Source organism: Argiope bruennichi, chromosome X1, assembly GCF_947563725.1.
Source record: "Argiope bruennichi chromosome X1, qqArgBrue1.1, whole genome shotgun sequence".
In the NCBI taxonomy this organism is placed as follows: domain Eukaryota; kingdom Metazoa; phylum Arthropoda; class Arachnida; order Araneae; family Araneidae; genus Argiope; species Argiope bruennichi.
This window is the reverse complement of record NC_079162.1, coordinates 71,315,889-71,437,784: the sequence shown is the minus strand read 5'-3', so window position 1 is coordinate 71,437,784 and position 121,896 is coordinate 71,315,889. Positions and strand designations below refer to the sequence as shown.

Genomic DNA, 121,896 nt, shown 5'->3' with positions numbered 1-121,896 from the left:
GATTACACATTACTTTTTCACATTTCCTCACTGTACCTAATATCCTGTTTAGTTACTTATATGTCTTTTACGTGGATCAAAATCTGCATTCATCTGTCATTGAAACCTCTTTCCCATACCTGGCAATGATGTCAGCTTTTTTGGTCACTCACGACTTATTTTTTATAAGAAAATCAGCATTCTATCTTTGTTCTCAAATTTATTGCCACTAATGTAAATTTTTCAAAAAAAAAAAAAAAAAAAAAAATTGTCCATTTAAATTGTCCCATTCTCTCTCAACCAGGAATGATTGTGATCAGACTGCCGATACAACCCATATTTAATTGACGTATCGTATATTCAATTTACGTACTTTAATTAGATTCTCATCAAGTTTAATATTGTAAGTCTTAAACTGTATACAAAAAAAAAAAAAAAAAAAAAAAAAAAAGCCATACTTTTTAAAATTTATCACCAACAGTAATAAATCTGATCAAAATGTCCTTTAAAATTTAATGTCGAGTATTTCAGTGCTATTGAATAGATTGGTGGTAAGAAATCAAATCTTTAGGCTTGAGCTTAGTTACATAGATGGCCATTCAAATAGACAGTACCAGGAATGCTGTGAATTATCATTGCGTTCAGTTAAGTAATCCACAGTATGATCTTGAAATATTTACATGCAATGGATATATTTGATCGGAATTAAGTCTTAATTATAGCTAATTGATATTTTGATGAATAAAACTATATATATAAACCGAAAGTTGTTTAATTTTATAGAATTTTTTCTAAAGCACTAAGAAACGTAGAAACACATGCCACGTCATTTACGGTGCTGAAGGCATTGGAAAATAACATGAAATCAATCAGTTATCATTGACTATAACGCTATATCATGCCAATGCTATAAATAAATTTAAATATATGGTGATACTGTAGGAAAAGAATTGTTCTATGATAATTATGCAAAATACTCTAAATTTTTTAACTAGTGAGGTGTAAAGTTCGTAAGTCATGGAAATAAGAACTAACCTTTTATCATAGGAAAAGAATAAAATCAATTATTGTTTACGGTATATGGGTAACGTTTTAACTAATATTTTTGGATAAATAAGTTAATTCAATCTTTTCTAGTGATCATAGATCTGCCAAGTTTTTGAAATTTAACAATCCTTTTCATCACTTATTTAACACAATTTAAAAAAAGTTTGTAAAAAAAACGTTTATTTAGAGTTATCACAGAACCAATATTATAAATATGAAATTACAAAAATGACAATGATGTTATATACAAAGTAAACTGAAAATTGATGAGGACTAGCGATGTGGACGGCTCCATCTGAGTTTCATGATACTAGTTGCTCTCTGTTATCATATATTGGTGACCTATAATTAATACACATAAAATAATGTTAGTATTAAAGTAAGAACTTGAAATAAGAAATTGCATGCAACATTGAATAGAAATTATGTAAAGTTACCATATATTGATGTCCTATAGTTTATGCATATAAAATACAGTAAATATTAATGTAAGAATTTGAAATGAAAATGTATATGAAATACTAAATGGAAAATTACGTGAAATTTACCTTGTAGTATGACAGAGCTCAGAGTGATGAAATGTGCCCATTTGAAACTCCAGTTCTGGAGTAGTAACTGAAATTTTTTTAAAAAAAAGAAAATATTACTTATTTACGAAGCAATTTAAAACTAATGAATAATTTACTCTTAAAGGAAGTTATCAGATATATTTTGTAATTAAAAGAAAATGCTTAAGTTTTTTTAGTAAGCATTTATTTATTTTTATACTCGACTTTAGTTCGACCTATTACAAAAATATCAAAGGTAATCAAAGAATTTATTAGTTTTTATTTATTTAGTTAGAGATATTTTAGTAATTGTTGCCAGAAGCTGACTAAGGAATCAAAAAAAGTAATATAATTATAAAATGATGCACTTATTTTAGTGATGATCTGTAACAGTAAATGATACGTCTGAAAAATTATAATATACGCTTCTCATTAATTTAATATTTTCACGATGCCTGTGAAATTTCTTTGCCAAGAAACGATACTATGTATGAATAAAACGTCTTCAATTTGAAAATAAACTATAAAAAATTTAAAATCTTGATCTCGAGAATATATTATGCATTTTCAAAGACACTTGAAATTTCACAATGATTTTTTTTTAAAAAATTACATGAGAAATATACACAGGTACAGTGCCTATGTTTATATATATTTTAGTTAATCACAGTACATACAGGCCCATTTTATCCATTGAGCTGCCCCACCAAGTGAAGATAACAGGAGTATGTCTTATAAATAATAGACAGGTAGTTTGCAGGTAGATAAAGAGATATTTTATATATAACATTATTTGATCTATCCGCTATTAATATTTAATTTCTCAACATGTCAAATCTCTTCAGTCATTCAATGTACGCTAAATGTAATAGATTACAGTAATTTTATCAATGCGCTTGACCGATGAAATATAACGATTTGAAGTGCTGATATTATTTCATAACTTTTTTAAAAGAAGAGAATGAATAATAGTTTAAAATATCTTAAAATTGTTCCGGTAAAATGTAACATTCATTGCCGATGTGCATGTGCATTTTAATTCTCGAAAAAAGAGTTGCATTATAATTCTTCAGTAATCAAAGCTTTAATAATCTCGGTAATCAAAGAATTTATTTAAATCCTAATTCAGTAAGTGATCCTATTTGGGACCTTTATTCTTATTTCAATCTTTATAATAGCATGAAAGGCATCTGATATATTGAAGAGTTTCGAAGAGAATTTTGTGCTTTTAATTATTTAATACTTTTTAACTGCAGATTTAAATACTAAAATTCAATGATTCGATACATGCGTCAGATAAGTCATTGTAAGCGATGGGGAAATATGGAACTTTTCAAAAATGTTATTTTGATTGATCGATTCGTATCCAGTTTTTGTGAAATTAGATACTGAAGAAACTACTTTGATTAAGTGGATCAAACATTTAAGTGTGAGACAGTGAATAGACGAGAAAGATACAATGTAGGCACGACCGTCAGCCTCATTTGCCGAAGAAAGAAATGAACGTTCAATCGTCTGTGCTTTTTGATTGCCTAGATATTTACTGAGGTTGAGATAATGAATTGAGTAAAATTGGCTGTGAACATGATTATGAAAAAAAAAAAAAAACATTTGAGGATGAATAAATCATGTGCAAAAGTTATTATTAAGTCTTGCAACATCAAAGTGCAACAACCGCATGTTTCTGGTCGTAATTCGATCATTATGCTAAATCATGCTCTCTACTCATCAGATTTAGCCTCTATGAATTTTTTTCCCTCCTGAAATATGAAATAATCATGGCACTGGACCAATGACGAGATAGATGAAGAGCCAGTCTTCTGAGGATTTCGAAGAATGTTTTGAAAAGGGGAAATAGATCAAATGTTTACTTTCAAATCGGGAGTAATTTTAAAAGGGGGAGGGGGGAACAAAGGTGATATTGTAAAATACAATTTTTATGACTCAAGTCTGCATATTTATCGGACAGACTACTCAGGACATTTTTTTTAAAATAATCGTGATTAATGTCTAATTTATTATGACTACCATTTAAATTTTTGTAAACATTATGTTCGATTAGTGTGCTTTATAAGAGACAAAAATAATAAAAAAAAAATTAAACTTAGAAGGCATGATTTCAAATAATTAATTTGACAAATTCAATTAGTTTTAGTAAAAAATTAGAAGTAATCTGGCAAAATATTAACAGTTACCAGTGGAAAGAGATGAAACTGTAGTCGATGGCTGTAGATATGGTGCTTCTACATTATGTGAACTAGATGTATTGGATAAAGGATATGGATTTCTTGCTGCTTTAGGTTGACAGGGAGACCCTTCCTTCCATTTACAATAAGCCTTTTGTACCTAAAATCGAATGCAAATTGAATAAATTAAAGATAATTTTAAAGCGACATTTATGGACATCAGTTACATTTTGAGATTTTAGTCACTTCCTGAAGATTCCTCTTATTATTTATTTAAGTACAGTTCCAATATTTCATAATATATTATCAACATTAAAATACAGTAAAGCACTGATTATGCATCTTTCAAGGGATTGTTATTAAACGAGTATAAAAGAAAAAAGTATAATCGAATTTTATAAAAAAATTGTGATCATTACAAATTTAATAATACCTACTAATGCTAATATACTTAAAAGAAATAAAGCTTTTAAAGGTATAGCATATTACTGCAAAGTATTGAAAAAAATAATTGTACTTTAAAATTAAAAATTTATCTAAAAAAATGAAGACAATTACACTTTATTGTATATCTTGAGTGCAAATTATGTATATTTTATTTTATATGATTAATGCACAAGCATGTAATTATTGAAATAATTAATTCAAAATCTTTAAATTAAGATTAAAGATTTTTCAATTAAAAATATTTAATCATTGCCTGACGTACTAATTACAACTTTATGAATTGAATTTAGTTCATTGGCTTTGTTTTTATTAGTATTTTTAAAAGCAAAATAAGTTTGAAGTACAGAATAATTTTTTGAAATTGTTGGAAAGTCGAATAATTTCTTCACGTTCTTCTTCATTATCATTAAATTATAATCAGATAAATAAGTTTTATATTGAAACATCAATTGTGAATAAAATGGAAGTCATGATATCGGTATCCCAGTTCACATATTCTTAAAAAGTGGTAGAATATTCCAATCTTCTTCAGCATCAAAAACGACATATAATCGAAGCTTAGCGTCAAATAAATGAAGCATTTTATTATTATAACAATGAATAAATCAGAACTATAATGAAATAACGCATAAATGAGAAACGTATAAATGGTGTTTTACTGTAATTAAACACTATTTATATTTAGTGGTGGCGAATCCATTGGAATTGAAGAATTGCAGCAATCTCTGCAACTATTTCATAAACTTATTTCTTAAATTATTTTTTTCTTAATCTTTAACCGCTATATCTTACTAAGATTATAACGAAATTACATAATTAAATAAAAAAAAAGCAAATATACAAACAAAAAACACCATTTTCGTTAAACGCAATCTACAGCTGCTATTTGGTTGGGAAAATCTACCATCGTTCTACAAAATCTCAACTGTTGTAGCAAGACAACTTCTAGCTGTTTCTCATAGCAGCTCAAATTAAATCTGGTTAGAAGCTACAGGAAATTGTTTGGCGTGGCCACATAAATGCGATGACAACCCTTTGTATCTTTATTGAGGCTGTAAAGCTTAACAGCTCAGCTTTAATCACTGAATAAATCATAAATCAGCATTCTTCGATTTTTTTTCTTCTTTTAACCTTTTACGTATTATTATTATTATTTTACATAATTCATCTTTAAAATTCAAATCGAATTTTAAGATAGGAAAATAAAACTTATTTTGGAATACATTATTAAATCCTTCTCCTGTTTTAGCATTCGAATTAGAACTGGCTCTTGCTCTATAAACCCCACAACAACGAAGTAACCTGTGCTAGAATTCATAAATATGTATAAACATGTCCTACAAGTAATTTGAGATATATTAAAAAATAATCAAAATAAGGGTTGTGATTTTTTTGTGTGGTTTATTTAAAATAAAGCAAGTGACTATCCGATTTCAAATGTAGTGAGCAGGATTTTAAAAGCATATTTTATAAACAGAAATCGCAGCCTAGTATTTATATAAGGCTCAAGCAGGAAAATAAAGGCAATCCGAGGAAATATTCCATACCTCACTATCATGTAAACCTAGGAATATGAAAATTGACAATCCTTGAAGGCAGTTGAGAGCAGCAAATATGTAAGCCAATATAGGTAGCTTCTGCACCATATATAATAATAGGAAAGCCCAACTACTTCCAATGCTGAATATAACAAGCCAGGACTCACGATTTCGAATCCTAAAATATTTTTAAAAAGATTTTCAATTCAAATAATAAAATAAGTCGTATTTTTAACTATCTACAGATTAAATTTATATCTGCTTACCTTACTGTAGCAATTTTTGATATTTCCTTATTCTTCATGGAAGCCCAGCAGGTTTTACAGATAATTAAAGTTAAGAATATAAATGCACCCTATAACAATAAATAGCGAGTGTTATTATTTCAAGATTGAAACTTACACATATATCATTAAAATTTGTAAGAAAGATTTTTACCAAGATGCAAGTGCCTGCTGGTCCAACAAAGCAGAAGATGTAGTAGTTATCAAACCTTAAGAAACAGTAGTCCGGGGTGCCATAACTTCGTGCATTGACCAAAGCTGATATACACAAAATAAGAGCAGGCATTCCATATGATACAATAGAAAAATAACGGATCCGACTGTTGTAAGTATTCTCTACTAACAACAAATACAGTTGAAAGGTTGACAAGAAAATCCACATGAACACGGCTTGTAATAAGAAATGTAGAGAGCCAGCTAAGACTGAACATATTATGCCGCTTTGATCAGAACTTCCCATATACACAATTTCTGCTAATAATAAGCAAATGCATAAATGCTTATGAATTGTTGCATCATCTGTTGGAAGGCTCCTGAAAAGTTAAACGTATATTTTACAACTATTGATACAAAACATAAAACACGATTTTTATTTATTTTTGGCATATTTAAAATAAAATCAGACCAATATATTTAGAATTCTGTACAAAGAAAATGAAATTATAGTAATGTTTTAATTTGACTAAATAATTAGCAACAGAAAATTGGCGTATTGCAAGAATGTAAAATATTTATATAGAATCAGTGATACAAATGTATATTGCATTCATTTACTATAAATACATGCAAACTTTTACCTGAAAACATGCAGTAAAATGGCTGTGATTAAGAAAAAGACTATTGCTAATCCACAACTAATGAATACAATCATTTTTGAAAAGACTCGATTTTCAGTATATTCCTGAAAAATAAAAAAGAAAGTAATCAGTTATCATATAAATTGCCTTTATTCCAATCAGCTCAATATATATCATAAATAATATAATTATATATGAATGGTCTAAATTTTCTTATGCCCATTCGTGCCTTGGATTCTTCACTTTTTAAAAATACTTTGAAACATTAAAGAGTAACTTTTCGGTTTTTAGGTAAAAACATAAGAATCAGAAGGATATAAATATTTGCCTTCTCAAGTGCAATGATTATTCTTGAGCTTTTCTTTAAAAAGCTTTCTTTCTTAGAAATATTCACCAAATACGACTCCATAAGTCCCGATTTCACCAGATATGGCACCCTATGAGTTTAAAAAATATATATATCCACGGTTGAAACTGCTTCTTCATGGTCAAAATTTGAAATTCATTAATTCGATAAAAGAAAATTCGCCCCGAAATCTGAAGGAGTTTCGCAAAAGCAATTTTAAGGCATGTTTTGATGATTGGAATAAACGTTGGCAGAAATGCATAAAAGTTGGAGAAGACTGCTCAGAAAATGGCGCAATAAACTGGCACCTTTGGTTTTATGCAACATTTTTTTTTTTATTACAGCATTATGCCTTCAACGTTTTCATATATACTATAATATATAAAAATAATAATTTCAGTTATGGTAATAACAAATTGTGGAAAAAAAAATTCACACTTTTATCATTTTTAAAATAAAGAAAGATGATAAAGAATTTTCAGGCTAACGATAATAAGGGTAAAGAAAGAGGTAATAAAGGTAAGGATAAAGAATTTTGCGGTTAAGGGGACGAGATCATATTCAAGGTAGGAAGACGGAATGGGCTTTCTCTTTTCAAAGCTATACATAAAGTTTTAAGTATTTAAAAAATATAATTACGATTTAAAATATTTTTTTTCGTACATATTGTACATTTTTTAAAAACATTAAAGACAATCTCTATCAATAATTTAAAATTAAAACTGATTTAGTTATCATAAAATGATGGACAAAAAATCATACTATATGTGCATTATTTGTGATATAATTGCTTTTAATTTATAAATAGGGGTAAATAAGGAGGAAAATTTTTGTTTGAATAAGTATTAACTTTTTTAAAAAATAAAGTAATCGCTTTATCACTAACTTTTGGGGCTTTCACTTCCATCAACAGAGCAAAATTTGTTAAGTGATCACATTCGCATACTGCATGCGTTTTGTTCGATTTCTTTAGCCAGCATCCTTCTTGCGACCAAATTCTATAAATATAAATTGTGTATATTAAAAACTTCGTGAAATTAAATACAAAATAAAAGTTCTAAAATAGATCACTGATTTTACCTTGCATTTAAATCCCAATAAACACACTGGGGGTTCGTAACATTTTCTTCCTGTAGAACAGTAGGAACAGTAAGTGATATGAATTGAGTAACAGAATATACCAGAAAAAAAACAGTTTGCATGCATTGAAAGAAAATATTAATTAAAGCAATAACTTTTGTTTTTCAAAATTCCTTATATTTCTTTCCATTGTACCTATTTACTTAAAATTCAGAGATTGATGGTAAAAGATGCATATCCCTGAAAGCAGTTTAGTTTAATTATTCAATTATTTTGACAAAAAAAAAAAATTACTTATTTATTTGTTTTGATTCATGTATATATAAACTGTGGGACTTTTAGACTTTTCTTATTTCATAAATATATTATTTACAGCACGAATTGCTTTTAACACAATCTATAGCTTGCATTCATTAAGAGTCATATATGTTATTGTGCAAAAAAACATGTTTTATTAAAAAATTATACTTTCATTTTATACCGTTGATTATTAGTAAATATAAATATTTTTCACTTATTGTTGAGTTTTTTTAAATTTTAATAACTCAAAATACTAACGGAATACTATAGGAATTTTACTAAAATGATCCTACGTTTTTCCATTTATAAATGCGGTTTGATTAAATCATGAGTTCATTGGAAAAGTGTATTGTATATTATTTCAGAAGAGATATAATAACAAGTATTAATGTTTCCTAAATAAATATTACAAAATATATAATAAAATAAGGAAAGCTCCATCAATAGTAGAAGGCATTTTTACCTGAATCAATTTAAATGTAATTGTTACAGGTTCTGGAAATTTTGTTCCAGAGTAGCTTCCAGTAAAAGCGGAAATAACTCGTGAATTAATAATGCTGGAGGAATTTTGAAGAATTCCACGGTCACTGGATGCAACATTACCCAAAAAATCTTTGACATGTTTATAGGAAGCTAAAACAATTTTAACAGCTCCTGAAAAATAAATATTGACACTTGTTATAAATAATTTTTCTTATTATTCATTTACTTAAAAGCGTATCAGTTCACAGAGAAAATAAATGAGGTACAATTCACATCCTAAATTTAATGAGTAATTTTCAAAATAAATAAAAAAAGTTTACATAAATAATCATTTTCCGTAATATAAGAAGACAGAATTTTAGAAATTGTGCATTATAATTGCAAAAAATTTATAAATTCTCATCTAAATTTTAATAACTTTTTTTCGAGATTGCAAGAATTACATCACTTTTCTTTTGATATACTCAGAGCCAACGATGGAAAACTATTTCTATAAATTTGAAAAGACTTAAGAAATTTATAAATCAAACTTATGTACATTAAAACAGCAGTGATTCGGGGGTAAAATGATATGGATGCCTTGGCTGTCAGTCTAAATGGGTGGCTCTTTTATAAGCCAAATACTGAAGAGGAGGTGAAAAATTGATGCCAACCCCACCTGGCAATTACCTTTCGATATTTGAAATGACGACAAAGAATGAAAAAAGTCATATCAACTCACCCGCCAGTTATCCTCGTTACCCAACTATACAGATATGATATGGATCAAAGTAGTTAATAAACAGAAAGACATGCCTTGTTTAATTTCACTCACTCAATGTAACTTTCTTTTTCATTTGTTTGTAGAGTTTCCATTTTCTACCAACTTATTTTTCGATTTAATTTATTAATAAATTTTCGCATCGTTTAATATCATACTAAAGAAAACGGAAAACTGATTACAGTAATCCTATTACGCCAATATTAATGTGTTCAAATTTGATTTTTTTTTTAAATTTTCAATTTTAATTAGCTTTAAGGAGAAACCAGATATTCAAAATATCTCAATAAATCAATTTTAATTGGCTATTTTCGAAGAAGAAATCCAACACAACCTGTATCAGGGCCTATGTATAAAGAAGCACTTTTACACTCACGTCCATAAATTAAGGACAATGACAGATTTACAAAACTTAAAAAGAATTGAATTAAATCGCATAGCTAGAAAACCTATATTATGCAATGAAGGTGCAGAACAAAGATTAAGTACATGTACCACAATGCACGAAAAGAATAAAAGAAATGGTCCCAGGATTAAAAAAAAAAACTGTCTCGTCTAGAATAATACGGTTTCACTACATGGTTACCATGAAGATTAATAGACTGCTTGTTTGCAAGACAATCGGGCAACATCTGGAAATTTTGAGCCCAAAATTATTCAGCCGTGTTTGCCGTAGGCTGTAGCATTCTTGCATCAGCGCTATCTGAAATAAATTTAGGAGGCAGACGAAATACATTCCTTCTAATAATTGAATACCTTCCTTCTAATACTTGACAACCTTCGAGGCTGTATTGCCATGCTATGGATTCAGATCGGGACAAAATACCAGCTACTCCAAACAGATAACATATTCTTCAAGATTTTAATCAAAATCAAGGCATTCGTTTCTTCCAACCTTCTGTAATCGATTTGCCTCGAAACTGAGGTGGCTCGTGGAAGCTGACAATCATTGGGACAAGTTTGATGCAATACTTTGGATGTTTCTTCTACTGTTTAAAGAAACTGGAAAAAATCTTCTGACATTGTAACTAAGAACTGTACCATAATTTAGATATGACATCCCATTTGCATCTGGTAGCTTTCTAATCAACCGACTATTCTGCCACGTAAGAAATAATCCATGTATAATCCAGACATCCGAATCTAACTATTCGTATACTTTAATTTCATTCATTTAAGTCATTTTTAAGCCATTTTAATCCCTCAAAACTTAAATATATTCCATCTTGAATATATTTAAGTTTTGAGGGAAATTGAAGTCCAGGTATTCTCTGTCTGCTGTTTGGAAACATTTTGATGGTCGCACTGTGAATACGAACTATAAAAAGAAAAAAAAAAAAAAAGAAAAAAACACGAACAATAAGCAGTTTTCACGAATACACAGTATCTCTAACTTCAAGCATCTAAAATAATGTTGAAGTGATCATTATTTTTTTTATTATTTTAATGTTATGAGTAATTTGAGTAGAAAATGTTTATTCAATCAAGTGCTAACCGTTTACACAGATAGCTTTTCCTTTATTTCTTTGCAAGTAAGTGTCGATTTTTTAGAATGCAACACATACACCTTAATGAATACAATTGACAGCGAAAAGCACTTACAATAAAATAAAAAATCGCTTGATATAAACTGTAAAAACAAACCATTTGAAGCTGTTCCCAATAAAGCTTGCATAGGCAAATACAAGGAATCTTTAACTTGTTCCCATGCAGCATCTTCCTTTTCTTCTTCAGATGGAAAAGTAACATGTGACACAGACCAAACATCCAGTACGCGAACTGACAAAACTAAAAAAGAATGATGCCAACAATAATTAAACTTATGACGATTCTAGAAAAATCCAATATGAGGTAAATTTTTTTATCTATATGTACGCTAAAATTTAATTTAGAAAATTAAAGCTCTGCATTAAGAAAAGCCAACCAGGCTTCTATCTAAAAGTCCAAAATATCAAATAATATCAATTTTGGACCTTTTTTCAAAATAAAAAAAATATTAATCTGAGACTAAATTAAAGCCTTTTTTTTAAATTTTCGTATTTAAAATAATTAAATATATATGCATACATTAACTGATATTGATAATTCACAGCATATTTTATAAAAATAAATTAATTTGAAAATTAATTCATAAAGAGAAACTAGTCGTCCAAATAACTTATGATTTTGTCGCGAATTCTGTAAGCTGAAAGTATTTTGATTTCTTGGCGACGTTTATGGCTGCAAATTTGGCTAGAGATTTGACAATGAGAAATTTGTACTCTTTTCTAGAAAATCCAGTCTTCGGAGACTATATAAAAGCCTTGCTAAAAGCACCGATTGTGCTTTCCTTGAGTAAGTGTGGCACGCGATCATTGGTATTTTTGACCGGGACGAAACTACTAAACTTGACTGAGAAGATTTACCTTGTAACGTCGGGAGTTTTCCCCCGTAATCTGTGAGTGAACTGTTTTGAATTGCTATAGTTTATTGAAGATTGGATTTTTTTTTACTTTATTAATTGTAAATGTTTGTAATAACTACGTTAGATTTATTTTTATTTGTGCTGTCAATTAAAATCCATTCAATCTACCAGCTCGTCCATATCTTAACTATACACTATCAAAGGTCCTATGAGTATATGATGTTCTAAAATATTTATTTTTTTATTCCAAATTATGGAAATTCTAAACATATCAAACTGAAGGGGAAAAAAATCAAGAGCATGAATTTATGTTTCCCTAATTAGATCAGGGACTAAAATTTCTTTGAACTATTGTAACATTAATTATTGGATATAGTTCTACAATGTAGAACTATATAATGGATTATATAGTTCTACAATAAGTAGAATTATATAGTTCTACAATGAAAGTAAAATACCAATGAAGGATACTACTTTCTTTTTAACTGAGTAAAGCTGGAGCCTTTGCTAACATCTAGAAAACCATTAACTGTGAAAATATTTCAGTTGATGACTTAAAATTAATTATGAACTCGAAAAAAAAGTAAACGAACTTATGCAAAACACTGCATAATAATAAATTCTTTATTCCTTTACTAAATAATAATAATAATTTTTTTTTATTCCCTTGCTAAAGAATAAAAAAAAATCAAGTTCAAAATGTTCCCGAGTGTCTAAAAATATTCGTATTAAAAATAATATTCAATGATAGTGATGTTAATATTTTTGAAGTGAGAATTATGGAATATAATTTAATGCAATGAAGATTTAACAACTTTTAATGCATAGAAAATCTATCGATTTCATTTATCGAAGTTTTTATAGAATAGTTAAAACTTTGTAATCTGAAAAAAAAAAGAAAGAAAAAAACTTTTGTTTGCTGGGAAAAAAAGGAAAAACTTACAAATGTTGTGTAAAGCTTTTGTAAAAAGGAACTTGGAATTGTGAGCAGAAGCAAGCAACCATCCACTTTGTTCTAATGCTTCAAGAAGTGTAGAAGCAATATTCTTCCTTTCTCTAGGTCCCAATTCTTTCCATGATGATGAAACTTCCAAAAGGTTGCTGGTTACATCGCTGGCACTCTAAAACATTAAAAAATATATATATTTAATGTGAGTAATTATTAAGTAAAAATAACTATCTTTAACATCTTATTTCCCAATTCTTTTACTTATTTTATTCCCCAATTCATTAAATAAATTTTAAGAAATTAGAATAAAATTAAAATAAATGAATTTTTATCTCTGCATGAAAGCAATAAAGAATAGATCATTGGCAGAACTAGAAGTGCCAAAATTCTTAAATATCGAGAAACTAGAATTCATCATCATATATTATAAAGAATCAATCATACACAACAATAGCCGTTATTAGATAACTCACTGCCACAGGTTAAAAAAAAACGCATTGGTTTATAAGTAAGTATAATTGGTTCATAAGTTTAATGCAAATAGCAGAGACGTAACGAGGATATGTAGCGCCCGGAGAATGATTTTTATCGCCCCTTGTCATCATCAGTGGTTTTACAAGTGCAAACAGCGCCTGAAGCATGGTACTATTATTATTATTTGCATTTTCCTTATATTTTTGTTTAAAAAAATACTTGAATGCTCTAACACTGTCTCTCCTTGAATAGCGCTCAACGCATCATCTATACTCTCTTAGTTCCTCCCAGGTGATCATGCCAGTGGATAATATACGAGCTTTATTTTATAACGAAATGCACGAACACGACTTCCATATGAGGAAGAATTTTGATTATTTATTCTCTTGTGCTTTATAAGTTTTCTGCAGCAATTAATGACTATTTACACAAAAATAATGGTATAGTGTAAAATTGGACCTGCAAGGCTTATTAAAATTCTTCTTATTAAAGTAACTATGAAATGTGATTAATTTTTGGACTTAATAAATATTTTTTTAATAATTTTGAAATGCATTAGTTTGTTTTTTTAGCTTCTAATACATTCATATTGAATTTTGTGAAATAAAAAAATTTCTTAGTTATTATAAGACAAAAAAGATAAAGAAATATTTCGAAATCTTAATCAATCGGAGATTGATAATTGCAGTTGTAATAATCAGTTAGAAGAAGAGCTGAAGCATGTGTAGTTTACTTATATGTAATTTATGGATATAATCTTGTATATCAATATTAGATCCTGTACAGAACATTCCTGAGCACTCCTGTTCAGCATCATCACATACATATTGAAATTCTTCAGGGTCAGGATCGGATAGATAAATAGGCAATTACCTAGGGTCCCCAAAACCTCAGGTATTTTTCGTGGTCCTTTGAAAGTATTTTAATTCCAGCTTTCATTTAATTATAAGGGCCGTGCAATCAAACTTATTCAAATTAAAATCAAGTATTGTTTTGATTAATTTTGAAACATTATTCTAGTAATATTCCTAATCTGGTAATATTCCATGTAAAAGTTTTAAGCTATTTTATTGCTAAAATAATGTGGTGTTTTATAATTTTAAAACATGTTCCATCCTATCATCAAACATTATTCAGATTGTCTTAAGAAAAACTTCGTAATTTTTTAACTATTTTGTTTAAATGTACTTTTAAATTCTAGTTTTACAGTTTTTTAATTGTGATATACTGAAATCAACTTTTTAGAGAGTGATTTTCAGTTAAGCGTTTTGTTATTTCTATTTCTCAAATTTTGATACTTAAAAATATTTATATAAATATTAAATTAAAAGCAACAGGAATATATTTGGTTTTTAAAGTTTGGAGGGGAAAGGGGGCCCTAAGATTTATATTGCTTAAAGACTCATAGTAGGCTTAATCTGGCCCTGTTTTGCAAGAATTACATTTGTCATCTTTGGTAGAGTCATGATGACAGCCTTCGATATGCTTATTTAAATAAGCGAGAGTGATCTACTGAAAACTTTCCCGCATACTCTCTAATAAAGGTGTTATCGCAGAGAACGCCTTACATGGCATTGGCGTACAATAATTAAGAAATTTTAACCTTTAGCATAAGTTTAGAATTTTTAATGAATCTATCGTGTTAACCTTAGTGAGAATTTTTGCAAGATAACTCTCTGTCATGCGGTTAATAACATCCAAAAAATCGAATTTGTGTTTTAGATGTGGTTTTCACACTCGATCGAAACAAAATTTTGACCCCAAAGTATACTTGAAGTCACAAAATTCCATACCAAATTCGATATGTTTAAGTCATTGCGTTTTTGAGCTATCGCAATTATATTTTTCTGAAAGTACAGACGGTCAACCCTTTGTTGAATTTTGCTCAAACTTTTATAGGTATCTACACTATATATGTTAAATCCATAAATAAAAATTTTCTTTGGCAATATAGTTTGATGCGATTTTAAAGTTATGGCCTACACACGAGCCCCTAATAAAACAGACGAATCTATAAGAAAATACAAAAATTTCATAATTACCTCAAACAGTTCTTGAAGTAACTGATGTCGTTGTTTGTCATCTCCAATGTCTTTCATTTTATCACCCATTTTAGATACCAGACGATGAAGTATTTCAGAGGCATGTCTCACGTCTCCTCCATACAATGGTTTTCTATGAGTCATCACAGAAAGTTCGGCTGCTATATTTACAACAGAATCTCCGCCATCTACCTATATATTTAAAAAGAAGAAGAAGGAAAAAAGGAAATATATAAGTTATTTGTTTATATTAACAACACAGCAGAGTTTTTAAAATTTTAAAATTTATTGCTTAAGCAATTGTTAAGCATGATCGTAATGGGGTGAAAGATCCGAAAGAAGATACGATAACTTTTTGCATGAATCGGATAAATCAGATTCTTGCATCAGAATACCGAATTTTGGTAAATATAAATAAGCTATTCAGGGCATTTTTTTAAAATCCCATACAAAGAAATGATTTAAAATGTCCTTTGCGATAGTAAAAATAACGAAATAAAAATATTGCATCTAATTAGCTTGTACAGAAAATGTGTTCTTAATCATATTTATTAATCGGCACTCGTTTCTTTTGATCTTCAATTTAAAAACTAGAAATTGATGAATTTAATAGAAAAGTTTTTAAAAACGCACTTTTATTCAAGACCTAAAATATAGAGTTCGCTTATTTTTATTATTTTTTACTTCTTTAATTTATAATGTAGTATTATAAATATCAACTTTGATATCTTTTTTTTTTCTTTTTATCAAATTTACTAGAATATGTCGTCAGTGATATCCAAATAAAATTTAATTATATAAGTAGATTAACGGATTTTTAAATCCTAAAAATGTTAAATTAGTGTACGGTCATCTTGAACAAACATGTCTAAGAAAAGTTCAGAAGTAAGGAAGAAGAAGTGAAGGAAATGAGGGAAAAATATATTTTAAAATTTAACCTTTACATATATGAAACAAGTGAAGCGTAAATAAAAATGTATAAAATGGATCCAGCACAACAATTAGAAGCATTTGCTGTGGAAATACATATTATAAGAAAAATTTGTTTAAAAGTTAACTATTTTAAAATTTTCTCTTTAGGAAGCATTTAAATTTATCATATAAATTTAAATGTCAGAAAAACATTTCCACAAGTCTAAAATTGGTATTTCTTAGGAAAAGTTGTTTCTTAGTTGAACAGTCATTAGAAATCTTAGAATTATTAACTCCGATGAAAAAGATTAAAATGGAAATAGTCGGTCCAAATTTATCCTGTCCTGGCGAATAAAAGAAACCAAGATTTCTTTTACATTATTATTATTATTATCTCAGCTATTATTTGACATTTTATTATATCAACTACTATTGACATTTCTGAAGAGCTAAAGATTTATTACGAGAAAAATGGTTACTCTTATACAAAAATTAAAGATTACAAGGTCTCGTTAAGATTGCATCTTTCTAATCAGCTATAAAGGCTATGAAAATTTTAAGAAAAGGTTTTCGATTATCCATTAATATTTAATGTTCTAACTTTTATAATATCTATAAAAGGACTTCTCAAAACTCTGTGTTGTTAAGTTCAAATATTAAAGCTCCATTTTTTTTTTTTTTTTTTTTTTTTGCGTCGCCCTTTTTTTAATTGTGGTCTTGTGGTCAGAATAAATATCTTAGAATCTTTACAAAAAATTGAGGATGGGCAGAAGACTCGAAAAAAAAAAGTTCGAAAACAAAGAAGATGTTATAATGACTGATGAATCGTTCAGCGAAATTTTGCTTGATAGCTTCATAAGGTCCAGAAATAAATTTCAAAATCATTGTTTAGCAAGATACAGATATTATTTAGCAATGCATATCCCTATTTATAAAAGGAAATGTTTGTGTGTGTATCAGAGCGTGTCAATAACAGTGCTCAGCAGGATAGATTATTAGATCTAAAGCTACCAAATTCAACACAGGTTTTTTAGAATGTGAGAATATGCACCTCGAAACGATGATATTAAAATTTTTAATTAATTGAAAATGAAGCGACAGTTTGCCAATTTCTAGCGGAAATTTCCGAACATTTTGCATAAATTTGTATTTAACACAATTTTAAAAGTTAAAAAAATATTTTTTAATGATACTAATTTAATTGATATGCAATTTTTCTCTGAATTTCGGCAATTTCTTAAAAATAAATTTTGTGATTTTCAACCCTAGATTTCAATGTTTTATCAAATATTTAATCGTGTGATTTTTTTTCCATTGCCGAAAGCTAAGAAAGATTCCTTAGCTTAAATTCCTTAAAAATGAAGAAGAAAGTTTTTTTTTTTTTTTTTTTTTTTTTTTTTTTAGTATTTTACAAGAGAAATCATAAAATGAAATTACATTGCCACAAAAGACAACGTGCAGCTTAAAATAGATTACACAGACAGTTAAGTTTTTAATGTCATTATGATTTTATGGTACTCTTCATCAGGCAAACTCCTCCTTTATTGAGAGAATAAGATATGCTTAAGAAGTTTAATCAAAATTAAATAGATCATTTTCCCTGGTGAACCACCTGGTCATCAAAGGCAGCTAGAAACTTATATATTGAATAAATTGTTTTTTTATATAATTTAATTAGTGTCATACTTTATAACAATGAAGTCGTTTTTATGATACTTACTCTGTTTCTAAGATTATCCACCCACAAAGAACTGCATTCGCTAAGATCTGGGCTATCAGGTACCCATTGAACAGGATTACTACCACATCGCCATCGGGCTTCACCTACAAAATGGATGCATTATATAAGAAAAGAATTTTATAAGCACTGCAAAATAGTAAAATAGAGAGAAGAAAAGATGAAACAATTTTTTAATTACTAGGAAAAATCTGCTGATGCTAATAAAAGAGTAACGAAAGAAAAAATTATACAAAATGTCATTGGGTTTCACCTAGAAAAGGGATACGTTATATAAGAAAATAATTTTACTAATCATTGAAGAATAGTAAAATAAAACACGAAGGAGCAATTTTAGTTATAAACAATTAGTCAGATAAACCTTTGGATGATACAGTGTAAAAGAGTGCTGAAAGAAAAAAAATAAACAACTTACGTTTCAAAAACTTCAGTATTGTAACATATTAGACAGAAAATGAAAGATGGCAGATAAACAAAAATTATAACTAGCATAATCAATGTTAAGCAGTATAAAATTAAGTTTACCAAAAGTGCCACCAGGACATTTTTGTACGACTTCAGTCCCAGCTTTAGTCCAATCCCAAGACAGATTTCTAGACTGAACCGGATGACAATATTCTTTTTTGTTAAAAGATGGTGCAGTCGTAATAGGCTTTGTAATTTGGTAAAAGGGCTCTGGAATAAAAAAAGAAAAGCATCATATGAAGAATTAGGTAATAAATGTTAGTATGAGAAAAACTGTTTGAATTTCAAAGGAAAAATAAACTCCTACTTACTCTGTGTAGTCAAGAGAACAACAACAGGTGAATGTGTAGTTGTAGTTGTAGGTTTTTGAGAAAATGTAGATGTTTGCAGATTGAACGGTGTGGTCAACACTGTCGGCTTAACAGATCTTGTTAACGGAATGATTATTGGAGGTCGTGTAGTAGTTGTAGAAGAAGTACTTGAGACTGCTGAACTTGATGAACGAGCGGTTGTCATAGATTCTAAGAAATTAAATTGTTAAATATAAATAATATTAATTTACAAATAAATTCATGTCAATTATTAGATTAAGAATTACTTTTAATATCATTTTTATATAGAACGCTTAACGAAAGATAAAACCATGAAGATTTAAACTGAATGTTAATTAAAAAATTCTGCTGGGTAATAGTTACAGATTAAACAACTAGTTATCAGTAGTTGGATATGTTTTATATTTTTGAGAAAAATTTCCGTTGAAAACTTTTAACCTTAATCAATAATTTTTTTCAACAGTTTGAGAGGTGAGAAATATCTCAAATTTTTATCGTAATTTTAAATTCTAATGAAAGCTATGATTAGACACTAAAGATATAAAAGAAATTTTTATAAAAAAATGCAGTCTCGTAAAAGGAAAATTCAACAAGGAAAACATTATTTATAAAAAATGAAGAGTAACATTTGAAACCAATATTTACACATATAAAGTAATATTTTATCCCAATTAAAAACCATATATTAAGCACTTTTATGAAATTAAGGATAGAGGGGGATATTAATCTAAGGTGACTAAAATTAAATATAAACAGTGCTAGGTTTTAATTATTGGAAACAGGTGAGTTCCCGATTAGTTTAAACTTACTTAGAAATAAATAACTAACAAAATATGCAGAAATATTGTGTCCGTCTAGCGCTAGATGGCGTATGATATTTAAAACATGGAAACAGCAGCAACAAAAGGTTTTATAGCAGATAGCAGGAGAAAAAAAATTATTGCTTTTAAGAGGATGGTGAGTACAATATTACACTCAAATTCACTAAGATATCGTATTTTCAAAATTTTAATCAGACATGTTTAAGAAAAGAACAGAAACTACCAACCTGGTTTGCATTGGTACTGTACTTCTAAATATTTATATGTACCAGGGCAGGGATCTGCGAATGTTTCACTAGTTGCACTCACTATACAACTTGACATCAGATTGCATCTGAAAAGAAAAAACAATTTAGCAATCTTCGTACTATGTGTAAGTAAAGTCAAATACTTTTAGTTGCAAAAATTCTTGAATCCAATAAAGTTTATTTTTAATTAATAAAAAAAAAACTCCTATTATTTGAATTTACCGAAGTCTGTTGAAATTGAATTCACTCAGTTTCTTTCTCTTCCCCTCTTCTTTACAATATAATCATAAAATTAACCAAATGCTATTAATTGTGAGTCCAATATAAGAGTTTCAGAACTAACAACAATAGGGGGGGGGGAATCATCCTTTATAGATATTTATTTGAAGATGCACATTTTACTCACATTTATTTTCAAAATCTTACCTTTCATGAATTACGTAATAGGAACGATGAGAAGTACAATCAACACTCCAATCCAAGCTGCCATGCTCGTTGCATATGCTTATACTAAAACGACCATAGTTGGCACGAAGTAAATGAATCAGGTAGCCTTCTTCACAACTTATATGCAGCTGTCCACCTTCGCATGCATATGATGTTCGGTAATCTGAAATTCAGAAGTTTACTGGTCATCGTAACCCTAAAAAGATCACATGTCTATAATATACAGCAATGAAGAATTATAATCCAGCAAATTATTATTTTAAACTAACTATTGAAGCATTAGTCAAAATTGAACATTATGATTTATTGTAGTCGGGAAGTAGTCTACTCGAAAATCAATAAAGAAGGAAGGATGTTCAAACCTTGGATTAGTGGTCAATGAACGACTTGTACGAATTCGTCTGATATAAGGAATTACTTAACCCAACTAAGAGAACATTTGGTAAAGCTGAATAACTGGACAACCATAGATAACAAGGTGGGTACTGTGAGTCATGTATAACGATGTAACGTGTGTGGAATTCTCACAAGGAGGTACGTTTCATCATCAGCTATGGGATATTAACATTATTATTTTTAAAGTGCTATAGGAATACCTTGCTTCTTTATACTACAATTTCTCTTTCACGATCCTCGAGATACCCCTAGGAGACAGAATTCATGTAAATCCAATTTTCCCTATCAGTACAAAATGCCCAACAACATTGTTTCGATGACATTGGCCGGCATTCAGAATATTGTACAACATCATGGAAATATCGTACAATTTCTTGTGCTAATAGGTTTGTCTTATAATAATAGCGGGAGGAAGGAGGGCATGATATGACTTACTATGAAGCAACTTGTTTGCTCGATATAAATGAGTATAACTCACAAAAAAATTAAAATATAAGTTTTTTTTATTGAGAATTTTTTAATGTCTATGTTTATAAAACGTTAACGCACATGGTATAAAAATCACTTTCATAACTCACTATCGAACGGAAACAGACTAATTAAAAAAAAAACCTATCATAGAGATTTCAGATTGCTTCAATGAACGTTTTTACAGCTGCATTGAACTGAGCGCTTCGTTTAATTAATTAATGGAGCTGCAAATTGATGTTCAACGTTCTGGGGAGGATTCTCTGTGTCACCAAAAAGTTCCATTCAATCAGAGGAAAGAAGATATAAAGGAAATAAAGAAACAGGTTTCAAACAGAAAGTTCAATATGTTGAAAAAATAGGCGTAAACGACGCCAGATGAGTAATCGCTATGATTTGCCTATGAAAATTGATGGTTACACCTCCCAAAACAACTGCCTAACAAAAATAGTCTTTGAATTATCATAAGACAAAAAAATTACCCTTTTAATGATATCAATTCCATTTTTATACAGTTTTTTAATTTAGTTTGATACACAATCGGTAAGAATGTTTAGATAAAGTGAAAAATCCCCCACTACTTTCAAAATCATCAATCTGACGCGCTCTCCTGCAAGTCGGCATGGATATCACACTTGGTGTCGTAAAAAGATCTAAAATAAACTCGCCAAATAAGCGGAAACGTCGGTTGATTCTTCACATTAACCGAATATTTTTAACTTTTATGGTGGAATTCAAACTCATCCATCGAAACATTAAATCGCGTGTTTTTAGTTCCGTAGTAAGATTTTCATTTCTGTTATGATTTCGTAATATATATAATATTTTTAATTTGAAATAAAGTGATAAAATGATTCAATTGAATTCGTGTCTTACACTTGTATCAAATAATAAGATAATTAAAAAAAACATTGCATTTCATAATAAACATTTTACAGCCTAAAAGGTCAATAATCTGGGAGAGCAAGCTGGTCGCCAAAGGCGGCTTGTAACATATATTTGGTATAATTTATTTCGAAACATATTTTCAGAAAGTATCTTCTTATATCATTTCAGCACCGACAAACCGTTGTTCTTTAATTAGCACTGATCACTTCTAAAACAAAGAATTTTTTTCACACATCGGATATTACGAAGTTCTACTTAAATATACTTATGACTCATTAACATTTCTCTAACTAAACAGATCCAACTACATCTATTATTAAAGGCTCTAAAATGGAATTGATATATTGTGAAGAATAATTAGAAATTTAGAAAGAAATCCAGTGCAGGTTCGATGAAAGCATGTCAAGATTCTGTCGAAACATGGTTTGATGAAAATTGATAAAATGGAATTACTAACAGCAATAACTAATTTTGCTATAATTATTTTTTTAACTAAGCATTTACTTATGAGACATACTTTTAAAAATTTATATATGTTTTATATTTAGCTTTTAACTTATTTTCAACCTATTTATAAAACTGAGTTTTTACTGAAAGTGAGAAATAAGAATGATAAAACATATATATGTATTGGTGTTTAGGTAAATAAATAAATACTCACCAGATCTCCTGGCAGTTGCAACAGAAAGAAGCAACCCCAAAATGAGACCGATTTCCATGACTGAAAAAACAGGCAAAATATTATTAGAAAATTAAATTATTTTAATATTTAAATCTAATCAAACCATTTAGTACACAGATATATCTAAGCATTTGGTACAAGATGTGGCGTATCTTATGTGTAAGCATAAAAAAAACCCGCCAATAATTATTCAGTTAAGATTTCACACAACTCCGCATGCGTTAAGAATATTCCAACCACAGCCAATTGCAGCTGAAGTATATTACCTGTATATTAAAATAGTTTTTCACTTTTCATAGATGATTCGCATTTTTTTTTCAGAAACACTGTGGTTTCTTAAAACAATTCCAGCAATTTTGCACTATATTCAGACAGGTGAGTATAAGAATCCATCTGATCTGCCATAACATTTTATGACTCTTTAAACTTCGTTGTCTCATTCAGAAAGGAGTGTTGTAGCTTCTAGTAGCATAAGCTTAGCATCTAGTAGTTTGTTCTAATTCATCAGCATCTAGTAGTTTGATATAATTTCAGCATGAGAAGTAATAATCCAAGGCATTCTATTAACAAAGTCGAGACTTTCGATACGACGCCAAGTAATATTAAATAAACAAACAAATAAATAAAAATTCACCAGTATGTCAAATTACAAATTCTTCATCTTTTATACATATAAATGGATTGGCACATTTCTTTTCTCAGAAGAGACATTATTTTTGTATGTTGTTGACTCAAGAATTACAAATTGAGTATCGGTACTTTAGTTAACTATATAAAGGATCGCGAATATTAGAAGGAAAATTTTCCTAGACACAATGTTAAAATAGTTAAAACGTCAGTCTAAAGTTAATACATATGTATCTTCTTTCTTTGTTCTAAACCAGCAGGAAATTAGATAGTTATAAATAATCGTAGGACTTATTTTACAAATGAATAAATAGAGAATGTCTGTAGTACATAGAAGCTTATTTGTAGCTGAAGTTTATTTTCCTTCGGAAAAAATAAAAAAGGAATAATTTTAGATGGCATTGATGATTATCAAAATTTCATAAACTTTTGTTCCCTGCATCATAATTTCTATAGCACGTTAACCCTGAATTCCAAAATAAAAGATAATATAAATCAAAATAACCCTAACGTAAGCGCAGATGGGTTTTGATGCATCATGTGTTTCATCCATCTTCAGTCAACTGGATCGGAAGTTCGCCACATGATTTTTGAGTTTTAGTGATAACAATGTCTACGGCTGCATCTGCTAACTCAGAAGCGATTGACTCATAACACGCACGCTTTATTTTTGTATAGCCCAAAATTAGCAAAACTGTTAAAACACGTAAGTGAGGAAAGGAAAGAGTTAATTTTAACTCGTAATAAAAACAATGATTAACAGAGACAGGTTTAATTGCGTGCAAACCACGGAAACAAAAGAAAACACAATCTCAATGCCATTTCACGAAAGATCCTTAATTAAAAATATATTGTAAAAACAGATAGCATTCTGGTTATTCAGCTTGTAAAAAAGAAAATATACGTGATTTAAAATGTTAAAACTCTTACATGCTCATGAATAATTCATTACAGACACTCATTTCAATACGTTTGTAAACATTCTTAAAATATATCTTAAATAATAGTTTACGTGTAAACATCGCCTACTTTATTAACATGTTTTAACATTTACTGATTATTAATATTCAAAATTGCACCCATTTCTTTTACAATACGTTCTCTATTAGAATATATAATGTACATATTTTATCTTATTTATCGTTACCACGGAAATTTTTCCAGCGCCTTCTTCGGTCAGATTCTTTAGTATTAATACACAAAAATAATTTTTAAAATTTTCATGACAAAAAAAAATAACTTCGTGAAAGTCTTTAAAAAAATGAGATTGAAGATTTTTTAACGTATATATTGATAATTAATGCTTTATTTTTTCATATATTTTCAAATGGTAGGCACAAGGTAATATTTCTCGAACAAAAATATTTTCACCATGCAAAGGAGTCGATGGATTTTTAGAGAGCATAGAAAATTTAAGAAGCATGATTTAAGGGCAATGTAGAAAATACAGGATTAGATTCCTAACAGCGGAGAAACTGACATGAAAATTGTTGCCTAATTTCGAATACCAGACATTTTAAGCGAACATGACATAAGAACATAAAAAAATGTCAGCAAAAAAAAAAGGGGGGGGGGAATACTCAAGTTACCAGGAAAAAGAAAAGTGATAAATAATAACTTTGTATCGATTTGTAATTTGTATTATCAACTCTGCGTTCGCAACAGCTTTTTAAATATTCACGATATTAATGATTAAATAATGTGGAGGTAGCATTTACAGAAATTTGTAAATAATACTTATTTTGATTCCGAAAAATAAAATGCACTTCCGCTTAAAGGGTTCTAAGTATTAAATTCGATTTATTTCTGTGTAGATTGTGAATTAGCGACTTTAGGTTGATCAAATAACAGCCATGACAATATTTAAAAAAAATATTAGTTAAAATATTTGTTTAAATATTGTTGTTAAATATTTATTTAAATATTGTTGTTAAATATTTATTTAAATATTATTCGTCGGCAATATTTAAAAAAATATTATAATTATCTATAGAGTAACACATAATAAAATTTAATTATTATTTAAATTTATTTCAGATTCAAGACTTCGGCTTTTTCTAATTAAATTAGCTCATTCCTTTTTCAACATTAAACAAATTTTTTGATTTGCCGTCTGGCAAGTTTTATGAAACTTTCACATCTGGCCTTGCCTTCAAAAATGCTGAACTAATCGATTCTTTTGAATTCTTTATTTCCATGTTAATTTTCTTATAACTAGTTCATTTGAATAAGAATTTAAAAAATTAATTAAATACATACACATAAGCAAGCATGCATGCATAACAGTTTTCAGCCATCAGAGTCACAAGAACTAAAAGCAATTTAGTTTAAAAGAAACAAAGAAAAAAAATAAAGGCACGATGAAAATATTCACAGCAATCTTTCTATTGTTCAAGTTGCATTGTAAATCTTAAAATTTTTGGAATACACTCAGCAACGGAATTCAATCAACATATTTAAATTATACAACTTTTGAAACTGTTCATTGCCATCTGCAATTAACATATTCCATATTTTGAAGTCATTTGTATTCGATTAATCATCCAATTTTAAGAAATCAGTTAATAATCTGCAGCAATTATTCCTGCTGCATAATGAATGAAAGATGCCATAAGAATAAGGGCGGTTTTTTTACACTGCTGTTGGCATATATACATATTTTGAAATTACTTACCTAAAATGGAAAACGCAGAAATCTGAAGGCATACGGCTGATCAGCAGTCAGGACACCTAGAAAAAAAAGTTTTAATATTGTACTTACTTTTCTTTAGCATAGAACTGAAATTCTACCTTAAATAAAAATTCTGGACTAAATCTGCCATATTCTAGTAGCTTAGCCAAGAAAGCCTTTATTTGCAGTTAAGATTATTAGAAGAAATTTTGAAAGGAATATTTCTTTATAATGAATAAGTCTCATTAACAAAATTAACATATCGACCGATGATTTCCTAAAAGAACCTTTTTCGTAATTTAATAAAATATTTAGTTTTTTTTAAATAATTTCAATCAATCAAATAAAAAATCATATTCAGTCAGAGTCAAAAATCATATAGAGCATTGATTATTTTTTATTTAATGAATTCCAATATTTTTAATTTCACTATAATTCACTACTTCATTATAATTTCATGATCGGAAGTTTCCTCCAGTAATTTTTAATCAGCGACGAATAGGACGCAGAAAGCCGTTTTTCTGCATTGTTAAATTTCCTTTAGAATAGCATTTATATCTTGAAATAGTAATATAAAGGATTATTTAAGTTCACCGTGGTTTGAATATTAATTCGATATTCAGACCTTACTTTTCAGGGATCTATTTTAATGTGATAGCATGCGTGGATGGTAAGGGAGTCAAGCACGTCAAATTCTATAGTGTTATGTGGAGTTTTTACTAAAATTGTGCTTTTAATGCCTTTTTTCACTGTGACCCCTTTGAGATATACATTCGAAAAGCAAATTCAATAATCCAAACTCCAATAATTTGAATCTTTTTGCTTTATGCTTTAATTTTCAGAAAAATTATCAGTTTATTCTGTACAGTTTTCATTAATATAATGTTTTTCCAATACATTTTCTGTATGCGCTCTCTTCCGAGATATGATCTTGAAACTACATACGATAACTTCAATTCCGTTAATTCGAATTTTCAAGCCTTCTTCGATTTTTATCTTAAAAGCTATGGTGAATTCATTCATTTTCAATTATTTGTTTTCGTGAAGTTTAGTTCTTCATGTTGAGTATTACTTAAATAAATTTCCAACAAAAAGAATTTCAGTCGTTAATCTTTCTTTTGGAACCAACATTAATATCAGAAATCGGGAGGGGGGGGGAGTCAATTCTGAAACTTAAAATTTTCTTTGCTCTTCAGTGCATTTTATATAATGTTAAATAGAAAATGAAGAAACTAATTGACTGTAATATTATTTCTTTAAACAGTTTCATGTGAAAGTTCAAAGTATTACAAAACCTTCTTGCTTTTCCAATGTTACAACATTTTATAAATCATTTTTTCATAAATCTGAAAAATTATATAATTAAATGTCTCCCTAGGGCCCATTTATTTATTGTGGAACTAAAATTTTCTGAAAATAAAATTAATGTTTTTCTAGGATCGTTTGTTTATTTATTTATTTATTGTAGCACTAAAATTTTCTGCAAAAGAGACCTCAAATCAAAACGTAAAGATTTTTTAAATCTCTCAGTGTCAAAGTAAATAACAATAACATCTGAAACAATGTTTCTCACATGGTAACTTTTGTATATCTGGGAATACATGCTGGACATTCCTAGGTATGCAAGAAACATTCAGTACAGTAGGAAAGAAAAACAGGGTGGAAGCACTCATGTTTTATACGAAACAATAAAATTTAGTTTGTAATATAATTAACAGAGGCACTTTAAAACTACCTTTCATTAATGAATGATATAAAAACTGGGAAAGTTATATACTGTAGTGATTGAGGAACAATTCAACTCGGTGGAGCAAGAGAGTGATTGACATAGAATGCTACTGGCATACCCCTTTGTGACTATACGCAGCATGTTTTTCAGATTATTTGTCGATGCTTATTTTAGAGTTATACATATGAATCTATTTTTATGTTTGTATCTGTGAATCATATCATGTGTGTTTGTTAAGAAGAAGTTAAAATACTTAAGGCGACTCACGGATGTTTTTTTAAGATCATAGACAATACAATGGCGACTGGTCAAGAAAACAGGAATTAGTCCCTTTCTTAAATAGTCCTTACCAATAACTATTTAGTTTATACGGCAAAACTAAATATGATGTTTTAAGAAAAGACTGACACATTATTTTTTGAATTTGATATCCATAAATTAAATGTATCGAAGGAAACTGTCCCATTACCCAGGTTTCATTTTAAAAAATGATTTGTAAAGAAATCCTTATAAATTTTTCAAATCACGAAAATAATTATAGCCATTATTAATAATTTAATATTTTCATTTCTAGACTGAAGGGAAATCTGTTTGTTATGAATTGTAAGGAGATAAATCTGTAATTTGGGACAAGATTTTACTTATTTATTTATATAATTCAGATATTAACTCACAGATTTTTTCGATTCATGACACCCTTGCTAAATTCAAATTTCTACACTGCATCCAATGTAAAATTCCATTGTGCTTTCTTTTTTTCAAAATAGTCGACAGTTTTTATATATGTAAAGTAAAAATAAACAAAATATATTTTAGACTTCATAAAAATTTATTAACAAACTCAGATATAAGATAGATAAATTCGAATTCAGTAAGATGAATAAACAACATATATTTTCTCAAACCATGGAATTAAACTAGACATAATTACTTTCATTCCCTTTTCCATATCGATGTTTGCTTGATACTTTTATTTTATGATACTAACTGCTGACAATCCAAATATTCATATATAAGAAGAAGAAAATGAAATAAAAATCCTATGAATTTTAAAAAAGCTTTTCTAAACTATGCAATACCTCTTTGCGCCCTTTTGAGGAATTCGTGGCTTTCAGGATACCGCAATGCACATTTGTAAGCCAGATTACTAACATTTCCACATTTAATAATTTATACTTTAAAACAGTCACTAGCTTTTGTTGATTTATAGGAATACAGCATGTTTTAAAAATTCAAAAAAATACAATCTATGGATTTGATAATTTTAAATTGGCAAGCCCTAATCTTAAGACTTTCGAATCACACAAGCTGCAGTACATTTTGTTTCCTTTATGTAAACTTAGAGATGGATTTTCGGCGAAATGAAAATTCCAAGTAATAACTTTTGAATTAAGAGAATAAAATTCAAAGATAGCCATAACAAAGCTTCAAAGGCAATGAACACATGTATTAACATTTCGGAAACAGTAGCCGAATTTAAAATGTCAAACGATGTTAGATCGCTTCCAGAATTTCTAATTTTCATATAAAATTTCTATTTCAAAGCTTTATAATCTTTGAATAATGTTAATCTTTCATGAAAACTGACATACATGTTAAACTATCTTTGCCTAAAAATAATTTAAGCTTCTATTAACATATATCTAAAAAATTTAAATAGAAGCTGCACGTATTTCTTCCTAAATTTCTTCATTTAGAAATTGAAAATTCAAGTATTTTTCGAATAGTTTGATTTATTTAAAATATATATATATATCAGACTATCACATCTTTGAATTCACTATTCCAATTGCGAATGAATGGCTCTTAATATTGAATAAACCATTCTATTAAAAATATCAAGGAAATATTTTTCTTAACTTCCTTTATTAAAAATGTTTCTTTCAAAAACCTATTATTAATCTCAAGGAAAATAAATACTTTACATTTCATTCTTTTCAAATTTATTGGATAAACTGAAGACGCATGCTGAAATGAAAGCTTTTAAATATCTGGCATTCATAGATATGATTCTGAAATGCATTAAATAGTTTCTTCAAATTTTCATTCTTTCTGCATTTCTGAACATACAGGAAATGCAAAATAAAACATTGAAGTGCGCCAGGAAGATGAGAAATGAATCCTTCTGTATTAAAATAAAAATTCTTTGGTAGCAATTAAGACGCGTTAATTGTTGCTAAATTAGAACTCTGAAATTAATTAGCTCTTTAATGAGCAACTTGTTGATCTTGAATTCACAATGCTGAATAGAGTTAAAATCCAAATACGTAAACAAGAAGGAATAAACGTCAGTGTGATATAAGTCATCTTTTCCTTACATTAAGAAATCACAAGGGAAAAAAGGGATTTAAGGAAAAGACATTACAATATCGAAGCATCCTTCCATTATGCAAAGAATGAAAGATATCTATAAGCAAAGCAGCTTATTTTTGCTTGAGCAATTGTTTTTGAAAGTGGTATAAGTTCTAATATTCATACATTGAGATATTTAAGGATTTGCATTTGGATTAATTAAAAAATATGAACAAATTCTAATAAATTTTGAGCAGCTCTGAAACTTGAAAAAATTAATTGAATTCTTTGCATAATTTAGGATAATTTATGAGGAAAAATAAGTGTTCTTTATTTTAGCGACAAAAGGTTTAATAACACAATAAAAATATCTAAATATTTGATGTTATTTATAATAAATAAATAACATCAAATTTAAATTTATATTTTAACTGAATCCAACATTTCCTAAACTTGCTTTTAATGTAAAAATAATAATTTAAATGAAAGCAAGAAGAAAATTAATAATAAATTTCACCCAAATATATCTTAAGCTTTATAATTAAAAAAACAAACAAACAAACTAGGCTATTATTGTGACATTTTTCACACACTTTTCATTCTAATGGAAGCGTAAACTGATATTGTTGAAATGAATAACTAGTATAACCAGAAAGTTATTAAAACTATTATTTTGAATGGATGTGTTTAAAAAAGTCCTCGCAATAGCACTAAATGTCGTATGTTTAGTTAAAAAAATCTTTTATACACTGTTCGAATATAAAAATATAACACCTCAATACACTATCAATAGATTATTTTGTTCAAAAAAATTACTCTATACCTCTACAACAACAACAACAAAAACGTTCAAATTAGTATGAAATATTATTCGAAATAAAGCTATTCTATTAATTTAATCTTAAAAGATACTAGGTATGAAAAGCAAATTAATAATATCAGCAAACAAATTCGACAAAAAAAACACCTTTTATTATTGAGTTGAAAGCAATGTTTTTATGTGACATTTCTTAAGGAGAAAAAATAAATAAATAAGTTCTTGTTTTAAAATTCTAAACAAGAGATCGAATACTATAAAAAAATAAGAAGAAAGGCAACCTTAAAGAGGAAAGAAATGGTAAAACTTTAAAAAATTTTATACAAAACTTTGAAATTTTTTAAGACTTTTCGATATTCGAAGATCCGACATTTAAAGCATTTTGTTTTTTGTTATTGGTGATGCTTGATACTTGCAATCGTTTAAAAAACAGTAAAATGAAATAGCTAAAAAAAGTTCTTATTATGAATTGTTTTTTTGTCCCTTTCCATGTCGCGCAAATTTTAGAACACGGTCGCCCAAAGACGGTACTGAAACTGAAAATGCAAAAGCAGCTGCTACCTTATTTTGCAATTCTGATGACAGTCATTTCTTTGTGTGGCTCACTTTTCGATTTTTCAACTTCAGCTTCGGAATGCTGATGGCGGGAAAATGTATTTTCGACATCTTCGATTTCCCCATTAAGAACACAGCTTGAAAGTTAAAACTGAAGATGCGAAGCAAGGTAAGTTTGAAAACCATATCAAAAACTCTTAAATAACATTGTTTTCAAATATCCTGCAACCCAAAATAGTTTTAAAACATTTAGATGCAATTCAGAATGAAAACAGAATACGATTTTTCCGAGATGTGTAGAAAATCGATGATATTGTGATCAGTGATAGAATCATATGTATCCATCCTTTTTAGCTCGCTACTTTAAATGCAAATCCTAAAATGAAATTTTTAATCTTTCAAACCCATTTTGCTCTCTGAAAAATTGTGGGGAAATTAGACATAAATGGCAAATAATAATAATTTTTTTTAAATGATAAATCTTTGATTACATGTAAAAGATTGTACTAGTACTTGAATTTGTAAAAACTACAGCGTTGTAAGGGACTCTTTCTTTCTTTTAAATGAAAGCTTGAAACAAGAGTTTGCGTGTTATCGAAAGATTTAATCTTTCGTTTACATTCCCATGAAACATTATCGAGCAATTTATATTTTTGTTTGTAGATAGTGAAACTTCTAACAATGCGATTTATGATCCTGATTATTTCATATTTGGCTCCGAATAAATGTACAAGAACTGAAAGAATTACAATAATGGGATTTTGAATAATTCTTCAAATAATTTTCCAAGCAATTGCTCAAATTCAGAATAGAATATTAAGGTAAACAAATCATTTTTATCAGGGGTAGTTGTAGAAGTAAAATTGATAGTAAAAAGGAAAACGCACAGAACTTCAGAAATATTTTATTGCCAGTTATAATTGTCGTTTTATTAATTTTTAATATATTATAAATTATGTAAAAGCTAAAATATATATGGTTATTCAATAGCAGCTACAATCGAAATTTCAATTTTAGTAGCAATTATATGATAATTTTAAAGAAAGATAAGTCAGTATTTGAAATATTCATTTATTTTATTTACATGTCTTTTCATACATCTCAAAAATACATTCATGTATAACAAAGACAAGTTTAATTAGACTACTTCACAAATTTTAAATTCAATTTAAAGCTGTATTTCAGTTTTAATTTCCTATGTATTATTAATTTTTCCTTTTCTACATATTTTTATTCAACTTGATTTGTTTCATGTTTGTAAAGATGGATAATTTTGCGATCGTTTGTCATTCACTTTTTGATCTGTTTGTATCTTGCTTTGTATATTTGTATATTCTCACCCACAATACACTATTTTTATATTTCCAGGACTTTCTTTTCATTCAACCAATTAATTTAAATAATTTTAATCTATATGGGTTTCACCAACTGACAGCGAATTTGAGAAAAATTGATTTAAAGATTCTATAATGTTAATAATAAGGAATTAAAACCTAAAAAATAGAAAAAAAATTAAAATAAAAAATATGTATTTTAGTACATTAATAAAAGTGCTTTTTTAAACTGGTTTTATTTGCAGTAGCAGTAAGTTCTAAGTATTAATATAAATCAATATATAAATGAACAGTAATTTTCTTTTAATTCTGTCTAATTCTAATTCATTTACGTTCTTTCCATCGTTCGTTTATTTCGCAAATATTCCTTTGCTTCTTCGTCATTTAATAATTTATTATCTTCTTCTTTGAATTTGCTTTATTTAATTGCTAACTTAAATAAATTCAATAATTGCATTTGATATGAATAGATTTATCTGCTGAAAGTATAAAACTAAGACTTACAATTATTTTCATTAATTCTCATTCTGAATAAAGAAATATTTTTAAAATAGCCAAAATTTTAAAATCTGAATCAAATTAAATGTTTTGATTTATCTAGATTTAAATAAAACAATGAGCGCGAAACATATTGTTTTATTGTTAGGTCAGAATCCAGTAATATTATAAAAAAAATGCAAAAAAAGTAAAAGCGTTAGCGCAAAAACGTAAATTTCAACAGGGCGCCAAAAGAAAATTCGAAGCTCAAACATGCTGCAATTCGCTTCTAGAAGAATATTTTTCTGCTTGTAATTAATTCCACACGACAAGTTTCAGAAACTTTTGGTTAAATGAAAAATATCCAAAAGTTTGACAACTTCGGATTGACATTTGCCGAGTTAGCCATTGCAATCGATCATATATGTAACTCACGGAGATTTTTCGTTTAGTTCATAAAATGGTACTTGGTCATTCACTAGGTCAATATTGATCTTTGGATAGATATCAATTATAGATTAAAATTCCTAAACTTTATATGAGAAAGATGCATAATGGTTGTCATATAGATCATTTCAATTCTTACATGATGTGGAAAAATCTACGATTCATAATGGATTAAAATTAGAAAACAAAGTTTTGTAATATTTTCGGGAATATAGTAGAATGAAAAGATTTTATGAATAAGAATTCTTTTTTAATTTTACTGTGACAATTATTCTCACTTTATATGTTATTTTTATATATAATTTTAATAAAAATTTAACAACTCCTGAATTTTGAAATTCAATGTAGATAGAGAGAGGAATTTTTCCATAACATTTCCTGACAAAATCAGCCAGCTTGAGAGTATTTTATAGAAAACGAAACCTTTTTAACTATTCTACCGCTAAAAATATTTTTAATATCACTGTTAATTGAAACGTTTTTAAATTACTAAATTCAAACAGCTTTAAATGATGAAGAATTTATTATAATAGGTTTTGAAAACATAATATTGTTTTAGAATTATTAGACTTTTTCTATTGAGATTAAATAAAACTAATAAATGGATATTTAATTTTTATTTATCGATATATTTTACAATAGCTTGTTATTCATATTTTTTAGAATATTAATTTAAAAGAATTAAGTTTTAGCTAATAATATGGTTCGCAATGACTGATAATAACACAGAAAGAAAGATGAATACTTCAATTTTAAAACTTTTTCGTCAGTTAAAAATAACTTGTTTTTAGTCAGATGACAAACGATTCCATGATAAGCTGAGAAATAATATAACAGTTGTTTTCATGGAATCCGTTAAGAGTTGAGACATCTGGTAAAACATAAGTTAAACAATGCGTTCAGATGATAAAAGCTCTTAAACAGCAGTATTTTCGCCAGAACAAGTAATTATTTCCGATATCTGGATTTTTATACAAAATAAATTTCTAAAAGTAATCTATTGAATCTCTTTTACAGCTTAGGATATTACAAATATTATTATAAAACATTTCGTGCGTGAACCAATTTACGTTGTTTATTAGAACTGCATGATTTGAAACCTTGTTTATAAACTCCTTAAAATTTCGGAAGTTTTTTCTTTTTTTCTTTTCTTTTCTTAGAAGCTAATATCAAAACATCAAGCACAATAGCACAGTATCAGGTCTTTTAGCTCAAGCTTTGCATGCATTGAAAGGGAAATTATTAGAGTCAATTGTGTGGAACCAAAATGATTCTCAAAATTATTTTTTGTTTTCCGCAGAAGTTTCAACAGAACTTCAAAAATCGATCTTCCGTTTAACCCGTACTTAACATACTATATGTTGGAAAAAGTTTCAAAAACAAACTGTAATTGAAAATCTCTCTTAGAAGTAAAAAGAGAGAAGAATTTTTAAAAAAGCAAAGGAATGAAATATAAAAATAAAACAGTAAAGGAACACTTTAAAAGAAAAATTTGGTTTGGGGTTTCTTTAAATGAATGGCATAAGTTATCTCAAACTTTTTCATGGATTAAAATAATTAAGAGATTGTGCGAATTATAAAGAAAAAAAAAACATAAAACAAGGATTTCAGTTACAAAGAAAGCCTTTCTCCAAACAACTAAGGTAAATGGAATATTTCAGCTGTTTAATAATAGCCTTGAAAGAATGATGCGTAGGCAATGTAAAATAATAAAAGCAATTGAAATGAGTCGAAACGCCCAAGCAGAAATAAATTAAAATTTTTCCTTTATTTAAAAAATGATTTTGTTTTCCTCCGCTGCTTCTTTTCAGAAGTTAAAAATAAATGAAAGAACTTACCTTAGTAAAAGACAACGTGCCATTGGAAATTTCCTGAAAAGAAATAATTTTTTTATAATTAGTTTTTGAAAAACTAATTATATAATAAATAAAACATTTTGAGATTTCAAATATCAATAATAATAATATATAGTGTATATTGATGCTTTTATAATCAACAATATAAGAGAAAAGCAAAATCTTTGAGCTTATTGTTTTTAAAGTTGTGATTTATACTTTCGTACAAAATTGAAATTATTAACAAAATGCCATAATTAATAATTTATTCAGACGCTTAATCTAGCTAGAATCAAAATTACATCCATATCTTTAATGCAAACATCCGAATTAAATTATTTATGCCAGCAGTTGAAAATAGTATCTTTCAGTTTTTATAATTAATAAAATTTCTAATTTATATTTGAATGCAGAATTCCATCAATTTTTTTATGAAGCAAAGCGTAGATTTCCGTGATACAGTAGCAAAACATATGTTAATCTGAGAATCGATCTAATTTCATAACAATTTTCTTTATGTAATCATATATTAGAATCAAGAATCCGAATTCTTTAAATCAAGAAAGAATTTTTATGATTGTAAATTGCATACTAAAGTAAACAACATTCAGAAGAAAAGAGAAGTATTATTTTAATCATTGCAAAATTTAAAAAACTTACATTAGAGCTTATAGGTAATGCTGTAACACTCGATTACTTTAGCCAAAGGAATGTTCATTAATTCGTTTGATTTCTAAAATCTAATCGATATCAGAGATAGCAAATAATAGTATCACGAATGCCACGCGCCTCTGTGTGTCGACAAAATGCCAGAATAAAGCAAGAGTATTGAGATAATATGCACTTCAAAAGATGGGTGCTTTTAGTTCTTTACTATTACCTTTGAGTATATTCTATTATACATAGGGATAATGAATCCGAAGTAGAATCACTGAAACTAATTTTTATACTTATAAATTCTAAAAAATACAGTAGATTTTCAACATTCTGACAAATATGAGACCAGTGGAATGTCGGATTTACGATAGTGCCGCATTAATAGAGGTTTATTAAGGGGGAAAAATGCATTTTAAATATAAGAACTATTTTATTGTACGAAATATCACTCAGTATGTATGCAATATTATATAGAAAATTATGTTTCATATTCAGAAAATTACAAAACATGAGTAGCAGTCCATTGTTTATAGCACATAAGGACACTGACATGCATAATTTAAATCCTTTTAACGCTCCCCCTTCGCCCTGTTGAAAATAAGAACTGAAAATTTCCAGATTATATGAAAGGTGAATTTGTGTAGGGTCGGATTACCGTTAGTCCATTATATTAGTATGTAATATTGCCGGAAGAAAAAAGCAGAAATACCAGGCTTTAAGATATATTGATCTTATCGTAGAAGTGAATTAATTTCCATCTTTAGAAATCCAGTCATATGAAATGAATTAAGGTTATGTATATCTCATGAACGAAGTTATTGTTACACCATCACGAATGTTCGCTCCCCGACTTTTTTTATTTTTTTAGTTCCACAAAATGTTGTGTTTTTTGTTTAACTTCGTATAGCGAAGATAAGATTATTTTTTTTACCTCTTCCTTTGGTCGACTGGATTCAAAATTTGACAAAGGTCTAACATTTTTAATGTTAGGATCGCAAACTAAAATTCATATTCCTGGGTCTCTCAGTTACCGGAATTAAATACACAAGATTAGATATACAATGAATTTCTCGACAGATTTGTAAAAAACTTGATTTCAATCTAGAATTTTGGAGACGAAACCATATACCAAATTTCAACATCATTGACGGGACAATTTCATTTCGCTTAGAAGTTCTATAGGGCCCATCACATATTCTAAAATAATTGTATAATAAGTTAAAATAAAGCTATAATATACTATAATATGTCCCGGATCGAACCAGATTACGAGGAGCTTTTAGAAATCCATTCACATCTTCATTCATCGCATTAGTGTTAAATTTTTTTTATAATATTTCTTTAGTTCTTATATAATTGTATAATAAATTATATTCATCCATAATAAATTTAAAAATATTTTTTTTAGTTTTTATCAAATTAGATAACACATTCCACTGATCCGCTAAAATAATAACAACTTTCAGTTCCTCCTTAAAAAGTTTACGCATTCATAATATGGTCAATTTCTCTCTCTCTCTCTCTCTCTCTTTTGAGTTATTGTTTTAACATGCAGACAGAAGAAGATACATACTCTCCTTAGATGAATTTCCTTCAAAATTTGATAGAGATCTGCCATTTTGAAGCAAAAACGACACACTAAATTTCATTTGTCCAGTTCATCCTGTTATTAAAATATTATGTAGGCAGACAGGCAAATAAAATTCCAAACATGTTTTTTCCAACTCAGGTGCAGTCATGAATCACCAAAACATGGAGATTCATGTCTATTTTACTGTCAATTTTTTTAAGAGTTGTATTACTATATACATTAATACTTTGTTTCGTCAAAGAAAAAATGGCGCTCAAAAGCACAGGTCCAATTATAGCAAGAGAGAAAACTAGTGTCACCAGATTTTATAACTTCAGGACAAGGCTACTTTCGTCATTTACTGAAATACTATACTGATCGAACCAGACGGCTGAATAGAGATATTCAAAATAAAGGAAATTGAAGAGAGTTTATTTTAACAGTGAATAAAGGGAAGGAAAAGGATTTTTCACATTGTATAGAAAGTTTTCTGAATTATCTGTGTTCAATTACTCGATATCTTTTCATAATAAGCTGTTATGCAATAAGACATATTTGAAATATTTAATATTTACACACTGAAAACTTGTTCTTATCAATAACTGACATTCACAATCAACCTTTAGTGAGTAGAAAAACTTTCACATACATATGGCATGACTCAATAATTGATTCATCAGAGTGACATTCTTCAAAGCGAACATCGAATTAAAAAAAAAAAAAAAAAAAATAGAATTCGTTATGAAAGAGGAGGAAAAAAGGAAAGAAAAAAAAATTAGGTTGCAATTTATTTTAACTGTAATCTACAATTTTACAATCAATTTTCAGTTTACTACTTTCTTTCCATAATCTACTACTGATGTCTATCATACTACAATAAAAACGAATTGATCTTATTTGCTGCCTGAATGCCCCACTTTCAATCTGATAACAAAGGACTGAGCTCGTAATTTTAAATCGTGGTTAGATAATTAGAATAGCTCTTTTCCTGATGCTAGCTCACTCGATACACTAGCATCGAGATTTTATAGCTAAGATCAGATTTGATATATCCCCATTACACGCCTTTTTAAAGAGACCGAATTCATGATTCTCTGATCACGACTATGACAAGAATTTATTAGAAGAAAGCAATTCAGGAAACAATTCTGTAAAATATAATTGAAAAGGTTTATGAAAGCCTACATTCACCTAGCAAAACGGTAATTAAGTTTTTTACAAAATTCTGAACTACAGAAACATTTAAAAAAAACCGAAGTATATAGCTTACTTATGCTTTACCATGGAATTACATATACATTTTCAATCTGCAAGGAAAATACGCTGAAATTCAGAAATATTTTTGAAAAATAAAAATTTTTATAGTTCATTGATTGGCTCTCATAGAATCCTTATCAATTAATTATGCATGCAATTACTTAATATGGATATTCAGTTAGCAAGGGAAGAATGCGCGCACATAAAACATGCTGTTTAGTCTTGTACATTTTAGATTGTCTCGAAGTCTTGCTTTTTATTAACGGAATGAAAGATTTCAGTTCCTTGTTTCCGTAGACGATGATAAAGAAACAAACTGTTAACGTTTTCGGGTTTTTTTTTCCCTTCAAATCTTAATAGTAAAAATAGTTAATCTTGTGATTGTAATTGTAAAAGAATCCTAAAATGCAATAAATCCACTAAATTTTAAGTTTTTAATACTTTCAAGTAACTGTGTAATCAACTTTTGGTGTTTATATTTGGCCATAAATATTTCTTATTTTTTAATTCTATCTTACTCAAATTTGAATTGAATAGTGTTTTTTAGAAATAAAATCATTTGTCAAATAAATAAGGTAGCATAAATATAGGAGGCTTTCAATTAAAAAACTCATATATTCATTTTTTTCATAACAGATTTTAAACTTCTGAAGATAGTCGATGATATTGCCTGTTCAGTCATAGTGCCGAAAAATCCGAAATTCATCCTGAAATTGTAGAACCTTGTATGAAAACTCTTGATGAAGCACCTGAATGACAGTAGCAAAAATAGGTCTATTCACTGTTGAAAACAAAGAGAAAAATGGAAGCAAATCTGGTTCCGTCAATGCAATGAAAGTTCCAATAATGAGTTAATGATTGTCGCTGGGTTTTCCAACAATGGAATATTAAAAATAGGGAGAGTGGAGGAAAAAATCCTAAAATCAACTATACGTATTTTCAAGAGAAAATTCTATGTCTGATATTTACATAAGAAGTTCCATCCAATGACTCAAAGAGTGAAGCTTGATCAAGAAAAAGCTACAAGTCATATTTCGAAAAGTACCACTGCATTCCTAGAAAAATAAATGAAGATTAACGCAGGTATTTCATATGTACCTTTTCATCATATTCCTGCGTAGTCCTCTACATTTTAACAACGGACTACCATCCCTTTGGTCTATTGAAAAGAGACTTTTCTAAGTATAAACTCACCACGATTGATTGATTGATTCTAGAAAGTAGTAGAAGAGGAATGAAATTTCTTCTACCATGGAAATGACAACGTAGATTTATAGTCCAGGAAAATATTATCAAATCATTTTTTTTTATTACAGAAATAGCCTTTATATTTTAAACATTGATTAAACGATCCCGAAATCATTCTAAAAATGTGTAAATACTCTCTGTGGCATCTATTAAAACAAAATGTACAGATTTATTCCTTAAATTAACAACATCTAGTCTATTCATAAATTATTTCTGACATTGTATTTAGAGATGACAGAATCCAGAAGATTTTAGTTTTTTTAAAAAATTGGCAGGAAGTCTTGTTAAAGAATATTTCGCGTTATAAGTAGTAATGAAGCATTAATAATGACAAAATCCTTTGTTTTCTTCAATCACGAGGCTTTTAATGTCTGTTGTCTCTAAAAATATTCAATTAAAATAATTCCTACCCATACAGATAGACAAACATGCACGTAGGCACATTTACACACACAGACTTATCTTCGGGCTCATAGGATAATTATTCAAAGTTTATGATTCAGATCATTTGAATAAAATGAGACATGTAAATATAAATATATTCTAGTCGATATGGACACTTTTTTATCTCATTTTTTTCGACCTTTGTATTGATTGCTCTTAAACACACGCAATTTGAAGTGCTACAATGCCACAAACCTCATTCCTCCTCATGTACACCAGGAGAAATGCACCTAACAGACTATGCAAAATTTGAAGGCCATTAATACTTCAGAATTGAAAGGAATAAATTCATAAAAAAAGGTATTATTATTATTATCATCAATTTTTTTTTTTTGAAAACAAAACCATAATACTTTTTTTTTTTTTTTGCTTGACAATTATTATACAATTCTGAAGCCGTTTTTTTTTGTGTGTGTGTTTTATAATATAACTAAAATATAAAAATGCAGAAATAGTTTATTGATTGATGACATTAATTTCTGGTTTATAATTACTTCTCCAATCCGATATCATCTACATTCATATTCAAATATACTCTGAAGCAAAAGGAAGATTGCTACCTTAAGAAGTTGCTATAGCTTCATTTGATTTAATGTGAACTATAATTGAGATAATAATACACATTAAATCTGATTAAGTACTGAAAAAAAAAGGAGAAGAACATCAATAAGGATGCCATCGAAATTTTTGGATACAACTCCCAAATGTTCCATCTCCGATCTAAAATACATTGCGTCCACTAACCATATTTCTTTTAATTGATTTTTCAACTGGTTGCTGCGAAATATTAATTCCATTCGAAAAATTACAAGATTCTCGATGATATACAAACATAAATATACAGTAATTCTGATAATGAAAAATTAGAAATATATTAACAGCTATTTCCTTTTGCCGCTATTAACTCCTAACTTCACCTAAGACTGGGATCCGTTTTTGGACTTCACGCTTTTGCTAACAACAATCACCAGTATCATCTTCAACAACCAGTTGAGTCTTATCAGTATTCAGAAAGAAACACCCACCCACCGAGCTATAAGGGATGGTAAATCATGCTGATGAACAGCGAAGTATATAATAAACATTAAAGGCAATTTTCACCTATAGTGATTACAGATGATTCACACAAGTAAATTTGCATATTTATTGTGACTTTTAACAACGGTGTTTATTATTATATTGAAGTCTACATCCTTTCAACTATTTTTTTATTCATTCTGCCGAACTCTTAACAGGGATACTTACATTAACCACCTTACAAGCTGATGCCTGCCTAGAATATTGATGGTCAAGTGGTATATGCTGTTTTTTAATCATTAAAAAATTGAATGATAAGTTTCAATACCTTAAGGAAGCTTTTATATTGAATATGAATAAAATTAGATTCCTGCGCGTCCAGATTTTTAAAGCCCTGCCCAATCATGTCATGTTTTTTAAATTTAATTTTAAGGTCTTTGAGGAAAAAGAAAAAATGGTTGCAAAAATGATTCATAATTTTCATCGTAATTGCTATAATTACTAATTACCATAATTTACGATACTGGTAAAAAAACTAAAAGTTACAAAGTTCTGAGAAATTTCTAACAATTTGAAATGATTCTAAATAATTATTAAAATTATTAGAATAAACGTTCTACCCATACCAGTCTCAATGTACTAAAGCTGTCGGTCCATCTGACTTTAATACTTGTTAACTAGGCAGGCTCAAATTTTCAGGATTTTCTCAAACCATTGGAACCGAAATAAGTCTTTGTGAATTAATACTAATTGTACATCGCTTCCCGTCACAAAATATGAGCAATAATCTGAAGTGAGAGTTTAAAAATAATCCAAATGAAAAGTTATGGAAAATTAATTAATCCCAGGACCTTTCATTTCTCAGAGTATCTTAGTAATGAATGAATAACTTTGCTTCATTTAATAATTTATTTCTTTTATTAACAGTTACAGAATGGCTTCGATCATCTAACAATGAAAAAAAATCCCAATTTTTAGGAAACATAAACAAAGGATTCAATTACACACAAGTTCAAGAGCGAAACTACGTAAAAGAAACATAAAAAGATATATCGGAGAGAAAAAGGATAGGACAATAGCGGCTTTTATCGCTTTCCGACACAACACTTCGCTTACCAATATCAAAAACTTCCGCTAACTCAATGAGTTTCTTTTGTTTGTTATTTCATCGTGGAGTTTCTCTCTAGGATGTTTTCTCGTGTTAAGATGATTGAAATTCCGAATAATTTGGTCGCGAAAGATTAGAATTCTTCGAACCATATCACGAGTTCTCACACTAAAGCAGAATATTTGAATATTTTTTTTAAGTCGGTCCCAGCATCAATCATGCTATTGTTAATATACATTCTTTAACAGAATAATTAGCTAACAGTTACACGGCCTTTAATAGATGCTTTTCTTTTTTTTTTTAGAAAACGTCAGTCGTTAGCATGAACCTTTTTAAATAATTCATATATATTCATCTTCAGTGTTCTCATTTTCATTTATTTTTTTTTATTTATTATTATTTACCAATCATCATTGCATACACATCGTAATTTAAGTCAGCGTAAGCAAATTTTCTCTATTCTGGCTAATATTTTTAGTATATATAAAAATATTCGTCAGAATAACGAATGTTTACTCAATTTTACAGACATTCTCACATTTTAACAGGGCTTAAAAACTAAATAGATGGTACATAATCTGTTCACATTCCTCAGCTTATGGATGAATAATTAATAATTTAAGAATTGAAAAGCATTTTTCCAGTGAAAGTATCGCTTTATAAATACATTCATTTTTTTCCTCTTAATTTACACACACACACACAAATACAGACACACATATATATAACCATTAAAATTAAAAGATATTAAAAAGCAAATTTTTACTACTTTTTCAAAATAGAATGTGAACTAAAATACAGTCCCGCATTTCCTAATTCCATAAAATATCAAAACAAAAATTATGAATTTGAAACATTTAATAGCAAATTTAAATCTAACCTGAAATCTAAAAAAATTATGAGTTCTTACTTATATGCTTTATTGTTGCGCAAATAAAATCTCTCGCAAAAAAAAAAAAAATCTGGAATTTTTAAGGAAAGAATATAATATATCAAAAAATAATGTAAATTAAAATATTAAAAAAAGCCACTAGAAATATATCGTAAAACTTAAAGTAATAATAATTGAAGTTTTCTTTCTACCTCATTATAAATTAAATACGATATTACGAAAAAAAATTTGTCGCATAAACGAAATAAAATCTCACAGCATTTAATAGGAAAATAAAATATAGTAGATATCATTTCATTCCTGTAAAGATCAAGATTACTAAATTAAAATTCCAAATATAATGATTTTTATAATAATCGAAAATTAATAAGAATGCTTTGGAACTTCATATAATTGATTAAGAAAGTTCTCATTTTCGAAGAGAAAATAAATAAATAATTAGGAAACAACTGTAAACTTATAAGAAAATGTTATTTTTATCTTAATTTTCATCAAATAGAATTTGAAAATGGAACTCGTGGAAACCAAGTCGGAGATCGGCAAGTCGGCATTGAAAAAAACTTATGTAGCGTAACATAACATAGATATGAGGTTTCCTTTTTTAACCATTCAACACAATGAAATAAATTTTTTCATTCCGGTTTCACCTTTTGTCTACAAACTTTGCGATTACTAAGTTAAAATTTCTTTTTTTAAAAATTAAATCACGGCAATAAAAAAAAAAAAGAAAGAAAGAAAGAAAATGCTTTGAAAATTAATTTACATTTTCGGAACTTTCACTCATTTCGAAAAAAAGCAAGGCACGAGAAAACAATGCAAAATTGAAAGAAAATGCAATTTTCATCAAATGCAAACAGAACTTGTGGGAACCAAGTTGGAGATCTACGGTGCTGAATTAGTAAAAAAAACAAAAAAAAACAGACTTCCGTTTTTATGCCAAGCATCAATCAAATCCTTCACTTGTCCATCGTACCAGTCGAATTCTCAGAGTCAAAGTGCCTGTCTTCCTCTTTTCTTTCTTTCTTTTTTTCTTCCAAGAAAAGAACACCCTCACTACTTTCACGATTATATTTAAATAATGTGCGAAACTGAAAATGAGTAACGCGGGGAGGGGGGACACTAGCCTACCTTTTTGGCAAAGGCTATCCGTAGAAAAGAAACTTGTAGAACTTGTTTCACTTCAAAAGAGATTCTTGCTTTTTTTATATATATTCGTTTCGGCTTCATTCAAATACAATTGTTAGGTGCGGCGCGAATGGTATCAGATGAATAAGTCGGTTCATAAACCATGTTGATACTAAGTATTTTTATTGTACTTTTATTTGCGACGGAAGCGGATGAAGTTTTATCTTAATCAGCGAGCAATCGAAGCTGCTGTTCAGAACAATACTTTTTGATTATGTGTAGTATAGAAAATTTGTCATGGTTTGTCTGCTACTGAAAAAAAGAGGATATAAATTATAACAAGAATTATTGCACTTGTGTTCTTTCATTCTTAAAAATACCTCATTGTTTTTCCGTAATCTAATTTTATCTCTTTATGTGAAAGTTTTCACAGTATATCATTTACAATGTCTGGATCAATATTTTAGGTTTATACGCATAAAAATAATAATAATCTAAATTCCCACAGAGAAATTCTAGGTCAAAAGGAAGAATTGAGGACATTATCATAACCATCTCTTTTGTATATTTTTGTATATCAAATTTACAGAAAATTATAGAATTATAGAATCGTTATTTATAGAATGTAGAACAATATCTTACATTTCTTATTAAAAAAAATCCACATTCCTTCAGATGGGAAAACTCTGGATAATTCAAGAGGAATTGGAAACTTTTTATTTCTTATAGTTAAAAAGATATTTATACTTCAGTTTTATGCGATATAAATTTTATCATGTTTTTAAAAAAAGAAAAACGCAACCCTTATTAAGGAATAATTAGTACTGATTTCAAATCTTAGTATTAAACATTCTGCAGATTTTATATGAGATTTCAAACGGTTCTGCAAATGTAAATGAAATAATCTCAATATGAAAAATTAAAAGTTAAATAAAAACTTGAACCTTTCTTTTCTTTTTTCTTTTTTTGGGGGAGGGGGGGGGGCTTTTAAAATATCTTGATGTTAAACAGTTACAAAAATTAATTCTATTATTTTCAAAAAGCCTAGCCAATACTGACTGTTGAATTACTGTAATGTGTAAAAGTAGAAAATTAATTTCAAAATTAAAAAAAAAAAAGAAATAGGCTAAAACAATTATTTTCTTTTATCTACTACAACACTTCATGCTTTAATGAAAGAGTGGTTATCATTTGTTATATACAATAAAAAATTATTTTGTAGTAGATATTAGATGATTAGAACAAAATGACATCAATGTGTTAAGTATTATTGTTTCTGCGATGATCAATGGAATTAACAACAGAATAATCTGTTGGAATATATTGCGTGTTCTTGTTACAGAAACTTCAAAATCAATAATGATGTGAAAAGGCCTAAAATTGTGAAATATTTCATATGTTCAAAGCAATGATCAGGTCTAAATTATTAAAAATTCTATACGAATTTTAATAAGAATAAGAAAGAAAATTCGGAGAACAAATAAAAATGAGTTAACTATCCACAATATTAAGTTCGTTTCATTCAAATTTTATCATGTGACATTTTATTTAACATTATGTTTAGATACGTAAGAGAGCAGATATTCACCTGTGATCTTTACCATTGTTCTGCATCTATTAATTCAGAAATGGAATTTAGGTGTCTCATTTAAAGGAATGAAATTGTCTCTACTAGAAACGACAGACAAATGAATGAATACAATAGTTGCAAATGGGACACCTAGATTAGAAAGTTCAAAATGATTTTATTTACTGTTAGAGCTATTTCATAACTTCAAAACGTAACCAAAATTTATGAATCAATCAAACAAAATGTAGTGATTTATTGAAATCTATGGAATTTTAAATTTCCAATACTGGCATCTGATTGAAATTCTCCTCATCCACAAAGATGCAGATTTGCGATTTCAACAATTCAGTTTTGAAGTTTCTCTTACGCTCAATATCTAATAAATGCTCACGTCAGATAAAGTTTATCAATTTTCTTTGATTTTTTTTTAAATTTAAATTTTAAAATTTTTGTATCTTGATTTGAATTTTTATTACAGAATTCAAATCAACTCATTGACATTCTCTTTAGGACTAATTATCGTGGTTATGAATGTAAAATTGTGAAAACCGGATAAAAACTATCATAGAATAACATTTGTATCATAAAATAACATTCACCTTCATTCCAGAATGAAGGTGAATTCAATTAATGGAGAGTTAAGACAATGTATTCACATAAAAATGTATTCTCGAGAATTTTCTTCCACTATAAAAGATACGCCTCAGATTTTACGAACTGAATCAATTTGGAAACAAAAAGAGACGTTAGTTCACAAGCGCTTCTATCTTTTGTGAGAGATCTTAAGAGTTTGAAGCTCTCGGGTGAGCAACTAATGGATCTGAATAAAACATCATACGGGCATTCAGATGAAACTTGGCAGACAGAGCATGAAGTCTGGATTTGTTGGAGTGAAAACTCATCGGAGATTCAACAAATAACTAATAAAAATGAAAAATAAAAAAATCATGTGCGGGTGAACTATTCGGTATTTCAATCAAGAAAGTTACCTGCATTTTCGTAGAAAGGTATTATTAAAATTTTATTTAAAAGGACTATTATTTTAAGGAAACATTTAGTGAAGATGTTATTCTTTTGAATTATTTTACCATTTGGCATTTTGTGTAATTTAGTAATTTGCTGAATACGCGAGGGGAAATATATGTTACGTTTTTTTGTCGTAGGTATCGAAATTAATGACTTTTTGCAACAAAATGCCATTTAATGTGAAAATGCTAAATTTCTAAATGGCTCGGTCAAACCTAAATAATGTGGCTTTCTGTACACTTTGTTATCAATGTATTTTATCTTTGATAATCGGGAGTTACTGCAATTTTAATCAGCTTCAGGCATTATATTCTGATTCAAATAAGAAATTATTAATTAGATATTTTTAGAAAGCATACTAAGTGGGTTTTGCATTTAACACATGATTGATTAAGCTTTTATATAAAAACTCGAATTTAGTATTCAATTAATTGAATTGATTTGCAGCGTTAAAAATAACTCAAAAGAAATAATCAGAGACACAAGAAAAATCTTTTTTTTTTTTTTTTTTCTCTCCTTGGGATATTTTTGTGAAAATTATTGCAAAAGGAGGAGAAAAAAAAAACAACCTAAGACAGGCATGATACTTTCTTAAAATATACGAAAACTAAGGACAGTTATTTTTGGAAATTTATTTTCGGCTATATTAGATCGAGATGCTACTTCTGCAAGATTTAATAAAAGTCTAGGGGAAGAAAGAGTTACCCATATTGTTCTTGAACGAATGATATGTTCTCATTAAATACCGCAGAGTATAAGTTTTATTTTAGGATATTTATAAGAAAAAGAACATAGTGGATTTTGTCGTTAGATATAAAAATAGGGAGAAAACATCACTTCTTAACTAAAGTATACTTTATCAAAATTACAGTCAAACTTCATTTAAATGGTATCTAATGGAGTTTTTATTCCATGATATCATTAAACTTAACAAAGTTTTTTCCAATCACGATATATCATTTTTAAACAAACATTCAAAATACAATTAAACTATTTTTGCTGCTTTTGATGAATTTCACCAAAAGGAATAACAAAAGTAATTACCAATTAAAGAACAGTGAAACAAAAAAGTCTAAGCAAACTTTCTACAAATTTTCGTATGGATTTTTAAACAAAACATGTCTGAAATTGGTAGCTAAACTAGGGACATCCGACATTTAATTGAGATAAAACAACAACATTCAGTTGAATAATCTTTCAGGATTACATTGAAAACAGGCATTACATCGAGAATAATGTTTCATCTTGTATTGTTTTGTTAAAATAGTTTATACTGGAAGTATAGAAAATAATGATACGCAAACTGAAACACAAAACTAAAGGCAATTTTCAACTCGAGATCGAGGAGTAAAAAGTTAAAAAATTGCCAGATCTACAAATAAATCAATAAAAAAAATCAAAATATTTTAGATTCATTTCAATGATAACATCTGCATTTTCCGCCATTATTATGAAAAGTGATGTCAAAAACATTGAATAGCGTAACAGATTCTACAGCGTTCTAGTCTAAAATTGGCTGCTCTGTGATGAATCGAATTTTAGCAGCAAAATAGAAAGTGGATACAATACTAAAGACGAAAAGCAAATTATTTTGGAAGGTTACCATCTTTATGACTTATCAGCCACAGAGATTATTATCTTTTATCATCAAGTTTGGCATTTAGAGTCTCATCACAAACACTGTGTGTTTATGTAGAGAGAGAGAGAGAGAGAGAGAGAGAGAGAGAGAAAAGGAAGTGTATATTTCTAGTTCTTTATTGTTTTCCTTAAAGTTTTATTTCATTTTATATATAGCGATCTATTTCAGTCTTACAACAAAGATTCTTTGCCAATTTCGATCGTTTTTAAACTGCGAAACATTATCCTCACACATACCCATTGATTTATGTTATATGACTTCAAGAGCGTGTATATGTTCGAAGAGAATGAATTATTAATGAAAGTTAATTTCAAAGCAACACAATTAAAATAAGAAAATTTTAAAGGAAGTAATTAGCAAATTTCATTCCTTTAATTGCTTTCCCGGTCTATAAAACGGGCATCAAAATATTGTATTGTTAAGTTAAATCTTTTATGGACTTTATAATTCGATACAAATATTCAGTGTTATCAAAAACATCTCAAGAATTGCAAGGATCCTTAATTGAATAATTACAGCAACAAATTCTTAGAAGAGAAAGGAACGTCTAAGTAGATAGCTGAGAAAACAAAAAAAATTATTATTGTTATTTTGATGATTTTTACCTTCTATTTTGGAAAATCTGAGGAATGCTAAAATTGTAAAATAATAATAAAATTACCAGGAAAAAACGTGCTTGTCTCGAAATCTTAACTGAAAGAAATATGGGTTAAAATGCAAAATTTTAACAGCTTTTTCTAATTTTTATATTGTTTTTCTGAACGATGGTTTAAAATTTTCTATTATTGCTAAAAATTATATACATATTCAAAGTATTTTAATTTTAATCTTCACCGCTAAAACAAAAAATTCGACCATCGAGTACTTGTGTATAATCTAAACTTACCTATTAACTTATACGCTTGAGAAATATTCTTAAGAAGTTCGAAAAGAAAACTACAGCAAATAATAATAATAATAATCTTCTATCAACTCATTGTATATTAGCCAATTATGTAAAATAACTATCATTTAGTTTTATTCGATTATTTAATAAATGTATTTCTGATGCATATCAAATTTCATTTAAATAATTTTCATTTCATCACTTAGATTCTAATTCTATTAAGTATGAAATATAAAACACCTTTGCATATTGAATATGTCTGTTTTGAAGCATCATAAAAGTATTAATGAAAGAGTAAAATAGAAATTTTACAGCAATTTTCAAGCAATATTCCAAAACAGAAAATTCTTTAGCTGTATTGTGTGTTGCAAATGGAGACGTCAAGCCTAAAAATAAGAACTCTTTACCAAATGCTATACTCACTTGGAGATGGGAGGGGGGGGGAGGAAAGATGTGCTTTTAGAAAAAGCAACAAGAATCCCCCCTTCCCCCAATGCATTGAGTAAAGTTTCCGGCAACGAAAAAAATTGTTCTTCTAAATTCTTAAGCACAAAAAAGTTAGTATATAGTCAGTCATATGGAATTTTATTATTACTCTCAGTACTCAAAATTTTGCGTACAATAAGGCCTCTTGAGTTTGTCCGATATGTTATTTCTACATCCACAGCAAGAACATCCCTGATGGGCCTCTCTAGAAGCGCATGAGTGAGCAAGACAACTTTTATGACCACTAGTAGTCTTAAAGATATAAAACAGGAGGAAGATCTAGACAACGCGATACCAGATGAATTACTAAACAGTTTTTTTTTTTTTTATGCTTAATATAATTATACGTTCAAAGGGTTTTTCTTTTTTCATGCATTTCATTGATTTGATTTGATAGCTTATGTTCGAAGAACAATAAACCGTTATCATAAAGATTGGCAGTCGAGTTTTCTTTGAAATAATAGTTAAAATATTTCGTGTCTTCATCACCTTAGTCGTATTTTGACAGTCAATTGGTGGTGATAAACGGAAATCACGTAGTAAAATGGGGATAATTTTCTACTCAATTTTCTTTACTTTATTGTATGGAATGAATGAGTTGACTGATATAATATATATGGTGATCGGTAGAATCCTTTTAAGCCGTTTAAATTCAAAATGGAGTCTCGTATAGCCAGTGAAATAACGTATACATATTCTAAAGCGCCTATGCTGAATTTATTGAAAAAGTTTACAGCGCCCCTAGCAGTAAAATAAGAAAGTTACAAAAACAATTCAAAAAATAAAGGAGATCGGCCAAAAAATCCATTTACAAAAATATACGCTATACCGTAATAAAAATGTTTCATGGAATTAACTGTAAAATTGAGGGAGATATTTGCGATTAAAATTATGAACATCCTGTGACTTGAAATACTGTTCGTCTAAAATTGAAAAATGTATTTTCAGATTCTCCCTTTTCCAAATGCGTTTTTCAGTTTTATTATTATTATTACTGTTTACTTTTTTCAAAATTCAAGCTTAAATTTAACTCGCAAAAACTGTATAATAATACCAGAAAATATATTTTAACATTTTTAAGTTTATAATTTTAATATCTCCACCCATTTTGCATAATTCTATGAAACTTTTTCCTGCGTTTTTATTATGGCATACCATTTATTTTTCTAATTGGACCTTTTGGATGATCTTCGTTATTTTTTTAGTTATTTTTATAACTTTCTTATTTCGACGCTCGAGGCACTGCAACTTATCTCTATAAATTCAGCAATTCAATTTAATATAGGTATATGTTACATCCCTGGCTATATGATATATATAGTTAACTCATCTGTAAAGCACGGACCGTTTTATAAAAAAACGCATTTTAAATGAAATAAAAAATATCGATATTTATAAAAGATGGAAAAATTGTAGGAAAAAGCCGCAAATGCGAAAATATACGACAGTGATAAATCAACCAGTTTGTCGCGTTACACATCAGATGATATGTCATCATTTCTCTTCTACTATCAATCTCACATCAACACTTCCACTCACTTACTCATTTCTCGAATTTTTCACTCGTCAGAATGTAGAAATATATCTTACTACATCTCATATTTATGCTAGATGGAAATCAAAGTAGTGAATCCTTCAACTGGCTGTCCCTTGCAAATGAAAGCATTCTTTTCACTTGCAGAAGATCAAGTTCAGTGCTCTTCTTAAACCCAAAACCCGTTCATCGACGACCAGATCGGCAGACACGGAAATATCTAATAAATCTTTCACGCTTGTGTTACATCTTTACAATAAAATCTGCTACATTCACAGGCGTGGTGTCTGCTACTTAATATATCCCCCCTTCCTCCCCCATTGAAGAGATGGCTTCTTAGGGCAAAGAGGAAATAATTTACATTTCGAAAGAAAAAGAAAGGATATTTTTTCACTGTCACAAATGGATTTATGGTTATAAGGTCACATTAAAATCCGCACCGAGTGGATTAACATTGCATTGATAGCATGCTTCAGGGTCTCAAGAAACGGGTCTGTATGTAAAAAAAGATGCGTAAAAAATGCAGTATAACGAGACTGGTTGTTCAAGATTAAGTTGTCGGGGCCTTTCCGGACATTTTTTTAAGTTTCCATGTGATTTAAGTGGGTCGAAAGATCATCAGAAAATGCAAAATAAATTGATAATAATGTGAATTAAATAAGTATTATAACTTATATATATTATAACTTAATGTAGGAAATTTGGCAAATTCCGTAGAATGCCGAGGAAAAGTAAAAAACATTTATTTTATTTTAACATTTTACACTATACAACAGAGTGCTCGCGAGTTTTAAAGAATAGTAAGTACTAATTAGGTATATATGAAAATGAATTTATTGAAGAAATATATCTGAGAATACAAAAAATGTAAAATGATAAATAAGGGATTTTAATACAAGAAGAGAAAACGTCAGTGTTTCGCTAATTGTTCTTAAAAGCAAGGCTAGAATTGCATTTTGAATTCTACCAAACAACAAATTCTTTCCTTGATTCTATTCGTTTTGGCATTTAGTCTTGTAAGCATTAAGAAACAAATGTCAAATATTAAAATAATGTAGAAATTTTACAGATTTCCCCGAAATATTTGCCGAATATATAAATTTCATACATTGCTGATTTTCAACGCATTTTATAGAATAAGCGAAATGCTCTTTCTTCTTCATAAAGTATATCTAAAGCATTACCTAAAGAATATACAGTCGAGAATCATATGCCATTAATCATTCGTTACGATTTTCATTACAGTTAGCTCCTTTAAAGTTCACAGTTACCTATGATCTTCCTGAATTGATCATTCAACCATCATTAGCCCGCTTTCTTTTATTTGTAGGTTTAGACAAAAGGAGGTCTTGAGATCCAGATTCTCATTTCAAACAAATCATTAATTTTGTTTTTTAGAAATTTCTTTAATCATATGATCACATTTTATACGAATATTTTGAAACAAACTATACTGATGTTAAAATTTAATTTTATTTCTTTGCGTGATATTAGATATATGTACAAAAATCTGTTAATGGTGTCAATTTCACTAATCTCTAAAGAGAGAATGCATGAACTGATGAAGAAAACATAATATTTTATCAAAAATTACATTCTTTTCATTACTTTTACACAGATATTTTCACTATTCCGTTAGGTCTTTAATGGAGATGAAATACTGAATCCTAATTATTAAGATAATTTTGTGTGGCGGTTACATTAAGCACTATTATATACAAAAGCACAAAGTCAAAATGAAAATAAACATCCCTATATTATTATTATAAAAAGCAAATATTACCTATTATCTAAAACATAACCAAAGGACTAAAAATAAGACTTTGTGCAGGATTCATGAAAAATCTTCGTTTTGTTTTAAAAGACATTGCAAATTCGGACTGATCGGGCTTTGACTTTCTGTAGAGCTTCTTACAACTGTTTAACGGAGAAACTGGAAAAAGATTTTTTTGAGAGATCCTACAACTTTTATCATTGTAGTACATTTAACACAAAAGAAACAAGGCAATAACGAAAATTGTTAAAATTCTGAAAAATTTTCTGGTTGAATAGGATTTGCGAAAAAGTATTCCTAGATATAAATTAAAAATTATTTTCCAAAACCAGTGAAGTTGTATTTTGGTCTCTCCAATTTTTTGAAATCCCAATTTTCGAGTTTAATATCCTGGAGACAACTTCCGTCGCACTAACTGGACTTATACGACAAACAGAAAATATTCCCATGAATTTCTTGCACTGAATGAGTTTCTGGACGGATATTATAACTAATCCGTTTCTTTAAAGTTCAAAAAATATAAACATGTTAAATTATTTAGTAATTGACAATAATAGATCTTGAGAGGCGATAGCTCTATCAAAAATTTCGCTTACACAGATTTTTTTTTTTAATGAATGATCACGGTATCCACGAGTATTCTTAAATGGCAATGTACATAGCTTTCACCCTTTTTTCAGTCATCCGTGAATTTTTGTTAAAAACATTACTTTTCTGTCTCGATAAGAAAAACAATTTATTGACCCACCTAGTTTTGCTGTTGAAATATTAATAGTCAACACGCCGACATAGAGACAAACGGATAAAAGAAATATGTCACATAATACAACAGGATTAATAATAACAATAAAATATATCAAAGCCCTTACAGATACCAAATTCTAAAAGAACATCTGGGGTTGCGGTGACCTTATGTTCTAATCGACTTCAAGACCGGTAAATTTTTGATCCAATTCCACCGGAGATCCGTCGAGTGTGGTTTGAAAATTTGAAAAGGGGTTACCTGGTTTGTATATTACAATGTCTGCTCCAAATTGGACATTGTTCAGTTTTAGCGCAGGAAGTTAATCTAACTAAACCGAGAGAACATCCTCAAATGTGTGCGTCGAATAGAAATACTATGCTTGTTAAACTCCCTCAATAATATATTATAAGTTGATTCCCGTAAAACTAATTAGAATAAATTGAAAATTAAGTAAAATAGTAAAATATCCCAGTAGAATTAAATCGCGAATTTTCACATATATATACGTGTGTGTGTGTGTGTGTGTAAAAGGACACGAGCAACGGTATGACATTCATACCTTTAGAAAAGCGGTTCCTATTCTTTGTTTCTTTCCAAAAGTAGAAAAAATAAATTTGTCAATGTTTTCAGGGCTTAGCTTAGCCTAAGAGTATTCAAATGGAAAACAATTTCAATGCAATCCTTAAGCTTGAATGTTCATGGAGCTGAGTTTTATTAAATTAGGTTCAATTGAAGACGGATACAGTCTCATGTCTAGGGCTACATCAAGCTTAATGTGATATTTGTTATTAATATTATATATATATATAATGTGAGCATGGGATTTTCCACTAATTCTGAGTTATTAAAAAGTATTAAATATTCCATTATTTTAGCTCTGAGTTCTTTGTCTTTTCTACCAATGTATCTCTAGCAGGCTTATTGACTCATCTGCATCGAATTGGGGAATCAAAATTCCGCAATTTTTATTTTCATTTTAATTCCTTATGTTTTGTATTTTTCTTCACTATTAACATTAGCTTCGCATACCCCAATCTGGTGCTGGTACCACAGGAGGAAGCGTACCACCTGCCGAAAACCTCTGCTCTAGTATTATGCAGCCACACATACATAGTGTTTTAAATTGTTTTTCACTCAAGTTGTTTCTTTAGAGTTTTCATTCTGTTGTATCTGTAATGAGTCAAATAGTAGAATCACGAATTTTAATTTCTTTTAACGAATATTTCATTCTGGATACTAACTGAAATGTACTAAGGAAAAAGAACAGCTGATATTGATATTTTACATATTCTAAATTTCAATTTATAAATTGGAATTTTATGTTTGTATATTGATGAATGTATTTCAAAATTAATATTAATATAACAAAATTAATTAACAGACTTTGTTTAATAGTTATATATTTTTCGAAAAACTATAATAAAAACTATATGCAGTTATTATAATTTTAGTATAGAAAGCAAAGAATTTATTCTCTGAAATATATTTTAGTCCCACGTTTTTTGTTTTTTTTAATATACCATTTCAAAGAGTTTTTAAAATTCATTCTTGAATAGTGTAAAATTTTATGTGTTTTATTTTTTTTTCACGCGAAATCATCTTTATAAGGTAAATATATTTACATGCTTATTAAAGTAACAGAAAATTATAGTGAAAATAGCTAAAGCAAATAAGTGTTTTAAGTTAAATATTTTTATATATTTAAAAATATTATTATTATGCACTTTTCTTCTCGATAGTAAAGATTTCAAATAACAATTTAATTAATCATCGCATAATTAAAGCAGAAAAATTTCTGAATTTATTCTTAGAGTTCAATAATCCCAATAAGAGAGTAACTCTTATTTAAGAGAAATAAAGAGCTTTCTCTTTTCTAGAAATCATGGATACAGTTAAATTTTTATATTTAGTACACCATGCAATGCGAATAATTTACTATCAAAATTATATACAAATTTCGCGAAAGCCCAAGTGGGGCTAGTAGGATTTTTGTTCTTTAAAACTAAGCATTTATAATGATTCTGCCAGAAATAATTTAAAAGTATTAAATTAAAAGCATTCCACAATTTGTTTATTTTAATAGGTCGTTTGCCTTGACAGGCCATTTCATTGAGGTGTATATTACTCTTTAAACTGAAATGCAGTTTTATACCACTAACATAAATAATTATATTTAGAAATCTGAATTATTTTCAGATAACGATGTTTGTAAGAGAAAATAATTATTAGCTGTAAGTAAAATTTGGGAAAAGCAGCTAAGTACAATTTATTTTCATAGCTAACAAAAGATTATTCAAGAAAATAATTTCATGCATTTCCGACTAAATATGTTATAGAATTAAAGTAATAAGGGAGAAAATAAGTAAATATAAATGGCCAAAACAGAGTGAATAATATTCTATCAAAAGTCATTTCGAAGTAGAATGGAACAAATTAGGTTTTTTTTTCTTTTATTGTTATTATTATTAGACTTCAGGCAAAGAACTTATATTGTTGTGATTGCAGATGTTTAAGGATTGGCCTTATTAGCATATATAGAACGAGAAACGTCATATAAAGTACAAACAACCTAGTTCAATCATTAAGGCAAATAAAAATAACTGCTGAAGATTGTATAGCGGGGCATGAGAAATAAGAATATTTCTTCTCTCTTTCATGGAAAAAAAATGAAACACTCTCTCTTCAAAAAAAGAGGAAATTCATTCTTCCCAGTCAGTTCATCAATTTGGATAATGATACCTTACTCACAAATGATTTTTTTGGCAATATCCAGTTTACTTCTGACACTCAACTGGCTACAAGACAGATTGTTGTTTATTTTATTTTTTTTTATCTTAGTCGGTAAACATTCATTTGGCTGTAATCTTCGGATGGAATTCACTCAGCATTGGATGATTTCAATAAAATTACTTGGAGCTTATCAGTCAACCTTGATTTCGCCTGAAGAGTCAAATAATTTTAGCACATTCGTCACTTTTGTCTGTAGTTAGTTGTCATATAAATTTTCTGCCCTAAATTCTCTAGGATTTAAACATTATTAGAATTTCCCAGTGTCGCATATCAGCTATTAATATACTCCAGTAGCAGTATCTGATCTTACTCAGTTTAAACCTAGACACTAATTACGCAGATATTTAATGACATAATACGGGAAATATTTGAACACTATCACTACTTCCGTTAGGGGAATAAAATTGTTTTCTTGAATCTGAAATTGATATACTTGAAAAATGGTTTCATTGATTGAAATGTTTGTGACAAAGGCAATTTTATCTACACCTACTGAAGCAATCTATTACACTTGCCTAACTTTATTACTATGGTAAAAAGGTGGGTTGTGATCCTGAATTAGTTTGATCCTTTACAAAGCAGAACACTAAAAAAAATTTGGGTTAACGATCGATTTTAAGTTATGATAATGAATAATTAAAAATCTATCATGAATATAAAATTTTCATTCACTTTAGTTCACAAAAATTAGGGAATTAAAAAAGTGAGCTTAAAATACAGAAAGCACACAGATCATTAAGATTGGAGGGGGGGGGGAGATCAGCAAAGATTGAGAGGACAACAAATTTTAGGTGATAAGTGCATAAATCATTGAACGATACTTATCAGGCTATAGTTATAGTCAAGAAATAACAGTGCTTTATATTGCTTCATGAAACAATATAAAATTTTCTAATTTTCGAAAGTAGTATACAAAATAAATTCTAAGAAGTGAAGTGGAAAGATTCCTTATGTAGCTGGAGGATATGATATCAACATTCTTTGAGGATGATTTTTTATTTTTTATTTTAAGACGATTATAAACTCTCAGTTTTTAAAAAATATAAAGCAGATTTTGGCATGATAATAGGAGAAAAAACCTTACATGACAGGAAATTAGAAATATAATTGAGAAGATTTTTTTTTTTGAAACAATGGAAATATTTGAATAATTAGAAGTTCCCAGCATTAAAAATAGGTTTTTCCTTTTTTTTTTTTTTTTTTTTTCCCCTTTCGTCACTGACAGTCGAAGAATAATAAATCTGTAAAGAATAAGATTTAATATCAGAGCTTTTTTAACTTGAGATACCGACTTTAAACAGGGTCGTATAAATGAATTTTGGAGTAGTGAAAACATTCACATAAATAACGTGTCTTAATCATATTCTTCATCAAAAACTATTAGCAGAACAATACTGAACAGAAATATTGCATTAAAATTTTTTAAATAACCATTATTAACCATTTATTTTGATATTCCTTTCCATCACGTACATGTACTTTGAAAAGAAAATAACCCCCCCCCTATAAAATTTTTTCATATAGATGAGGCCACGAGTTTTAATCAGTGGGGAAAAGGGTACGATTGGAGAAATTTCAGAAAGCCTGCAATAGATCATATTCATTTTGTATTTATTCACATTTTATGAATAAACTTCGGAACCAAAACGCTTTTAGTTTTGAACAGCAAACACAAAAATTGAATTAAAAATAGATCCCAAATCTTAATCAATAAAAAGAATAAAATATTATAATACATAAAACAATAAATTATTCAAGAAAATATTTTTATCTTTCTTTATTCAGATCCTAATATAATATTTTAAAAAAATTCTTGAAAAAAAAAATTTTTTTTTAAAGTCTCTCAACTGCATTCATAGTGATCGCCAGCCAAATCTATACTATATATAAATCTCCAATTTATAAAAATTAATATTTGTTAAAACAATAATCGTAACACAAATTAAACAATCGAAATTTTTTATGTAATTTTCGCAGGTAACAATACTTTATTGGCATATATAGAAAAGAGTTATGTCGAAGGCAAAATAACGGGGTTAACAGCCAGAGTTATCGAAAGGAATTTTATCAGGCTGCTCGAAATTGTTTTCAGTTTAGATGTTTCGTTGCAATACCAGGCGTTTCAAAACTTGCTTTCTAATATAGGATTTGTTTTCTGAAAGCGAACTTTTCACGCATTCCATTTGATCAGTAAGTTCTGGTATTTTAGAGATAATTTATAAGTGCATTCTTATTTAAAAGTTTAAAAGGAAACATAATAGAGATGTGTATGCTTAATAATTTCACTTTGAAAGCTTTTGTAAAATTATCTCCTTCCGACTTAAATTCACACTTAAAAACATTTTAACCTCAATTGCGCGAATATTCCACGCCTATAGGGATGTAATAAATTGGGAACCCTCAAAATGAGAAATTTCCTTTCTACAAAAAAGCGAATTTGCTTTTCCATCTTTTCTTTTTATGTCATATTTTAAGCGGCGAAGCTGCGCCGCTTTTTTCTACTATGGTCATGGTTCGAATTAACTGAGATAATATCGAAAACTGCAATATTTTATTCTATAAGTTTTGTAATCTCTACACTTCTGTTATTGCTGTTTTAGGAAGTAAATGTATATACGATATAACTTGTTTTTATAGCACTGTTTAATTATATTCAAAATAAAAATTTTGGAAGAGAAATTTTCTTTTTGTTCTATGCACAGCTCATGCAAATCTAGTATTATTTCGTATTTAACGCTTTCCTGTTTCTATTTACAGCATTTTTTGTTGTTGTTGTTGTGTGTGGTATGCGAAACAACTACATATTGTGTTAGCAAATTCAAACGAAATACTTTTCAGCTTTTCAATATTTGATTCTTGAACTGTCAGAAATACAACTGATTTGCAAAATTTAATAAAACAAGATTAAAACAAGATTTCTTTTTATTCAAGTCAAGCTTTTATATAAATCGTAATAAATATTTTCGAAAGCACATACAAAACTGTTGAAATTCTTTTCAGTTTTTGAAGACTTCAGAAACGAGTCTGCTTAACTACATTTTATAAAACAGTATAATTTAAATGTAAACTGTTTTTGTTAACGATAGTATTACGTATCAGAAAAAGAGATGAGTTTAATTTTAGTAGATATTTTGGTAAGTAAATTTTACTGCAGAATATGTAGACGCGATCTACAATTTAAGAAGCTTTGACACATGGGGAGAGAAGACTGACCACTTAAACAAACAAAAGCTCCATTGGTTCCCTCAACGAATCTTCCACGTTTGGTGAAGCGATTTCCATTTCCCATCTGCCGATACACATCTAAACAATGAAACAATTCTTTCATTTCCGTTTAATATGTATAAAGTGCACCAGAAGTGAATTTCCCCCTCAGAGTCGGCAGAGACGTTTTATACCTTGGAAGGCAAAAAGGTCGTTGGCAGGAAAACCGGTCCATCCTGCCGTTAATCAGTGCCTGGAGGACACGAGAGAGCTAACTTTTCAACGACGCTTTTCTCCAGTCCATTCTCCTTTTCTTTGCATTCAGACTGCTCTTCAGGGGTGGACCAGCGATATCCGCCGCAGGTGGACAAATCAGACAATGAGCATTTCTTGCACAGTTGGGATTCTGTCTAGACTTGGCTGTTGAATGCGGAGATGAGGACATACGAGTCACTTATTCATACCTGTTTACGAAGAGCTATCAACACTAGAAAAGGAACCTCTTAAATAAGGTGCCAGATGTAAAAAAAAAAAGATGATGATGAAAAAAGAAAGAAAAGAAAAATAAGTTCGTGATTTAGTTCATTTTTAGTGCTCGGACACATGCATAAGGGAAATTAAAGAAAGATATCTAGAGGCTGAGAATCTATATTTATGATACAGGGACTGCATTCCAGAGTTTAAGGTCAGGTCTCCAATTGTTATCGGGGGTGAACTGAAATGTTAGCTTGGGATTTTTTTTATCCGTTTTGTTTTCTTTTCATGTAGCAAAGTATTTTAATGGAAAAACCTCGAAAGAAAATGTTGAAATTAATTTTTTTAGAAACAGAAAATGCATTCAAATGGCCAACAAAGCTGGAAATGAAGATTTTTAATATATTGAATTCGATTAAATTTTAAATCGATATACAACTTCTTTTTTTTTTCGTTTTTATATCTATCAGATTAAACAAGAATATGATTGAGAAAGGACCTTAAATCCCTGACAAAGAACAAATAACTATGATTATTTTATGGCTTTCCTTTGCAGATTTTCTTTTCTTAAAAAGGATTTAGGAAACAATCTGTCATGCAATTTTTCCGCATTAGACTTTGGGCTGCCTGCGGTAGGCCAAAAAAATTTAACAATGCCTGAAACCACGGAACGCCTCCAATATTTGGTTAACAGATTTAGATAAACATAGAGATTCACAGGTAAAAATGCGCAAGGGCTTAAAAAATATAAAAAGTTTCCGGATATTGAATCACTTCTTTCATGGTATTCTTTCAAGTGGTTTTTGCCATCTGTTACCTTGTAATTATGTTCAGTTGTCGGAAATATTTGTTTCTACAGTTTAGCTATAAAGGAAAGCTTTGCTGTGAATGTTTCAATTTTTTTTTTTTTTTTTTTTTTTCTGTTTTTGTAAAGAAATAACTTTTCCGTACATTCTTTTCGGAATTTTTAAGGATCGTATAGATCAGAGGTTTCCAATAAATATTATGAGCAATCCTATTAATGGTATTCTCACCGATTGATTTTCTTTTTATTTTATTAATGTTTGGTGTCTTTAAATTCATAAAAGAACATATTATAGTTTGATTTGTTCATAAGTTAAAATTCCTAAAAGGTGGCATTTGATTCGTTTCCGAGAAATCAAATCTGATCAAAGTAAGTTTATTCGAAGCATTTCGTTGAAAATTTTTTAACTTGACGAAATACAGCTTTAAAAAACACAATTTTTCAAAAAGTGTTATTATATTTGAATGCATTTGTTATACCAGTGTGTATTTAAGATACATACAGATAAATTTAAGAATCATTATTTATTATGTCAATTAAGAATAAATATTTATATTTAAGAAAAATTCCATTACATTAGAAAAAATTAAGTAATATCTACTAAGTATATTAATTAAGAATAATGTAATTTAATTAAGAATAATGTACTTTTGAACAAGAGCGTTCACCCCCCTCCCTTCCTTTCTAAATGATTCTAGAAATTAAGCGTTTTGACTGTTAGATCATATTCATAGAGAAAGGCGGAAGGTAATTTGATATATCTGAATTTTTTAATTTAAATAAATCTATATAAATTATAAGAAAACGCTTAAAAGTTAATTTATTTATACTTTTGGCAAGCCTCAATTGGTATCACACTTTATCGACGTAGTTAGCTTCAGAAAACTTTATTAATATAATGCTTTTTGAAAAATTACCAATCTTAAACTGTTGGCTGAGAAATCAATTTAAAAAAACATTTCCTAAGTTCAAGAAATAAGTTATTTAGCATCTGCTTTTAAATTCATAATCAAAAATTGCATGGCTATACATTAGGAATTAATTTTTCAGTTTTCTAAGTAAACATAATTATTATACGAATGATTTTTGTTTTACAAATACCATCTCGTTAAGTTAATATTTTTAAATAATTTTATATATAAAATCAAAACAAAAAAAGTCAACTATAAAACACCTGATTCTCAAGAAATATATCTAATTTATATTCTCTCTCTCTCATCCTTCAACAACATGCCTATTTAAACAGTGAGTTGAAGGGGGTTAAAGATATTTGCAATGCTAACAAGCTACAATTTCAGAATAAACGAAACAATAGAATAAATCTTTTTAGAGAGTAATTACGAAACCGATTGGCCTTTGCATAGTATTTTATTTACCATTGACTTCAATTCTTTATCACGAACCATACTATCATCCTTTGTCAATTAGGTCTTTCTTGATTTGCTGTTGAAAGCTTTCTCATTGTTTAAAGACATATAAAATTAAATTAAAGGATGGTTCTTCATTTATGGATATTTTAACAATTGATATTGGCATTTCAAAGACAGACAAGAAGAATGGGGAAGAATGTTAAACGATCTGAAACGAATGTTAAACGATATTCATCAGTGGAACATTCTACTATTGTTATCATCTTCAGAACAGCGATTTTCAACCGTTTGATGCTTGCGACTCAAATTTCCAAGCAAATTTTTCTCGCACTCCATTTCTAATGGGGGAATTTTGTTACACTTCCCCTTTCGATGAATTTTAAAATTTCAGTTGGTGATTACAAAAGAGTGATATACATTTTTCGGACAATAAGATGTTACTTTCTTATTTTGCTGTTATTTTATTAATTAATTAGTTTTATTTTAAGAGAAAATGAGCACTATTCAGAAAAGAAAAAAAAAGAGTGCACCATATAATGAAATTCAAGCAAAAAGAAATTAAAGTTGCAAGCAATGATCCGTAAAGTATTAAAAAATTTATTGCAAAAAAATTATTTTCATAATCATTTTTTTTCAAAACTTTTTGTCTTTTTAACAAACCGTTTCCTCCAAATTCTTAAAAACCTATTTTTTAAATCATTCCTTTAAAAGGTTAGGGGACATGCTGATAATCGCTCGTTATAATATATTTTTAAGTTTTTAAAATAGTCTTCAGATTCTCTTCAAAAACTTTCAATTTATTATTATAATATGAACATATTCAAAGCGATATATTATATATATATATATATATACTCTAAAACTATGAGTTTGCTCTAAATAAGAGAATGAGTATATCATTTTTTGTACAATAGTTTGTCAATTATTCATAGACGATGATTCAGTAATAAACTAGAGCAATGATTGCAATATCATGGATTTCAGAAGAAAGATTGTAGCTTTGAATGTAGTGAAATAATTCAAAATTGGCACTTTATCCAAAGGCGAAAAGTGTAAAGTTACAGGCGCAATCTAGTAAGTATTTTTGCAATGACATCTTGTAAAGAACAATAATCGTGAACTCACAGAATGCAAATTCCGAATGAGTAAATAATGTCTAAATACAAAGAGTCCGAGATCAAAACATTTATTTTTTAGAATGGAATTTTCATAAACAATGAAGCAATATCCATCATTTAGGAAACAGCTAGGGCGTGGTAAAACTTTTCGTAACAAATGAAAGAAATAATGAAACTCATGTCACTTTGATGTATCAATTTCGACAAAGAAAGCCTAAAAAGAAGAATAAAGAGAAATACAGTAAACTAGGGGTCTCAAACGCGCAGCCCACAATAAATATTTTTGCAGCCCAGCAAATATAATTGCATGCGACAAGAATTTTATAGGCTAAAAGTGAAACCAGGTTTGTAGAATTTAAATTATTGAAAGAGAATTTCATCGATTTTCTCCATAGAATCGAAGCAGAACCTAACCATTTTGCAACGGAGATAATCGAGTGCAGATTTGAAAGCAAAATTCATTGAAGAAGGTATTCTTGGATTTAACAAATATTTGGCAGTTAAAATTACTCGGGGGTGGGGGGAGATTTGCGTATGGAATTATTTTCTTTTTTTGAAAAGAGTTTTGGGTGCGAACAACTATTTTCTCAAATGAAAGGAAAATCAGTCTTCCTGTCAAATTCAGATTACTGCCATTCACCTTGGATCAGCTTTGAAATCAATCATTGAGGACAAGATATCCCCCGAAGTAAAAAGGATGGTAACAGAGAAAGGGTGTCAAGCATGACAGTATGAAAACATTAACTTTACCATTATCTTATTCTTTTTAATACTCTAGAAAAAGTTGAAAAATATTTTTTTTCACATAAACTTAGATCTTGTTTATTTGGCCCATGCAAACATTTAAATTTGGCCTTTCTGCGGTAAACTCTCGGTTATCTTCGGTCTTTCGATGTCAAAATCCACTCAAAAAACTTCAATCAAAAGTTGATATTAAGGCATAAAAAAACAATAAATATCTTTTCTTCTTCGTTTTTTGTAAAAATTTAAACAGACAAATTTATGTGTAGAAAAATCTACTCTTTATTAATTCATAAATGTACATATGAAATTCCTACTGAAAAACAAAAAAAAACATTTTCATGTTAATTTAAATTCTTACTCAATTATTTTTAGATTATTTGCGATTTTAGCACCACTCAATCTCACCACGTAATCGGGAGTTAATTTTATACTTACTATATATCTCCTGTTCCCGTTCTTTTCTTTTCTCTCTCTCTCTCCTTTTTTTTTTTTTTTTTTTTTTTTTTGTAAAAAAGTAAACAAAAAACTTAGAAATTCATTGTTAAGTCATAATTGTACGTATAGGCTTTTCTTTACGAAAACCAAAATAAAAAAAATTCGGGTTAATTTTTATTTTTGTTGTGACATTTTCGGATTATCTGCGATTTTCGTTCCGCCTAACTCAGCGGATAATCGAGAGTTTACTGCATAGAGTTAAGAAGAAACTACTGAGACCGGATCCTGATACGAAGATATTGAAATTTATCAAATAACCAAATTACCGAACAATTTTAAGTAATATGGGGGTTTAAACAATTAATGCAAAATAATTATTATTTGTAAAGCAGATAACTAAGTTAACTTGCATTAAATACCTTTCATTTTTGCATGAATTCCGCATTCATGTTTTACCAGTTTGGAAACGATCAGACGAGCGTATCACAAGTATATCAAATGTAAGATATCATTTAACTACCGACTTATTACACATAAAGCTACATAAAAGACGAACTGTAAATCAATCTATTTGTGACACATTACAAGACTTTTTTAAAGAAAGGTTTCTAGGTTTTGGAAAATTGTTTTGCTCTGTTATCATCTAATTCAGAATAATTCATGGCGCATTAAAAGAAGAAACGAATCTCCTCGAAACGTGAAAGAGTACTCGCACTTATCTTACCTTCAGTCTATGAAAAACATAATTCATACAGTTGGTGCCCCGTTAACCCTAGAGGTTATGTTCAATCATCTTTCAATGCCATTACGATTTTTTTTTTTTTTTTTTTTTTTTTTTTAGAAAACGAGGAAGACATGCTATCGTTTCTTTTCTTTTCTTTCTTCCTTCCTTTCTGTTCTCAAAACTGATTTAAATAATAATATATCAGCTATCAAATCTCGGTCGCAATGCTTTTCTGTAAAATCTAGGAAATATATCACTAGGCAAGAAGAGTCTTCACTTAAAAGCAATTTATAAAAAAAATTTCAAATTATTTTTAATATATACATATATATGAGAGTTATTTTAAAATTTTATTTCGTCTCCCAATATCTAAATTTAAATTTCTTTGGAATCCATAAGCAGGTAAGTATTTTTTTTATATCGCCATCAGATGCTTTCTCTTTCGACACCGGCGGCTTGAAATCCGATGGTCATATGACAAGATGCTGGATGCAAGTGAATTTCAACCATATTTAATTCTAGATATACGACCTTCTGTGTGAGATAACTTGTATTTTGAGCCCATCTGAATCAACAAACGATGTTTCTCGGAAAACTGCAGAATTTTCCTTAATTCTAGTCAAACTAAATATTCATTTAAAGCTCAAGCATTTTTAAACAACAAATACAAATCGGAGACTTAAAAAGTTTAGGGGAAAAAAATCGCTGAAAAATATGCGAGCTTCCATTTTATCAGATTCCTCCATTGCTGTCTCGAGAGTACTATTCGTATTAATTTTATATAGGCAGTAAGTTTAATTTGAAAAATTAAGATTAAAATACGTGTCTTTGAAAGCACTAAATTTTTTTAATCTTGATATATGCTCTTCATATCAATACACCTGTTCAAAATTTCTTGAATAAGTTACGCGCAAATATTATCAATCTTTACAATTTAATTAAAGACACAAAAGCAATAATTAGGAAAAAGCAACGTTAAAAAATGAGTGTAGACTCTTTGCAGAAAAACATTTTTGCACACAAAAATCAATAACATAATAAACCAAACAGGATTTAGATTAAAACAAAATGCACATAATTATGATTCCAGGCAAATATTAAAACATGAAAGAAAAGAAATATTTTTTTAAACTAATTTTTTTTAAATTCATATCAAAATATAATATGATTTTATAACAAGATTTCCTCATTTACAAAACACACTCCTATTCGTAGATGTCTAAATTAATACAGGAGTCTCCTACATTTTCAGAAATCCACAAACTACTTTAACTTGGGGGGGGGGAGGTTGTATCATCCAAATTCGCTACATAATTAACTATTGAGGATCATTATTTTCATTCATCAACTGATGCTCTTTTTTCTATTCATTTCCTCTCTGCTTAATCTTGTGATTTTTTTTCTACTTTTCACATCGAAAGTCTTTTCATTCAACATTAACTAAAACTTCCTTTTGTAATTTGTTTTCTTCTCTGATTCATCTGATTTTTTTTTCTTTTTTTTCCAATTCTGAGATAAATTTTTCGGGTCGAAAATTGTTTCGAAAATGTTTTCCAACGGTAAAAAGATCGTGGCTTCTTGCACTACTCTGCACTGAAAGTCTTTTCTTCCCAACATCAACTAATGTTTCCTTTTGTGACTATTTTTTTCTGATTCATCTTGTGATTGATTTCTTTCCCACTTCCAATGTTGTGGTCGCAACAAAGTTTTCTGAGCAAAAATGAAATTTAGAAAATGTTTTCCAACGGAAAAAGAGTCGTGGTTTCTTCTACTATTCTGAATCGAAAGTCTTTTCATTTACCCTAAACTAATGCTACCTCTTTTGCTTTTTCTTTCCGATTCATCTTGTGATTTTCCTCCTTTCCAATTTTAAGGTCACGACACACACACACAAAAAAAAAAATTTGGCCAAAAATTAAATTTTTTTAAATTTTTTTCAATAAAGAAAAAAGGAAAAAAGATAGAGTTTAAGTAAAAAATCTTGGTATCAGATTTTTAATATTTTAGAAAAATAAAATGAGTATTATCAGCTCGTACACCAATAATACTATCCTAAATTGGCAACACAACAACATAAGTAAAATATAATAGATTCGTATCTTCCACACCTATTACAAAAAGTATAGGACTGAAACCGATTCTTTGCGAACAGCATCATTTGGAAACAAAAGCGAGAAGAAATTTTTCTTCATTCATGAAACAGGTCTAACAACAGGTAAGGACAATGGATTGTTGATCTTGTCAATGAATGATCGACGATTGGAAAAAAGGGAAAGGAATAGACTTGTATCAATTAACCTAAAAGCTCGATCACAAAAAATGAAAGTGTAGTTGAAACTTTGACCTACCTAAACAAACAATCCACGAATCTTCAATCTTTATCCAAATGATTTCATATGGATAAAAATTGTGAACTTCAATCCGACTCTATAATTAATCTTATTTATTTTTAAACGAGGACAATCAAAACAGTAATCGATCTCACTCAAAAGAAACTATGCATTATCTCAGGGAAGTTTCATGTTTCAAAAAACTTTTCCCTATTATCTTCTCCAAAAGATTTATGTCAAAATTTGATGTCAATTTAAATATTGAAGATACGCATTTTTTTCTCTTAACATTCTTCAATGTAGTTTCTCTAATCTCAATTTTATTGCATACTAGCCACCACTAATGACTTTCTCTTTACAATTAATCATGACTCACTAGACGTATTGGTTATATTTTGTTTTCATATCATTTCTAAAACTTGATTTTTTTGTGAAATTGATGCAATGTTTAATTCTGAGATGAATTGCAACATGCTCACAATAGAAAAGATAAAATATTAAATGCAATGGCGATGAATTGCAAGTATTATTCACTTTCTATGCAAAAGGAAAATTTATTTCTTATGAAACATCAACAATTAAATAGGGATTGCAGAAAAATGTAATTAAATAAGGATTATAGAAAAAATTTAAAACAAAACCTCTTTATTTTATTTTTTTGAAAAAGAATTAAAAAATTGTACAGTATAGTTAAACTAATTTGAATTTTAGTTTGTATAGAGTAATATCCTTTTTATGAATCAAAAAATGAATAACATTCCCCCTCCTCCCTTTTTTTTGCCTGACAGATATTTTTAAGTGTACATCATTATCGACAACTTCATTCTTTCAATGAAAAATATATATTTCAGTTCTAATGCAAAACTGGACCTTTTTAAATTTAATATTTGGTGAAAATTCATTTTAAGGAATTGAAAAACGTGAATAAAAGATAAGATTATTTCAACATACACAACCAAAAATATTAATATAACAAAATTAAAAAGCAACTAACACTGAAAACATTCTAACTAATAAGTAACAAATATGGATAAAAATAACGGATAATTCGATACGTAGAATTTTAATTTCAAACGAAAAATCTTCTTGTAATCCAAATTAAAAAATTACATTATCCCTTCTGCAAGTAACTTGCTTTAAGTGAAATGATATTAAATCTAACATTTTAGCTAAAAATGTCTGATTGAACCTAAATTCAATTAATTTTTAGACACATATATAAATAAATTGCTATTATGGACATTTTTTTAAAAATTAGTTAAAAAACACTATGGAAGAATAGGTTAATATGTTAAAAAATTCGTTTAACTAATGTATTCAATATTTGAAAGATAAGATTTTATTTTTCACTTGAAGAAAACAGCATTACATTTTAACTGGATACTCCCAAAGCGTAAAAAGTTTCGCAATTTATTAAAATGTATTTTCAAAGCTTTCATCAGAGTGTATAACTCAAAACTTTTTTAATTGTACATAAAAGCAACTAGCAATTAAAATCGCTCTTTGAAGACGTCCAAATTAATTGCTTGTCAGAAGAAAAGATATTCAAGTTTTTATCTTTTTTCAATAGACCAGCTTTTTGCTGTGATGAGCTGGCCTCTGACCAGTTTAAAACAGCCGTTTTAAAATATGTACTGCTGTCAAATGCTCTTAAGCACTTTTCTGCGATGGCATTTCTTCCTCCTATTAGAGTATGTTGGCTAAATGAGTTTTTCTCTGCTAACAGAGCATTTTGATTGCCATACCTGACCCATGCAGTCACCACAAGCGCCTACGACATAGTTAGGATGAAAGAATGAATGGAGGCTTTAATTTATGTTAGTTTCAGCATTTAGGTTACAAGAAAATTATCAGTACTACCGTTGCAGACAGCCAACGTGTGATACAGAAAGAGTTTCAGTCTTATCTCTAAATCACAGACATACAGTATATATAGGATGAGTAAAAAACATCATTCAACTCGTGATTAGATTTTTAGCATTCTCATAAACCAGGCATATTTTTGGCAAACTAAAATGGGTTAATTAACCAATTAAATTAGAAAACTTGTATATTTAATGAAGAAAAGGTTATTTATGGAAAAATATTAGTAACTGTTATGCAGTTGATATTTATCATTTCCTCATTATTCGTTAACAAAATATCATTATTTTGTTAATCTTGCTTTCGTAATAGTTTTTAATTTAAAATGAAATATGTATTTGACAAGCTATAAAAATATTAAAAGTAAATAGTAATGATTACCAACAAATTGTTTTGAAGAGTGGAAGGAAAACTGAAGATTTAGGACCCGATACTCATTTTTAAGCTAATTTTTATTATCTAGTTAATTATCATCATCAGTCGTTTATCCATCTTTTCAAAAAATACATCAACATATGCTTAATAGACTGGTCACTTGGATGAGAATTAAATGCAAAACGGGAAATGGCAATATTTAAAAAATTTTCGTAATCGTTTTTAATGGAGTTGCAATAATATTGTTTTTAAAATACTTTAAACAGTTAATATCTTTTTAAAAAAGGTTAATTCCTATTAATAAATACCTAAAACAGAGTTTTATACTTTCTATCACAAAAGGTTAATTCATTGTGCTATCGTTTATTTTGTACAAAAACGTGACTTTGCTTTTTTTAAAAAAGTTTAAATATTAAAACGTCTTTCTAATTCAATTAAAACTCCAAATTTTTTTTCTAAAAACAAAACTTTTTAACTTCAAAATCTAAAATCAAAATGCTTAAAGCTAAACATTTTAAGCATTAAATTTTTGTAATCGGTATAAATTTTGTTCAAGAATTTTGATTTTGTAAGTTAAAAGATGTATTGATAATGCTTGGAAAAACGAATTGATATTAAATGCGTGCTGTATTTCTTGTCTTAAAATTATGGAAATTACTAAGCATAAAAAGAAAATTTTTAATGCGATTTTATATTTTACGTTTTTAATTCATATGTTTATAAAAAAAACTATAAAACATACAACAAAAAGTTAATTTTTGGATAGTAAAAATCATTAGAATAATAAGAAATATGCAAGGTTGAAAATTCACATATCAGCAATTTAAGCCATGGCAGAGAAGAAATAATCGAACGGCAACAAAGAAATAAAACAATTAAAGATAAAAGGTTGCTAATTGGTTAAAGTGTTTAATTAGACCTCCTTCTACTAAGAAAAACCGAGAGATATAAACCCACGCACTGAATTAGATGATAAAATGAGTTGCTTCTCTTTAGCGGTGTCGACTAAAATGTAGTCAAAGATAAATAAATATTTAATAAAAGCAATTAGGAGCTGTACATTAGGAGCTGTTTAGGAGAATGAACAAAATAAGAGTAAGGAATCGTAATATCTATTTCAAATAAAACAGCAAAATTTGCATTTTTTAAAACTACTACATTTAATGCTATAATCAATATTCATGAAAAGTTTATTAAAGAATTTCAAATAATTTGCTATATTTCATAGTAAAAATATATTTCATATTGCTATATTTCATTAAAAAAAGGTTCGTAAAGAGCGTACAAAGTATTTATGACATATAGTTTACAATGAAATCTAAATCCCTCCCTATTTTATTATTACAGAATATCCATCCGTCAATTAATATTCTGAACAGTTACATGTTATGAACCGCTTCTAGCTAGGTGATTCACGAATAAAACATATTTTATGTTAATAACTAAAAAAACTATCATTAAGCATTTGATAAACTTATTATTAAGTCATTGATCAAGCAATTTATTAAAATTTTGAAGAGCCATTAGAGTCACAAAAAACTTCCTATTAGTTAACTTTATCTTACATCAAAAAATAACTATTGCAGCACAAGATATGCATTTTTATGAGATTATATAAGTTCTGAAGAAAAGTGTTTCCACGGTCTTCAGGCACCAACTGGAAATATTCATATAAATCATTTCAGTTGAAAAACTAAAATGATTAATATGAATACTTCTAAGCATCATAGTATTATTATAAAGCAGCAATTTGTTCACTTCCTTTGCTTTCAGAGGTCAAAAAGAGGTAAAATATTAGGAATAAAATTATTTGATAAAGTATAATGATAATTTTTTAATTATTTGTTCATTCTATGTAAATATTGAACGAATAATAATTATTTACATATTCCATGTAAATGCAATAATTTTAAAAATTATACATTTAAAAGATTACTGATTAAGGTAAATCATTCGGTTATAGACGACGCAATTTATTAAAATTTCACGGGATCGTTTATGTCATAATAAAACTTACAAAACCATTTTTTAAGAGTTAAATTTTATCATGCATAAAAAAAACTTTACAACGATAAAGCATAAAATGTACTTTTTCATGCGGATCATATCACCTGCTTTCTAGCATCAACTTAAAGTATTCATATAACTAATTTCAGCTGCAAGACATCCCGATGTTATTACATAACAGCTTTTTGTAAACTTCCCATGCTTTCTGCTCTCAAAAAGTGATCAAATGTTAGACATGAAGTTATTTGTTAATGGCTAAAGCTAGTAGGACTATCAATGGAAGTGAAAAGTGTTAAAAAAATAAGTGATTCCTTTCATACATAAGTTACTGTAATTGTGTTATTATCGCATAAGAAAAGCGAATTTTCAATCATTAAATAACTTATTTATGGCGGTATTAAACTGAAAAATTCCAGTTCTTTGCTACCTGGAGGAAGCCATAACATTTTATGTTTCTTAAGAAATGGTTGTAATTTCTCGTTATATCAAAAGAATAGAAAAAGGAATAAAATGTAGTATAGCATTGCGTGATTCTGATACTAAAAGTAGATAAGAAGAAAAGTCGTAAATTAGACTAATCAAATCAAAATAAAAAGTAAGCTAATTTTATGAAAAAGAATAATATTACATGAAAGCTCTGGTATATGTGAGTCATCTACTCATAATCTAAGCTGCAACTAGGTAAAAGTTTCATTAGATTGAATCAGTGAGAATCTTGATTAATTTTACGAATAATCACCCAACCAGAAAATTCCTAAAAAAAAAAGATAAAATCATTTAGCAAAGTTTTGGTTCATAGTGACAATAATATCATTTCACATGCTTAATTACCTAAAATAAATAATGAAAAAAAGATTAAAAAGCATAAGGTATTCAGTCCACAGAGTACCGAACCGTACTTCTCAATAAAAACGTGTAGCAAGTCAGAAAGTGATCTGTGCAAGAGTTTCTGATCAATCGCTTGTAAACAATGAGATTTACTTTACTAACTATATAAAAATCATAATATCAAAGCTTTGATGTGTATGACTCATCAATCCAAACTAATCTGGAATTAGATGGAGTTGCATAATGCTATTTGATTGAACAAATTTCTTATAATATGAATAATTCAACATTATTCTTTACATTGATAAATATTCTTTATCGAGACAATTTAACCAAATAACCAAATAAAATAAAGAATTTGATTGATTTTTTTTCAATCAAAAGCTTCCGTTCCACTATGGCAATAATTTCTATTGACATAACGACAAAAAGATGACATTTTTCATAAAAAGATACAGAAAATAAATAACACATAACACTCTTTATTTTCTGTTAAGAATAAATAAAGAATAACTTTTATCGAAACAGAAAAATTTCTAAATATTTGTAATCTTTTGGAATAATCAGTTCAACAAGAATATTCTCACGAAGCTTCCGTTTCAATTTGACAACAGTTTTGATTCGTGTACTGAAAATGCTTAGTTGAGGTGCATTATGAAATGAATCAGAAATGGGAGAAAAAAATCCTTCCAAATGAGAAAAACTACCATAAAGGTAATAATAAAATAAAATATTCATCCCGCAGGTTACACAAGTGTGTACCGTATAGAAAACTTGTAACAGGTCACAGTGTAACCTCTTATGCGTTTTGTTGACCTCGCGCTTGTTAACAATGAACTTTCGTTTCTTTCTCATCGCATAATTTTATTCATAATTCAAAAATAAATAAATCTGGAAGATCAGATTCGGCCCATTTTCAAAAGTTCCTTTTGTAAGAAAGATTTAACAAAGGACATCTGAAAAGAATAATAATTGGAAAAATGTAAAAATTTAGAAAAAGCGTGTGATATTTCCACGAGTGAAGCAGATACTGTGACGAGTAAATTAATTCAAATATAAACCTTTTGAAAATCAAGAACTTTCATTGTATAATGATTCAAATTCGAAAGTTTCACTAATTAATATATAAGATTAGTGAAAACGCAAAAAATATTCCGAATATACAATAATTCGAATATAGAATGCTTTACTAACATATACGTTTGGGAAATCTTTTAAATTAAGTGCTACATATGTCCTGGTTAATGCAATACGAGTTAGAACAGGCTTTGTAATTTTGAGACGAGGTCAGATGACGGGAAAGATATACAAATCGATTCGTCCGACTTCAAATTTTCACGCCGCAACAACGGGAGGACATTTGACTCAACATATGCTTTAATTTGCATTAGACTACACATATTTAGTGGATATTTGAAGGAATAGGAATTCGAAGTTAGAGCCCTCTGGTTCAGAAGCCTAGATTTTATCTCCCAGGCCACAGGGTCTCCAAAGAGGTCGACAGAAATAAAATATGTTGGTTACATCTCATGTTGTCAACCGAAACAATTCGAACACTTGAAGTATATTTCATAAAAACAGCTTATTTTCACACAACACAGTCAAAACATAGGCTATATTTGAATATGTAGCATTAAGAAGTTGTTTTAAATTAGTTTTGGAAATTGCTTCAACAGTATCTTTATAAGTGTAAACTAAAACATAAGAATTTCATTTCAAAGAAAATTGCATTTCGAGAAAATTTTCATACAAATTTGAATTTGTATTAGCATTCGCTATTCATTGAAAAATGCTACTAGTTTTTGTTTAAATAACACATATTGTAACACATTTAGATGGCGATCCAGAGAAATTTAAAGAGTTCTCTGATTTATTCCGAAAGTTTGAATAAATGTTCTAGACGCCTGAAGCTGAAACAATAGCATTCTCTGAAATTGTTTGCTTATATAATAAATAAATAATAATTCATCAGACAAATATATCATATCGTGCCTTTCTTTTTTTTATCTAAATCATTTATTATTTTGTTCATATTTACTTTTCTCCTAAAGTTTTATTTAGTGCATATGTGAATCTATGTCCCATTTTTCGAGACGTAGACATCTAGATGTAGATATATAAATTATATTTTAAAATGATTGATACGAATAATTTTTCACCATAAAATACTAATTATTATCTTTAGGTTCTTATTATTTTGAATTTCTTTGGGATTTGCTTGAATTTCATTATTCACCTCGCATAATTTTTTTGTACAGAAAGAACCGATTCCATACTAATTTTTAATATTTGACTTGTGCTGATTATTAAGTAAGTTATATATACTTTGTTTAAAGTGATGGCCAAATAACTTTTAATTAACGTTAAATATTTTTTTTAAATCAATCACATGAAATAAAACGTTTCATTTTTTTAATAATTTAAATACATTGTATATACAAATTGTACAACAAAAACTTAAAAACAAGGAGACAATCCAAGTTTCAAAATTTGATTTCATCCGATGTCTTATTTGCACGTTAAATAAAAACTGAGTAATAACTTTTTCCAATATGATAATGGAATATAGTGCTGTATTACACAAAAAACGAAGCTGATAAGTTTCGGTAATTTATGCATAAATCATTAATAAATCAATAACTGCTACTAAGGTTTCAGAAATTTCGCAAATCAAATTAAAATAATTTATCGCACAAATCTAATTACTAAAAATGAATGAACCATCTATTAGATTTCTGAAAAAATGAGAAATATTATTTTTTTTTCTTATCTAGAAATTGGTAGTATCAGAACATTAATTAGTAATCTGGCATGTTACTCAATTATTCATTTTACATAAATCGTGATATAGGCCAAACATATCTTCGTCGTGACTTATATATCATAAGCTTGTTACCAACGGCCTTTTTTTCAAACTCAAAATGACAATCATTTTACTCTCATTTGTTTTCAAGAAACGTGGACCATATCACATTATAAGAAGCTACGATTTAAAAAGAAGAGAGAGAGAATTTCATGAGTTACCTAGAAACGGATATCGCATTATGAGATGTAGAGATTTAAAAAAAGAGGGAGAGAGAATGAATTTCGTGAGTTACCTAGAAACGAATACTTTTATATGCCATAAATTAGATCATTATCAATGCAGCATACCTTTGTGACATTCTCAGTACTTAAATGTCTACTTTTTAAGACTGGAATCTAAAAATTATCAACAGGTGTCAGTGGAAAGAAAATAGAAGAAATTTAATAACTTAGCAATATTAGCTAAGAGAGAGAGAGAGAAAAAAATAGAGCTTAGAAATTACAGATTATACATATTTGCAAATTTAATAATTAATAATTAAAATGTTTCGATAATATTTTAGTCAAGATAATTTCATTGTAATATTTATTGATTATGTTAATAAATATTATAAATTCTTAATGTAGGTAATAAAAACTGGGGATCATCTAAAGCAGAACAGCCATTTTGGGGACCAGTTTAAACGCATAATATGTTTTAGAAATCGATAACATGCGAATAAAAAGCGGTAAATTTTATAGGATCGATTCTTTCTAGATGAATTATTATTAATAATAATACACAGTCATTAAATTTTGTTGATGGTTAGATATAAGGCAACGCAAATATTCGACAAACTTTTTAGAGCATTATTTTATTATTTTAAAAATATTTCATAATTTTGTTATCAGTTATTACTCAACGTTTCATGTTTTTTTGCATTATTGCTGATGATTTTAATGAATGATTTTAATTGATAAAGCTAATAAAAAAAACATTTCACTTATGATTCAGAATTTATCTGGCTTTAACTTTATTTTTTATGATGCACTACAATGATGTATTTTTAAAAAAAAATAACATAAGAATTGAATTCGCATTCTTCACCATCACGTGAAAAATACCGAAGTCCTTTCATTTTCACGTTTGAGCTACTGTCTGTTGATATCAATTTTCATTACAAACTGCTAAAATTCTATTTAAAGTATTAAAAATTAGTTAAATAATTAATGAATAAATATTTGAAAAAACTGTATTAACATCAAGTGTCATCCACTAGAAGTTTAAAAAAATGTATTTGAACTTGAGTGGATGAATAAAAAGTACTTTATTAACGACTGAAAATTTAAACAAGATATATAAATATATATAGGGAGAGTGTGAACTAATAGTAGGAATTGAAAAAAGAATCGAGTTGTCCACTTATATGTTTACTGATACGAACCGTTAGAATATAAATTTGAAAATGTCTTCAATCGTTGTTACTGTTTTATTTTGCCATGTATTACATAGAAAAATTTAATTTTCAGATTTCTAAGTGGGTTTGCCTATACAATAAGGTCTGCAAAGGAACCCACCTTTATTCTAAGATCTTTGTTAAAGCAATCACATTCCAGTCATTTATGTCAAGCAATAATGTAGAAATTTTCGATAATATTTAATTGCATTAATTTGTATGGCTTGGAGCTAAGCGCCATTTCAATCCTCTGCAGGAGTTTTTTTTTTAAAGAAGGTAAACTCAAAGAGTTTGCCGATCCCAGTTCGTTTATCTTCTGAGACGACAAAGTTATATCTGTAAAGACGCAGCAAATATAGATCCTCTTACTTTGACATTTAAAAAAATATATTCTGCCAAACATTAAAAAACAATGTGATCTAAACGGCAAACGTAATACTAAGAAGTCACATAATCAAAGGAAAAAGCTGTTGTATTTGCTGAAAAGTATATGAAGGACTGATGTCCATGATGTGCACATTGAAAATGGGCCCAAACATCATGAATAGAAAAGAGCAGGCTCAAACTTTCTCAATTTGAGTCCAAGAAATCCAAGTGCAACTTGTTTCCAGTGCTTCCAGTTTTTGAACTCAAGACTTACAAATAATTCAGGCTAGCATAACATTTTACTGTTTATTTAAAATATATTTAATAATATCTTCCGTTTTCTTGAATAACAACTATATATTTAACAATAAAAGAAAAACACTGCATTTCGTTAAATGAAACGATCACTAGATACGCAGTTATGAGCGTCTACCTGAAAATGTAAACATACAATTCGAATATCTGTGTAAAAGATACAGTGATTTTTATAACGAAACACAAAGTTGCTTTTTTTTACACGTAATTTAAGAGTGCTTCGAACACATCAATTCATTAAAAATCTTATCAAGTACAATCAGTGGTGGAATGAGGCCTTTTGGGACCCAGGATGGTTTACATTATGAAGCCTCTGTTTCAATTAATTGATAAATTTAGTTTTATATTTCGACATTTTTTAAAATTTAATCGACATTTAATTATTTATTTTAAATTAAATTTTTATTTTAGTAATACTGTGAAAATGTATATGTTATTATTTACTTATTGACTCATGATTGCACGGCATCTGCGTTTGTTCAACGTTTTTTTAATAGATGCTGTGTGTTTAAAAATGCTATAATAATAAAGTGAACATATTGAAGAAAATAGGAACCAAACCATTTATATTTGATAAAGTATTAATATTATTCCATTATTTATAATTAACAGAATTTGTATTTTTTACAGGTTTATTAATTCGATTTCAAGTCTATAATATTTTTTTTAATTTATCTGCGTTATCTCTTTTAGTCAAATCTGCTCTTTAGTACAAGCATAGACTCTTCTTCTTAGCATCTAGGCGTAAAACTAGGGGGGGGGGAAACGCCTTATCAATGTTCTACAAGTTCACAGGCCAAAATGTGATTCAGACCTCCTTCTTTCCACAAAATTTTAATAGCTGCATACAGTATATTCAACGTTATATCGATTATACGTTGGCTGATTATCGTGCGTATAACTGTTATAAATAATATTAACTTTTCATTAATCGAAATTACCATTAAATACGCTGCCACGCGCATATCTCGATGTGATAATAAATCGACACGTAAAATAATTTCGTGGTGCAATATCTGTGGTCAAGCGAAGGAATGGAAATTGCTACTCCAACAAGGACACACACCAAGATAATCATACGTATGGAAAGGTGCGTGGTTAAAGGGAGGGGAAAGGAAATGAGTCAACATGCAGGTTGAGAGCTTCTCTTGACGAGGAAGGATCGTCGAGAGTACCTCTAAGTGAACTAGGATTAGCCGAAGAAATACGTTACAGAATTTGACGTTTACACTAGTCAGATAGATTTGCATCCCGTGGAGTAAATCTGCCAACAATACCTGCAACTCCTTTTAAAATTTATGTAAAAAAAAAGTTACAGTTAATTTGTAAAAACGGCAAGAATAATTCACAATATCTAGTTATAGAAGTGATTAAAAAATAAGACAAAAGGGAAAAGTATGGTTATTTAAAAGAAACTGCATTAGTAAAAAACATTGCTTGTCAATACATACGAGAAATAAAACTCATAATTGGAATTTTTATTGTGTAGTTTTGTTTACTGAGAAAATAAATGTCTATTCATGACAGATTTTTAAGCTATGGGTTATAGCACTGTTGGAAGTACATTGATTAGCAATACAAACGAGAAATACAACTCATGATTCAGATTTTTACCCTGTTATTTTATTTATTGACAAAATAAATGTTTGTTCATAACAGATTTTTAAGCTGTGGGTTATAGAACTAATAGAATATGAACAAACTTTTGATCGTTAAAATTTTAATCCTTTATACTTCTACTAAATTTTTCATTCGTAATAAAAAACTTATAATAACAATTTATAATAATAATTGGAGAAAAATAATAATAATGAAAGTCTCCATTTAAGGCATTTCATTAAAATCTATCAAATAAATGTTTCAAAAAAATCTTTAAAATTATATCGTTATATCTGCACGTCAGACTACGACACTGACAGGAGATAATAGACAATTAAACAGTCTTGATTTAGGATAGGGCTTCTTAAATATTCAACCTCACGATCCTGTCGGGGGGGGGGACCACATCTCCTGCACTAATTTTTTTTTAATTTTTTATCTCGAAATAAAAATTTAAAAACTTAAGTGATTAAACAAAAATAAATTTAACTTGCAATGGTAAAGCAACATTTTTTTTTTGAATTTTTTAAGTTAAGTAGGTTTTTTTACCATTTTTTGCTCATAAATAAAAAAAAAATCTGAAAGAACAAGATACTGTGAGAGCCTTTGTACGACCCACAATTAAAAAAAAAAATCCAAACTTAGAAGGATTTTCGATTAAGGATGCAGCAACAGGAAACTAATAATTTATTTGCGTCTATTAAAAGCATCAGGTATTTTTCTCTGAATTGCATCACGAAGTATATAAATGAATAATTTTGCTGACAGAACTCATAGATTTATTTCGATAGGTCTTTAAAATAATTTGTCTGAACAACCTTCGATTGATAAAAATTTAGCTTACAGATTTTAAAGATAGGGTTAAACATCCATAGATTAAGTCTTTTTCATATGTATATTAATGGAACATCAAATTAGACTAGAGTATATTACAACTATACACAAAACTTTTTAAAAGTTGATAATAATAACTAATGAGTTTTTCCTCTTTATTTTTTAAAGATATTCTATCAGATAATGTTTAACAGAAGAGAAACACGAAAAAAAAAAAAAAAAAAAAAAAGGTTTCATTAACTACTAGAATACAAATTCAAACCGGATAGATTTCATGTAAGTACGTCGTTGATTTCACGATTTTTCAATGAATTAAAAAAATACTAAAGAGTTTCGAAAGAGGTATCGTGCAACGAAAGCAATAAAAAAGTAGAGTTCTTTCGGTTTTGATTAGTACAAGATGCCGAAAGTTAACAATAGTTGTGTTCCTCGTTCAACATAATGAATTGTTCTTTTATGCAAATCATATCACGGTTACAATATTTTACCTGATTCCTTGAACTAGCAATTAATTTCTTTTTAACAATTGCTTTGCACAAACTTTATTTTAATAACCAACAAAAAAGTGGCACAGCCGCATTTTTTAAACTTAATCACTCCAGTTATTTTTCTGGTGTTCTAACAACACCTGCTATATATACTGTGTCTAGGACTTTCTGTATCGTTACTAAAACACATGGCAAACATTTATTAAACATCAAATATGGCATATGTATTTTGCATAGAAGAAATTGTTAATTGCATCTTTCAATGTGAATTAACTTAACAGTTATAACTTCCAATTAAAAAGCTGTTTCTGCAAGAAAAAGATATATAGAGGGTAATAGGAGGAAATATTTAGATTGCCACGAGCGATATTTAAAAAAATAAAAAGAAATGTTGAATAAACTTTGCCTTAAGCATGGAGAGTTGAAACAAAATATTTTCGTAATTATTTCATGATTAACGATTTAGTTGCACTTTGTTTTTACAAACACGGCTTTCTGTGCAACTTTGAAAATTAATCTAATAAGTGACATAAACGATCTATCTATTTCACATGCTCTGACTTATAAAAAATAATGAAAGGATAGATACAAAGATTGTCGTACAACGCGAAGGAACGAGGAAGCAATAGAAAATCACATTATAATGGGCCATGCATTATCGGAAGAATTTATGCAAATCCCTACATGCTATGTATATGCGCATATTGCAAATAAGATGTTACTTTTTAAAATTATCATATGTAAGCAAAAAGTAGATTTATTCATTTCCTTAGCTAAATAAAACACCAATAATTTTGAATAATTTGTCTTTCGCGTAATACGAGAAGTGCACTTACGCAGCATGGCAATTAATCATGTTTTTTAGTTGCATTATAAGAATTCACATAATACAAGAATTCATTCAAATAGTTTTTTCGGATTTTGGATTTTGATAGATATTTTTTTTAAAAAAATTATGAATTTCTAACATATATAAATTGTGATAAAAATCATTTCAAAAAATTTGTAGCCAATTATAGCTCCGCAGATATAACTTTCAGAAAATATTTAATTGGAATTGAGCATCAAACTTGAAAAGAAATTCACTAACGTAAAGGAAAGTAAACGTATTGTGTGAAACAATCACTGAAATGAAATCTGATACTACATCAGAACAAATTTCAAAATTTTTAGATATTTTTTAAAAACCTAAATTACGATAATTTTATTATTAGAAATAATAAATAGCTGAATATAGAAAATGATTAAAAAAATTATAAAACAAAAATGCATTGAAGAGATTCTTGTTTTAGAATCTCAATAAGATAACAAATTATGTATTTAGAATTAACTTACAATTCCATTAAACTTAATTTTAAATTAAATGCAATCAATTTCTGCTGATATTAAAATTTTTTTTGAAGTTTATTTAAAATTATGTTTATATGAAAGCGTTAGTATTTTTTTTAATTGCTAATTGTAATTTATGTACTTAACGCATTAGCGACCCCAAAAACGCAAACAACATAAAAGACAATTTCCAGATGGTTAATATATATCAATTCGAAGAAGCATTATTTTATTCTTTTAAATTTGAGATGAAAATTCCAAAAACTTATCAAATGCCACAAAGAATACGAGAAAATCCAAGCCTTTATTTCTGAGGTAAACAAACCAACACAATTGTTAAAATACCGACATAATAGTTTTATTCAACGAAAAGTGAAAAATTTTTGAATTGTAGTTATATCAGGATCTAATTTGTTTTGTTAAAATCTCTTCCATATTTGTAAATGAGCAATACGGTTATTTCTTAAATGAATTTTTGAGCGCGTTTGAATGAAAGTTATTTGACATTTTTTTCAAAGTAACTACAAAAAAAAGGCGCCTTTTTTTTTTAGTTGGTAATTTTATTATGGTAACTATCAATCAAAAACATCTCATTCCCAAAAGCAGACATAAAAACTTCTTTCAATTCATAAGCGTATTAGGCAAACTTTTATATCCAAAAGAAAACAAAATTTTATATAAAAAAAACTATCATGTAATATCAAATAATGCAATAAATAATATATAATATAAATATATATTACATAATATATAATAATATTCATAAGCGAAGAGTTAAATTCGAATTAGAAAGTGAGAAAAGGGATTAAAAATCATATTTTGAAAATATTTAATAAAAATTTAGCAAAGAAATATTTTTTAATGTGTCAGAAAATATCGCACATTTCGATTAAGCTTCATCATAAAGCGAAAAAAGTCGAATATGAATCTTGGAAGAGTACTCTTCCCATCCCTCCTGCACTTTGTCGGAAATTTGACACAATTCTTCAATTTTGGTATAAAGACCAAATACCAAATTTTTATTCGTCTACGTATCTCTTTTTTGAGTTATCATGTTCTCATATATATGAATAGACAAAAAGATGGTCTATCCACTGATGGATTCGGTTCAAAATTCGATATACCTCTGCAAAAAAATCACGTCTTTTGATACAAGTTGGTTATAAAAATTAGTGTCGAATTTTTTACATATAGCTCAGCGGTTCCCAAAGCATTTTCCTTCTCGCACTCATTGATTAGTCTTCTGATTTCCCATTGATTAGTCACCCATTGATTAGTCTTTTTATTTTTGAGTATTCTTACTCTCATATCCTTCCTCGCCCCTTTTCAACACTACCCATTCGCGTAAAGATTTCATCAACAGTGTTATGAGCTAGATTAAGAGAAAATAAGTTGAATCATCTTAATATTATTTGTAGGATTCATTTTCAATTTACATTTTATTCCATTCTTTATAACAGTATTACTCCAAAGCCAAAAGAGATGTAAACAACAATGCGATAATTTCACATTAACCTATGCTTAAATGTAAAAATTACTCATCGTGATAACCAAAATTCAAATAGAAGACAATTTGAGTGCGATTCTTGAACTTGAGTCGTGGAGCTGAGTGTTATAAAATTAGGTTTAAATGAAGACAGAAGTAATGTCTTAAGAGCTATGTCAAGTTTACTGTAATATTTATCATTAATATTCACAGAAGATGAGTGTATTCTTTCTGTGCATTCTGTGATCATAATGGGTATTAAATATTTCGTTTTGCTAGCACCGAGATTTTTAGGCATGCTTCTATCGTTGATATCTAGCAGGTTGTCGGGCTGAATATCTTATATATTTCACACTGATTTATGAGAGGAAGGAGATTTTATGACATTTTTCTTTTTAATCTCTTGTTTTTTGTATTTTTGCTATCGCCAATATTATTTTTCACTTACCCCCAATGGTCCGCCGAGTATCACAGGTTGGGAACTTTCAATCAAGTTCACTGCGTTTTGAATTATCGGTTTCACGTACAAACAGTCGGACATACAGGTTTTCCTATCATAGATTTCAACCATAACATGAGAGTCATAAAAATGGCATCATATGAAATATCACCAATCTAACTAGTTGCGTTCTTGAGTTTATTCATACGCACAAAAAGAAATTATTTTTTAAGGTTTTAAGGACTCAAGGAGATTTAAAATGAGGAGATAAGCAAAATTGTAAGGTTGAAATTTTTGATGATTATGGTATTTTTGATCTGTGTTTTCTCTCGTATATGAGAAAATAAAAAACAATAGTTCTTGTTTCGCGTTTTTTTTTTTTTTTTTTTTTTTTTTTTGAAATCTCTTGAAATGATATTAAAAATAAACGACTTCACGAGTTTCGGTCAGAAAAATCTATTTACAAGACAAATTATATCAAATTAACAAATGTGGAACTGAAGTATTTGGACAAGCAAAATTTTCATAAATTGAAAGAGAAAGGAGAGTGATTTTATATAAATATTTCAGAATAATTCCGTAATTTTCTTCTATTGAAAAAAGGAATTATTACAAACATAAATATCTTTATCTGTGTTTATTACAGATATAAAAACTTCATCATATCTCAGAGAACTTTATTAAATTCTAAAAAGCAAAAATACATAAATTATATTCAGAAACTGTAGTAATTTTCCATGCTTTCAATCTCAGAAATTGCTTTCAGTATAAGATATCAAATACTGGAAAATTATGTAATATTTTACAGTGATTCTCAGATAATTGATATTATTTTAGATGAAATTTGTTTGTTATTTATAATTAAAGCAGTTTCGTAAAGAAGTTAAATTTGCTTAATCTTGGAATGCTGGATAATATTTTATTTATTAGGGAGCTAGAATACTATTTATATTTATATTAAAATTAAAATGCACTTGTATGTAAATAATTTTAGATAGATTTTATAAAAATGCAGTGGGAATTTAACTATGATTTCTCACTTTTTTTCACTTTTTATAGGGTTTTTTTTAGTTAAAATAATAATAATAAACGGGCACTCTTATTTTCAATCAAAAATTATTTTTTGGCCCCAACAAAAAATATATATATAGTAAAATATGACATAGAAAGCCATTAGCTTATTCTGAATACTAAACTTGACTCATTGCGTATTGTGATTAAACGTAAATATATCAGCAAATTCGGAAAAAGTGATAATAATAAATTTTTTATCAAGATCCCACTCAGGGTTGCAATCCACTTTTTCAACATTTTTCTCTAACGGCAAAACTTTATGAATGAAATAATCTATCTCAATCCCTTAACCAAATTGCGTGCGATTTTATCAGCATGCCTAATTGGATTATTTGCTTCAATTTGGAAGTGCTCGGTTTTATCAAAGGAAACCATTTGATACTTGGGAGGTTTCACGCTCTACTCTTTCACTAAGTCAGTGTTTTTCTTATTTATGAACAATGATCTACACGATATGACAGAAACGCCGTTTAATTTAATTATTAGTCACCATAATGTATTTAAGTGTCAAAAATGCCTAATGGTCCTAATATAAAACTTCTGACAGCCTTTTAGAACTAACGATCTAACACATTTTCCAGTAAGCTAGTTATTAAAAAAGGAAAAAGGAAGCCCTTTGTATAATGCTGTTGAATTTAAACAATGCATAAAGTCTAATCAACAGTGTTTAGAAACTAAAAATTAATAAATGTCGAACTTTCTTCAGATATAACGTAGAAACCAGCACGGTTAGACAACTTTCAGTAAGCTAACCTGAATTTGGCATTTAATCTTATATTAAAATATTAATACTAAATTTATTACTAAAACATTGAACTGCTGTTTAATGATTTTTAATTTTCACGATCTAATCTCGTAAATCTAATTATGTGCCACAGATTGAAGAAATCATCGATGTATATGATAACTAAACCCTAATTCCGTGGCTCCATTTGTGTTTATTTGTTCTGTATATATGAGAAAAAGCAAAATACATATAATTTTACGTTGTACAGCTTTTAAATTCTTATATTCAACCTCTTAAGATGCTTTAAAACCAACAATAATTTAAATAGTATAATTGCACAAAAATTTTGAAAAATTGATTGAAATTAGAGAAGTAGTAGGGCAGAAATAAAATTATGTTGCTTAAAAGTTAATTTCTTAATTGTTCAGATGATGTAAAAATGGTTTTTGTTTAATGATATGTTCTAAAGTTATGGCGAAAAAACGTTAAATCATTCTACCCCATTTTCAACCCCTTTAAGGAGTGTTAGAAATCTTATAACAGAGCAATTAATTCTTCTAGGTACTAAGGAAAGGAGGTGCCAAATTTTGTTCGATTTTGTCAAGAGAAATTGTAAAAGCTTCAGATAAATAAACAAACGGACATTCACTTTTATATAACTGGATTCGCATCAGGTCAGCTAAAACTGTATGTTAGAAACTCATTTTGGACTTTTAAAAACTAAAAGCAATTCTCACGATCAAATTGTTAAAATTTGAATGGGAAAAAAAAATTTCAAAAACATTTTTTGTTTTCATATATCATTAAATTTAAAAGTGTCCAGATAAAATTCAATTTCTTTTTTTATTATAAATTAATATGACATTTTCTTCTTATTTTTTCTTCTTTCCAAACCGCTAGCAGAAAAAGCTTACAAAAACTCTGCTTTACAAAGTAATTAAATAAATTTAGCAGGAGATTAATTGCGACATTCGAATATACGCATTTTTTAAAAAAGAATTCAAGAAATTCATATTGATTAAAGTAATTTATTATCATGTTAACGGAACGAAAATAATGACATGCGGCTTTTACTTTCTTTTTAAGGTTAATAACAATATTTACTTATTCTGCAGTGATTGGTGGCATATGTAAAAATTTATTAATTTTGCAAAATTCTTTTGAAAATGTAACTCGCATTTTGGAACCTCATAGCTCGAAATTGTAAAAGAAGCTATATGCGGAAAAGAAATGCACATCAATTCCAAATTTATGCAGAGAGGCTAGGGTAATACTCCTGGTGCATCAGCAAATGATTTAAAATATCTTAAAAATATCTGGTCACAGGAAACTAGAATACCATTTATAAATTGTTAGACAAGATGAGGATCCGAAAAGGAATCACTGCGATCTTAAAAGTGGATTTTGACGAAAAAACGTACTTTCAGTTTAAATATTTTATCGTCAAAATGCAATTTCAATTTAAATATTTGATTTTCAAAATGCAATATTATTCCTCTTTTACACTTTTGAAGAGATCAGAGAAACAAAGGAAAATGTAAATAGACGGAAATCACTTACGTAGATAAATGGATAAGCTGAAATCTGAAGAGACTGACAATAGTATTGTAAACCACAGGAGCGTGTTAAGACGCGACTGTAAATGCGGTTAATACTGTAATATCATCACTGATATATCAAAATTGTCATATGCCAAATTTACGAAAAACTTTATCGATGGAAAACATCTGTATAAGTAAGTTACATCTGCTCTTAAATTAGTATATATAATAGCTGATACAATTTGAATAAGATATCTGAAACAAAATGTGATTCCTTACTAATGATTTCAACTGTTACATGAAAATGTCATATGAAATGTAAACATGGTTTTTGCCTATTTCATTTTGATTGTGACGATTTGCCTACAAGTGCACAAAATGACATTAAAATGCATGTTATTAAATAAAATAAATAGTTAATGTCAAATATAAAACATATTTTACACGATTCTTTCTCAAAAGAATGTTTTTTCTTCGAATTTACGTGTTTTCGATGTGATTTATAATACTTTTTGTTGGAATTGAATAATTCTTATTAAGATTTATAATTACGGTTCCTGTAATACTCTTGAAGAAATTCGAGGATCCATTCTAGATTTAGACATTTTCGTAGTCAAAATTCAATTTTAGTCCTTAAATAACACAAAATATTAATGAAACTTCAGTACTTGTGCTTAAAAACATTTCCTGGGAGTTAAAAGAAATAATAAAATAATATCCAGTTATAAGTGATAGTAATAAAAAATAAGTGCCGAATTTAATTTTTAGGCATTTAATTTTTAAAAACATTTTTAAAGCAATTTTTAATTTTGTATATTTTTAAAGATAATGATATCTATATTCCAAAGCGTATTTTTTAAATTTTATATTATTATCTCCATATCAATAATATGTAATAAAAAAAGGGTCCAAGATAGCCCATCTTTCTCTTAATATGGAACTCGGTTTTCAAAAATTTATACCCTTATATACCTATAAAAAATGTACAAAGATTTTCGTTTACAGTATTCTGTCCACGTCTCCTATCTCTGGCTTTTTACTATTCTACAGTCAAAATAACTCACAGAGAGCATGATCCTGCATAAGGGAAAAGCAAGTTGCAGCAGAGGGGAGAATTGTTTAGGTTAAAAGAGGGGCAGGGGGCTCTCTGCATTCCTCAGAAAGGTCTCCCCTTATTTTGGCGGATATTCACAAACACCATTCATCTTTCTCATATTTGGGGGTGTGGTGGTTCCGCCCCTCGAAACTGAAACTGAAAACAACTCGGTAGTTGTTAAAAAACGCTAGCGGATGACGTGATTCACTCCCCTTTTCGGGAGAAGTCAATAAGCAAACTGAAGAATTTCGTGCTAACTAGCAATTTATTTGTTCTTTCTTTCTTTCTTTTTCACCATGTGAATAAACAAGACTCAGCTTTTCACAGAGCTTTTAGTGCATTTTTTCGCCAAACTGCTTTTGAATCATTTTAGTGAATTGAAAGAATAAAAGGAAAATTACCTTTTCAATGAAACAGTTTTCTAACTGTGAAGTATAATCTATTTAACTTCAGACAATCATGTAGCTGAATTCATAAAAAATTATACAGCCCTTTTTAGCATTATCAAATGTAAGAAAAAACGGAAAACATCTGTCATTGAAGATATTTCTAGTTTTAAATGCGTTTCTATCAAACATTACTTCACTTAAGTTTTTAAGTTAATATTTTCAGTAAAATATTCAAATATATGATAGTTTATTTAACATAAAATTAGTTGATACTCAAATTTGAGTATCGATGAAATAATTTTTTTAAAGAAGCATTTTTTTTTATCTCTACATATTTAAATATGATTATCTGTATGCTCTCACAATATCAGTAAAATTTTGAAATTCATTGAAAATTCTCTATACCAAAAATAATAAATAATTCACATTCTTTTATAAGATGCGCCATTCCAAGAGATTCAAGAAACGTCATATCGATTTAAACTTGAATATTAATTACCTCTGCCACGACACAACTATAAAAAGAATGTCTCAAAATTATTACAATTATTTCTACTAATTTCTTATATTTTCCCAATAATTTATGTTGCATATGAATAATGGTATTCTTAACTTTACTTTTTTCCAAGCCTCCAAAGAAGAAATTCAGAGAGTGTGTTTTATTTCATTATGTTTTCTGTTTACCAAGAGTATACATTTGTCCATTCATACCCCTATTTACCGAGCAACATAATCACGATAAATCTTATTATGATTATGATTAATAAATGATATTGTTCGCCTTTTTCGTAGTTTTTCGTAGTTCATATAGATATATTAAAATTTTTAAAAATGAAATTACCAAAAATAGCCTACCTCCGATAGGTTAATATCAAAGTTTGATAGTAAAATCTATGTTCAATTTTAATAAATTTCTTTCTTTCAATACATACATAATAAGTATCTGAAGTATTAGTAAAGTAATTTTATTAAATTTAAAAAGTTATATCTAAATAATGTAATACACGGAGTATAAAAATGGAGTATACGGAATTTCACAGTAGCCAGAGTAGCTTAGCAAAGCACCATAATTAGATAATCTTAAATTATAAAGAAAACTATGATCGAAAAACATTTGACCGAGCAAAAAAAAATTACTTTTATATGAAATTAAACTTATTTTTCACAATCGGATTAGTTGCAGCAAATATTTCAAATAAAAAGTATCCTCATGGAAGTTAACTAAGTACCGATGATTGATCTGAAAAAAATAATGTAAACTGCACTTTTATCTCAAAAGCACATCCCGCAGGTATTCAAATTAAATGGTTTGATGAAATAATCTATTGAAATATCTATTAATTTACCAAAAAAAAAGTTTAAATTAAAGAGTTTTAAATTATCAAATTGGTTACTCGATTTTGTAACTTAGATGCGGCATAAAATGGTACGAACATGATTTGATAAAATTTCATGAAAACTGTTTATCAAAATGAACAATAAAGTAAATATGACTAAGTATTATGAAGTAACAATATTTTTCAATTTTTTTAAATCTATAGTTTATATAAATTTTTATTATTTAAGACATTCAGATTTGTTAGTTGGAGATGCTAAATAATGTATACTGTCTGAATCAACGAATAGTTTTCATAATTAACACATATTTATAAAGGATAGCAATTACTTATTTCAAGAGTGAAGATCAAGGAGGGCGGCATTTAACTGCTTATGAGTTGGGCATTTGGTACCAAAAATAATTTCGTCCCTTCTTTATTTCGCCTTAAAAACCTTTTTTTTTTTTTTCTTTATTTTCTGTGAATTTATGAAAAAAAAGAGAAAGAAGGGAACTCCTGGACAGGGCCTTGTGGAAATAATTAAAAGCTGCGTCATCATTTTTACATCTAAATAAAGAAACCACAATTGTTCGTACACTTTAGTATTAATAACACTCATTCCACCGAAAACTAATTTAAAACATTTGACAACAGGAAAGAGGAGAGAAACGAAAGCTAAAAACATTTTCAGTGCGAAAAACTTGACAAAAGGCATAAAAATAATAATGATTATTTGTTCACATAAAAATAACAACAAACAAAAAGAAAAAAATTGCTAACAATGCTTGCTTATTGACTTTTGAAAATTCTTAAAATAAGAAATTTACACAATATTTACAGAAAGGTTTGGAATAATATAGCTGTCCGTGAAATTTTAAATATTAATTTTAAAACTATATTGTCTTAAAAAAATCTGCATATTTCGGTACAAATTTAATTTTTAACTCGCATTTTTTCTACTTATCAGTACTTAGCAAAATTTATATTTATCAGAAAAACAAGTTAGCACAAAGTTTGCATGTTGACAAAAAATAAATAAAATAAAAAGACAAAACACTTCAAATGGTCCGTAAAAACTACAACATTCAGTCGTATGTCTCCATCATCAATTTCCATTTCAATCAGTTGTGTCTTAAAACAATTTTAAATTCGTCGAACGGCTTTCTCAAAAACCTGTTTGTGTTGTTTACCGTCGCGAAGAATTGACATTCGCATATTAAGTTATGTCAGCACTAGCACATTAATTTTAAAACTCTCCAAAGTTTTAAACGAACTTCTTAACACGGATCGGGTTCATTATCAACTAACTAATAAACTCCTTTTAAAAGATTTCATCCCGCTACAGGACCTCATTAACAAAGTTAAGTAACTTACCCCAGCCAGAGAGTAACAGCGTCCTGTTTATCAGCAGCGGTTACCTTCTCAATCACATCTGACGCTAAAAAACTTCTGGTCTTCTTGCAAGAGAGTTTCTTCGTGCAAAAATTTCTCGCCAAGCGTCGCCAAGACTTTTTCCCCCTCCCTCGGAACCCATCAAAGGACTTACCCTACATATTTCCCGCCAGGCACAAACCGGAAAGTACAAATGGTGTCCGCGGCATTCGAATGTGAGTAAGGCTATTCAGGGTCAGTACACCGCTTATTATTTTTTTTTTCTGCCCTTTCTTTTATAAATCTGAGCGATTATTAATTTTAAAATTTGTCAGTTTTTCTGTAGTTTTCAGAATAAAAAACGTTATGACGATTTTTAGAGATTTTTTTTTCCGGGTAACATATGGTATATATAAACAGATGAGTTTTTTTTAAAAATAAAGTTTAAAATAAATCAATAAGATTATTCAGGGTCTGTACATCTAAAATGAATAGACATCCCGGATAAGCAGCAACAATTTAACAAAACTAACATTCCCGAATTTTGACTGTTTGAAAATTTGCTCAGAATTTTTTTAATTAAATTTCTCTGGTTAATCCGAATTTTGTGAATAAGCAAATAAAGCAGTGGTTGGCATATATATTTTGTCGCTCTCAGCAGTGCACACTACTATCCTCCCCCCCCCTTTTTATTAAGGTGATCGATTTCATTTTTTCTGCCCATTTTAACATAGTAATGATTAATTTCAAATTAATATTCTTTGTTTTAACTTTGTACATATACATTTGATTTTATTTATCTATTATGATTACAGACTGCCCGGCGTCCTAGTTTATATACCTACTATATTATTGGTGAGTTTCGGCCTTATAAATATTATAACAAATAAGAGAACGTCATGAAGCTTTTAGGAGCCTACCAATTATACTTATTAAAATGCTAATATCGTCTTTCTATTTTATTCTTTATAGGATTTGTATTTTTCATAAATTTATGCATTTCGCAGATAACTAGGAAAATAAGGTTTTTTAATCGATCCCCTCGCAGTCTAACTGATTTAGGCAGTTGCTTAGTCTGATTAGTTGGAAATTTGCACTCTGGAAGAAAGAAATGTAAAATAGTTAGTATTAAATTTACGATTTTTGCTGTATATTTAAAATGGTCAGTGATCCAGAATCAGTTATAAGCAATCTTAATTTTAGTCTTTTTTTTTTTAATTATCCGGAATGAAAATCGTCCTCAGTTTGAATTAATATCACATACAGTCCCACGTTATCAATGAGCAATTTATAATAAAAGAAAAATTCAGTTAAGTTTTTAAGTTAACTTCCGAATCAAATTGACTTAATTTTACAACTCGGAATACAGTGTTTATATATACTGTGTATTAAAGGCTAGGCGCATTGGAGACTCTAGGCCGGAAGTGGGCATTTCCCTCTCGTTTAGTATTATTAATATTCGATTAATCTCGAAATTTTCGCTTTCAAATCACAATTTCACATTTGATTCACACTTCGTCACCGAGACTAATAATCAAGCCTTTAGCGTTTGAAAATATTCTTAGATTAAAGAGCAAAGATAAGCCATAATATAAACAAATCATGGGAGTAGTATATGATAAAATTAGATTTTCTAATTTTCTTTAGATTTCTATTCTCTGAAGAATCTGAGGGGGAAAGAAACAACCAGACATCAGTCTTAATATATATAAGCTAAAATGATCATATTTTTTATAAACCTGTTACTCAGAAAAAAAATCATGATTGTTTCAATAAAGCTCGTAGTTTGAAACTGTTGTAAAGTAAACCAAATGAGAAGAACCGGAAATAAATTTCGTTGAGCATAAATGCGCCTATTACAAAAATTATTTCTAACAAAATTATTTCTAATACGATCATGATGGAAGATGCTTTGAATAAAATAACCAACTATTAATCGAATATTTTTTACAAATTTTTGAAATTAGAATTTACTTATTTTGTTTAAGTTCGAATCACAGAACTGCGAAGTGACAAACCTCAATGATTTTTTTCTTTGTCTGCTTTCATTAAAAAATTATTATAATAAAAAATATATTATATTAGTTTATTATTATATTAGTATATTAAAAAAGAAAAAACAATGTTTTAAATAAAAATCTGGAGATCCAAACAAAAATGGTAAAAGCGTGAGGATCTATAACACATTTTAATTTTGATAGATTAAATGTTTTTTTATATTTATTTATTTATTTATTACCATATTCGTTGTGATTTTATAGCTTTCCTCTGTTGTTTTCTGCATCTCAAGCTTTTACGATTTTTGTTTTGACTTCCACTAGCTGACTCAGCCTGATGAAGTTTAATCACTGATAAGATGAAATTTATATAATATATCATTAATTGTTGCACAGTATTTGATAGCAAATAATTTCCTGAAATTACACGAAATTCACGAACTTCCACCAGAATCAGAAATTAAAGTGCATAAATTTTAATAAAAATTTGAAATGTTTTCATATATGTGAGTGCAGAGCCACTTTCTTAGTTTTATTTTACAAAAATATAACATCTATTCTCGCTGTCTTCATTGATTTCAAAGTAATATTTTTGATCTGTTTAAAAAAAATTGATTTACATTTAGTTAATTTCTTTCTTCTCCAGAATAAATAATAAAAGTTTAAATCAATATTCTGTTCTCATTTTTAATCTTTGTGGTGGTATTTATTACTGGCATACTTATAATTCAATGAAAAAAGATACCAAAGTCTTGAAGTATGTTCAATTAGTGTAATTGAGAACGAATTTTGCAGATTCTGTCACTTTCTTCATTTTTAATTTCATCGTGCGAGATAGAAAACAGGTCTGATATTTTAGTGCATTATCATGTTCTGTCGTTAAGTAATGCTTTTTTCTCAAATTATTTATTAATTAATCAGTCTCAGTTTCTTCAGTCCTAATTACCCCATAATGTTACCAATTATCAGTAAGACTATCGGGCAATTGGGAATACATGTTTTGTCAGTTTATTATAATAATGAATTGATCAGAAGAGAATATATTTGATATGATTATTAACTACTACTTATTATTTAAAATTTACTTTGCCATTATTTCCAAATTACCCCAAACTGTTCTTTTATTGTTTTTCAATAAATATTTTTTCAATGAATATCGTATATTAACTATTATAACCGTTCACTGCCTCCGATTTAAAGTAATTTATAATTCCGCCTCATTTTACTAGGAAAAAATCAAGGTATAATAAAAAGAAATGACTGAATATTATGAGGCATGAGAAAATGCACTTGAATATGAAGAAGAGCTAATAATTCAATTAAGTAATAGGAAATAGAACTTCTATTCTAAGAACGCTCAATTCAACTCATTTTTCTCTGATATTTAACGCTACATGAAAAAATTTAGTTCCGCGATAGGATGTGACAGTGTAGCACTTATATGACTCTCAAAACTAAATTGAACACCCACCAAAACTAAATTGATTTAGTCAAATTTGTGCTTGTCATCGCATTCAGTTGACCAATCAACTCTGTCTATCTCTCAAACGTGAAAATAATGGGTATCGATTCTTGCACTTTTCACATAAATGATCAAAATACATATATTTGGTGAAAAAACAACCATAGGCGATCCCAGTTTATTTCCTTCATCTCCATAACCTCTGTTTCTTATTGAAAAGAATCAATATTTTCATATTCCTCCCTCGGCATCTTTTTTTTTTTTTTTTTTTTTTATTCTCGATATCATTTTACTTATTTTCCTCCATTCTTGTCAAAACGCATCAAATCATTATTAACAAGCAACTTTCATACGTGAAAAAATATATATATGTGTAACTCATATGTTAGATTTTTTTTTAAATGTCAGTTGTTAATTTGATATAAAATAATAAACATTATTGGTGGGACTGCGGGGTCACTGCGGCGTTTTTAGATTTAATGTCACTTCCCATCATATAAATTATTCCAAATGCAAGAAAAATATCAAATTTAATTTCATTTAATTCCTGTTCATATGATGAAAACTGTCAGAAATAATTGAAGATACTATCATGTTTCTCATAAGAATGTCGAAATATAAGATTTGAATCCTACTAGAAAACTGTTATATCCTATAGATCAAGAAAGGGTAACTTTGCAACTTGCTTTACAAAAAGTCGACGTGAGAAATGAATATTGCCATTAGAAAAATTCTGATTACATTTTTTTAAAATGCAGTTTCAACTAAAGTAAATAAATGCTTGAAAATAACACTGAAAAAAAAAAAGAGAAAAAAAAAAGCGGGAATGCATTTTTCGTCTTCCTTTAAAGTGCCTTAAAGAAGAAACATATTTCCCAATTCTCTAAGGCTTCTTTGGTGCGTACTGTAATCCCAGCTCTCAATTATTCTAATGCAATTTTAAAATAAAAAGAATACAAAATAAATACTCAGTTAAGTTTTTTCTTACAAATTATAGTTTCATATAAAAAAAATTCATATTAATTACTTTAAAAATAGGCTACTGTATCTCTACGTTCTTTAATTCCGCATATTTCTATTTTTTTAAACTAAAATTAAAGAATTAGCTTTTGGGTTTTATTAAAAAGATTTTTTAAGTCTTAGTTTAAGACAAATGTCTCTTTATTTAAATTTCAGTTTATTTGGTATTAAATTTACATGTTTGTAAAACTCTTAAAAAATACACAAAGACAATTTTTTTGTTAACTGGACTCTTTAATTTCATTTGTAAATCTACAGGAAATATGCTTATTAATTATTAAATCCTACTGTTAGGATTAGTCTTGAAACAAATATTAAAAAATGTGGGTAAAATAAATATTACAACATGAAACAATCTTAAATAGTTATAAACATGAACTGCATGTATAAGTTTCGAATTATTGTATTCAATACATCTTAATTATCGAAATAAATTGATTCGACCAATTAAATTAATTAAATCAACCAGTGCTTACAAATTAATATTTATAAAGATTCATGTAAAAATTAAATATATAACTAATATAAGTAATATTAGTAACAATTTATTTAAATAGCAAAAGTAATTGAATTTGCATTTTAAAAGTAAACCCGTGAAAGTGAACATTTATAGACTTTGCGGCAAATATTTGTTATTAAGTACTGTAATCAAAAATATTTATGTCATTGCTCGAAAGTAAATTTTTACAACTTATAAAATGCGTTTTGATGTTTGACCTGTTTTGATATAATATTCTAATGAATTTGAAAAGTGCATCATTTTGATTAATAAATTGATGATACATTTTTTACAAATGATTTTGATCACTCAATCACCCCAACTTTTGAAATCACATAAATATTAGAATTTCTCAATGTGTTTTTACCATGTATTGGCACTGCATATTTATCTAATAAAATTTTATAAAAAAGCATTTGCATTTAGTAATTATTGGTACTTCGCAAGTTTTCTGAATATATATATATTACTATTTTCATTCGTTTTTGCAGTATAAAGCATGTCATATGTTATCAAGTGAAATTACTAATAAAATGGAAAGTATTTGAAGCTAATCCATCTGATACTTAATTATGGCACTTGTCTCTGTTTTGCAAGTTAATTATAAGAAAAAAAATTATGAAATTTGTAAAATTTTTTTTGAATATTTATGATATTTAACATATTTTAATTTATAGTTTTGAATAGAATAGAAAATAGTTATACACAGAATGATAAAATATTTTATTTAAGTACTGCAATATTTAAAGTATACGTTTCAATATTAAACCCAACTAGAACCGCCTATTTTCAATTTAATTTTCAAAAACCTCTTTTTATTTTTTTAAAGGAATTCTTAGGATAGTGTTCATATTAATCGCTAGTTTGATATTTAATCCCTTGTTATCGTAGCAGCTTTTGATTTAATTAAGTTTCTTTATACCACCGCATTTATTTGCACAGATTATCGATTGAATAAAATGTCGTAAGAGAAATTTATATTTTCAAAAAGAAAGAAGTAATTACCAAGGGCTTAAATCTGAAGAAAACGGATTTATTTATCCTTTTTCAGTTAAAAAAAAACAGACTTATTAGCAGATGTTTTTGAGCTTTTCTCCTTCTTATGGCTAAATAAAAAAAGGACTAAGCAAAAAAGATGTGTTTTTGCGTCTTAATTTTATGTCAAAGCCCAGGATAACATTTCTTAAATCTAATTCGGTTTTTTATTTTAATCAATTGGTGCGTACAACTCCTAAGCCTTAATTATTAAGGTAGCACCGCTATAATTGGAATGTTCTAGTCTCTTTATTCAAAATTCCTTTAAAACCTCATAAATATTGTTGTTTCTTTTTTTCAATTTCTTATCCGTGTATTTATCGAAAATACTTTTAATCAATTGCTCTAGATAAGATTAAAATCGAACATTTCTACTTAATTATTGCTCCAAAAATTAATTAAATCCGAAATCTTGATATCACATCTTGATGAATTAATGCTTGATTTCAACCTTACAACAGCAATTTAAATTGAAAAAATTACAATTGAAATTAAAATCAACCTTTACAGTTTTTATATTTTATTTACAAAATTTTAAAAAAAATTACTGATTATCTTCTTGGAAAGATTTTTGCAAACATATCAGCATTAATTACACTCATGTCCATAAATTAAGGACAATTCAGAGTCACACGGAAATCGAACTTTAAAATATATATATCACCCTTAAAATAACTACACACATCTTCAAAAATCATATGCAAATTGCAGAAAGCCACCAGATGACACCGATAATACCTCACAATGACGAGAGTGTAAGAGAGTGATGTATAAGGAATACAGGCAAAAAAGTAAAATTGTTCGCAAGCGCTTTATAAACCTTTCAATGCAATAAACGCATAGTTATGACACAAAGGGCGCATTTGGATGATTTTTTACGTGGTAGAATTATCGGCCGTCTGGAATGTGAGCGTACCCAGCTGGAAGTATCCGAGGAACTTGGAATCGCCCAGAGTGTCATCTCCAGGCTTTGGCAACGATTCCAAGATAATGGCAATGTGAGTAGACGTTATAGCACAGGTCGCCCCCGAGTTACAACGCCGAATGAGGACTGCTATTTGGCAGTTACTGCCAAAAGAAACAGACGATGCACAGCATCAGGCCTGTCTCGTCAACTCTCTTCAGCCAATGGTACGACAGTTTCAAGGCAGACCGTGTACAGACGCTTAGGGCAGATTGGTCTACATGCTCATAGGCCTGTCAGATGTGTTCCACTTACTGCAACTCACTGTCGCCTGCGTTTAGCTTGAAATAGAGAATACAGTAAATAGAGAGAACATTGTGGACACCGCAACAGTGGGCTTGTGTGATGTTTTCCGACGAGTCCAGGTTTAGCTTGCAGTCTGATTCTCGCCGGACTTTCATATGGAGAGCGCCAGGTACCCGTTACCACCAAGAGAACATCATTAATCGATACCGTTACGGTGGTGCAGGATTGCTCATTTGAGAAATTATTCTGGGTTCCAGAACTGACCTGCATGTTCAAATTGGAACCATGACAGGCCAAATCCTTCGGGGCGTCCATTCTGGAACAATGTGTACGTTTGTTTCGGGGCGCCATGGGCGCAGAATTCGTGTTTATGGATGGCAACTCCCGTACTCACCGTGCAAACATCGTAAACGAATGCCTTGGATCGGAGGATATCACCCGTATGGACTGGCCAGCATTCTTACCGGATTTGAATCCAGTAGAGCATGTGCTTGGTCGACAAGTTGCAGCCCGTCAATCACCTCCTACATGTCTACCGGAACTTCGGAGAGCATTGCTTGATGAGTGGTGTAATGTTCCCCAAGATCAGATCGATAATTTGATACTTAGCATGCCTAGGCGTCGTACGGACTGTATTGCATCGTCTGGGAGACATACTATGTATTAATCATCATACCAACCATGTAATATTGTTTTTTTGTAAATAGTTTTTTTTAATTTACTCCAAGGAGCAAAAATCTCAATTTTTATCAATGATATCAAGCATATAGCATTTTTTTTTTTTGGCTCTTTACCTTTTGTTTAAAAAATAGGCTTTACAAATAAATCACATTTGTTTTGCTCCTGACTTTTTCTTTTCCTGACCTTGCATTATCCTTAGTTTATGGACATGAGTGTACTTCATCTTATACCTTGCAGTTTTTAACTTATAACTGGTTTCCAATTATCCCAAATACTTTTATGCGAATTTATAATAATTTAAATTAATTTCGTGAGGGAGGAAAGAAAAGTGTCAGAACTGGAAGTACATAAATTACCTTATTTCTTCAAAATAGTGCACTCTTTTTGATGTATTTCAAGTAAAATATGGAATATATATATTGTTTGTTCATATTTAATGCTTAATACATATTCATGTTATACTCTTTCTGGGTAAGGAAGCAGATATTCTTCTTATGATTCTTCTCTTTATTATTAAGGACATAATTCAATTTTCAGCAGAAATTAATATTTCTTTGTTGGAACTGCAATTGGGAAATGCCGCTGTCTGAATAGGAAGGTAAAAGGCAGGGGGAAAAAAAAAGAATATGATTCAGAGCGCATTCAGAGCTTATTTAGCTTCAAAAGGGAATTCCCCCATAATTTTAGCTAAATAAGTATTTTGGCTTCGGAGCATGTAGACTCTGATCTTGGGAAATAAAAACCGGAGTAACTCAAAAGTTAAAGTCAAAATGAACTTTGAATTTCAGATAAGAAAATAATTAATTTTAGGAATGCGGATAAATTGAAATTAATATATGCGTGTATGTAATGAGTCTTCATACTTTATTTAATCTGAAGTTTCATTTTACTTTCTCCTATTTGCGAACTATACAAAGAAAAAAAAAATTGTAATTCTCAAGTAATTCAACCACGAAACTTTGTCGAATGAGACGAACTTTCGTAGTTTCATTTTCCAATTTCGTGGTTTTCCAGATTTCCAAACTTTTTGTTTTTAGACTCGAACCCTGAGACTAAAAACGCATTTTTTGGAATTATGTGTCTCGATCTGTCAGTCTGTGAGAACGATAACTCAAAAACGCTTTGAGCTGTATTTATGAAATTTGGTATGTGGTCTTTACATCAAATTTTCCGATTTCTTTTAAATTCGACTGTCTATCTATCTGAAGGCATGGGAGCACTATCACAATAAAACGTAAATAGCTACATGAGTGAAATTTGATATACAGTTTTTGGCCTCTAAAGCACATTTCTGCATCATATTTTGAACCAAATCTATCCACCTCTGTTTTCTGTATATTGATGTGCATGTAAAAGTGATAACTCAAAACCATAACAACGTAGATAAATGAAATTTGGTAAGTGATTTTGTTATTAAAATTACAAGTCAAAACTTTTTTTCAAAGAAAAAAAAAAGTCTAACAAATGCACACTCCATTTTCTTCATTTTACTATGAAACACAAAACGCTCATGTGTGGGACTCCGAAAAGTAAAATCTGAGCACGTATGGCATTCAAGGCTTTGCCTGAGCTTCACAAGTTTATTCAAAAGGGGGGGGGGTATAAATTTTAATAGAAAATCCTCAGTAAGGCCACACCTGCTGGTTTTATTCAAATCTTATAGTATTTACAATTTTCTATAGCTTATGTTTGTTAAACTTAATTTGATGCATAAAAGCTTTTTCTTTTTCTGGTATAATTTTTACTTAATTTCTGAGATTTTTGCAATCATCCAGATTTCCAAATATCCGATTCGACTTGATCCCCGTTTAATCCGAATTATTAGAATTCTACTGTATCAGCTTGTATTAATTAAATGAATTTTGTTTTCGCTTATTATTGGAAAAGGTCCATAGAGGAATGCTCACACTTTTACAAATGTACTTCTCAAAAAATGCTCTCTCTCCGTGGTGCACAGAAAATGTATCACCGTCTTTGATACGGATATAATTTCTCTTGCTCAGAAATATATTTATGGCCTTTCAGAAGTAAATTGAATTTAATCGAAAAACTTATCTGTAAGTAATCAAAAACTAATAAGAAATTAAAATTTAAAATCAATATAAGAACTTGTAATTAAATAAGCACATTTAAACTTGATCTGGATTTTGAAATTTTGTATTAAAAAAAGCATTAAAACTGCTAGAGTGTGACTCGAAATTATAATTTTAAAATTGATTAATAAACTTTAATATAATTAAAAATAAGATTGGCATGGTTTGCACAAAATATTTGGATAGCATAATTTTAATTAGCTGAGCCATTTTTACAAATATGAAGTTTTGTTATCGATTTTTCATTCTCTTCATGTTATGCTAGATTTTTAGAATTTAGTGCAGTTGTATGTTTTCCGATAAAATATATTATCTTAATTTTTTCCTAACTTAATTATTAATCAATATATTATTTTTCATTAAATTTTGAGGCAGCATCATCTCATAGTGAATTTGAAAATGAAAATTTTATTACGGGGTTGGCCAATGTTTATAATAATTAATTATATTAAAAAAATAAAATATAAAATTATTATTAATAAAAATAAAATTTAAAAACATGCTTTTATTAGTATAATAAAAGTAAGAAAATTTTTCACGAAAATCCAGTATTTAAACACACACACATAAAAAAACATCCCAAAAGCATGCGACTTTAAAAACAATATTATAAGAAAACTAAGCAGCAATGAATATCTTTAAAAAGAATATCCAATGAATATCTTTGTGCTCATTCATTTAAAGTTAAAACATGTTATGGATGCGATTCAAATTTCTATTTATTTAGAGAACTTCTACCCTGCTTCTACGAATTTTGTTTTAAGCTCTTTCTAATAACTGAATTTTTTTTTAGTAATATTATTTTCTACTTTGAAGTTTACTAATAAAAGTAATTTTTTAAATTTTTATTAATGATTATTTTTTAGAAAGTATAGCTCAAGACCTATTATCGATTATAAGAATAGCATAGAAGTTTCGTATTTTTCATGAGCTTTCTCCTTTCATGAGCTTGAGAAGTAGTAAATTATTTGGGCTCGGCTTGGTTGTGAATGGCTCAAAAATGCTCCGCTTAGTAATAAGAGTAATGGAATGCTAGGTAACGCTGGAAGAGTAATGGTCATGTATCATTTTTTTCTAATAACAGATGTGTAAATTTATGAGGATCTTCCTCATTATTTTACTAACTAACGATGACGATGAAATTTTATATCGGTATGTTAACCTAATAAATAGTATCAATCAGAAATAGAAATCTCAACTCATTTTAAGTCAAGATCCACGTAAAAAGTTGAAATAAAAGGTTTGATTTAATTAAAAAAAATTGGGAATATATATATATATATATATATATATATATATATATATATATAGAGAGAGAGAGAGAGAGAGAGAGAGAGATAATAGGAGAGATCAGTGATTTATAAAAATTATATTAAGCTGGCAATAACAAAAATATATTTAAAAATTTGAAATGAGCTTTTTGTTACCGTGATCGTTTTTTTCATCTTATTAAAGAAAGAAATAATATGTTATGCTATATAAGGACACACACACACAAAAAAAAATAGAAGAAGAAATTTAAAAGCCACGATTCAGAAAATTTCATTTATAAATTATCATCACAATGGATTTTTTTTCAAAATTAAATTCCTATAACAATGACTTTTAAAATTAAATTGTTTGCCACTTTTTATATGTAAACATATAAAAAGTGGCAAACAATTTAATTAACAATTTCGCTTTATGTAAACATAAAGTAAAGTTCAGCAAGGTTTAAAATTGAATCATTTACAACATTTTTTAAGTAAAAATAATATTAAGTATAGCGAAGTTTAAAATTAAATCATTACAACTTTTCATATCTGAACATAATGTAAGATGTATCTTTACTTTTAGATTATTTTCATTTTAAGAGTGAAAATTTTAGGTTTCTATTCCGAGAAGCCAATTGATTTAGTCGTATCATACTATATTTTTCTTAACCTTAAATATAGTACAAATAAACTATTTAAAATTTTAAAAATCTTACAAAAGAATTTGTAATTTGCGTTTAAGTTAGAAAGTTTTTAGCGGAAACTGACAACGGAATTACTTCTAGCACTGCATATTTCGTCTTACTACTTCGCTGGCGCCCATTTTATGGCAACAACGCAAATAAATGTCAGTAGTAAGTTAAAAGCTATCGAGCCATACTGATTTGTACCAGTGTTAAAAAACGAAGAGAAACACATTTCTTCTGCCGGATTTGTGTAGAGAAGCCGAACCTTTGTGATGAAGAACATATAAAATTGCTTTAAAAATACCACAAAGCATAATATTTAAATATATGTTTCTTATCACATATTAATTATTTTCACTTTACTAATAAAATTTCTGTTTTTTAAAGCCACGGCTGATTTTCATTTCTGTTTCTAGGATCCACTTATGCTAAATAATTTTCATTGCCTATGAATCTAGTCATAACTCCACACAAAATGATCAAAAATCAACCTGTTAAAATAGAATATATTTCATAAAAAGAAGAATATATAAATTTATAATTTATATTTTTTAGGTCGCCAAATATACATTGAATAAAATACATTGAAATAAACATATTTTATCCTATACGAGTTATGAAGTAAAATTCCGTTTTATGTGATATATGTAAAAAAAAATAAAAAAATATCACCATTCGGGTTGTTTTTTAATTGCGCAATTTTTACATTTTGATACTGAGAGATTTAGTATGGAGACATAAATTCTGGTCATTTTTAAAAATCAAATAGGAAATTCTTTCATTTTTTAAGAGAAGTTAATTTCAATAACTTATCTCTCTTTTCTTAATTAACCGAATTTACTCGGAACAATTTAATCCTCAATTACTTCCCTTCAGAGGAAAGGTAAATTATCAAACCTCTCATGGAGGTATGTTGTTTGAAATCAATAATAACAATTAAATGGAAGAGTGATAATTCACAAATCAATAACAGCCCCTGCATCTCACTTAGTACTAGAGTAAAGGAGAACGTAAATTACTTTTTTACATCAAGTTCCAATTCTTTGAAATTAAAATCCTTTCGATATAGACATTTACATTATTGAAAACCTTCATTTACTTTTGACTTAATTTATTTTTAAACAATATTTCATTATAAAATGACATTATTGGTTTTCTAATGTTTCGATTGACAAATGAAACAGTGTTTTATAGCGAGGGAAGAATTTTTCTGGAATGAGCTTTGTTAAAAAGTGCTTTTAACTTTTTCAGTTGGATAAGGTGAACATAACATTGGTTTATGTTTACTTTAAAAATAAGTATTGATAACCTGTTTCCCTTATCATGTTACATTTTTCTTGATACGCATCAGTTTAGTGAGCAGCTGAAAAAGTTATCAACAAGTTGCCACTACTTTAAATTCTTCATTTCAAAAACAATCAACCACATTTTAACCATAAAATAAACAAAAGAATTTTTCATTAAAAGAATAATTTCTTTTTCAAAGTCTTCATTTAATTTCTCTTTACAATCTTTTATCGATATTGTAATGCTATCCAAAATTATGGACGATGCAAATCTCAAAGGTTTAACAGAAAATTACTACAATGATGTGATCAAAAAATCGTTATCAAATTAGGTATTCCTAATAAGCAGAGCCAAACACCTGGAAACTACAGAATACACCTAACATTTAAATACTCTGGAAGAAAACTGTTTTCATATTCTCGCACAAAATTAATTTATTTGACTGAAGACAAGCATTTTTCTTTACTACCGAGGAGAGAAAGTCATTCAGAATTTGGATAACATTTATAATGTATGATGTATCTGACCTTGCATGGAAACTGCACACATCTATAAAATACATTAATTTTTAAAATTCCCAAAAATAAATTGTTTTTTTAAACTAATCTGAACGCAATGATTTTAAAATATTCACACTTGCATCGTCTGAATTCTTAAATATTGCTACAAGTAAATAAAAGAACAGTGAATAAAGAATCGATGAATTAAAAAAAATGATTGACCTGATTCCCCATTATTAAAAAAACTGATGGAAGTAAAGCAAAGTAAAGCTTCAAAATGAAGATAAAGAATATATTGACAATAAAAAATTTATATAAGCTTTTAGATAAGTTTTATGAATTAAATTAATTTTGAATATTATTTTTTAATCGAAATTTTTGTTTTAATGTCTAATTTTTAAAAATTATGGTTATCTGTATGTAAAAGTAATGCTCCACATACTGTGATCATGAGAATCTAATTTGACCTTAATGGGAACTTTCTACTTTTCATTAATACAAATATAAAGTAGTATTTGTTAATTAATTTATTTGTTTATTTGTAACACATTTTTTAATACAAAGATTTGAAACAGAGATAATCCATGCCACTTTTAATTTATAGTTTCTGCTATACTTTACCACTTTTTCAAAACTTTGAATTATTTTGAAAAAGCTTTTTAAAGTTTCAAAATAATTTTTACTCTCCCTTCTTTCCAAAAATCCCATGAATCTGGGTAATAAGAATCACTTTTTTTTTCATTTTGCATATCATCAACGAGGTACTAAAACTGAAAAAGCAATCCAAATTGATTATATCATCCAATATTTAAAGATATGAATTTCTAAAAGCATTTAGTCATGTACTTCATAATTTTTTTCAGTTCATTGAGCTCCGCTCAATTTGAAATAAATGTGTTAAAATAAAATAATGGCATTTATTTCGAGAACAGCATCTTATTTAAAATTATTTATTTACAAATTAACATCAAATAATTTTTTCAAGTACCTATAAACCAGTCGAGAATTGTGGTAGGCATTAAAATTAATAATTGCGTTGTCAGTTGAAGGGCAACACGTGGTTCATATTAACATTTCCGCATGAAACTTCGAAAATGACTGACAAAAGAACAAAACTGATAGTTAATCTGAAAAATACTCGATTGTTTAATGAAAGCACACATGAACAATTTTTTTTTATCATTATTATTCAAAGAACTAAATAAGAAATCCGTGCAAAAATATTTTCAAACATTTTACGAGAGGGTTTGTGGCTTAAAATTTCTGCATAATGAGACGAATTAAATAGAGATTATAGTTATTAATCCAGATAAATGCAGCTTATTGCATTAAGAAGATAGATTAAAAAAATAAGACTTGGTTGAATTGAATTTTCTTACTGCTAAAGCTATATATTTGCTTCCAAATATGGCTATTAAGATTATATATATTTAGAATTTTCTATTCAAAGTTTTCCTGAATGTGTTGCAACTATAATATAACATATATGTGTATCGAATAGACTGACAAATTCTTCGAAGTGGACGTTTTTTTTATTTTTTGAAGCTAGGCATCAAACCAACATTTCACCATTCCAGATTTTCATACAGTCAATAATAAAAGAGTATGTGTGTTTGTGTTGGGCTTTACAGAAAAGACCGCTTGACCTAGAGCAACTAAATTTGATATAAATATACTTTAGAAGGAGAAAATGAGAACCTCGGAGCGATTTTTTAAAAAAATTATTAATTAAAAATTCAGTGAGATTTTGTATTTTTACTCGATAATTCTCGAAAATGCAAAATAAAAAAATGTATAAAACTTTCTTAAGAATTAAAAAAGTAATTTTTTTGATAATACCAATTAGTTGAGCATTTTTATTTATTTATTTATTTTTATTATTATTATTATTATTATTATTATTATTTTTTTTTTTTTTTGAATTTCGGCAATTTTTTAAAATGTTTTTTTGCATAATTTTCAATAATGGTTTTCATTATGAAAATCAAACTATTTTCAGTGTTTCATCAAATATTTAATCACGTGATTTTTTTTCCCACAATTCAAAGCTAAGAACATTTCTGTCTATTATTCGCACAATTTACATGAGAAATCAGAAAACGAAATAACAGAAGTCAATATGCGGAAGTCATCACGCAGAAGTCAATACGCAAATTGAAATAGATTACCCAGATATTTAAATTGTTAATGAAACTATAATCTCATGGGACTCGACTCCATTAGGAATTTCATGTGCAAAAAACAGAATAGGTGCAAAGTTATTAAAATAACCCAGTTTTAATATCTGTCCAAATTTGATGCTAAAAAATATTTAGATGAGGGATTCATGAGCAGCAAGTTATCTATTAACGATTTAATAGAAATAAAATGAAAGACTAATCCTTTAACTGCATAATCCTCAAAGAAAAAAAGAAAGTTTTCTTGGAAGAATCTAAAATCTTTGTAACACTCTCTCGAATATTACTTTCACTGTTTTTATAAATTTCATCTGAGTTTTTAATTTCTTAAATCTTTTTACTGAAACAATTTTTTTAAATTCTTATTTTTGTTTAAAAAAAATATTATATAAAACTGAGTTAGTAATTGAATCATAGAGCATTTCTGAACATACAAACCAGTTTTTCAGATTTCTTAGTCCATATACAGTAACTGTTAATTATAATAGTTTGCAATTGTAATAGTTTATAATTATAATAGTTAAAAAATTACGAATCTGTATAATTGGAAACTTGCATGTGTGAAGTTTTATCGTATTACAGTCTTGGAATAAAGAACTCTAAATGGTCGCATGTTTATCATGTTGCAATAATCTCCATTTTAAATTATGAAACTTTTGAATTTTTCAAAAGTATGAAAATGCTCCATATTTTTGTAATAAAGATGCATATGCACATTGAAATAAACAATTTCCGTAAATCCACATAAATATCACTGGCACAGTTTATTCGATTAGTCCAAGTATTCTCCGAGAGAGATATATGACAACTAAATTCTTTTGATATGCTGCTATACTAGTCTTGAAACAGATCTCGTTTGTTGAAATTTTCCCTCTACCTTATGAAAAAAGAAAGAAAAAAAGAGAAATTCTGGAAGGACTTGTTCGTTCTTTTGTTTATCCTGTTTGATGATTGAGTAAAACAAAGCAGAACGGGTTATTATCTTGCAAGCCCTAGGTCTTCGCACACACACACACACACACATACAACTTCTTCAAAATTTTATTCTTTGGAATTGCAAGAATGTTAATAAATTTACCTTGTATGTTCACGATTGTGTTTTAATTGAGCACCAATTTTAAGATTCTGAATTTCAATACCTGAAATTAAAATTATTTTGACGAGTTTTGTAGTATTTTGAACTGATATATTATTAAAATGCCATTTAAAATTATTGCCCTACTTCCATTTAAGATTGTCATCTGTGAGCTTTCAATTATTACGAATCTCTAGCCTTCTTCTAGAATAAAGTAAACTATAGAAATGCACATACATACACGATAAATCATTTCTAAACTAAATATATTAATTTAATCTCACCCTTTCACATCCGATGCATTTCATCATTTTGCCGAAAGGTAAATTTATTATGTTCTCCTCCCACATTGGAGGTATCAGACGAAAACGAATATCTCTCTTCTCGTTTCAAATCCCATCAATAACTGCAGCTGTTCATTTTGTTAAATAATCCCTTTAAGCGTTGGTTTTCTTTCTTTCGCTATGGCCTATCACAGAACCTGTATGAAATCATAGTGATAAAGTCTAATCGCATTTTATTGTAAATTTAGTAAATATTTTCAAAGATAAAATGTACTTGAACACAAAAAAGAAGTTTAGAAATCGGAAATCATGATGTCTTTTCTGTCATTTATTTTTCATGTCTAAATCTTTATAGTTTTTCTATACTCTGTCTCGTTTTATTTTAACTTGGTTTTCCGTCGTTATTTAATCGTTATAGGCATCAAAATAACTCTTTCTGTACTATAATCTGCAAACTGGCCACTTTCTTTTATCATAGCACATTTTTATACAGAATTAATTCCTCATCACATTTTATAATAATGCTAATTTTTAATGTCAACACATCCTAACAAATAAGCTTGAACAAAAAGTGTACTTTTATTATTATTTTTACATTTTTCATTGAATTGCTTTCCGATTAACGCCCTAATAACTAAAATCTAACTATTTTTACGTATCATAATAATTCTGTAAAGAAAGTTATTAAATAAGTATGCCCCATGTTAAAATGTTTCACGGAATACTATTCTTAATAACTAGATTTCATAATTGAATATTTAGTCTGTAATATTGCTTATATCACACATAGAAAACTAATGAAATCAGAAGTCAGGGGTTATTTGACAACAGCAAATTTTGGCAAGCTGGTTTGTACTGAATTTTACTTAATAAGTAAATAACTTACACTAAGAAACATTTATTAGATTCATCTTAGATTCCAGAATCCTACTATATATATAATGTGAATTGATGTCCAGATTATAAAAAGATAAACGGGATTTTTGATTCTTTGTGCTATATTGAAAAAGTGAAAATATACAGTGATCAGATGCCCTGGAATTGCTTGGATAACCGTGATTTTCGGCTCTTATTGCCATGCTGAAAAAGTGAAATGACATAAAAGTGACTAGATGTCGCAAAATTGTTAGAGAATCCTGATTTTTTAGCTCTTTGTGCCATGTTGAAAAAATGTCCCGCATCTTAATTAAATGTCCAGATTTGCCCCATTTTTTTCTTATCAATGTCAACTCATATTAAAAAAAAACAATTAACTAAATTTAACTTCTTTAAAAGTTGATAGCTCAAGAATTCTTTTTCCCAATTTTGCTATAAAAAGAATACAGTCCTCCAAATCTGACTGATTTGAATTAATCTACATGGATAAACAATGATAAAGGCAATAATAAAAAAATATTATTTATGTTTTTCTTTATTTCTTCCTGCCTTTCTTAGATTAAATAGTCTCATTTTTCCAAATTTTAATTTTATTTAAACCTTTTTTTTTTTTAATTTTGCCATTAGCCTCTAAGCTTTTGCCAATCTAGCGTTGTTTCTCAGACCAAAATTGTGCTCTTCGGTTCAAAGTAAATTCGGATTTAATTTCAGAAAATCTGATCACTTGAATTAAACTGAGTTTCTTCAAAAGTTAAAAGTTAGATCATTAATTATAGTTCAGTGAGAGTGTTCATGACATGTTCCTAACGTATTGAGAGGCGGTGAAAACTCTTATGTGTGGATGAGGCAGTTTAAACTCATCAAAATCTGAAATGAAGTCCTCAACGATGAGCGATGATTGAACCATTTCACCGACTCTGACATCCTGCCGTCTGAGGTATAGGGAGGGGGGGGGGCAGAGAATTTGCCCGAGGCGCTAATTTGCAAGGAAGGCAATCGAAATGTATATTTGTCAGGTTTTGACTATTGGGGGTGTCAAACAAAATGTTTGCCCCTGGCACTTCACAACGCACTTTCGCCTCTGTCCTGTAACATCGAAGGAAGAATGCTTATTTGCTTCGCCAACGGCAAGCCAAATAAAAAATTTTATGCGCTTTTTCAACCAGAAAATGTTGCAGTAGTATTTATAAGCTCCTCCAATCATTGCATACCAGCTTTAATGGATTGTTACAGATGAGTGAAAATTGCAATTTCATCGTTTCCCGCTCAAATTTTTCTGATATTTAAGAGTGACTTCTTACTAAATGATAGCGAATTTTTTTTCCATTTTTGCAATAATAAATTTATGATATATAATAATGCAAAATACCACAAATGACATCGATAATTAATGAATAACTAATTTTGTATCTTTACTGCATATTGATTCACCATTTGTTGTACATTAATTCATTATGAAACCTACTAGGTTATTCTCCCTTCAACTTTCCATTTATAGTGTTTTTTGTGGTAGTTTCGACGTGTTTTGTGGTAGTTTTCGACGTGAGGGGTGAAGTACACATTTTGTGACTTCACCCCTCTTATTTTTGACCGATTAGGTCGAAAATATAAGACAAAGATTGTGGTACAATAATAAAATTTATCCCTCAAGCTTGTTGCTTTCATATACATTCAAGCAGGTAGACCGATAAACAGTGAATCCATCGACGGATTAGATATAATTTTTTTTCTTTCAAATCTATAACTTAAGTGACCAGCTAGTCGCTAAAGTCGGCTAAATGTTAAATAAATTTTAAAACATTTAATTACTCTTTTATAATACATTGGTATATTAGTTTTTCATTTAACTATTAATATTATATGATATTAATAGATAGCTTAATAAGTCCTGTAAAATAATAATTTTAATTTTTTATTGGTTTGGAGTTTATTATTTACTTCTAATCTACCATGAATGATTTTTTTTATTAATATGGAAAACTTAACTAACAATTGTAGTTAATTTTTCAAGAAATTATGTTTGTTTTTACATGATAAACAAATTAAAAAATAAATAAAAACATATTTTCACAAAGCTACTGAAATAAATCACTAAAACATTAATTGTACTAAAAATAAATTAAAATTTGAGACTAAAAATATCAGAGGGCTTTCAATCAGCGGTATTTGAGCTTGCAAAATATGTAATACCATCACTGGGAAATTAAAGATATATTTACGAATACCTTGATACCTTATGAATAAACACAAACTTGAGTAAAAAACAGACAAATAATTGTAAATAAAAAGAAACTAGAACCAATACTAACATATAAAAAATGTTGAAAATGAGACGGTGATAAGAGAAACTATAATTCAATGATATTAATGAATATTTGTTTCAAAATATGCTTCCAGTTCGAGTTATTTTTGTTGACAAAATTGCTCTCCTGCTGAAAAAAAAATCCTCATTTTTTTAAATACATTTTTTTTTTTTTTTTTCAAATTCTAAAATTTTTTTAGTAAGTATCAGTTCTGTCAAAAGATTTACAATTTAAAGATTCATTTATGTTGAACGAATCAAATGAACCTGTAAAAGTCAATTCAATACAAAAAATATATCAGCATAATTATACTAATATAAACTCACAATATAGTATATTAGAAGCGAAGATGATATACTAATGATAGATTTCTCACCATTTTGAGATAAAAACTAAAAAGCATTTAAAAACTCAAGCTGTGAATTATACTGTATTTTTCCCTTAATAGACGTTCACCCTTGTCAGTTCGCATAATCTCTAATTCAATGCATCAAAGAAAAAGCAGTGGGGAGGGGAGAGGAATTAAAGAGCTTATTCCTTCTTTAAATAAGAGAGTTCAGTTCTTCAGTCAATGCATCTCTTTCTGCTTGACTCCATTAGATTGACATTGATGAAGAACATTACCTCCTTTTCACTGTACTCTATAACAGCACGTTTTATTTTTGACGCTGACGCCTCAATGAATTGCATCTGTTGGATCTTACAAGCCTGATATAAATCTTCTAGATTCCTTGATTTTTATCAGAAGAAATAAATGACTAGTTCACTATATCTGATTATCCTGTGATTTAGATGTTAGTTTTAACAATGCTCGTGAGGTGAGAATTCAATCTGTGTATATAAAATAATAAATGAAATTTTGTTGCTTCCACAATTTTGAGCCATCCAAGGTCGGTGCGAAAATACCTTGGCAAAGAAAAATTCATGTGCCCCCTTATCAATCCCTTCTTATATATTTACAAGTATAGCCAGGCCTAAGAGCAAAATAATAATAATAATAATAAAAAAAATCTGATTTTTAAAAAATGTAAGCAATTTTAAATGCACAAAATGGAATTTTTAAAAATAATTTTAATTCCCTTATAGTTTTTGCAACAATAATTCATTACCATAATAAGAATTTATAGCTGAAACAAAGTACTTCTTACGATTTAATATTTATTTTGAAGGAATTTCGTCATCAGATAAAAGCAGATATACAAACACCTCATTGTCAAAGTGCTTGCCTAGAGTCACTTAATAGTAAAACCGACCCTGCAGCTTTGCATCTTATACAATGAAATCTCTTATGAACATTATTCTGAAATGATGTGCTTTTGAACTTGATTCAAAATACGACAAGTAACGCGATTTAATTTACTTTCCTTGTCAATTTTACGTATTAGCCTGTTTATAATTTCAATAATGACAGGATTAAAAATATTTTACAATGTTGAATAAACCTGTTTTTTATATAAATAAGCATACGTGTCATAATTGCAGCATTTTTATTATAATAATTCATTTCCTTTAATTTAACACTCTCTCTCGTTATATATATATCAATCTAATTAAATCCTAATTAATTTCCTAATTTTTATCTTAATTTAGCCCTTATTAACTTCGTTCTAAAATTTTCTCTTATTTCCTGATCCAATTCCCACCTTTTCATTTAATTAATCCTACACGTGCTCTATAAAAATGCTTACTTCTGTATTTTCTCACGCGCCGAGTGAATGGGTAAAAATCCTTAATGTTTACGCCATTCTTTTAAAGATGCCTAAATTTCCCAATCCTAAATCGACACGTGTCAAAGAAATATCTACAAAAATATTATTATAAAATCCCTGAGGAAAAAATTTCAGCCTGTTTCGCTCATTTGATCTTTTTTTGCTCTTGTGTCGCAATATAAATTGACGTATTTTTTATGCCTCTCGGATGGAATAAATAGAAATTAAAAATTGAAAAGCGTCTTCTCTTCGGCTACACAATCGCTAAAATATATTTTAACACACACTTACACAAAACTGATTTTTCTGTCAGATAATTCAAAGTGTGCTTTAACTATGCGGTGTTTATCCATCAACGAACCTGCCATTTGTTCGTCGGTCTTTCGCTTTTCACAATAAATTTTTAATTGCAGTATGTGTTTAATGTATTATTAAGTATGATGAGCAATTATTGTTGATAATATTTCATTGTTTTTTCCACTTCGCACAATTTAAAAATTTCAAATTTGTTTATATTTTCTGTGTTATATTTGATTAAGTATGTGAATATGTAAATGCATATTGTAATGGTCACATAAATCTTTCCACAATAGCATATAGTAAAATATGATTATCATTATTGAATGTATCGCGATATCTAACCCTTTATTTACCGCATTATTTTACCATCAATGTTTCAATTTTATTTTTTGCTTCATTATTTAAGTTTCAATGCAGATTAAGCCCAAGAAAGAGGGGGAAAAAAAAGGTTTAATTAATTAAAATAACTTAATTTATTAAATTAATAATTAAAGAATACAAATTTCTGCCTTTAACTGCTATCTACTGCTTGCTTGCTGACTGAGCTATTTTCGTGTTCTTTTGAATATTGTCAGAAAAAAATAGTTGTCTTATTACGAAGAGATCAGCTTGATTTAAACGGTACGTTTATGTACTATCGGCAAATAAAGGGTTAAGATCATATTAATATTATAGGAATTAAATATATCATTTGCATTTTTTGTAAATATCAGCTAGAAAGGGTTCTTGGTGTTATGTAAATGGAAATAATCAATTGTTAACTTTTAAAAAAAAATCCATAGCTTTCTGTTGTCAGGATGTTTGATTTTGGATTTTAATTAAATCTTATTAGAGACAGATTTCATGATCTTATACCATTATCAAGCGAGAAATTCGACACCCGAACAAGGGGAAAAGGTACTATCAATACGTGGATAAAAAGTCGTAAAATAGGTAAGAAAGTTCTGATTTATCCGAGTCTATAGCAAGAGTTGTATGGTCGGCTACATCCCGATGACGGGACGTACTTCCTACTGGAGAAGTGGTGCACTGACTGTTAAGGTGATGGCTATTTGGTAACTGACCTTATCACCCACGTTACGATTTGTTTCGATTTGGCCGGTCATTTAGATGCATCACGCGACTTTGCGCTAAGGCGGAGTGATTTTGTTTGACTCCCATGTTCTAAACTTCTGTACGACACACATAAAAAGTAATTTGAGAAGACTTGATAATTATTTACATATGATCAAGCAAAACTTCTTTATTGTAACCAACTGACATCCTCTATTTATTTCTTCTTTTCTTAACAACAAATACTTTTTTATGTCAATATATACATGGTGTCTACTCTTATCATAGTCCAAAAGCTAATTCATAAACTATGAAGTTCCAATTACAAAAATGTTTTAAATGGCGTAAAGTATATACTTTGTGTTGTTTCAATCAGTGATTGCACTGCTGAAAAATTACAAAGCTTAAATATTTAAACAGTCCCTTGATTTTATTATGTTAGTAAAATCCTGCCTAAAGTACTCAGCGTTGCTCGGATTGAATTTTCGTTTTTTCTAATGAAAAGCTTATGGTTTAATTAATTGGACCAAAGATTTCATTGAAATTTTCTTAGACTTCAGTATTTGAAAGCAAAATTTTAATTATGGGCAGTATGCAAAAAAAGTAAGGGTTTTATTAGTAGTCGACGGAAGCCCAACGAATGCTTCAATAAAAGCTTTTTAAATAACTTATTTTCAATGGAAAAGCTTATTTTATAAAAAATATTGCAGCACAAAAAAATCTGTCTGTCGTCTGCAATTTTATTTTTGATAAATGAACTTTAGAATTCTTTTAAAATCATTAAGAAAGGTTGCCAGAATATTTAAAATAATAGAACAGAAATATCAAAAAATAAAGGTAGACTATCTCAATCTCACCGTTGCCTAGCAACAGAGCATGTTTAAATATCCTCAGGTTATTAAGCAATTATTCATTAAATTTTGAAAAATTAATAAAATGTAAAGGAAAAGGACATCGAAATGAAATCGGTGTCAATAAAAAAGTAAAATTTTGACTTTTAAGATGGCATATTTTTTTTTTTTTTTTTTATAATTTATTCCGAATTTAACTGGGGGGAAACGGCAAATTTTTGGTAAATTTCTAATTAAGTGAATATTTGATTAAATTTTTCACGTTTAAAAAGTTGACAGCATTTTTTATCCCGTCTTAAATAAGAAGTGTTCAAAGTTTGGTTGAATTCGGCCCAATTGTTTAGGAGGAAAGTATGTACAATTCCAGTTGTGGAATATACATACATATATACACAGACAATATGACTTTTACTTATATATTATATTGACACACTAACAATTTAAATAAAGAAAAATATACTCTTTCTTCAATCAAAACTAAGTTATAAAGTTTTGAATATCGCTATTTTTGACCTTTTCAAAGGTCATCTTGAGGACTTCGTTTCTTCGAAGAGGTCATTTTCGTTATTTAATTTATTTAAATAATGGAATTCAAAGCTTTATAACTCATTCAGTTTTGATCACAGAAGAGCGCAATCTTGTATTTAAAATAGTACATCAGATCCTTTCAGTACATTTACCGGGGAGTTTCAATAGGAAAGCTAAAAAGTTTACCAGAAAAATTCTTCATGACTAAACACAGAATTCCATTTCGCTTGATAGGTCGTTGTTTTAGTAATAGGAAGTCGGTTTTGTATTTCTCAATACCATTTTTTTTCAAATAGGTTAAAAAAAATTGTACATAAATTTTGTAAAACGCAAAATTTCAACGAATATAAGTGTAATTATTATACATAATGTGTTCTCTAATATATATTCTGTAAATAAAAACACACTCTGAAAAAACGATTAATTTTGGAATTAATTTTTTGTGGTTGTGGATCCAGTAAATGATATATTGTCTGAATCAAGACTTTATAACTTTTTCAACTATCTTTTACTTTATAACTTTCTGTTACTACTGTTACAAATACTGTTACTTAATATATCCATAATTTATACTTACGGTCATTATGTATATATAAAAAAAAAGTAAAAGGGGAAATTTTTAAAGAGGCCTGACTGTGAGGTATATCTTATTTTCTGCTATATAAAACTACATTTAAAGTCTTTCATCTGTCACTATGGTCATTATCTATGACTATATTGTTTTCCCTTGGACTCGCTCATATCTATTCTAAGGTTGAAAAAAATATCCTAACTAAATTGCAGATATTCTGCTTGCTCTAAGCTTCCAAAGCATCAACATTCCTTTTTTTCATTAAAGCAAAAATAGTTATATTCACTTTTTCTCGATTTAACAGATCCAACAAGATATCCTTATATCAGGCTGGATCAAATTCATTATAATTCAAATTCTCTCAATCTCATATGATGTATTTTTCATTTTCTGATGTGTATATAATTTCTGATGTATTTTATTTTTGAGCATGTGCCATTCGACTTTGGTTCCACCAAAATAGAGATGGGATGAAAGACAAAGGAGTAAATATGTACTTCACAAAGAACTTCGGGAAAGTACTGTTCTTACTGATTGTATATCTGATTCTTTTGCAAAGTAAAATCGTCTAAAAGTGGTAGTCTCGCCTTTCTGAAACAAATGATAGTTACCAGTTGATGGACAGATAGGGCAGAGAGAAATAATAGCTAGAAGCATACAAATAGATATGAGGGGGTTCTTTTTAATAAATTTTTAAGCATATTTAAGCATATAAATTTAATTTGAATTGATTTGTTTCGAATCAACATTCAGGTATTCGACTAGACAGCTGTCTAAATCTAGGGTGAAGGGAACGGTGATAGGCAGAATAATTTAAAAGATTGTTATTAACCAAATTGCCAATTAAAAAATAATAATAAATTCTATGACTTATAAAATATTGATCTTATTTATACTTTATCAAGTATAATTAATCGATTCCTATTTGTTTCATTACGTTCACTTTGTTATTATAGTGTTTATAAACACCGAAGTTTTGCTAAAATAACATAAATATACGTGGATTCTGCGCAATCCTGAGTTATATTAAATAAATAGTAGTGCATAGATTTTTTCAAGGTTATTAAAGTAAATAATTAACCTAAAATAAATTATTGATCATTTTATTGTTAAACGTGTTGAAACTTTAAACTAAATTAGTCAGTTTATTAAATGAGAGACTTTGTAATGCACATTACTTAGTGCAGCAAAATATATAATTCCGTCACAGCTTAGAATCCGGGATCAAAGGGGATGCAACTAAAAATAATAAATATTTTTGAAACAAAACTAAAATTTTAGTGTTTCCTTGGAAACTCACTTTAAAAGAACCCAAAACTCACTAAATTCTCATCTTTAAAGCTTTAATATATTTTATAATTAATTAATATATTCTGATTTTTAAGCAGCATAATGTATTAAAAATTACCATGAAATCGGTTTAAAAAGTAAATCTGTACTAATATATTTTGCGTCTGAAGTATGCAGTTTATCATATTTTGATCCAATATTCGATAGGATGTCATTTCGAAGCGGTCTTTTGAGCAAAGAACTAAAGAGATTTAAACGTATTCATATTTTTTTTTTTTTTTTTTTTTTACCAGCTGTTGCAAAGTTTTTAACTATTCCCCCTTCCTTCCCCCCCCCTCATTCTTTACATGCGATTGAAAGAATTTTGTTGGCAAATCTGTTTCTTTTTCCGATTACAGAAAATACCGACACGTTCGCATTTTTTTTTCTCCTTTTCTTTTCTTTTGTTAGCTCTGACTTTTTTTTTATTCTCCGCAAAATCGTCAGATGATGTTTCTGTTTCTACTTGCCAGATGTCGCTGCTTAACAAAGAGCTTTTTTCCTCTTAATTGTTCCGCTGTTTAAACCGGTTGATAATTCTCTCTTCTCTTTTTTTAAGAACTTCATTTTTTAAGAAGTATTTTTAACCTCCCGCTGTTGGAAAGAGATGGTATTAAATCTGTAAGCTAAATATTGCTCTAGTAAGGAGAGACATCTAAATATTATGTCTTTTCATTAGTGGCTCGTGAAGATTAGTTGTCGTATTTAAACTTGTTTCTTTTTTATTTATTTCACCGTTTTTTTTTTTCTTTCTGTTTAAATTATAATCATAAATAAAATATTAAGACCAAGTGAAACAGTGACGAAATGAAATGAAATTTTGAAAAATAAAATATGCAGAGAAGCATGTGAGAAAAAAAAAATAATAAAAGATTAAATACCGAAAAATGTAAAATGTTAAATACTGAAAAAAGTAAGCGATTAAATACTGAAAAAAAAATACTAAATACTGAAAGAAGTAAAAGATTAAATACTGGGGGAAAAAAACGGACATCCTTTGTAACTTTTCAATCACAGCATTATTAACAGTCGAATTAATCCGTACAGCAATTCTTAGGTAATGCAAATTTCGTACCTCCCCCCGTATCTTCCGCAACTAGACTTTCTTGCTTGTATTAAATTAATTTCCATATAAGCAGTGTTTAAGTAACATGTATGTTAAAAGGTAGAAATAATAATAATAATAAAAAAAGATCTGGTTTCATTTCCATTCATGTATGAAAATATTTAGCTTAAAAAATATGTTTAAATGAAATTGTGAAATAACTCAAACTTTATTTTAATATATTTTAAATACTCTAATACAAAGTTTATAAGATTGTTTGCTTGAAAATCAATTAGTCAACTGTAAAAAAAAAGAAGCACTCTGAGCGGCAAGAGATTTTAGAGGTATGAAAAGAATCCTAAGAAATTTACGAGCTTTTAGATACTCGAAAATAAGTTCGATTACATAAATCTTGTGAAACAAATATAAACATATAATTAAATTATCTAGAAAATATCACAAACGAAAAAAGATCTTGACCCTCTTCTAAGTTGCTAGGCACGTAAATACATGCCAAAGTTGCCCATTTGAGTATCTGGTCATGATTATTAATTATTTTCTTATCATTAATAATGACTGTTCTAAAGATAATTTTGTAAAGTCACTTTGTGTTTTCATCAAAAATGAAGTACTCTTACATTCTGCTTATGAATCAGATAATTTTTAGGATCCAAAGACTTTTAAGAGCGAAATACTTCAATAAACCATTCACTATTCGGTCTATATATTCTTTGAGTTTTAGCAAATTAAATCTATATATAATGCTTAAATTTTTAAATTTTTTGCTTTTTACATTTTAACAGTTCATTTTTGTATTTACAAATTTTAATTTTTTGGAAAGAACTAATTTTTTCTTTAAAACATAAATGGTGGACATAAATTGGGTGGTCAAAATAAATGGTGTCTTATACATAGTTATACAGCTAAACATGAGAACGACATGGTTATAAGATATGAAACAAAGAAAATTAACATTTTTCACACATGTTTAATGTGGTTGTGCTTTGATGTTCTAAAAATGTCCTATTGATAAATCAGTTTTTGCCAAATATTTGAAACCATGCTTGTGTAGTTCAAACCATGTAAAGAGCAAATATTACCTCTATTCGGGGCACTTTCATGGTATTCACAACAGAAATTTTGTAACCCCTTCACAACGAAATGAATTTCTTGAAACACTCGCAACTTTTCGCTTTTTCAACGTTATTATACAGTTCCATATTCAAGAGAACTTTGAAAGATTGATGAGCAATAACGTCTTGCTGAAATACGAACTTGGAAGATCTACGGCCATCAAATTACAAACTTAGAAAACAATACTGCTAATCTACAATTAAAGGGATATATTGCAGTTAATAACTGTACTAATTTGTATCCCCCTTCCCTCATAATTAAATAAATGATGTTTAAGCTTACGACATAAAACAAAGGTGTTCTTCCAAATATTCCCCCATGTATAATGGTATATTTAAGTGCGAAATAAATAAAATGAACATTTAAAAGTTATTAGTGCTCAAACCATTATTTTGACCGGTATTGGCAAAGTAAACAATTTCCTCTGACTTACAATT

At 28.4% G+C, this 121,896-nt stretch overlaps 1 protein-coding gene and 1 long non-coding RNA gene across 2 annotated transcripts; one reads left to right on the top strand and one right to left on the bottom strand.

Moving 5' to 3' along the window:
* Positions 1–1,185: 1,185 nt before the first annotated feature.
* Positions 1,186–92,581, bottom strand: LOC129958595 (latrophilin Cirl-like). The gene is made up of 22 exons (XM_056071181.1): positions 92,505–92,581; positions 35,849–35,881; positions 26,363–26,418; positions 23,041–23,100; positions 20,607–20,790; positions 20,160–20,266; positions 19,091–19,300; positions 18,840–18,989; positions 18,297–18,400; positions 15,665–15,856; positions 13,143–13,320; positions 11,440–11,583; positions 9,016–9,206; positions 8,253–8,302; positions 8,059–8,170; positions 6,827–6,930; positions 6,184–6,562; positions 6,012–6,100; positions 5,755–5,923; positions 3,770–3,920; positions 1,575–1,641; positions 1,186–1,368 (listed from the first exon to the last, which is right to left on the bottom strand). Exons 4-22 carry the CDS (start codon positions 23,096–23,098, stop codon positions 1,329–1,331), a joined length of 2,679 nt encoding a protein of 892 aa, XP_055927156.1. The 5' UTR covers positions 23,099–23,100; positions 26,363–26,418; positions 35,849–35,881; positions 92,505–92,581; the 3' UTR covers positions 1,186–1,328.
* LOC129958596 (uncharacterized) lies at positions 31,785–40,749 on the top strand. The gene is made up of 2 exons (XR_008783255.1): positions 31,785–31,921; positions 39,966–40,749. It is a non-coding gene; the product is annotated as an uncharacterized LOC129958596 (long non-coding RNA).
* Positions 92,582–121,896: the final 29,315 nt, after the last annotated feature.

Excerpts from the sequence above, each read along its gene's own strand:
- LOC129958595 (XM_056071181.1), bottom strand. The coding sequence starts at position 23,098 with ATGGAAATCGGTCTCATTTTGGGGTTGCTTCTTTCTGTTGCAACTGCC. Across the intron at positions 6,931-8,058 it reads TGGAAGTGAAAGCCCCAAAA|GAATATACTGAAAATCGAGT; the intron begins GTTAGTGATAAA and ends TTTATTTTTCAG. Across the intron at positions 1,642-3,769 it reads AGTTTCATCTCTTTCCACTG|TTACTACTCCAGAACTGGAG; the intron begins GTAACTGTTAAT and ends AAAAAATTTCAG.